This window comes from Lycorma delicatula, chromosome 12 (genome assembly GCF_047948215.1).
Source record: "Lycorma delicatula isolate Av1 chromosome 12, ASM4794821v1, whole genome shotgun sequence".
Classification (NCBI taxonomy): domain Eukaryota; kingdom Metazoa; phylum Arthropoda; class Insecta; order Hemiptera; family Fulgoridae; genus Lycorma; species Lycorma delicatula.
The window spans coordinates 60,615,212-60,737,253 of NC_134466.1; the positions used below are offsets into that span (position 1 = coordinate 60,615,212).

Sequence of the window (122,042 nt, forward strand, 5' to 3'; positions counted from 1 at the left end):
AAGAATATAAAAATATTAAATGGAGACACCCCCCACACATGTTACTAAAGGTTTTCCTTTCGCACTCGAATAAAACATAAAAAATTTTTAAACTAAATTAAGTTTTTTGAAAAGCTTTAAATTTAAAAAAAAACTTTACTACAACTAAATCTTTGCACCAATTTCAAAAAATCCTCACAAATTAGATAACTTACCCGGAAAAGGGAGTAAAATTCTGGCTACAGAGAGTTTTACTCTCAAAAGACTTACTATTTAGGAGAAAATTACGCAGAAAATTTAAGTAAGTTTCTTTCCCAGTTATCAGTGAAAGTAATTCACATTATGTATTAAAAGCAAAAAGTTAATATAGAAAAACAAATAAATACATTTAAAAAAATCTCTTTAGCGAAATAATCAGGTGAGAGTTTAATTTTGATTTGATTTTGTACGACTTTATTTACAGACACAGGAATTGCTTCCCAAACCATTTCAATTTCATTGTGTAGTTCCACTAGTGACTGGCTTTTTACTGTACACTACATTCTTGACTGTCCCCCACAAGTAATATACTTGGGGGGTTACGGGATTACCAGACCCGAAGATGAGCTACTGCGATTAGGTAAGGCACAGATGTGACATCGAATGAAAACACCGGAAGCTCTCTGTTGTACTTGGTGTACAGGGATACAATCAAGTGAGGACACCGGAGAATTTCAAGTTTGACTGCGTGTTAAAAAGGTAAGATTCCAACATTGTGACGAATTGTAAATAAACCTGAAATCAATAATTAAATAATTGTGGAGTCCCAAAAGTCTTGCAGGTATCATTTCTTCCCCTCAAAAACAAAAACTTCTGTATTATAAATAAAACAGTTTTTAACAAATGATATTGATATCAAAAAAAGTAAGACATTACATTTCTATTATCAAAATCTGTTATTTCTTTAGAATTTTGTTTAAAAAAATACATTTTAAATATATGTAATAGACAATAGATATACAATAATAGATAATAAACAATGTTGAAGCATTCTATGCAAAAAATAGAAAAATTTGTTACAACTCTCTTACCAGCCTGACTTAATTTATTAAACAACGAATAATTGTATTATTTCTGTAAGTGTGATAGGTATTATTCTCTGTTTAATAAATGAAATTAGTTATGGTGAAATTATATGAAGTTATGGTGGCATGGAATGTTGATAACCACTTTTATTAATAAGCTAATAAGTACATTCTTGCTTAAGCAGTAATGTTCATAACTATAGCGATTAATGTTTTCGACCAACGACTAATGTATAATTCTGTCTAAAATCAGTTTAATAATGTTGTTGTAAATAATATAATAATAATGTTAAATAGTTGACAACTACTAATTTTCAAAAATTGGTCGACTAATACATATTTGCATGTTGTTAAATTAATCGATTAATTTTAATAATCGAATGGTATGACAAATTTTAGTCGAACTATTCCCATGGTTGTACGTTAGCGTGTAAGATTATGTTTAAAGTTTTTACAGAGTGAAAAAAGTGTATATTATATACGTCTCGTAAGTATATTTATATAAATAAATATCAAAAATATATAATAAAAATAATAACGTATTAAATAATAATAGAAACCTAAAATTAAATATATAGTAATAGGACTAATATTAGTATTGTTTATCCCGCGATTGTTTGATATAATAGTTAGCTCCAAGCTTTTCACTTCATCAGTTGTTACATTTCAGTAATTTATCATTAACTACACTATTTAACTATTATTTAATATTAGTATATTTATTATTATTATTTAAACCACGTGGTTTCATTAACCACGTTATTTTAAGTTCCAGTATTATAATAAAATATTATTATCATATATTTTTTTTGCAGAGTATGGATGCACAAACTTGTAAATCATTTTTGGAAGAAGATCCATTTTCCTTGCCTGTTAAAAAAGAAAACGTGCATGAAACAGAGCAGACAGAATATTTGTTTGTACCTCCTGCCAAGACAGATGATGAAGAAACAATATTTAAACAAGTAAGCCATTTTCTATTTTATGTTGATGTAAATTATAAATATAAGACCTAGTTATTGTAAGAATTCTCAATTTTTTATTCATCAGGATATATTTATTTACTGTTTATGGCCCTCATATGGTTTAGCATTCATGTCTGATATGAGATATTTTGATTTATAATATAAAAAAAAGTTATTAACAAAGTGTAGGGAGATAAATAGCTATGATAAACAGATTGTTCTTAACATTTTAAGGTAGATAAACATTTTGACGACAGTACATAACAAAGAAAGTACAGTGAGCCTCATGTTGTAAACAAAGCTGCATAAACATTATTCTTTCTAGACCCAGATTCAATGTAGTTTACAAAAACTTTACATAACTATCCTTGGTTTGGTGAAACATGTTCAGTTATAAGAAGGTTTATTATACTTTTTGATAATCTTCAGTCTAGGTCACTGCATAATTATTTTCAATCAAGACTGATTGTTTATATATGTTTCCAGCAGTGACATTATTTTATACAAAACCATTTAGATTGCGTTTAGGTGCAAACATTTTTCTATTGGTTGAAAGCTAAATGCCAATACCTAAAATATACGTGTGTTCCAGTGTTATCAAGTCTGATTATATATTGAAAGATGCCAGTTGCAAACTTCGAGGGCAGTTCAGGAAGTAGCTTACATTATTTAATAAAAAAAAAATAGTTATCTATTTTGAAAGGGACAATCTTAAAATTTTTCTATATAGTCACCATTTAAATTGCACTTATCATAACGATGCACGAGTTTTACAAATCCTTCTCTGTAGAAATCTGCCCCCTTAGATTTTTGGCACCTATCTTGCCCAAAACTTGTGATAAGCAAGCTTCCCCAATACAATTGCTTGCAGTAGATTTTTGTGAAATTTGGGGGAAATGAAGCGAGAGTTCCGTAATCAAAATGCGCCGATTTTCACAAATTTTATCGTTGATTATCATTGTCCGTTCATCAGTCACAAGACTCGGCCAACCACTGAGATCGGCCTTCTTGATAAATATTGGTGGGGTGATTTTTAAACTGAATGCACCACTGCCTCATTCCACCATCACTCATTATTCCATCTCTGTACCCCTCATAAAGTTGCCGATGAATTTTAACTGGTTTGAGGTTTTTTGCCAGTAAAAACCTAATCACTGAACACACTTCACAACTTGTGGGATTTTCTGCTGTAGCGCACTTTTCAATAATTCACAACAAATACTGTAGGAAAGTCATAGTCCATAAGGCTATGACAACTTGGTGTATACTAAGTGTAGAAAGGTTTTGACACCAATGGGAGCTCTATCCCCATAATCTCCATGCTAGACGCAAACGTAAGTTACTTTTTGGACTGCCCTCATTGTTACCTCCAAGCTCTTGACTTCGTCAGATGTTACATTTCAGTCATATTTCGTTAACCGCACTTATTTTAAGTTCCACTATTATAATAAAATATTATTACCTTATATTTTTTTGCAGATTATGGATGCACAAACTGGTAATTCAATTTTGGAAGAAGTTCCATTTTCCTTGCCTATTAAAATAGAAAACACGCATGAAACAGAGCAAAAAAAATATTTGTTTGTAACTCTTTCCAAGACAAGTGATGATGGACAGACAGTATTTAAACAAGTAAGCTATTTTGTCTTTTATGTTGGTTTAAGTTATAAATATAAGATCTAGTTATTATATGAATTCTCAACTTTTTATTCATAAGGATTCATTTATTTACTGTTTACGGCACCCATATCGTTCAGTAATTGTGTCAGACACAAGATATTTTGATCCAACATTGTTTACGAAAAGAGTACAAAACTATCCTTGCTTTTGTGGAGCATGTTCAGTTACTAAATGGTTTATTATAGTTTTTGATAATCCTCATTCTAGGTCTCTGTATTTTTCTTTTCAAACAACGTTGATATGTTTTCAGCAGTGGCATTGTCTTATACAAAACCATTTAGATTGTGCTTAGGTGGAAACATTTTTTTGTAGATCGATTTATAAATGCCAATGCCTATAATATCTTTGTATTCCATTGCTATCAAGTCTGATCATATACTGAATGATGCCACTTGCAAACCACGAGGGCAGTTCGGGAAGTAGCTTATGTTCTTTAATAAAATACCAACCAAATGAAAAAAAAGAAATATTATCTTTTTGAAAGAGATAATCTAACTATTTTTCTACGTAGTCGCCATTTAAATTGAGGCTTTTATTATAACAATGCATGAGCTTTCCAAATCCTTCTCAGTAGAAATCTGCTGCCTTAGATTTTTGGCACTTATCTTGCCCAAAAGTTATGATAAGCAAGCTTTCCAGATACAATTAATTGCAGTAGACTTTTGTGAAAATTGAGGTAAATAAAGGGACAGTTCTGTAATCGTAATGCAGTGATTTTCACAAATTTTATCAGTGATTACCTTTGTCAGTTCATCAGTCACAAGGCTCGGCTGACCACTGAGGTCCTTATCATGAATATTGGTGCGATCATTTTTTAATGCACCACTGCCTCACTCCATCATCCCTCATTATTCCATTTCTGTACATCTCACAAAGTCGATGAATTTTAATTAGTTTCAGGTTTTTTGCTAGTTAAAACCTAATTACTTAATGCACCTCACAACTTGCAGGATTTTCTACTGAAGCACTTATTTCAATAATACACAACGAACAAAGTAAGAAAAATCATAGTCCACAAGGTTACAACACCTTGATGCGTACTAAGTGTAGAAATGTTTTGACGCCAAGAAGATGGCTCTATCCCTAACATCTCCTTGATAGGCTCAAATGTAAGTTACTTTCTGGATCACCATTGTAATAATGAATGGAGGCCCTTTTAAACTTATGAGGCTTTTTCCCTTCCTTTACTTTGGAAATAGTACGGACTTTTTTCCCCTTGAATAATTGTATAGAAGTTAATAGGTTGAGAGTTAAGTTAAGAGTAGCAGATAATTCAGACTGTGATGTATGATTATGAACACCCCTGTAGCACAGTAGGAATACTTATATACTTTCCTTTCACGTGCTGTCATCTTTTGACACCCTCAGTAACCAATATATGAAATCTATAATATCTATTATAATCTTAGATGGTGTTTGTTAGTGATTAAGATTATTTTTTACAGTTTCTACAGAGTGAGATAAGTGTGCATTATTGCCATGTTTTAAGTATATTAATATATTTAAAAATAATAATATAGTAATTTCTAAAATATCCCATTTAATCATTAATCATATTTGAGGAGCTAGGAGCTAAGTAAACCTTATGTATTTTTTTATAAAATAATGGAATCTCATCTGCTACATAGTCAGACTCACCCTGTTAGCAAACAGGAAATTGGTCATGAACAACAGACAGATATTCAGAATGATTCTGAAAGCGAAATACGGGGGATATTCAATAAGTAAAGAGATAAATTGATGTAGAAGTGGAACAGTTTGTAGGAGGAGTTTTGTATTTTCATTACTTTAGGTTGGCATCACTGGGATGATCTGAGAACAGGTGATGGATAAAAATCGTTTTGTTTATAACCTCAAAGTTGCATTTAACAATGGTGTGCCCACTTAAAGTTTCCACATTAGTTAAAGAATGTTCAGTGATCTGTTTTTTGCTTTCAGAAGGTGTAAGTTTTTTCTTGAATAATTTTACAGTATGGTGAAAGTTGTATGAACCGCGGATACTTTTGTAAGTGGGTAGAACAGTTAAAAAATGGTCGAACCTCAATGACTGAAGAGCAATGTCCTGGCCGGCCAGTTGAATTGTCAATTCCTTCACTTGAAACCTGCATTGATGACATTTTTCGTGAAGACTGGCATATTACAGTCGAACAAATAGAAAAAAAGTTACAGTAAGTGTTGGCACAGTTCATAATGTTTTCAGTAACAAGCTCATTTACAGCAAAACAAGTGCAAGGTGGATCCTGAAGAAGTTAACGCAACAAGGAAACAAGACTCAAAGTGTGTGCTGATTTGAAGAAATGTTATGAAAGGGAAGGTGATTTTTTTCTTAACAAGATTTTAACGTGTAATGAAACTTGAGTTCACAATTTTGTACCAGAGTCTAAAAAACAAAGCATGGAATGGAAGTATATCAGCTCACTTGTCCGAAAGAAATTCAAAATGCAAGCATCAGTGGGAAAAGTCATATTGACCGTCTTTTGGCATGCGCAAGCCGTCTTATGTGATTATTTGCAAAATAAGCGTACAATAAACAGTACAATACTCAGACACGCTGATGAAAAATGTAAAGCCAACAATGAGAGAAAACATCGCGGATCTCAAAGAAAAGGCGGATATTGGTACACGACAATGCTCGACGTCACACCGCATAGCTGACCCAAGAAACCATTGGAAAGATGGGTCGGGAAATACTACCACATCCTTCCTATAGTCCTGACTTGACTTGGATTTTCATTTGTTTGTTACTCTCAAGGAGGAAAAACATTCACTATCAATGATGAGGAAACATCAAAGTCTATATACCCAGTGAATATGTTTCGTTTGCCAAAAATTGTATCTTTTTAGGTAATAAAAAACAATGACCTCTACTGGTATTGCCCAATCATGTGTATTTTTTGAGATTTAGAAACTCATTGATCATTTTGCCTCTGGTTTTCATGTGGTGTTTGTTACAAACATAGACTATTTTTATAGTAACTCATTTTCATACATAACTGACACAGGCTGCTGCTTTGGAACACACTTTGATCCATAACATGTCTTAAATTATCTTTGACATTATAGGAGGGCTGTCCAGAAAGTAACTTACGTTTTGAAATAAAAAACCAACTAAGTAAAAAAAAAATTATTATATACATTTTAAAGGAACAATCTTCAATCTTAAATTGTTTTTCTACATAGTAGCCATTTAAATTGAGGCACTTAATTAAAGTGCATCTAAATTGCACAAGCAATTCCTTAAGCACAAGCTTTTCAATTCCTTTCTGTAGAAATCTACAGCCTTAGATTTCAACCACTGGTTTACACTTGCATTAAGTTTTGCATCATTTTCAAAGCGCTTTGTTGCATTGCGAGCCAGGTCTTCATTGCTGGATAGATGTGGTAATCGCCCAGTGCCAGATCCAGACTGTACTGTGGGTGATCAAACACCACCCCTCGAAAACCATCCAAGAGGTATCTGGCACTTAGTCGTGTGTGGATGTGCGTTGTGAAACAACAACACTATGAGCTCAGTCTTCCTGATGCTTGTTTTGCATCGCTCTCCATAGATTTATCAATGTTTCACAATATCTTTCTGAGTTAATTGTGTTGCCATTTTCAAGGAAATCAACGGAAGCACTCCCTCAGCGGCCCAAAACATAGTTGCCATAATCTTTATAGCTGACAATGGTTGAAAATATTTTACTGGTTTTCTGGGAGAACCAGTGTGACTCCATTCTATGGGCTGTCTTTTTGTTTCACAGTTGACATGCTTTACCCATGTCTCATTTTCTGTTACGACACGATCAAGCAGTGGATTACCATCCTCGTTGTAGGCTTCGAGGTAATTCAGCGATGCAGCAAGAAGCTAATTTGTTTGGTCTTTCAAGATTTTTGGCACCCATCTTGCACATAACTTGTGGTAGCCAAACTTCCCTGTTACAATTTCTTGCAGTAAACTTCGTGAAATTTGGGGGAAATGAGCAATAGTTTCGTAATCATAAAATAGTGATTTGCATGAGTTTTATAGTTGATTTTAATTGTTATTTTATCAGCCAAAAGGCTAGGCCGACCACTGCGGTTCTTATCATGAACATTGGTGTGACGATTTTTAAACTGAATGCACCACTGCCTCACTCCACTGTTATTCATTATTCCATCTCCATACACCTTACAAAGTTGCTGATGAATTTCAATTGCTTTGAGATTTTTTGCCAGTAAAATCCTGATAACTGAGCGCACCTCACACTCGCAGTATTTTCTATTGAAAAGTACATTTTAATAATTTACAATAAAAAAAGTAGAAAAATCACAGTTCACATGCTATGACATCTTGATGCGTTCTTGATGAGTATAAAAATGTTTTGACGCCAGGATGGTACCTCTATCCCCATCAATCTCCATGCTAGGGACAAATGTAAGTTACTTTTTGAACTGCTCTTATAGTTAGCTCCATGCTCTTGACTTTATCAGATGTTACATTTCAGTAATATTTAATTAACCACACTTATTTTAAGTCCCACTATTATAAAACAATATTTTTTGCAGGATATTGATGGACAGACTGGTAATTCATTTTTGGAAGAAGATCCATTATCCTTGCTCGTTAAAAAAGAAAACATGCATGAAACCGAGCAAAAAGTCAATTTGTTTGTACCTCTTGCAAAGATAGATGATGAGCAGACAATATTTAAACATGTAAGCTATTTTCTATTTTCTTTTGGTTTATGTTATAATTATAAGATCTAGTTATTGTAAGAATTCTCAATTTTTCTATTCATCATGATACTTTTATGTAGTGTTTATGGCCCACATATCATGTAGCATTCTTGTCTGACATGAGATATTTTATTTATAATATAAACAATATATTATATGGAGTATAGGGAGGTAAATAGCTATGATGAACAGATTGCCCCTAACACTTTATGGTAGGTAAACATTTTTTACAACAGTACATAACGCAAATATAGATGTTTTTGGGCTCTTGGATTGTGTATAGCATCGCAATAAATGAATGAATGCAGGCCATGTTTAAGTTATGAGGCTTTTTCATTGCTTTCAGGCTGAGAACTACCGACTTTTTCCCCTTGAATAATAGTTTTAATAGGTTGATAGATACAAAAACATAAAAGAAGAGTAGAAGGAAATTCTTAAGTTCTGATAGACCGGATAATGAATACAATTCAGTGGTATTCATTTTTTAATTGATGTCCACAATGTTGAACTATTTTTTACATGCCATAAAGGATGTGTTATATCTTTTTTCTCTATAATTTATTTGAAGTTTTAAGTTAATTTTTTTTTCTACAGTCATTTGACTTGTTTTTTGCAGCTCTCCAATATTCCCTATGGAGTACCAGTCGTTTCATTTTGTTATAACCCCTACAACGCACTTCCCCAACAACTTGGTTTTGATATTCCAACTGTTGCTTCCTGCACAATTTTTCCCATGTACCTGCCCCTCCAATATCAAAGCTACTATTCCAGGATGCTGTAATATGTGGTCTGTAAGTCTGTCACTATCCAACCATTTGATTTTTATCATGCTATAGCACCACATTTCAAAAGCTTCTCATCTTTTCTCCTCAAGTACTTTGATTGTCCAAGTTTCACTTGCATATAAAGTTATGCTCCATGCATATACTTTCAAAAATGATTTCCTAATGTTTAAATTAATTTTTGATGTAAGCAAATTATATTTTTGACTGAAAGCTCGTTTGGCTTGTGCTATTTGTCAGTTATCACTGCTGCTTCATCCATCTTTTAGTAATTCTACTTCCCAAATAACAGAAGTCTTTTACCTCCATAATCTTTTCATATTTTTATACTCAGTGGTCCATTTACATTATTTCGACTATATTCCATTACTTTTCTTTTGTTCTTGCTTATTTACATGCAGTAGTTCTTCCGAAGGACTTCATTTATGCCATTCATTGCCTGTAATAAATCACTTTTACTCTCTGCTAGAATTACTATATCATCAGCAGATAGTAGCATCTTTATCTTTACACCTTGTACTGTTACTCCGGATCTAAATTGTTCTTTAACATCATTAACTGCTAGTTCTATGTAAAGACTAAAAAGTAACGGGGATATGGAACATCCTTGTCGGACTCCCTTTTTTATTACGGTTTTTTTCTTATGTTCTTCAATTATTACTGTTGCTGTTTGGTTCCTATAAATGTTAGCAATTAATCTTGTATCTCTGTATTTGAACCCTAATTTATTTAAATGCTGAACATTTTATTCCAGTGTACGTTATCGAATGTCTTTTCCAGGTATATAAATTCCAAGTATGTTGGTTTGTTTTTCTTTAATCTTCCTTCTACTATTAATCTGAGCTCTAAAATTGTTTCCCTTGTCCCTATACTATACCTGAAACCAAATTGATCCTTTCCTAATACTTCTATTCTTCTCTCAATTCTTCTAGTTAAGATTTTTGATACATGAGTAGTTAAGCTAATTGCTCTGTATAATTCACATTTATCTGCTCCTGCTTTCTTAGGTATCCTGACTATAACACTCTTTTTGAAGTCTGACGGAACTTCCCGTTTTTCGTAAATATTACACACCAGCTTGTATAATCTATCCATTTCTTCCTCACCTGCACGCGCAGTAATTCTGCAGTTATTCAGTCTATTCCAGGAGCCTTTCTGTCATTCAGATCTTTTAATGCGCTCTTAAATTCAGATTGTTTATCCCCTTTCATCCTCTTCGACTTTCTCTTCTTCCTCTAAAACACCATTTTCGATTTCATCTCTTCTGTATAATTCTTCAATATATTCCACTCGCCTATCGGCTTTTCCTTTCATACTATAAATCCGTGTACCATTTTTGTTTGACATATTATTAGATTTTAATTTATGTACCCCAAAATTTCTTGTTCATTACGAAAACCATTCCTGCCTGCACATTATTTGAAGCTCAGTTGATTATTGTAAAATCTCTAACCAAAAGTCGTTTTCTTGTTCCCTAGAATAACTATTGCTGGAATTACTATATCAGAAAATCGTAGCATCATTATCTTTTCACCTTGCACTGTTACTCCAGATCTAAATTGTTCTTTAACATCATTAACTGCTGGTTCTATTCAAAAATTAAAAGGTAACAGGGATAGGGAACATTTTTGTCCGACTTGTTTTTACTACTGCTTCTTTCTTATGCTCTTCGACTAATAATATTGCAGTTTGGTTTTCCTGTATAATTGTTATCAAATAATTTTCTATCTCTAAACTTGAATCCTAAATGTTTTAAAATGCTGATCATTTTATTTCAGTCTAAGTTATCAAATGTATTTTCTAAATCTACAAATGCCGTGTACATTGGTTTGTTTTTCTTTAATCTTTTTTCTATTATTAATCTGAGTGCTAAAATTGCTTCTCTCCCTTGTCCCTATAGTTTTCCTGAAATTTTCTGAAAACCTCCTGAGACGTCTTGGTCTTCTCGTAACACATTCTTCCACTCTCCTCTCACTTCTATATAGAATTCTATTTATGATTTTTGATGTGTGAGTAGTTAAGCTAATTGGTCTGTGTTCTTCACATTTATGTGCTCGTGCTTTCTTTGGTGTCATGACAATAACACTCTTTTTGAAATCTGACGGAACTTCCTCTTTTTCTTAAGTATCACACACGTTTTTATGATCTATCTATTGCTTCCTCACCAGCACTACGCAGTAATTCTGCAGGTATTCCGGCTATCCCAGGAGCCTTTCTGCGATTCATATCTTTTAATGCTCTCTTAAATTCAGATCTCCCCGTTCATCCTCTTTGACTTCCTCTTCTTCCTTGTTATCACCATTTTCTAATTCATTTCCTCTGTATAACTCTTCAATATATTTATTCCACCCACCTATTGACTTTTCCTTTCACATTATAAATCAGTGTATCATCTTTGTTTAACAAATTATTAGATTTTAATTTATGTACCACAAAATTTTCCTTAACTTTTCTGTATGCTCATCTATTTTACCACAATTATCATTTCTCTTTCCACTTCTGAACATTTTTCTTTAATCCAGTCTTCTTTCGTTAGTTTGCACTTCCTGGTAATAGTATTCTTTGCTTAACAATGATATAATCTATCTGATAGCTTGCAGTATCTGATCAGTCGTGGAAACAGCCTGGTGGCTTTTTCTAAGAGTATATTCTTCTATTATAATTATTAAACTGGGTGTTGGCAATTACTAAATTTTTCTTCACGGAAAACTCAATAACTCAGTCCCTTTCATTCATTTTGCCCAGCCCATATCCACCCACAATAGTAGGTCAATCAAATTAAATTTTAGTGCCAAAATTAACTTCCATTAGGTAAGACATGTGAAAAATAGGAAAACCTGTAGAAATGAATGAACTACTTTTCCAACCTCTTGTTCTTCAAAATCATTTTCAAAATAGCATTCAAAGTTGGAGAAAAACAATTTTTTTGTTTTAAAAAAAAACTAGACGTTTTGCAAAAAAGAGTTTTCAGTTCACAGACTAGCTGAGGACATCAAGCCAAAGTCTATCGTCCCCACATTAAATTCGGCACATCAACGTGCCGAATTTAATCAATATTGTACAGTGTTCAACATGATTTTGCTTACAGTGAAGAAAATGATCGCTGTGGAATAATTTTTATATTAAAGTAGAAGTATTTGAGTACAACGTGTGTATGTTTATCTGTACGTACTACTGACTAAACCAACACTATTGGCTGCCCACAACCTTCTGGTACCACTAACAAAGGATTTCATCAGGAGGGGGGATCACCCTCACACTCGGTCATATGCTACATCACACTGTGCCAACAGTCACCAACTTCACACACACTGCACAGCACAACCATGCACACACTAACACATAGCTTACAAACACATACCATTAATTTACCAAAGCCTTCATCAGACCCAGAGGTGGAGTCCCCCTCCAACCTCATCACACCCAGGTGAACCCTACAAGCTCAGGAAGCTCCCTAGGCACTCAGCTGGGGGCCTGTCTGTCCCCGTGCCTTCCATCACCTCACTCTGCGTGTCTCATCCTAGCTATTCAAGTCCTTCATCACTGCTCTAGAGAAATTAGTAATTGCCACGACCTCTGTTTTCTCCGAAGACATCCGCAGTTCAACCCTGCTCATCCAGTCTTTAATGATACCATATACGATGCTAACTTTTCCAGTCGCCTCTCTCTTCATAGCCGCATCAACACAATCACAATCACCACAATCACGAGGTCGTCAGCTAACCCCATAAGGGTGACCTGGCAGCATTGGGAGGTGGAATACCTTATCATATGCAATATTCCATAGGGTCGGCCAAGTACCGAGCCCTGAAGGACCCGCCCCTTTTTAGAGCATCCTCTATTAGTTTCCCCTCCACCTCGTTGATCAGTCTGCAACCAGACAAATAAGACTGCATCGGCCAATCAGATAATCCAGTACTGAGTTCTACCAAGGCACAGAGAATAGCAGCGTGTGTAATGCTATTAAAAGCATTCTGCACATCGACAGTTACTAGAACACACATACATCCTTCTTGCGGCCTGTTCCCCACGCTCTCGAATAATGCTGTCCGCCATCTGGCTAACAGCAGAGACAGCATCAAGGGGTTGACCTACCCCAGCGGAAGACAAATTGGCTTGCACAGAGGCCGTCCACAGCCCCAGCCAGTCTTCTCACCAGCATTCGCTCGAAAAATTTAGCCAGTGCATCGATCATAGCCAGAGGCCTATATGATGAAGTGTTTCCTTGTAATACGCATTATACACTTCTCTTAGGGACTCCAGGCGCCCAAGCCTTCTCTTGTCCCAATGGCACTTCTTCCGTCCACCAATACACAGCTTGCGGGGGAGTGTCCCATTACAGCCGTTAGTGAGGTACTCAACAAGACAGGCCATCTTCTCTTCGGCTTTCAAGAGTCAAACTTCTCCCCGAAGATCGATCACCCCAGCAAATGCCTCTGCATCCTTATTTCTGGTACTCCAGCTCTTTGTCGCAGATCATCGTACTCATCACATATCAATCTCCGCAATCACCGTAATAACAGCCCATTGATCACTAGCTGTGAATCCTTCCCATACCTTTGACTTCGGAACCATGCTAGCTAGATCAGGTGTAGCAAATGTGAGGTCGACCACAGATCCTGACTCTCCCCTCCTGAGGCTGTATGTGCCCTCGCAGTTATTAGACAAACTAACTCAAGCGCCGCCACCGCATCGTTCAGGGTGGTGCCACGAGCGTTGGTTTTCGTTGAAACCCAGGAGGCCGACCAGTTGTTAAAATCTCCCGCCAGCAGTGCAGGACGACAACAAACCACATCTCAAAAAATTGAGAACACCAGAATCTCTCCAGAATGATGTTGGGCCCTCTCCTAGTTTTCTTTGTTGTCCTTCTTCTTTTTAGGGCATGCAGTGCTATCTGTTCTGTACCCCTCTCCACCACAGTTGAAACATCAAGCCACCCTGTCTGTGTCCTCACAGTTCCTCGCAAGGTGGCAAGTCTCCAGGCATCTATATCACCGTTGTGGGAGCTCGATGTATTTCCACTCTGTAAGAGACTCTCTCAGCCCAATATTGACTCGTCCCTGCAGAGCAACAGCTGCAACGATGGTCGCCGGATGCCGCCACGCTGGTCTCCCCGTTTCCCGGCCTGACTGCCTATCCATAGATAATCTGACAATACCTACCCAGTGACCGCAACCAGCGCCTTGAAATTCTCACCCTGTTGGATGCCTTTCTCCAAATCATGAATCCGGAGAACGGCCATCCTCGTTTTCTTAGTGATAGACCCAACCTTTAAGATTGAAATCAGATTTTGCCTTAGAGTGCCAGACTTCTCTCTCCACCTTAATTTTAATTTCCATTCTGTCGTCTGCCTTCCTTACAGAAGAAATCACAGAAGTCGGCGGCATCATAATGTCTTTCCTGACCTACTTAATCTGGTCTGCATAGGTAGCCGCAGACTTTACTTTGATCATTCTCCCCTTTTTTCCTCTACTGGTTCATCGCGCCTCCATGCAGAAGGAAGACTTCCAGTCAGAGCGATTATGTGACATCTGTAGCAAGTCGACCTACACTCACACCCTAAAATCTTGCACGCATATACGGCTGTATCCTGCAAGTTGATGTCTGCCTGGAGAGGCCCAAGGTCCACAGTTCTTCTTGATTCTGGCGAATACATGTACTAGGCCCTGCTCAAGGTCCCTTCCATCATCAGAATCAACACATGCAATATGAAACATGTTGGAGACCGATGTTTCATCTGTTTCTGTGTCTCCCAACACGTCTTACCTCCAACATAGCCAGCACTACATTTCCAGCCCTAATAGGAGACTTACTAAGGAGCCAGGCCACCTGCGGGTGCCTGGTGGCCAGGGAATCCATTACCTTACTTTCTGCCAGAGCATTTATGTCGATAACTGCAACCATATTTAGGGCCCTGTGTCTCCGATCCAGAGCTCCTACCTGTGTGTTCCTGAAGGCCTTCTTAGGCCGTCCTTAATAAACTCAGTAACCTAGGGTGCAGGCACCGTGTTGTCCAGTGCATTCAGAATCGGACACCGAGTAACAACAAGCCTTTGAGTGGCCGCATCTGATGTGATTCTCTTTGTAGTGTCAACAGAGATATCATTTGCCGTTTTTCTAAGATCTGACAACATTTAGACAAGTAAGATATTTTCATTTACTATATAATGGCGTAAATAATATGTGGCAATTCTTGTTTAACATTAGATACTTTGATTAAAAAGAATGATGAAAACAGTATGTGGAGGAATGTAGCTGACATGATACTAGTTATAAGTCACTTTTGAAAACTCATGGCTTTTGAAATAGAATAAACATTCTGTGCCAGGTTTTATAAAAGGTTTCTCGTTTCTTTCTTCGTAGTCCCAAAATATAGTGTTGTTCATCACACAACAAACCTACTGAAATGCAGCTGATAGATTCTTACAAGTGAATTTATAATCTATTCACAGAATCCAGCTATGTGATGAAAATTGTTGTCCTTCCAAAAAACTACTTCGATGTATCTCTTATGGTGCTGTATATGTGTCACAGCAATAACAAATTGTTTACCTCCCAACAGACAGTGTGTTGCATTATTGCTGTTGAAACATCCATGAAACACAGAAATAAATAAATGTAAGATATATTACACTTCTTTATGCCAATCCTATTGGTCTTTGATAAGAGCCATGAGGCTACTTTTCCAGGATCTATACTTCATGTGTAGTTTGTAGTGTGAAATTTATGAGATTTCTGAGGGTTCCTAAGAATTTTTGATCTGGTTTTATGCCATTTCTCTAAGGTTTTCATTACTGATTGATTAGAATCTTTTTTTCATGTACATTGAATTATAACCGGTAATTATAATAAAATGACTATTCAGTATCGTAATATAAGAATTGCATAATATAAATCTGAAAATTATTGGATTGTATTGAAATGTCGCTACTTTTAAGGAAAACAAAATTTGACTTTTTGAAGCTGTAGAACGCATCAGCTTTCACAAAATATGGGAAACTTCTTAGAGTTTCCTTTCACAGAAATTTTAATTCATATTTAAATGGCTGTTTTAATTAAATTTGTGCTTAAATTGTTGGCAGTCCATAAATATTTTTTAGAAACTGTTGAAACCATTCCCAGTATTGAATTCACTTTCCACAGTCTCTGGACAATAACTTTTGAATCGCTTTATATGGGATGAAACGGAGCTTCTTATAAATTGCCTTGTTGAAGTTGTTTTTTGTGTTGAGCTAACCTTTGCACAGGTCTGTTGAAACTACTTCATATAGTTGATATGTTTTAGTTTTTTCTTCAAATACTGATGGTCTATCACTTCACTCATATATCTTTATTGATCCAATCTTCCAAAAGTCTTCAATTAGTGTTCTTACACTATATCGATTAGGAACCGGTGTACCTGGAAGACTAATAAAATACTATTCTTTTACTGTCTGATACTCTCCATGCTTATGAGGATGGATTAAATGAGAAATTTTCACTGTTCTGTGTGCACATGGAAAGACAGCCTCAGTCATTCAAAGACAATGAATAAACAGTGACAACAAAGAATCACTTCTTCTTATGTTAAGACACATCTTGTCTCAACATTGTGATTGGCTCATGGAAGCTAACTGCACGCAATACAGGATTACCAACCTTTGTGAAAGCATTACTCATAGTGCATAGAATAAAATTCTTCAGCCTATCATCATGTATATATAGGTGCGCAGTTACTTTTTGAATGCACTGGTTTATAAACATCCTGTTAGAGCTCATGCTTAGAATGATACATTTTCAGGTTAGATGGTAGCAATGAATTTACACTGACAAAATGTGATATTGCTAGATATTTTGTCTACAAAGATGCTAATCATATCACCAAAATAGCTGTGAAAGAAATGTCTGTGACTTTGTGTGAGCTATAGACTAAGAAAAATTCTTCATCCTTTAAAAATTTACTATAAAACTTAATCATCAATTCAGTGATTGGTTTGCCCTATTAACCAATTTTAGGGAACTTAGCAGTGAAATTTATAGAATTTATTTATGCTTTCATTACTACAAATTTGGTCAATATTGACTGATGAAGAAAAATAAGTAACTTCATAATCAAGTAATTTTCTCTAAATCATTTCTTGTAAAATTTCCATATCAGGTAATAAATACATGCCAAGTTGCTGCTGTTGTACTATTTTATCACGTTGTTTGGCCAAAACTGTGCATGAATTTTTTTGCCAAACCCTGACACAATGAACTGCAGCGTTGATGGAAACACAAATCCACAGATGAATCGAAATGATGTTCAGTAGGTAACACCAAATGTTTATTGTTAATGCTGCATGTTAATTAATTTTTTTATGTTTGAAACGATCTAAATCTTATTACTCATAGTAGGGTTCTCTTGAAATCAGAAAAACAGTTAAAAAGTTTTTAAATAAGACATCTAAAAGTAAAGTTTTTTATTTTTACCAAACGCTCAGCAATTATCATAAGTATACTTTTCTATTCTGTCACGAAATTAAGTTTAAACCTGGAACCAAAATTTATCAAATAAGAAATAATTTATAAATTATGCCTCAGCAAGTTATAAATTGCATTACATACTTCTGGTATGAATTTGAATATATGTGATTTAGAAACAAAACATTTCTCAAGAAACATGTAGCTCACTCCTGTTGATAAATACTAAACAATTATTTTAAGTTTCATTGCAGCTGACATTGCTTTTCTTATGGCACCCATTTTTTGTGTATCAGAATTGATTAAAAATTTATATATTTTTGATCTTCAGTATGTTATTCTTTCATTATTCACTTGGCCAAATTCTTAATTCTTTTTTTTTAAATTTTCTTTTTTTTATTTGTCATTATAAAATTGTCAGTTAAGAAATTTTTATTTTTGCTCCGTACAAACAAACATATTGTGCTTGGTTAAATATGAAGATGAGATATTTATTATTAAAGTATAAGTTGTCAATTGGTAGTTGGAATTGTTAAAATTAAGAAAAGTTTTCTGATTGATTTTTTAATTAAAAATTATTGTAATTTTTTTAGGATAATGAAAAAACTATTGGTGATATGGAGGAAAGAAATACTGAAAGTATTTTACTGACATCAAAATGTGTGGTTTGTAATAAAATAAAAAATAACTGTACATGTGATAATGTTGTTAGTAAAGAATATGATCATTTAAACAGTTTTGCTTTTAAAGAAAAATGCTTGCAAATTACTAATAAAACAGATGAAGAAATGAACATCATAACTTCTCATCATCCTATTCACAGATGTACTTTTTGTCAGGAGTCTTTCACTCGAAGAAGTACCTTAGAGTCACACTTATCTATTCATGTACTCAAAAAAAACTTAACACATAATTTTTGTAAAAAAACTTTTTACAAAAGCAGTAATTTAAAGACACATCTCTCTATTCATACTGGTGAGAAGAAATTCACTTGTCATTTTTGTAAAAAAACATTTACTCGCCTCAGTACTTTAAAAACACATCTCGCTATTCATACTGGTGAGAAGAAATTCACTTGTCATTTTTGTAAAAAAACATTTACTCGCCTCAGTACTTTAAAAACACATCTCGCTATTCATACTGGTGAGAAGAAATTTACTTGTAATTTTTGTAAAAAAACATTTAATCAAAGCGGTAATTTAAAAACACATCTCGCTATTCATACTGGTGAGAAGAAATTCACTTGTAATTTATGTAAAAAAACATTTAATCAAAGCAGTAGTTTAAAAACACATCTCTCTATTCATACTGGTGAGAAAAAATTCACTTGTAATTTTTGTAAAAAAACATTTAATCAAAGCGGTAATTTAAAAACACATCTCTCTATTCATACTGGTGAGAAAAAATACACTTGTAATTTTTGTAAAAAAACATTTAGTCGCCTCAGTACTTTAAAAACACATCTCGCTATTCATACTGGTGAGAAGAAATTTACTTGTAATTTTTGTAAAAAAACATTTACTCACTTCGGTACTTTAAAAACACATCTCGCTATTCATACTGGTGAGAAGAAATTCACTTGTGATTTTTGTAAGAAAACATTTAGTCTAAAATGTAATTTACAAACACATATCTCTATCCATACTGGTGAGAAGAAATTCACTTGTAATTTTTGTAAAAAAACATTTAATCAAAGCGGTAGTTTAAAAAGACATCTCGCTATTCATACTGGTGAGAAGAAATTTACTTGTGATTTTTGTAAGATAACATTTCGTCTAAAATGTAATTTACAAACACATCTCGCTATTCATACTGGTGAGAAGAAATTCACTTGTCATTTTTGTAAAAAAACATTTACTCGCCTCAGTACTTTAAAAACACATCTCGCTATTCATACTGGTGAGGAGAAATTCACTTGTCATTTTTGTAAAAAAACATTTACTCGCCTCAGTACTTTAAAAACACATCTCCCTATTCATACTGGTGAGAAGAAATTCACTTGTAATTTTTGTAAGAAAACATTTCGTCTAAAATGTAGTTTAAAAACACATCTCTCTATTCATACTGGTGAGAAGAACTTCACTTGTCATTTTTGTAAAAAAACATTTACTTGCCTCAGTACTTTAAAAACACATCTCGCTATTCATACTGGTGAGAAGAAATTCACTTGTAATTTTTGTAAAAAAACATTTAATCAACGCGGTAATTTAAAAACACATCTCTCTATTCATACTGGTGAGAAAAAATTCACTTGTAATTTTTGTAAAAAAACCTTTAATCTAAGCAGTAGGTTAAAAACACATCTCTGTATTCATACTGGTGAGAAGAAATACACTTGTAATTTTTGTAAAAAAACATTTAATCAAAGCGGTAGTTTAAAAAGACATCTCGCTATTCATACTGGTGAGAAAAATGTTGCATGTAATTTTTATCTAAAAAGTTTACATGCAAGTCAAATTAAGTTGACAGAGTGATATAAATTTTCTTTATTTGTAGTTTGTTGCTTTTTTTTTACATTATTGTATACACTATTCAAAACAAATTAATTTATAAACAAGATCATTCAGAATCATTTATCATTTATGTAATGTATGTACAATTCATTAATAAAGTTTTGTAGTAGCTTATATTTTACATGATTAATATTTCCTTTATATCAGGTTGTCTAAAAAGTATTGAGCCTTTGGAGGCCAAAATTGAGAATACATGTATTGCTATTGAAAAATAACATTTTGAGACAACGTGCACAATTTTTTTCGATTAGGTTCTGCCATTTTTCCATCAACACCATATACCCTGAGCTATAAACGTCTGTGGTTTCTGTTCATAAAACACACGGTTTTCACAGGCCTTCTTTAAAACTAATTTAACACCGTTCAGGGAGTTGTTGCATGGATTCAAACAATGATATGCTGATTGTGCTAGGTCTAGGCTATATAATGAATGCATCAAACCTCTCAGTCAAGTTATCTCAGTTGCTGACTGGTCGTTAAAGATGTATGCAGTCTGGCAGTATGCATTTTGGCAGTCTGGCGCGGTGTATGGCATCCTTTCTGTTGACCAATTTAGGTTGTTTCTTTTGAATTGCTCGCACCTAGCTTTGCATGATTGCACCAAACGTGCTAATTGTCGACAGTACATGCCTGAATCTATCATAGTTTGTCAGATCATGTGCCACCCAAACGTCTAGCTTGTTTTGTAGCTAGCTTTCTCCGATGGTTTAACAATGTTTGGTGATGGGTATTAGGTCACTAGCAATGTCATGTAGGTTTGCATGCTTAGACTTAGCCAAAATATCATTCACTTTCTCTGTTTTGGTCATCCACTGCTAGCAGCATCTTGGACATCAGAATTCCCAAAACAAAAACGACTGAACAATCTTTTGGCTGTTGCACAGCCAGTTCAAAAACAAAGATTATTCAGTTGTTGCTAATATTCCAAGTATTCAGTATGTTGATAACACAGATAATTATATTAATATATTTATTAATTGTAGAAAAAATGTATCGATTAAACATTATCCTCTACCATTATTGCAAAATTATGAATATAAAAACATATTTATTTATATATACAATACAAACAATTTATTTATTCGGTGTACTAATATTGGGTTACTGTTTTCATAACTCCTGTATTTATGTTATAATTAGATTAATCTAATGTCTAGTCTGATGTTAAGTTACTTACAACCGCGATAAATTATGTTGATAATTTATTTAATACACTGCCTCCCGTCAAAAATCGGGAGGAGTATTATATAATGGTATATTTTTTCAACAATGTAAATGAAATTACCGCCAATATATTACAAGTAATAACACGATTAGAAATTACAAATAAGTTATATACAATGTATAATATAAGTGTGAAATACAAATATTTAAATAAAATTTTGAGTGTTCATACAATATTTATGAGTATGTTGACATACATATAAAAATATAAATAAAATGAAATTACAATTACTTCGGAAACATTTAAATCGACCACTTGAGATTGTTAACATGCTTAAATTATGCAGATCTCAGACCTCTGTCCATGATGACGAATCATAATCGGATGGTTTGAAAGAATTTGTTTGCGGTAGTGGTAGTCATCATTAAAAGCAACGTAGTTCTGTTTGTTTGAATGTTTTGATTGTGGCCTTACATCTTGATTAGGATTATGTTTATTATTACTATCGCTATTATTATCGTTTGAATTTACTATTTTGATAATCAGGATTCTGTTGTCCTTGTAAATAAGGTAACGCGTTTAAATTTATATTAATGTTAAGATTAGTTTTTGGTACAAGCATTATCTTCGATGAGAATTGACGGTTTTCGGTGGCATCCATAGGTCCTTTGTAATAGCAAATGGTTCTTTTTTGTTTAGAGGTTATAAAAGAGTCTTCCCTTTTCAGATACCGTTTACGAATATGTTCCGATTTAGAAATATTCTCTTGACCCCTGTCAAGAGATTGGACGTCTTTGTCCAATCCAACGTCACAGAACAGTGTTCTCAAAGTAGGCGCACACATCTGAATGAAAGCGTGTAGGGCACAGTCTTATTGAATTATAGATGAATCGTCATTTAACAAAGCCCTAAAGGATTGTAAAATTTAATTTGTCCGGAATCTCCAATTAAGCCTGACCAGTAACTGTACCTTGAAAGAAACGGTCCGCTCAGTCCTCTTAATGATAGTCGACATCAGACATTGAGTCCTGAAGATTCAAGTCAAGTAGACGGTTCAGTTCCGTATTTCCACATCCATTGTCATCATACGTCGTACGTTACAGATATTTTCATATGTCCAATATCAGTTAACAATCTTATTTTCTTGTCTCGAATGACAGTCGTGTTTTCACCATCGCTAAACTTTCTCAACTGATTACATCTCATCGCATTGATTAACTATTCGTGACCCAGATATTGGTTTTTGTAAAAAGAAAACAAAAAATGAAATCCATCACCTGAAAAATAAATTGTATAGCCTTTTCCAAAATGATTGGCAAGAGTGGGGATTCATATGAAAAAATAAGAAAACGGAGACAAAGTGAGACAAGTACGAACACTGACTGTTAGAATTGTATCAATCTTTTTTATGTCGACGGGAAAAATACAAGCCACTGCAACAAATTTTTGAACATTTATTGGAAGACAGTCTTTGATAATTTTTGGAAACTCTAATGGGTATAAAACGAAGTTTCAATATTGCCATCTGCAACCCTTACTAACTCAAAAAAGAAAATCCAAAAAATATCCTTCAAGACGTTACAAAACATTTACATACTAATTAATATATTCTGTTTGATTTGGTGAACGAGATTATCAGGCCGGGAGCCACGCTATCACGGTTAGGTAATGGACGGATGTTATACCGAATGAAAACACCAAAAGACTCAAACAGTCAGAATGTAAAATTTGTAAATCCTTTACAGTGTAGTTGGTGTACAGAGATACCATTAAGTGTGGACACCAGAGGACTTCAAGTTTGACGGTGAATTTAGTAGGCAAGAACCCAATAATTTTACCAAGAATCTTGAAAAAAAATCAATTTTCGGTCTGTAAACTGTCTGCACGTTCACTATGTAAACTTAAGTGTTTATTTCATCCATAGTTGATTAATTCATTCATCTCGCCCTCAGCGTTAGGGAATTGTTCCTTTTCTTTTGTTTCATGTCAATTACAGTTGCCCGACTGAAGAGGCCTGTACTTTCCCTTGTGCTGCCTTTTCAGGGATCACAAATGTTTCTAAGGTTACAGTCTGTAATTATTTACAACTGGAAATACGAAAGGCAGACTAAAGAAGAACGAAGAATTAACTACATCCCATGAAGTCGAATCAGGTCCAGCCGTGACCGGGACTCGACCGATGCAAGTAGAAGAAAATGGCGAGAGTAAAGAACAGCCTAAGGATGTTAGTTAATTCACAACCAATCGACATTCCTCTGCCATAGAATTTCGGCTTACTGTTAGGATGCGCGACGCCCTCTGAAGAAGGGAGTACAATGAATGCTTCAATGACTAGCAACCCATTTTCATTTATATCTCGCTAAAAACGGTTCCTTTGCTTGAAATACTTTGGATTGACTTGGTGATTTACTGTACAGCCTTACAAAATTATCTATTTGATGTAATAATATCAACATTCTAATACAAATACTGAACAATTGTAAAATTTTTCAGGCGGTAGAGACTACATAATTTATTTCATTTCGAAACGGATAACATTTTTTTCTAATGAAAATCTAATCGTGATGTGTTCTACATTTACTGTGAAACCAACATAGAAATTGTTTTACTGGGTAATAATTAAATTAAAAATGTTATACATGTTAATAGATGAAGGCGCCAGAGTGATACGTGTGATAGTAATTGGTAATTAATTTAACCAGCTTATTCATTCTACAATTTTCAATTTATTCAATATTTATTTATTATTCTAAATTCAAGTTCCTGTCATTCTGGATAATTAGAGAAGTGACTTAAAGAAATGTTAATCAATGCTAAAGTAAAGTTTCAACAATCCAGAATAATTTTAAAAACCCACCGGGTTGGTCTAATGGTGAACACGTCTTTCCAAATCAGCTGATTTGGAAGTCGAGAGTTCCAGCGTTCAAGTCCTAGTAAAGCCAGTTATTTTTACACGGATATGAATACTAGCTCGTGGATACATGTGTTCTTTGGTGGTTGGGTTTCAATTAACCACACATCTCAGGAATGGTCGAACTGAGAAAGTACAACACTACACTTCATTTACACTCATACATATCGTCCTCATTTCATCCTCTGAAGAATTATCTAAACGGTATCTTACCAGAGGCTAAACAGGAAAAAGAAAGAATAATTTTAAAATTCAATTAGTTGAGTGTTAGTTTAAAATCAGAGTAAATATAAAGAAGAGTTTTCATTATTACATTTATTATATCGTTAAAAAATAAAAATTAAATATTCTGCAGGGTTTTTATTAGACTGGTATCAGAAAGGTCTTTATTATTATTTTTTTTTTAAGATGAAGAAATAAGGTGCAAAAGTTATTCAATTCTAGGACGAAGTTATTCCTGAAAATTTAGTTTGTTAAATAGACAATACATGTAATACCTAATTGAAGCTGATGGTCTGTTCGATTAAAATATTAAATTAACTGAAGTATTAACCTCTAGACGTGAATAGTCCTCGTAATAGATTCATATCTGTGAACTTGATTACTACAGTATCGAAAAATTATCAGTTATGAAAGCGCTATTTAAATAGAATATAAAAATATAGGGATTGCTACGGTACAAAATGCATAATTTTTCTACCCTGTAGTAGAAAGATAGTTGAAATAATGCTTGCTTTGTCGGACAGGTATGAATGTTTTAAAAATAATCTGAATGATTTTCGTTTAATTAATCCGTTTTTTTCAGTCAGAATGATTGAAATCAAGTTTTGTAATAAACTATGTAAAGTGATGAATTACACAAAACAGTTAATTTTCTAGCTGCCAATAAATAAGTTGGCAGTACTGTCTGTTTATCTCGACTCAATCACTCCAACGATAATTTTTAATTTTACTTAGTTGATAATTTTTTATCTTGAATTCAGTAAAATGTTAATAAAAAAATTATGTTTAATTTCAAATATTTCTCGAAAAATGTGAATACACACTGAACAAATGACAGTCATACACAACTGAACTGATACATCACGATCAAAATTCAAAAATAAAGTTTCAGTTAATAAAACTTAGCTTTATTTATTTATTTTACTGAGTTTTTTTAATTATTTCATTTCAAGTACATTATTAATTTTTAAATAAGATAATATTATTAATAATAATGTGAATTTTTTCACCATTCCAAAACAACAGATGTCCAAAATGCTGTGGCAAGGTTCTCAGGCAACATTCCAGAAATGTTAACCAGCAGTGGGAAAACCGTGGAGTAATTGTGTGTAGGCAAAAGGGAACTGCAAGTACTTACAAGGAAATTACACTACAGCCGATTAAAGCCAAAATAAAAAAAAACCTCTGAAATCTAAAGGAAAGACTTAATAACGGGAAAAATATCCAAGTTTCCATTGTATTATAAACAAAAATGTACTCGTATAGTCTTAAAGCCTATATGGCAATTTAAACAAAAATTACAAAAAAAAGAAAACAGAACAAACAAAGCTGATCCCTTTATATTCAAACATATCTGTAAAGAAATGGACCAATCTATTCCAAAAAAACCTAATGTTACATTTGTTCTCACACATAGCAGACTCTGCGAGAGGCCACCGTGTTCGAGCACTATAGTATAGCATTTCAGAGATATCTGCCTACAGGATCCTATCCCCACAAGGTGTAAGGCCTCACGATGTCCTTGATGAACCACTGTGATTGACAAGATGAGAAATCGGATAATCCCAAACTATGCCCAGGGCCTCCCATCGACTGTTCTGCCCCTTTTTGGCGGTAGGCCCGAGCATGACACCGGAATAGTCAGAATGTGAGATTCTTACATACGTTCTGTTTGATTTGGTGAACGAGATTATCAGGCCGGGAGCCACGCTATCGCGGTTAGGTAATGGACGGATGTGATACCGAATGAAAACACCGAAAAGACTCCACACTCAGAATGTAAAATTTGTAAATCCTTTATATTGTAGATGGTGTACAGAGATACCATTAAGTGAGGACACTAGAGGACTTTAAGTTTGACGGTGAATTTAGTAGGTAAGATCCCAATACTTTACCAAGAATCTTGAAAAAAAATCAATTTTCGGTCTGTAAGCTGTCTGCATTCCCTGCGTAAACGTAAGTGTTTATTTCATCCATAGTTGATTAATTCATTCATCTCGCCCTCAGCGTTAGGGAATTGTTCCTTTTCTTTTGTTTCATGTCAATTACAGTTGCCCGACTGAAGAGGCCTGTACTTTCCCTTGTGCTGCCTTTTCGGGGATCGCAGATGTTTCTAAGGTTATGGTCTGTAATTATTTACAACTGGAAATACGAAAGGCAGACTAAAGAAGAACGAAGAATTAACTACATCCCATGAAATCGAATTAAGCCATGAAATCGAATTAAGGGACCGGGATCCTGCAGGATCCCGGTCCCGGAGTGTGAATGAAGTGTAGTGTTGTACATTCTCAGTTCGACCTTTCCTGAGATGTGTGGTTAATTGAAACTTAACCACCAAAGAACACCGGTATCCACGATCTAGTATTCAAATCCGTGTAAAAATAACTGGCTTTACTAGGACTTGAATGCTAGAACTCTCGACTTCCAAATCAGCTGATTTGGGAAGACGCATTCACCACTAGACCAACCCGGTGGTCCCATGTGAATATCTAAAGTGCCAAAGGTGTACGGTACGGTGGGTCAACAAATACGCCACTGCCACTGTTATTGTAGGTGCGATGTGCCTAACTGCACCTTCCTTCGATTAATTGCGTTAAAATAAATGACATATTTTATAAAAAGTGCAATAATTTTTAAGTTTATTATTTTAATTTATTCATACATTTGAAAATATTCAAACAGTTTTATTTTACATCTCGTTTGAGTTTAAAAAATACTTTCAATATCGGCTTGGAAACAAGTATGGATATTGTTTAGCCTGTAGATACAACTGTCGCGGAACAGAAATTAACTAAAATTTTTATGAAACTCGGTGCAGCAGTACTGTAGTTAAAAAGAATATAAAAATATTAAATGGAGACCCCTCCCACCATCACATGTTACTAAAGGTTTTCCTGTCGCACTCGAATAAAACAAAAAATTTTAAAACTAAATTAAGTTTTTTGAAAAGCTTTAAATTTAAAAAAACTTTACTACAACTAAATCTTTGCACCAATTTCAAAAACTCCTCACAAATTAGATAACTTACTCGGAAAAGGGAGTAAAATTCTGGCTACAGAGAGTTTTACTCTCAAAAGACTTACTGTTTAGGAGAAAATTAAGCAGAAAATTCAAGTAAGTTTCTTTGCCAGTTATCAGTGAAAGTAATTCACATTATGTATTAAGAGCAAAAAGTTAAGATAGAAAAACAAATAAATACATTTAAAAAAATCTCTTTAGCAAAATAATCAGGTGAGAGTTTAATTCTGATTTGATTTTGTAAGACTTTATTTACAGACACAGGAATTGATTCCCAAGCCATTTTAATTTCATTGTGTAGTTCCACTAGGTACTGGCTTTTTACTGTACACTACATTCTTGACTGTCCCCCACAAGTAATATTCTTGGGGGGTTACGAGATTACCAAACCCGGAGATGAGCTACTGCGATTAGGTAACAGGCAGATTAGGCACAGATGTGACACCGGAAGCTCTGACAGTCAGAACATAAGATTTTTAAATCCTATATGTTGTACTTTGTGTACAGGAATACAATCAAGTGAGGACACCTGAGAATTTCAAGTTTGACTGCGTGTTAAAAAGGTAAGATTCCAACATTGTGACGAATCGTAAATAAACCTGAAATCAATAATTAAATAATTTTGGAGTCCCAAAAGTCTTGCAGGTATCATTTCTTCCCCTCAAAAACAAAAATTTCGGTAATATAAATAAAACAGTTTTTAACAAATGATATTGATATCAAAAGAAGTAAGACATTACATTTCTATTATCAAAATCTGTTATTTATTTAGAATTTTGTTTAAAAAATACATTTTAAATATATGTAATAGACAATAGATATACAATAATAGATAATAAACTATGTTTAAGCATTCTATGCAAAAAATAGAAAAATTTGTTACAACTCTCTTACCAGCCTGACTTAATTTATTAAACAACGAATAATTGTATTGTTTCTGTAAGTGTGGTAGGTATTATTCTCTGTTTAATAAATGAAATTAGTTATGTTGAAATTATGGTGGCATGGAATGTTGAAAGCCACTTTTATTAATAAGCTACTAAGTACATTCTTGCTTAAGCAGTAATGTTCATAACTATAGCGATTAATGTTTTCGACCAACGACTAATCTATAATTCTATGTAAAAGCAGTTTAATAGATTGAATTTTTTATATTGTTGTAAATAATATTATAAGAATGTTAAGTAGTTGACAACTACCAATTTTCAAAAATTGGTCGACTAATACACATTTGAATGTTGTTAAAATAATCGATTAATTTTAATAATCGACTAGCACGTACGACTAATTTTAGTTGAGCTATTCCCTTGGTTGTATGTCAGCGTGTAAGATTGTGTTTAAAGTTTTTACAGAGTGAAAAAATTGTATATTATTTACGTCCCGTAAGTATATTTATATAAATAAAATTCAAAAAATATATAATAAAAATAATAACGTGGTAATAATAATAGAAACCTAAAATTAAATGTATAGTAATAGGACTAATATTAGTATTGCTTATCCCGCGATTGTTTGCTAGCGGTTAAGATTATGCCTACAGGTTTACCAGAGTGAAAGAAATATTTATTATTTACGTGTTGTAAGCATATTAATGTACCAAATAATAATAATATAGTAATTTCTATAGTAAATCATTTGTATACGTAACCGACTCAGGTTGGTGCTTTGGAACACTGATCAATAAATTGTCATAAATTATCTTTGATATAATAGTTAGCTCCAAGCTTTTCACTTCATCAGATGTTACATTTCAGTAATTTATCATTAACTACACTATTTAACTATTATTTAATATTAGTATTTTTATTATTATTATTTAAACCACGTGGTTTCATTAACCACGTTATTTTAGGTTCCAGTATTATAATAAAATATTATTATCATATATTTTTTTGCAGAGTATGGATGCACAAACTTGTAATTCATTTTTGGAAGAAGATCCATTATCCTTGCCTGTTAAAAAAGAAAACGTGCATGAAACAGAGCAGACAGAATATTTGTTTGTACCTCCTGCCAAGACAGATGATGAAGAAACAATATTTAAACAAGTAAGCTATTTTCTATTTTATGTTGATGTAAATTATAAATATAAGATTATTATTATTATTATTGTAAGAATTCTCAATTTTTTATTCATCATAATATATTTATTTACTGTTTATGGCCCTTATATGGTTTAGCATTCATGTCTGATATTAGATATTTTGGTTTATAATATAAAAAAAAGTTATTAACGAAGTGTAGGGAGATAAATAGCTATGATAAACAGATTGTTCTTAACATTTTAACGTAGATAAACATTTTGATGACAGTACATAACAAAGAAAGTACAGTGAGCCTCATGTTGTAAACAAAGCTGCCTAAACATTATTCTTTCTAGACCCAGATTCAACGTTGTTTACAAAAACTGTACAAAACTATCCTTGGTTTGATGAAACATGTTCAGTTACAAGAAGGTTTATTATACTTTTTGATAATCTTCATTGTAGGTCACTGCATAATTATTTTCAAACAAGACTGATTGTTTATATATGTTTCCAGCAGTGACATTATTTTATACAAAACCATTTAGATTGCGTTTAGGTGCAAACATTTTTCTATTGGTTGATAGCTAAATGCCAATAACTACAATATAGGTGTGTTCCAGTACTATCAAGTCTGATTATATACTGAATGATGCCAGTTGCAAACTTCGAGGGCAGTTCAGGAAGTAGCTTACTTTATTCAATAAAAAAAAAATAGTTATCTATTTGAAAGGGACAATCTTAAAATTTTTCTATATAGTCACTATTTAAATTGCACTTATCATAACGATGCACGAGTTTTACAAATCCTTCTGTGTAGAAATCTGCCCCCTTAGATTTTTGGCACCTATCTTGCCCAAAACTTGTGATAAGCAAGCTTCCCCAATACAATTGCTTGCAGTAGATTTTTGTGAAATTTGGGGAAATTGATGCGAGAGTTCCGTAATCAAAATGCGGCGATTTTCACGAATTTTATTGTTGATAATCATTGTCCGTTCATCAGTCACAAGACTCGGCCAACCACTGAGATCGGCCTTCTTGATAAATATTGGTGAGGCGATTTTTAAACTGAATGCACCACTGCCTCATTCCACCATCACTCATTATTCCATCTGTGAACATCTCATAAAGTTGCCGATGAATTTTAACTGGTTTGAGGTTTATTGCCAGTAAAAACCTAATCACTGAACACACTTCACAACTTGTGGGATTTTTTGCTGAAGTGCACTTTTCAATAATTCACAACAAATACAGTAGGAAAGTCATAGTCCACAAGGCTATGACAACTTGGTGCATACTAAGTGTAGAAAGGTTTTGACACCAATGGGAGCTCTATCCCCATAATCTCCATGCTAGACGCAAACGTAAGTTACTTTTTGGACCGCCCTCATTGTTACCTCCAAGCTCTTGACTTTGTCAGATGTTATATTTCAGTAATATTTCATTAACAGCACTTATTTTAAGTTCCACTATCATAATAAAATATTATTACCGTATATTTTTTTGCAGAGTATGGATGCACAAACTGGTAATTCAGTTTTGGAAGAAGTTCCATTTTCCTTGCCTATTAAAATAGAAAACACGCATGAAACAGAGCAAAAAGAATATTTGTTTGTAACTCTTTCCAAGACAAGTGATGATGGACAGACAGTATTTAAACAAGTAAGCTATTTTGTCTTTTATGTTGGTTTAAGTTATAAATATAAGACCTAGTTATTGTATGAATTCTCAACTTCTTATTCATCAGGATACATTTATTTACTGTTTATGGCACCCATATCGTTAAGTAATTATGTCAGACACAAGATATTTCGATTTATAGTATAAAAAACAGTTATTAATGGAGTATAGGGAGAGAAATAGTTATGATGAACAGATTGCCCCTAACACTTTATGGTAGATAAACATTTTGATAACAGTATGTAACAAAGAAAATACAGTTTGCTGATGCTTTATGGTATAAACAAAGCTGCCTAAATGTTATTTATTCTATACCCAGATCCAACATTGTTTATGAAAACAGTACAAAACTATCCTTGCTTTTGTGGAGCATGTACAGTTACTATATGGTTTGTTATAGTTTTTGATAATCCTCATTGTAGTTCTCTGCATTTTTGTTTTCAAACAGCATTGATGTGTTTCTTTATGTTTCCAGCAGTGACATTGTCTTATACAAAACCATTTAGATTGTGCTTAGGTGGAAACATTTTTTTTGTTGATCGATTCATAAATGCCAATGCCTACAATATAGTGTTCCAGTGTTATCAAGTCTGATCATATACTGAATGATGCGAGTTGCAAACTACGAGGGCAGTTCAGGAAGTAGCTTATGTTCTTTAATAAAAAACCAACCAAATAAAATAAAAGAAATGTTATTATCTATTTCAAAGGGATAATATTATATTTTTTTCTATGTATTCGCCATTTAAATTGAGGCACTTATCATAACGATGCACAAGTTTTACAAATCCTTCTCTGTAGAAATCTGCCCCCTTAGATTTTTGGCACCTATCTAGCCCAAAACTTGTGATAAGCAAGCTTCCCCAATACAATTGCTTGCAGTAGATTTTTGTGAAATTTGGGGAAAATGAAGGGAGAGTTCCGTAATCAAAATGCGGCGATTTTCACAAATTTTATCGTTGATTATCATTGTCCGTTCATCAGTCACAAGACTCGGCCAACCACTGAGATCGGCCTTCTTGATAAATATTGGTGCGGCGATTTTTAAACTGAATGCACCACTGCCTCATTCCACCATCACTCATTATTCCATCTCTGTACACCTCATAAAGTTGCCGATGAATTTTAACTGGTTTGAGGTTTTTTGCCAGTAAATACCTAATCACTGAACACACTTCAGAACTTGTGGGAGTTTCTGCTGTAGTGCACTTTTCAATAATTCACAACAAATACTGTAGGAAAGTCATAGTCCACAAGGCTATGACAACTTGGTGCATACTAAGTGTAGAAAGGTTTTGACACCAATGGGAGCTCTATCCCCATAATCTCCATGCTAGACGCAAACGTAAGTTACTTTTTGGACCGCCCTCATTGTTACCTCCAAGCTCTTGACTTTGTCAGATGTTACATTTCAGTAATATTTCATTAACCGCACTTATTTTAAGTTCCACTATTATAATAAAATATTATTACCGTATATTTTCTTGCAGAGTATGGATGCACAACCTGGTAATTCAGTTTTGGAAGAAGTTCCATTTTCCTTGCCTATTAAAATAGAAAACACGCATGAAACAGAGCAAAAAAAATATTTGTTTGTAACTCTTTCCAAGACAAGCGATGATGGACAGACAGTATTTAAACAAGTAAGCTATTTTGTCTTTTATGTTGGTTTAAGTTATAAATGTAAGACCTAGTTATTATATGAATTTACAACTTTTTATTCATCAGGATTCATTTATTTACTGTTTACGGCACCCATATCGTTTAGTAATTGTGTCAGACACAAGATATTTTGATTTATAGTATAAAAGACAGTTAGTAATGGAGTATAGGGAGAGAAATAGTTATGATAAACAGATTGCCCCTAACACTATATAGTAGATAAACATTTTGATAACAGTATTTAACAATGGAAATACAATGTGCTGATGCCTCATGGTATAAACAAAGCTCCCTAAATGTTATTTATTCTATACCCAGATCCAACATTGTTTACGAAAAGAGTACAAAACTATCTTTGGTTTTGTATAGCACATTCAGTTACTAAATGGTTTATTATAGTTTTTGATAATCCTCATTCTAGGTCTCTGTATTTTTCTTTTCAAACAACGTTGATATGTTTTCAGCAGTGGCATTGTCTTATACAAAACCATTTTGATTGTGCTTAGGTGGAAACAATTTTTTGTAGATCGATTTATAAATGCCAATGCCTATAATATCTTTGTATTCCATTGCTATCAAGTCTGATCATATACTGAATGATGCCACTTGCAAACCACGAGGGCAGTTCAGGAAGTAGCTTATGTTCTTTAATAAAATACCAACCAAATGAAAAAAAAAGAAATGTTATCTATTTGAAAGGAACAATCTAACTATTTTTCTACGTAGTCGCCATTTAAATTGAGGCTTTTATTATAACAACGCATGAGCTTTCCAAATCCTTCTCAGTAGAAATCTGCTGCCTTAGATTTTTGGCACTTATCTTGCCCAAAAGTTATGATAAGCAAGCTTTCCTGATACAATTAATTGCAGTAGACTTTTATGAAAATTGAGGTAAATAAAGGCACAGTTTTGTAATAGTAATGCAGCGATTTTCACAAATTTTATTGGGGATTATCTTTGTCAGTTCATCAGTCACAAGGCTCGGCCGACCACTGAGGTCCTATCATGAATATTGGTGCGACCATTTTTTAATGCACCACTGTCTCACTCCATCATCCCTCATTATTCCATTTCTGTACATCTCACAAAGGCGATGAATTTTAATTATTTGAGGTTTTTTGCTAGTTAAAACCTAATTACTTAATGCACCTCACAACTTGCAGGATTTTCTACTGAAGCGCTTATTTCAATAATACACAACGAACAAAGTAAGAAAAATCATAGTCCACAAGGTTACAACACCTTGATGCGTACTAAGTGTAGAAATGTTTTGACGCCAAGAAGATGGCTCTATCCCTAACATCTCCTTGATAGGCTCAAATGTAAGTTACTTTCTGGATCACCATTGTAATAATGAATGGTGGAGGCCCTTTTAAACTTATGAGGCTTTTTCCCTTCCTTTACTTTGGAAATAGTACGGACTTTTTCCCCTTGAATAATTGTATAGAAGTTAATAGGTTGAGAGTTAAGTTAAGAATAGCAGATAATTCAGACTGTGATGTATGATTATGAACACCCCTGTAGCACAGTAGGAATACATATATACATTCCTTTCACGTGCTGTCATCTTTTGACACCCTTAGTAACCAATATATGAAATCTATTCTGTTAGATGGTGTTTGTTAGTGATTAAGATTATGTTTACAGTTTCTACAGAGTGAGATAAGTGTGCATTATTTCCATGTTTTAAGTATATTAATATATTTAAAAATAATAATATGGTAATTTCTAAAATATCCCATTTAATCATTAATCATATTTGAGGAGCTAGGAGCTAAGTAAACCTTATGTGTTTTTTTATGAAATAATGGAATCTTATCTGCTACATAGTCAGACTCGCCCTGTTAGCAAACAGGAAATTGGTCATGAACAACAGACAGATATTCAGCATGATTCTGAAAGCGAAATACGGGGGATATTCAATAAGTAAAGAGATAAATTGATGTAGAAGTGGAACAGTTTGTAGGAGGAGTTTTGTATTTTCATGACTTAAGGTTGGCATCACTGGGATGATCTGAGAACAGGTGATGGATAAAAATCATTTTGTTTATAACCTGAAAGTTGCATTTAACAATGGTGTGCTCACTTAAAGTTTCCACATTAGTTAAAGAATGTTCAGTGATCTGTTTTATGCATTCAGAAGGTGTAAGTTTTTTCTTGAATAATTTTACAGTATGGTGAAAGTTGTATGAACCGCGGATACTTTTGTAAGTGGGTAGAACAGTTAAAAACTGGTCGAACCTCAATGACTGAAGAGCAATGTCCTGGCCGGCCAGTTGAAATGTCAATTCCTTCACTTGAAACCTGCATTGATGACATTTTTCGTGAAGACTGGCATATTACAGTCGAACAAATAGAAAAAAAGTTACAGTAAGTGTTGGCACAGTTCATAATGTTTTCAGTAACAAGCTCATGTACAGCAAAACAAGTGCAAGGTGGGTCCTGAAGAAGTTAACGCAACAAGGAAACAAGACTCAAAGTGTGTGCTGATTTGAAAAAAACGTTATGAAAGGGAAGGTGATCCTTTTCTAAACAAGATTTTAACGTGTAATGAAACTTGGGTTCACAATTTTGTACCAGAGTCTAAAAAAACAAAGCATGGAATGGAAGCATATCAGCTCACTTGTCCGAAAGAAATTCAAAATGCAAGCATCAGTGGGAAAAGTCATATTGACCGTCTTTTGGGATGCGCAAACCGTCTTATGTGATTATTTGCAAAATAAGCGTATCTTTTTAGGTAATAAAAAACAATGACCTCTACTGGTATTGCCCAATCATGTGTATTTTTTGAAATTTAGAAACTCATTGATCATTTTGCCTCTGGTTTTCATGTGGTGTTTGTTACAAACATAGACTATTTTTATAGTAACTCATTTCCATACATAACTGACACAGGCTGCTGCTTTGGAACACACTTTGATCCATAACATGACTTAAATTATCTTTGACATTATAGGAGGGCTGTCCAGAAAGTAACTTACGTTTTGAAATAAAAAACCAACCAAGTAAAAAAAAAAATTTATTATATACATTTTAAAGGAACAATCTTCAATCTTAAACTGTTTTTCTACATAGTAGCCATTTAAATTGAGGCACTTAATTAAAGTGCATCTCAATTGCACAAGCAATTCCTTTGCATCTTTTTCAAAGCGCTTTGTTGCATTGCGAGCCAGGTCTTCATCGCTGGATAGATGTGGTAATCGCCCAGTGCCAGATCCAGACTGTACTGTGGGTGATCAAACACCACCCCTCGAAAACCATCCAAGAGGTATCTGGTACAATTAGTCGTGTGTGGATGTGCGTTGTGAATAAACATCACTATGAGCTCAGTTTTCCTGATGCTTGTTTTGCATCGCTCTCCATAGATTTATCAATGTCTCACAATATCTTTCTGAGTTAATTGTGTTGCCATTTTCAAGGAAATCAACGGAAGCACTCCCTCAGCGGCCCAAAACATAGTTGCCATAATCTTTATGGCTGTCAATGGTTGAAAACATTTTACTGGTTTTCTGGGAGAACCAGTGTGACCCCATTCTATGGGCTGTCTTTTTGTTTCACAGTTGACATGCTTTACCCATGTCTCATTTTCTGTTACGACACGATGAAGCAGTGGATTACCATCCTCGCTGTAGGCTTCAAGGTAATTCAGCGATGCAGCAAGAAGCTAATTTGTTTGGTCTTTCAAGATTTTTGGCACCCATCTTGCACGTAACTTGTGGTAGCCAAGCTTCCCTGTTACAACTTCTTGCAGTAAACTTCGTGAAATTTGGGGGAAATGAGCAATAGTTTCGTAATCATAAAATAGTGATTTTCATGAGTTTTATAGTTGATTTTAATTGTTATTTTATCAGCCAAAAGGCTAGGCCGACCACTGCGGTTCTTATCATGAACATTGGTGTGAGCATTTTTAAACTGAATGTACCACTGCCTCACTCCACTGTTACTCATTATTCCATCTCCATACACCTTACAAAGTTGCTGATGAATTTCAATTGCTTTGAGGTTTTTTGCAGTAAAATCCTGATAACTGAACGCACCTCACACTCGCAGTATTTTCTATTGAAAAGTACATTTTAATAATTTACAATAAAAAAAGTAGAAAAATCACAGTTCACATGCTACGACATCTTGATGCGTTCTTGATGAGTATAAAAATGTTTTGACGAAAGGATGGTAGCTCTGCCCTTATAGTTAGCTCCATGCTCTTGACTTTATCAGATGTTACATTTCAGTAATATTTAATTAACCACACTTATTTTAAGTCCCACTATTATAAAACAATATTATTATTACTTTATATTTTTTGCAGAATATTGATGGACAGACTGGTAATTCATTTTTGGAAGAAGATCCATTATCCTTGCTCGTTAAAAAAGAAAACATGCATGAAACAGAGCAAAAAGACTATTTGTTTGTACCTCTTGCAAAGACAGATGATGAGCCGACAATATTTAAACATGTAAGCTATTTTCTATTTTCTCTTGGTTTATGTTATAATTATAAGATCTAGTTGTTGTAAGAATTCTCAATTTTTCTATTCATCAGGATACTTTTATGTAGTGTTTATGGCCCACATATCATGTAGCATTCTTGTCTGACATGAGATATTTTATTTATAACATAAACAATATATTATATGGAGTATTGGGAGGTAAATAGCTATGATGAACAGATTGCCCCTAACACTTTATGGTAGGTAAACATTTTTTACAACAGTACATAACAAAAAAAATACAGTGAGAGATGCCTCATGGTATAAACAAAGCTGCCTAAACAATATTCATTTTATACCCAGATTCAAAATTGTTTAAATTGTACAAAGATAGTAAAACAGCAAATATAGATGTTTTTGGGCTCTTGGATTGTGTATAGCATCGCAATAAATGAATGAATGCAGGCCATGTTAAAGTTATGAGGCTTTTTCATTGCTTTCAGGCTGAGAACTACAGACTTTTTCCCCTTGAATAATAGTTTTAATAGGTTGATAGATACAAAAACATAAAAGAAGTGTAGAAGAAAATAGACCGGATTCAGATAGACCGGTGTTATTACAATTCAGTGTTATTCATTTTTTAATTGATGTCCACAATGTTGAACTATTTTTTGCATGCCATAAAGGATGTGTTATATCTTTTTTCTTAAGGATAAGGAACATCCTTGTCGGACTCCCTTTTTTATTACGGTTTTTTTCTTATGTTCTTCAATTATTACTGTTGCTGTTTGGTTCCTATAAATGTTAGCAATTAAACTTGTATCTCTGTATTTGAACCCTAATTTATTTAAATGCTGAACATTTTATTCCAGTGTACGTTATCGAATGTCTTTTCCAGGTATATAAATTCCAAGTATGTTGGTTTGTTTTTCTTTAATCTTCCTTCTACTATTAATCTGAGCTCTAAAATTGTTTCCCTTGTCCCTATACTTTACCTGAAACCAAATTGATCCTTTCCTAATACTTCTATTCTTCTTTCAATTCTTCTATACAGAATTCTAGTTAAGATTTTTGATACATGAGTAGTTAAGCTAATTGCTCTGTATAATTCACATTTATCTGCTCCTGCTTTCTTAGGTATCCTGACTATAACACTCTTTTTGAAGTCTGACGGAACTTCCCGTTTTTTGTAAATATTACACACCTGCTTGTATAATTATCCATTTCTTCCTCACCTGCACGCGCAGTAATTCTGCAGTTATTCAGTCTATTCCAGGAGCCTTTCTGTCATTCAGATCTTTTAATGCGCTCTTAAATTCAGATCTCAGTATTGTTTATCCCCTTTCATCCTCTTCGACTTTCTCTTCTTCCTCTAAAACACCATTTTCGATTTCATCTCTTCTGTATAATTCTTCAATATATTCCACTCACCTATCGACTTTTCCTTTCATACTGTAAATCGGTGTACCATTTTTGTTTAACATATTATTAGATTTTAATTTATGTACCCCAAAATTTCTTGTTCATTACGAAAACCGTTCCTGCCTGCACATTATTTGAAGCTCAGTTGATGATTGTAAAATCTCTAACCAAAAGTCGTTTTCTTGTTCCCTAGAATAACTATAGCTGGAATTACTATATCAGAAAATCGTAGCATCATTATCTTTTCACCTTGCACTGTTACTCTAGATCTAAATTGTTCTTTAACATCATTAACTGCTGGTTCTATTCAAAAATTATAAGGTAACAGGGATAGGGAACATCCTTGTCTGACTTGTGTTTACTACTCCTTCTTTCTTATGCTCTTCGATTAATAATATTGCAGTTTGGTTTTCCTGTATAAATGTTATCAAATAATTTTCTATCTCTAAACTTGAATCCTAAATGTTTTAAAATGCTGTTCATTATATTTCAGACTAAGTTATCAAATGTATTTTCTAAATCTACAAATGCCGAGTACATTGGTTTGTTTTTCTTTAATCTTTTTTCTATTATTAATCTGAGTGCTAAAATTGCTTCTCTCCCTTGTCCCTATAGTTTTCCTGAAATTTTCTGAAAACCTCCTGAGACGTCTTGGTCTTCTCGTAACACATTCTTCCACTCTCCTCTCACTTCTATATAGAATTCTATTTATGATTTTTGATGTGTGAGTAGTTAAGCTAATTGGTCTGTGTTCTTCACATTTATGTGCTCGTGCTTTCTTTGGTGTCATGACAATAACACTCTTTTTGAAATCTGACGGAACTTCCTCTTTTTCATAAATATCACACACGTTTTTATGATCTATCTATTTGCTTCCTCACCTGCACTGCGCAGTAATTCTGCAGGTATTCCGGCTATCCCAGGAGCCTTTCTGCGATTCATATCTTTTAATGCTCTCTTAAATTCAGATCTCCCCGTTCATCCTCTTTGACTTCCTCTTCTTCCTTGTTATCACCATTTTCTAATTCATTTCCTCTATATAACTCTTCAATATATTTATTCCACCCACCTATTGACTTTTCCTTTCATCTTTGTTTAACAAACTATTAGATTTTAATTTATGTACCACAAAATTTTCCTTAACTTTTCTGTATGCTCATCTATTTTACCACAATTATCAGTTCTCTTTCTACTTCTGAATATTTTTCTTTAATCCAGTCTTCTTTCGTTAGTTTGCACTTCCTGTTAATAGTATTCTTTGCTTAACAATGATATAATCTATCTGATAGCTTGCAGTATCTGATCACTCGTGGAAACAGCCTGGAGGCTTTTTCTAATAGTATATTCTTCTATTATAATTATTAAACTGGGTGTTGGCAATTACTAAATTTTTCTTCACGCAAAACTCAATAACTCAGTCCCTTTCATTCATTTTGCCCAGCCCATATCCACCCACAATATTAGGTCAATCAAATTAAATTTTAAGGGCCAAAATTAACTTCCATTAGGTAAGACATGTGAAAAATAGGAAAACCTGTAGAAATGAATGAACTACTTTTCCAACCTCTTGTTCTTCAAAATCATTTTCAAAATAGCATTCAAAGTTGGAGAAAAACAATTTTTTCTGTTTTAAAGAAAAACTAGACGTTTTGCAAAAAAGAGTTTTCAGTTCACAGACTAGCTGAGAACACCAAGCCAAAGTCTATCGTCCCCACATTAAATTCGGTACATTGATGTGCCGAATTTAATGAATATTGTACAGTGTTCAACATGATTTTGCTTACAGTGAAGAAAATGATCGTTGTGGAATAATTTTTATATTAAAGTACAAGTATTGGAGTACAACGTGTGTATGTTTATCTGCACGTACTACTGACTAAACCAACACTCCTGGGTGCCCACAGGTGGACCCAGAGGTGGAGTCCCCCCCCAACCTCATCGCACCCAGGAGAACCCTACAAGCTCAGGAAGCTCCCTAGGCACTCAGCTGGGGGCCTGTCTGTCCCCGTGCCTTCCATCACCTCACTCTGTGTGTTTCATCCTAGCTATTCAAGTCCTTCAACACTGCTCTAGGGAAATTAGTAATTGTGTTCTAAACTTCCTTAGCATGTGTTCCAAAATGTACCGGGCAAAATCTATCCAGACGCCCAACGCCGGGCTAGATTCAACTCGCTGTCCTTCCAGTGTAAGGATCAACCTCTTGGCCACAGTTATAGCCGCGACCTCTGTTTTCTCTGAAGACATCCGCAGTTCAACCCCGCTCATCCAGTCTTTAATGATACCATATACGATGGTAACTTTTCCAGTCGCCTCTCTCTTCATAGCCGCATCAACCACAATCACGAGGTCGTCAGCTAACCCCATCAGGGTGACCTGGCAGCATTGGGAAGTGGAATACCTTATCATATGCAATATTCCATAGGGTCGGTCCATGTACCGAGCCCTGAGGGACCCGCCCCTTTTTAGAGCATCCTCTATTAGTTTCCCCTCCACCTCGTAGATCAGTCTGCAACCAGACAAATAAGACTGCATCGGCCAATAAGATAATTCGGTACTGAGTTCTACCAAGGCACAGAGAATAGCAGCGTGTGTAATGCTATTAAAAGCATTCTGCACATCGACAGTTACTAGAACACACACACACATCCTTCTTGCGGCCTGTTCCCCACGCTCTCGAATAATGCTGTTCGCCATCTGGCTAACAGCAGAGACAGCATCAAGGGATTGACCTACCCCAGCGGAACACAAACTGGCTTGCAGAGAGGCCGTCCTCAGCCCCGGCCAGTCTTCGCACCAGCATTCGCTCGAAAAATTTAGTCAGTGCATCGATCATAGCCAGAGGCCTATATGATGAAGTGTTTCCTTGTAATACGCATTATACACTTCTCTTAGGGAGTCCAGGCGCCCAAGCATCGCCCTTCTCTTGTCCCAATGGCACTTCTTCCGTCCACCATTACACAGCTTGCGGGGAGTGTCCCATTACAGGCGTTAGTGAGGGACTCAACAAGACAAGCCATCTTCTCCTCGGCTTTCGGGAGTCAAACAACTCCCCGAAGATCGATCACCCCAGCAAATGCCTCTGCATCCTTATTTCTGGTACAACAGCTCATTGTCAAAGATCATCGTCCTCATCACATATCAATCTCCGCAATCACCGTAATAACAGCCCATTGATCACTAGCCGTGAATCCTTCCCATACCTTCCACTTCGGAACCCTGCTAGCTAGATCAGGTGTAGCAAATGTGAGGTCGACCACAGATCCTGACTCTCCTCTCCTGAGGCTGTATGTGCCCTCGCAGTTATTAGACAAACTAACTCAAGCGCCGCCACCGCATCGTTCAGGGTGGTGAAACGGGCGTTGGTTTTCGTTGAAACCCAGGAGGCCGACCAGTCGTTAAAATCTCCCGCCAGCAGTGCAGGACGACAATAAATCACATCTCAAAAAATCGAGAACACCAGTATCTCTCCAGAATGATGTTGGGCCCTCTCCTAGTTTTCTTTGTTGTCCTTCTTCTTTTTAGGGCATGCAGTGCTATCTGTCCTGTACCCCTCTCCACCACAGTTGAAACATCAAGCCACCCTGTCTGTGTCCTCACAGTTCCTCGCAAGGTGGCAAGTCTCCAGGCATCTATATCACCGTTGTGGGAGCTCGATGTATTTCCACTCTGTAAGAGACTCTCTCAGCCCAATATTGACTCGTCCCTGCAGAGCAACAGCTGCAATGATGGTCGCCGGATGCCGCCACGCTGGTCTCCCCGTTTCCCGGCCTGACTGCCTATCCATAGATAATCTGACAATACCTACCCAGTGACCGCAACCAGCGCCTTGAAATTCTCACCCTGTTGGATGCCTTTCTCCAAATCATGAATCCGGAGAACGGCCATCCTCGTTTTCTTAGTGATAGACCCAACCTTTAAGATTGAAATCAGATTTTGCCTTAGAGTGCCAGACTTCTCTCTCCACCTTAACTTTAATTTCCATTCTGTCGTCTGCCTTCCTTACAGAAGGAATCACAGAAGTCGGCGGCATCATAATGTCTTTCCTGACCTACTTAATCTGGTCTGCATAGGTAGCCGCAGACTTTACTTTGATCATTCTCCCCTTTTTTCCTCTACTGGTTCATCGCGCCTCCATGCAGAAGGAAGACTTCCAGTCAGAGCGATTATGTGACATCTGTAGCAAGTCGACCTACACTCACACCCTAAAATCTTGCACGCATATACGGCTGTATCCTGCAAGTTGATGTCTGCCTGGAGAGGCCCAAGGTCCACAGTTCTTCTTGATTCTGGCGAATACATGTACTAGGCCCTGCTCAAGATCCCTTCCATCATCAGAATCAACACATGCAATATGAAACATGTTGGAGACCGATGTTTCATCTGTTTCTGTGTCTCCCAACACGTCTTACCTCCAACATAGCCAGCACTAGATTTCCAGCCCTAATGGGAGACTTACACCAGGCCACCTGCGGGTGCCTGGTGGCCAGGGAATCCATTACCTTACTTTCTGCCAGAGCATTTATGTCGATAACTGCAACCATATTTAGGGCCCTGTGTCTCCGATCCAGAGCTCCTACCTGTGTGTTCCTGAAGGCCTTCTTAGGCCGTCCTTAATAAACTCAGTAACCTAGGGTGCAGGCACCGTGTTGTCCAGTGCATTCAGAATCGGACACCGAGTAACAACAAGCCTTTGAGTGGCCGCATCTGATGTGATTCTCTTTGTAGTGTCAACAGAGATATCATTTGCCGTTTTTCTAAGATCTGACAACATTTAGACAAGTAAGATATTTTCATTTACTATATAATGGCGTAAATAATATGTGGCAATTCTTGTTTAACATTAGATACTTTGATTAAAAAGAATGATGAAAACAGTATGTGGAGGAATGTAGCTGACATGATACTAGTTATAAGTCACTTTTGAAAACTCATGGCTTTTGAAATAGAATAAACATTCTGTGCCAGGTTTTATAAAAGGTTTCTCGTTTCTTTCTTCGTAGTCCCAAAATATAGTGTTGTTCATCACACAACAAACCTACTGAAATGCAGCTGATAGATTCTTACAAGTGAATTTATAATCTATTCACAGAATCCAGCTATGTGATGAAAATTGTTGTCCTTACAAAAAACTACTTCGATGTATCTCTTATGGTGCTGTATATGTGTCACAGCCATAACAAATTGTTTACCTCCCAACAGACAGTGTGTTGCATTATTGCTGTTGAAACATCCATGAAACACAGAAATAAATAAATGTAAGATATATTACACTTCTTTATGCCAATCCTATTGGTCTTTGATAAGAGCCATGAGGCTACTTTTCCAGGATCTATACTTCATGTGTAGTTTGTAGTGTGAAATTTATGAGATTTCTGAGGGTTCCTAAGAATTTTTGATCTGGTTTTATGCCATTTCTCTAAGGTTTTCATTACTGATTGATTAGAATCTTTTTTTCATGTACATTGAATTATAACCGGTAATTATAATAAAATGACTATTCAGTATCGTAATATAAGAATTGCATAATATAAATCTGAAAATTATTGGATTGTATTGAAATGTCGCTACTTTTAAGGAAAACAAAATTTGACTTTTTGAAGCTGTAGAACGCATCAGCTTTCACAAAATATGGGAAACTTCTTAGAGTTTCCTTTCACAGAAATTTTAATTCATATTTAAATGGCTGTTTCAATTAAATTTGTGCTTAAATTGTTGGCAGTCCATAAATATTTTTTAGAAACTGTTGAAACCATTCCCAGTATTGAATTCACTTTCCACAGTCTCTGGACAATAACTTTTGAATCGCTTTATATGGGATGAAACTGAGCTTCTTATAAATTGCCTTGTTGAAGTTGTTTTTTGTGTTGAGCTAGCCTTTGCACAGGTCTGTTGAAACTACTTCATATAGTTGATATGTTTTAGTTTTTTCTTCAAATACTGATGGTCTATCACTTCACTCATATATCTTTATTGATCCAATCTTCCAAAAGTCTTCAATTAGTGTTCTTACACTATATCGATTAGGAACCGGTGTACCTGGAAGTCTAATAAAATACTATTCTTTCACTGTCTGATACTCTCCATGCTTATGAGGATGGATTAAATGAGAAATTTTCACTGTTCTGTGTGCACATGGAAAGACAGCCTCAGTCATTCAAAGACAATGAACAAACAGTGACAACAAAGAATCACTTCTTCTTATGTTAAGACACATCTTGTCTCGACATTGTGATTGGCTCATGGAAGCTAACTGCACGCAATACAGGATTACCAACCTGTGTGAAAGCATTACTCATAGTGCATATAATAAAATTCTTCAGCTTATAATCATGTTTATATAGGTGCGCAGTTACTTTTTGAATGCACTGGTTTATAAACATCCTGTTAGAGCTCATGCTTAGAATGATACATTTTCAGGTTAGATGGTACAATGAATTTACACTGACAAAATGTGATATTGCTAGATATTTTGTCTACAAAGATGCTAATCATATCACCAAAATAGCTGTGAAAGAAATGTCTGTGACTTTGTGTGAGCTATAGACTAAGAAAAATTCTTCATCCTTTAAAAATTTACTATAAAACTTAATCATCAATTCAGTGATTGGTTTGCCCTATTAACCAATTTTAGGGAACTTAGCAGTGAAATTTATAGAATTTATTTATGCTTTCATTACTACAAATTTGGTCGATATTGACTGATGAAGAAAAATAAGTAACTTCATAATCAAGTAATTTTCTCCAAATCATTTCTTATAAAATTTCCATATCAGGTGTTAAATACATGCCAAGTTGCTGCTGTTGTACTATTTTATCACGTTGTTTGGCCAAAACGGTGCAGGAATTTTTTTGCCAAATCCTGACACAATGAACTGCAGCGCTGATGGAAACACAAATCCACAGATGAATCGAAATGATGTTCAGTAGGTAACACCAAATTGTTATTGTTAATGTTGCATGTTAATTAATTTTTTTATGTTTGAAACGATCTAAATCTTATTACTCATAGTAGTGTTCTCTTGAAATCAGAAAAACAGTTAAAACGTTTTTAAATAAGACATCTAAAAGTAAAGTTTTTTATTTTTACCAAACGCTCAGCAATATCATAAGTATACTTTTCTATTCTGTCACGAAATTAAGTTAAAACCTGGAACAAAAATTTGTCAAAAAATAAATAATTTATAAATTATGCCTCAGCAAGTTATAAATTGCATTACATACTTCTGGTATGAATTTGAATATATGTGATTTAGAAACAAAACATTTCTCAAGAAACATGTAGCTCACTCGTGTTGATAAATACTAAACAATTATTTTAAGTTTCATTGCAGCTGACATTGCTTTTCTTATGGCACCCATTTTTTGTGTATCAGAATTGATTAAAAATTTATATATTTTTGATCTTCAGTATATTATTCTTTCATTATTAACTTGGCTAAATTCTTAATTCTTTTTTTTTATAATTTTCTTTTTTTTATTTGTCATTATAAAATTGTCTGTTGTCAGACTAGTTTTAGTTCTATACTATGTAGCACACAGTTTACGGATTATGTTACATTTTGTTAATTATTTTTTAACTGCATTTACTAAAGAAATTTTTATTTTTGCTCCGTACAAACAAACATATTGTGCTTGGTTAAATATGAAGATGAGATATTTATTATTAGAGTATAAGTTGTCAATTTGTAGTTGGAATTGTTAAAATTAACAAAGTTTTGTGATTGATTTTTTAATTAAAAATTATTGTAATTTTTTTAGGATAATGAAAAAACTATTGGTGATGTGGAGGAAAGAAGTACTGAAAGTATTTTACTGACATCAAAATGTGTGGTTTGCAATAAAATAAAAAATAACTGTACATGTGATAATGTTGTTAGTAAAGAATATGATCATTTAAACAGTTTTGCTTTTAAAGAAAAATGCTTGCAAATTACTAATAAAACAGATGAAGAAATGAACATCATAACTTCTCATCATCCTATTCACAGATGTACGTTTTGTCAGGAGTCTTTCACTCGAAGAAGTACCTTAGAGTCACACTTATCTATTCATGTTGTCAAAAAAAACTTAAAACGTAATTTTTGTAAAAAAACTTTTTACAAAAGCAGTAATTTAAAGACACATCTCTCTATTCATACTGGTGAGAAAAAATACACTTGTAATTTTTGTAAAAAAACATTTAATCGAAGCGGTAGTTTAAAAAGACATCTCGCTATTCATACTGGTGAGAAGAAATTTACTTGTGATTTTTGTAAAAAAACATTTACTCACTTCTGTACTTTAAAAACACATCTCGCTATTCATACTGGTGAGAAGAAATTCACTTGTGATTTTTGTAAGAAAACATTTCGTCTAAAATGTAATTTAAAAACACATATCTCTATCCATACTGGTGAGAAGAAATTCACTTGTAATTTTTGTAAAAAAACATTTAATCGAAGCGGTAGTTTAAAAAGACATCTCGCTATTCATACTGGTGAGAAGAAATTTACTTGTGATTTTTGTAAGAAAACATTTAGTCTAAAATGTAATTTACAAACACATATCTCTATCCATACTGGTGAGAAGAAATTCACTTGTAATTTTTGTAAAAAAACATTTAATCAAAGCGGTAGTTTAAAAAGACATCTCGCTATTCATACTGGTGAGAAGAAATTTACTTGTGATTTTTGTAAGATAACATTTCGTCTAAAATGTAATTTACAAACACATCTCGCTATTCATACTGGTGCGAAGAAATTCACTTGTCATTTTTGTAAAAAAACATTTACTCGCCTCAGTACTTTAAAAACACATCTCGCTATTCATACTGGTGAGGAGAAATTCACTTGTCATTTGTGTAAAAAAACATTTACTCGCCTCAGTACTTTAAAAACACATCTCCCTATTCATACCGGTGAGAAGAAATTCACTTGTAATTTTTGTAAAAAAACATTTAATCAAAGCAGTAATTTAAAAACACATCTCACTATTCATACTGGTGAGAAAAAATTCACTTGTAATTTTTGTAAAAAAACATTTAATCACAGCAGTAGTTTAAAAAGACATCTTACTATTCATACTGGTGAGAAAAAATTCACTTGTAATTTTTGTAAGAAAACATTTCGTCTAAAATGTAGTTTAAAAACACATCTCTCTATTCATACTGGTGAGAAGAACTTCACTTGTAATTTTTGTTTAAAAACATTTCGTCTAAAATGTAGTTTAAAAACACATCTCTCTATTCATACTGGTGAGAAAAAATACACTTGTAATTTTTGTAAAAAAACATTTACTCGCTTCAGTACTTTAAAAACACATCTCGCTATTCATACTGGTGAGAAAAAATTCACTTGTAATTTTTGTAAAAAAACATTTAATCACAGCAGTAGTTTAAAAAGACATCTTACTATTCATACTGGTGAGAAAAAATTCACTTGTAATTTTTGTAAGAAAACATTTCGTCTAAAATGTAGTTTAAAAACACATCTCGCTATTCATACTGGTGAGAAAAATGTTGCATGTAATTTTTATCTAAAACGTTTACACGCAAGTCAAATTAAGTTGACAGAGTGATATAAATTTTCTTTATTTGTAGTTTGTTGCTTTTTTTTTTACATTATTGTATATACTATTCAAAACAAATTAATTTATAAACAAGATCATTCAGAATCATTTATCATTTATGTAATGTATGTACAATTCATTAATAAAGTTTTGTAGTAGCTTATATTTTACATGATTAATATTTCCTTTATATCAGGTTGTCTAAAAAGTATTGAGCCTTTGGAGAGGTCAAAATTGAGAATACATGTATTGCTATTGAATAATAACATTTTGAGACCACGTGCACAATTTGTTTCGATTACGTTCTGCCATTTTTCCATCAACACCATATACCCTGAGCTATAAACGTCTGTGGTTTCTGTTCATAAAACACACGGTTTTCACAGGCCTTCTTTAAAACTAATTTAACACCGTTCAGGGAGTTGTTGCATAGATTGAAACAATGATATGCTGATTGTGCTAGGTCTAGGCTATATAATGAATGCATCAAACCTCTCAGTCAAGTTATCTCAGTTGCTGACTGGTCGTTAAAGATGTATGCAGTCTGGCAGTATGCATTTTGGCAGTCTGGCGTGGTGTATGGCATCCTTTCTGTTGACGAATTTAGGTTGTTTCTTTTGAATTGCTCGCACCTAGCTTTGCATGATTGCACCAAACGTGCTAATTGTCGACAGTACATGCCTGAATCTATCATAGTTTGTCAGATCATGTGCCACCCAAACGTCTAGCTTGTTTTGTAGCTAGCTTTCTCCGATGGTTTAACAATGTTTGGTGATGGGTATTAGGTCACTAGCAATGTCATTTAGGTTTGCATGCTTAGACTTAGCCAAAATATCATTCACTTTCTCTGTTTTGGTCATCCACTGCTAGCAGCATCTTGGACATCAGAATTCCCAAAACAAAAACGACTGAACAATCTTTTGGCTGTTGCACAGCCAGTTCAAAAACAAAGATTATTCAGTTGTTGCTAATATTCCAAGTATTCAGTATGTTGATAACACAGATAATTATATTAATATATTTATTAATTGTAGAAAAAATGTATCGATTAAACATTATCCTCTACCATTATTGCAAAATTATGAATATAAAAACATATTTATTTATATATACAATATAAACAATTTATTTATTCGGTGTACTAATATTGGGTTACTGTTTTCATAACTCCTGTATTTTTGTTATAATTAGATTAATCTAATGTCTAGAATGATGTAAAGTTACTTACAACCGCGATAAATTATGTTGATAATTTATTTACTTAAAGTTGTTTTTTATTTTATTATGTTGATAATTTATTACATTATTTTTTTTAAAAAATTCAGATATAATTTTAAATAAAGAAAAAAATTTTAAAAGATTATATAACAAGTTATCATCAGATAATACACTGCCTCCCGTCAAAAATCGGGAGGCGTATTATATAATGGTATATTTTTTGAACAATGTAAAAGAAATTACCGCCAATATATTACAAGTAATAACACGATTAGAAATTACAAATAAGTTATATACAATGTATAATATAAGTGTGAAATACAAATATGTAAATTAAATTATGAGTGTTCATAGAATATTTATGAGTATGTTGACATACATATAAAAGTATAAATAAAATGAAATTACAATTACTTCGGAAACATTTAAATCGACCACTTGAGATTGTTAACATGCTTAAATTATGCAGATCTCAGACCTTTGTCCATGATGACGAATCATAATCGGATGGTTTGAAAGAATTTGTTTGCGGTAGTGGTAGTCATCATTTAAAGCAATGTAGTTCTGTTCTTTGTTTGAATGTTTTGATTGTGGCCTTACATCTTGATTAGGATTATGTTTATTATTACTATCGCTATTATTATCGTTTGAATTTTTATTATTTTGATAATCAGGATTCTGTTGTCCTTGTAAATAAGGTAACGCGTTTAAATATATATTAATGTTAAGATTAGTTTTTGGTACAAGCATTATCTTCGATGAGAATTGACGGTTTTCGGTGGCATCCATAGGTCCTTTGTAAAAGCAAATGGTTCTTTTTTGTTTAGAGGTTATAAAAGAGTCTTCCCTTTTCAGATACCGTTTACGAATATGTTCCGATTTAGAAATATTCTCTTGACAGGGCCTCTTTGTCCAATCCAACGTCACAGAACAGTGTTCTCAAAGTAGGCGCACACATCTGAATGAAAGCGTGTAGGGCACCGTCTTATTGAATTATAGATGAATCGTCATTTAACAAAGCCCTAAAGGATTGTAAAATTTAATTTGTCCGGAATCTCCAATTAAGCCTGACCAGTAACTGTACCTTGAAAGAAACGGTCCGCTCAGTCCTCTTAATGATAGTCGACATCAGACATTGAGTCCTGAAGATTCAAGTCAAGTAGACGGTTCAGTCCCGTATTTCCACATCCATTGTCATCATACGTCGTACGTTACAGATATTTTCATATGTCCAATATCAGTTAACAATGTTTTTTTCTTGTCTCGAATGACAGTCGTGTTTGCACCATCGCTAAACTTTCTCAACTGATTACATTTCATCGCATTTATTAACTATTGGTGACCCAGATATTGGTTTTTTAAAAAGAAAACAAAAAATGAAATCCATCACCTGAAAAATAAATTGTACAGCCTTTTCCAAAATGATTGGCAAGAGTGGGGATTCATATGAAAAAATAAAAAACCGGAGACAAAGTGAGACAAGTACGAACACTGACTGTTAGAATAGAAAAATTGCTCCACTGTATCAATCTTTTTTATGTAGACGGGAAAAATACAAGCCACTGCAACAAATTTTTGAACATTTATCGGAAGACAGTCTTTGATAATTTTTGGAAACTCTAATGGGTATAAAACGAAGTTTCAATATTGCCATCTGCAACCCTTAACTAACTCAAAAAAGAAAATGCAAAAAATATCCTTCAAGACGTTACAAAACATTTACATACTAACTTAACCGTGAAAGAAAACATAATCAAGTTAAGAAGTGTTAGTGAACACTTTCAGTGTGAAGTGAAGGACACAAAACTTGAAAGCAAAGTAGTAATGTAGCAGAAATTCTCATGTTGAAAAGACTCCATGTCAAGGAGGACACAGAATTTAAGAATAAGTAATTATGACATTATAAGCAAAAAAAAAAGAAACCTCTCGAATCTAAAGGAATGCCTTCAAAATACCCAAGTTTCCAGTATACTATAAACAAATATGTACTCGTATAGTCTTAAAGCCTATATGGCAATTTAAAAAAAAATTACAAAAAAAAAGCATACGAACATTAGTAACAAACAAAGCTGATCTCTTTATATTCAAAAATATCTGTGAAGTAATGCACCATTCTATTCCAAAAAAATCCGAATGTTACATTTGTTCTCACACATAGCAGACTCTGCTACAGGCCACCGTATCCGAGCACTGGCATTTCAGAGATATCTGCCTACAGGATCCTACCCCCACAAGGTGAGGTAAGGCCTCACGATATCCTTGATGAACCACTGTGATTGACAAGATGAGAAATCGGATAATCCCAAACTATGCCCAGGGCCTCCCATCAGCTGTTCTGCCCCTTTTTGGCGGTAGACCCGAGCATGACACCGGAATAGTCAGAAGGTGAGATTCTTAATATGTTCTGTTTGATTTGGTGAACGAGATTATCAGGCCGGGAGCCACGCTATCGCGGTTAGGCAATGGACGGATATGATACCGAATGAAAACACCAAAAGACTCAAACAGTCAGAATGTAAAATTTGTAAATCCTTTACAGTTTAGATGGTGTACAGAGATACCATTAAGTGTGGACACCAGAGGACTTCAAGTTTGACGGTGAATTTAGTAGGTAAGAACCCAATACTTTACCAAGAATCTTGAAAAAAAATCAATTTTCGGTCTGTAAGCTGTCTGCATTCCCTGCGTAAACGTAAGTGTTTATTTCATCCATAGTTGATTAAGTCATTCATCTTGCCCTCAGCGTTAGGGAATTGTTCCTTTTCTTTTGTTTCATGTCAATTACAGTTTCCCGACTGAAGAGGCCTGTACTTTCCCTTGTGCTGCATTTTCAGGGATCACAGATGTTTCTAAGGTTACGGTCTGTAATTATTTACAACTGGAAATACGAAAGGCAGACTAAAGAGGTACGAAGGATTAACTACATCCCATGAAATCGAATCAGGCCCAGCCGTGACCGGGACTCGACCGATGCAAGTCGAAGAAAATGGCGAGAGTAAAGAACAGCCTAAGGATGTTAGTTAATTTACAACCAATCGACTTTCCTCTGCCATAGAATTTCGGCTTACTGTTAGGATTCGCTACTCCCTCTGAAGAAGGGAGTACAATGAATGCTTCAATGACTAGCAATCCATTTTCATTTATATCTCGTTAAAAACGGTTCCTTTGCTTGAAATACTTTGGAATGACTTGGTGATTTACTGTACGGCCTTACAAAATTATCTATTTGATGTAATAATATCAACATTCTAATACAAATACTGAACAACTGTAAAATTTTTCAGGAGGTAGAGACTACATAATTTATTTCATTTCGAAACGGATAACATTTTTTTCTAATGAAAATCTAATCGTGATCTGTTCTACATTTACTATGAAACCAACATAGAAATTGTTTTACCGAGTAATAATAATTTAATTAAAAATGTTATACATGTTAATAGATGAAGGCGCCAGAGTGATACGTGTGATAGTAATTGGTAATTAATTTAACCAGCTTATTCATTCAACAATTTTCAATTTATTCAATATTTATTTATTATTCTAAATTCAAGTTCCTGTCATTCTAGATAATTAGAGAAGTGACTTAGAGAAATGTTAATCAATGCTAAAGTAAAGTTTCAACAATCCAGAATAATTTTAAAAACCCACCGGGTTGGTCTAATGGTGAACACGTCTTTCCAAATCAGCTGATTTGGAAGTCGAGAGTTCCAGCGTTCAAGTCCTAGTAAAGCCAGTTATTTTTACACAGATTTGAATACTAGCTCGTGGATACAGGTGTTCTTTGGTGGTTCGGTTTCAATTAACCACACATCTCAGGAATGGTCGAACTGAGAAAGTACAACAGTACACTTCATTTACACTCATACATATCGTCCTCATTCATCCTCTGAAAAATTATCTAAACGGTAGTTGCCGGAGGCTAAACAGGAAAAAGAAAGAATAATTTTAAAATTCAATTAGTTGAGTGTTAGTTTAAAATCAGAGTAAATATAAAGAAGAGTCTTCATTATTACATTTATTATATCGTTAAAAAATAAAAATTAAATATTCTGCAGGGTTTTTATTAGACTTATCAGAAAGGTCTTTATTATTATTTTTTTTTTTTAAGATGAAGAAATAAGGTTCAAAAGTTATTCAATTGTAGGGCGAAGTTATTCCTGAAAATTTAGTTTGTTAAATAGACAATACATGTAATACCTAATTGAAGCTGATGGTCTGTTCGATTAAGATATTAAATTAACTGAAGTATTAACCTCTAGACGTGAATAGTCCTCGTAATGAGGACTATTCATAGCGTTTCCCGCTATGAATTAGTTATACATTTTTTATTGTTATTAGTTTTAAGTTTTTTAGTGATATCTTATCTGTGCTATTAGTTGTAAGATTTAGCTTTGAATTTTTAACATACGTTTAGTTATGTTTGTTAAATTTTTAGTCTTCCCGTTATCCGGGTTAAGGCCCCTTTACACCCTTCTTGGACTTTATTAAATATTTTTATTTTTAGTTTTACGCTTATATTTTTAATTTTATTTTTACAGCTGTGAAGTGTGACATTATACGTCATATGTTGGGCATTAACGGCTTATATTAAAATTAGATCATTTATATGTGCAGTGCTATTAATAAATGATATTAGTGATATGACAGAAGAGGGTTGGTCTAAAATTACAACTTCAGCAATAGTCTTGTGCTACTTTTTACAATTAAGACTCTTAAAAAACTGCTATGCCAAAAATAATTCCGGTTGTTACAATTAAAAGTACGAGGTAAATATACATTTTTTATGGTAAACATAATTTACCTTACTGCTAAACATGGCGAAGTAAAAACGTAGGCCATGTTTATGAGAAAAGTAGAGATGGATTTTTGTTGTGAAATGCAAGATTTAAAAAAAATTTTTTTTTTTTGTTTGTCTTCAGTCATTTGACTGGTTTGATGCAGCTCTCCAAGATTCCCTATCTAGTGCTAGTCGTTTTTTTTTTTAATTTTCTGATGACCCCTTCCTTAGTAGTCCCCACCCGGAGATCCGAACGGGGGCTAGTTTACCTCCGGAATATTTTACCAAGGAAGGCGCCTCCATCATTGCTATATGAAAATGCAGAGCCACATTTTCTTGGAAAAAAAGCAGCTGTAGTTTTCCATTGCTTTCAGCTGCGCAGTACTCGGAGGACTGAGTGATGTTGATATGGCCGTTTAAGTCATTGTGACTCACGTCCCTAACAACTACTGAAAGAGCTGCTGCCCTCTTTCAGGAATCATTCCTTAGTCTGTCTCTCAACAGATACCTCTCCGATATGGTTGCACCTTCGGTCCAGCTACTCTGTATCCCTGAGCATTCAAGCCCCCTCACCAACGGCAAGGTCTCATGATTCATAGAGGAGGCTTTAAAAATATCATTTTTATTTTTAAATGCAAATAACCATATAGCGACCGGGATGCTTGTTTAATTTAGTAATAGGCTGACGCCCATTAAAAATTACTGAAGAACGATAATAAATTTTACGCAATGAAAAAAATCCAAGCCTGACTGGGATTCAAAACCAGAACCTTCCAAATGAATTTCAGACGCTCCGCCACTGTTATAACAACAGTACTAATTATAATTTCAGTTCCGGTAATTCAATAAAGTTGGAAGCATAAACTATCCTTAATAACACATTACAAATTAATCGCGTTAAAATAAATTACATATTTTAAAAATTGTTCCAATAATTTTTAAGTTTAGTATTTTAATTTATTCATATAATATACATTTGAAAATATTCAAGCAGTTTTATTTTACGTCTCGTTTGAGTTTCAAAATTATCTTCAATATCTGCTGGAAAAAAAGGATGGATATTGTTTAGCACGTAGATACAATTTTTGCAGAAGAGAAATTAACTAAAATCGTTATGAAAATCGGTGCAGCAGTTCTGTAGTTACAGAGAATATAAAAATATTAAATGGAGACACCCCCCACACATGTTACTAAAATTTTTCCTGTCGCACTCGAATAAAATATAAAAATTTTTTTTAGTAAATAAATTTTTTTGAAAAGCTTTAAATTTAAAAAAAAACTTTACTACAACTAAATCTTGGCACCAATTTCAAAAAATCCCAACAGAATTAGATAACTTACCCGGAAAAGCCAGTAAAACACAGGTGCAGAGAGTTTTACTCTCAAAGGACTTAGTATTTTGGAGAAAAATAGAAAAATTTGTTCCAAAACTCTTACCGGCCTGATTTACTTTATTAAACAACGAATAATTATATTATTTCTGTAAGTGTGATAAGTATTATTCGTTGTTTAATAAACGAAATTAGGCTGGGAAGAGTTTTGTAACAAATTTTAATTTGTTACAAAACTTATTATACGGAATGCTTAAACATTGTTTATTATCCAATATTGTATGTTATTCGTGTATTTTTTTTAAACAAAATCTAAATTAATTACAGATTTTGATAATAGAAATGTAGTGACTTACCTTTTTTGATATAAGTTTCATTTTGTTTAAAACAATTTTATTTATATTACGGAAATCTTTGTTTTCTGAGGGGTAGAAGTGATATCTGCAGGACTCTCACCGTACGGTTTACAATTTCATTGTAATTTTTTTGGATAAAATAATTAAGACATTGCCTGCTGCACGCAACTCGTTGGTTCTTTACATGACTGTTCAGTACATCCCTTGAGGATCCACGGTGGTTGTTTTTATATAATAGTGTCTGTACGTAATATGTCTCTTTACATAACAGTATAGTATATGCATACTTACAATACTTATTTTATGAATAACCAATCATATGACCTCAGAAATAGTAGTAGATGAGCTTTCCAAAACGAGAGAATTGGTCAGCGACATGCTGACTAAATCTTTAGTAAATTCATCAAAGTTCTTCCTGAAATCTTGTTCTAAATATTATGTCTTCAAAAAACGTTTGAAATTGTGGCTTGGAAATAGAGAATTTTATTCTCAACTCGTACTGTAAACAAAAATATTTGCGAAGTTAATCGATTACTTCCTACCATTTATTTTCTCTTTCTTTTGCTTGGTTTCTTATATTGTCTTAAACGTATTTACTTAGGTGATTTGTAGTGTTAAATTGCTTTATTAATTGAATATATTATATGCTTTATACGTAATATACTTTATAACACACGTTCTTTATACATCATATTACTTATACATTTTTTTTTTACTTAATACATTATATACTTTGTACATTATATAATTTTTATACGTGATCATGATTATTCATTCCTTAGTTATAAAATGATAGCTGCTATTTGATTCATGTTTTAATAATATATTTGTCTTATCGTTTAGATAAATTCACTTTGACTATTTCTAAAATTTTTAATTAAAAAATCTAATTGTATACAGGAAATAGTCCACACACAACTTTTCACTCAGGTCGGCATTGCAGCTTTTCATATTCTTGTTTACACTTTATTATTAGTATTTCAGGTTAATTAATTAAATTGTACCAATAATTTGTTTTTGTTTATGTTAACTTAATCTATAAATAGAAATTTTTAAAAAATTGTAATTAAAATACATATATATATATATTTATATAACTGAGAAGTTATGTAGAAGTACACAAACATTAAAATCATTCCGCACAAACGTACCGCAGAATTTAAGTACCATACAGGTATATAACTCTCCTGTGAAATTATGTGTAATGATATCGTACATCCCGAGCAAGAGAGTCACAAGTCAAAAACTACTAATTTTACAGGACGTAAAAATAAGATTTTGTGTAACTACTAAATCGAAAATTAGGTATTTATTTTTGGGCAAAAAGTTTATTTGCTGTGTTTGTGTATTTTCTAATCTATGTAACGAGTTAAAGAAATCGCATATAAACGATCTAAATTTAAATAAAAGAGAAGTTAAATCAACCCCTTTCTGACTTATTACACTCTTCTACGAAATTTACTGCAGGTCATTTGTGTTGTGTTTTTTGTTTTAGTCAGCGTACTGTATTAGAGTTTATTAATCGACAAAATAGATATTTAAATTTTAAATCTTTTAATTAAGTTATAAAAATACAAAAGTAAAAAATCTAAGTTTCTTCTGTTACAATTAATTTTAATATAAATAAAATTTACACCTCTTACAATACTAGTAGGAGTGTATGCACAAATCAATTTTCTAAATTATTGTAACCATTAAACTATACTCGGTCTTTAACATTTGTTACAATTACTAAATTGTTGTGAATTTAATATTATTTTTACTATTTCTAAAATTCTATTCATTACAAAATAAGCAAAACTTTATAATAAAAAATGTAAAATAAGCCAAAAAAATGTATAATAAACTTTTAAGAATACTATTATAATCTGTAATATAGCCATATAAAGTACGGTACGCAAAACTACGAGTATATTATAAAAAATGTAAAATAAGCAAAAAACATATACAGTAGGCTGCCTCTTGCTGCTTGGACACCTCGTGACCGGTCACTTGTCCGAATTAAAAAAATCCGAACCAGCCGAAGTCGTGGAACAAAAGCCCGATTATGTGGATAAATGGAAGGCTGTTTTTATAAATGGGCAATAAGCAACATTATAAGACATTTTCGCTGTACAAAAGGAAAACTAGACTAGGACTATATTTAGTACTTTCCGAAACCCTGGTGTTTTTGTTGTCATTTGCCAGATAGAATGTAGCTTTCTCTTTTTTGGCTCGTACAGCGCTTGAGAAACAGGTTGTGATTTGCCTGCTTGTCTCTCGTTACCAATCATTACGGGGACGGCTTATGTCAACGAGTGCATGACGCATACACAGCTGGCCATCCGAAGTCCGAACGAGAGGGCGCCTACTATAATAAATTTTTAAAAATACTACTATAAAATCCACTATAATAATGTTGAATGTAGCCATTTTGTAATAAATATTTTAAATCGTTAACTTTATTATCATCGAGAGGTAATTTCGTTTTGTAACCGCTTTTTAGATTTGGTAATATAATCACATTATTTTCACATTTTCGTGATGTGGTTTTCCTCAAAATAATTGACTTAAACTCATCATTTGAAAACGAACATTTGTAATAAACTTTTTACACTCGTATTTCATTTATTGATACTTTTTCATCGTTACTGTTGTTAAAACTAATTCCAAAATCCTTGTAGCACAACTAAGTCACATCATAAGGTAATCCCTTTTTCTTCGCCGTTCGAATTAACGTAATAAATTGGTCAGGCACGTAAGTAGGACTCTTCGATGCTCGAGACTCATAATCGCATTAAATGATTTGAATCCGTGTGAAGCACTTCATCATCAATCTCCAAGGTAGAAAGTAATGAAGTGTTTCTCTTTAGGCACCTGTAAGTTTCTTGCTTACCCCCTGAAAACAGCTGTGTTTCGAAAAATGTCCTTAAACATTCCAGTATTTAAATATTTAATTTTTATGAGGAAAATAGGGAGTTCGGGGATAAGATGAACTAAAATTATTTAACATTACATTCCTAAATTAATAAATAAATCTTTTATTCTGACAGTTCCATAATACAACAGGTTTCATGTGTTACTCCATAAATACAAAAGGAACCGAATGAGCATCTGTCTGGGTCGCTCAATGAAAAATGTGATAAAATCATGATCAGAACCGCATCATAAAATGCAAATTAATTTCAAAATAAAAATGTATGTACTTACAGTCAACATTAATTTTGTTAAATATAAACTAATGAAATAATGTTAAATTAAATAGGTGGGATACTAATTATATAAAATAATAATAAAATTACAATTAAAATTATTTGAACACATATATATGCACACGTTGTACCGAGATGAGAAAATTTACGGTCTTTTTAAAAATGTTTAATTAACCGTGCTTAGAAATTAATCGAAAGAGTAATATTGTTCCTGTAAAAGAAAATCTTTTAATTGTTTTAAATAAATCGGTGGTAAGATGTTTTAAATGGTTAGGTCATTTTTTTTTACACATTGCAATAGAAGGATAACAAAGCATTTTATCGTAATCTTATATGTAGTCCTGAGTTATATGAAAACATGTTTGTTGCCCGGTTTAACAGAGGTGGCTGAATAAAAGACTTATTAATGTATATGTAAACACATGAATAAACAAGTTAACACTTTTAGTATACTGTTGGGTATCCGCGCCTCGATCAGAATACTGAGATATTGACAATTGAAAATGTTTATATAATTACAATTTACTGGTTTAAAAACATAAGTAAAACAAGACAAATCAGTAATAATAATAGTAGTAGTAATAAGTGACAGAAATAAACAACACACAATAATAAAAATAAATATCAATAATAAACAAATTATAATCGTAGTAATCACAACAGTAATAACAATAATAAGCAGTGATTACATACAAAACGGAATTTAAAGTAATAGTCAGGATTTATTTATTACTTCTGATGTCACCTTTATTGCGTGGAACCCAGATAATAACTCCTCTATTGTAGCACTCTCTCGCAGAACTCGCATCCCGCAGACAGACATTATAACCTCTTCAACTGATCTTCCCCAAAGTATTTATAATCCTCTCCTCTTTACCTGCCGGATCGGACCCACCTAGATGCGTGAGAATAATCGCCCGAGTCTTTTCGTTCCCACGCATTCCTAACCTGGGTCCGGTAACAATTCACACGGAACATCCGTTTAGGTGTATCGATGGGCAGTATTACAAAAGACGATTGTTAAACGGACTGTTGTTACCTTTAGTAAAAGGGTTTCTTTTACCTCCTTTTAGGATTCCTCCCATTATTATATTTTCTACTACTTTCTTCTTAATTGGAAGTAATCCGTTGTTCATTTCCGTTATACCGGTCTTGTTACAATACTAAATATTAGTCTACAATATTCACATTCATTGGCACCAAACAATGCACTGAGAGCCCTTTCTTATATCTTGAAAATGTCTGAAGCAAGCCGCAATGTATTTTGAAAAATATATTTTCGGATATTGTAATTTATGATAATCAATTTAAGAAGAGTAACTTTATTAATCTGCTTAATTTCAGGTGTAAGAGAGGCTAACTGTATGACACTGTTAGTTTTTTAACTATCGGCTTTGAAAATTAGCAGCTATTTCAGAAAAATCATTAAAACTAAGTAACGTATGCTTGTAAAAATGTATATAACAATCAGGAAAAATCATTATTACATTGCAGTAAGTGGACAAATGTAAATAAATATCCTAATATTGAGATATAGACAGCAGTTTGTAAAAGTTGTAATGTGTTTGTATTGCGTGACTCATTACATTTCTATCCTTTATATAAAGTTTCGTAAGAATGCTTTTATTTTAAATTAAGTTTTACTTATTAAGATTATAAATATTTTTTTCCTATAAAGAAAACGCATTTTAATTATTTTGCTCAATTGTAGTTGCTCATCATTCAGATAGAACGTACATCTGTTGTGGTACATATACCTTTGTACCTACTATAATTTAATCTTGTCACATATGGATTTTTAATTGCGGAGAGCATTGGACCAATACAAATCAATTATTTTAAACGAATGTTATTTCTCTAAATCGAGCTGTATATTGTAGAATCACTCAGAATATATTAACCTGTTCAGCGGTAAGGTAAATCAATTAAAGATCCTTTAGACAGCTAATAACTATTATCTATTTCACATTTTAATCCGCAATAGATTAATAATTTAATGAGTAATATTTCTGAAGGAGAAATCTATTAAAATTACTTGAAAATATTAAAAATGATGAGGACAAATTTACGACAGCTTTATCATATTTAAATAGTTTGAAAATAAGCAATATTTATTTATAGTTTGCAGAAAAGTGATGAATAAATAAATGAGGGTTGGAGATTGAGATTTAGAACAGGTGGTTTAAATAGTTTTCTCATTTATGTAATTGATTTTGAGCTGAATGTTAAGTCCCGATAAAATATGACATCATCATTTCTATAAAGCGATGGATTTCATGTTTTAAATCTACTTAAAATATTGTTAAGTAAATAATAGAATTAAATAAAACTTAATTGTGCGTGTATCTTTAAAAAATAAATAAAATGAACTATCTGTGACTGAATACTTACTCTACAAATCCGTATTTGTTTTCAATTGATATACACCTGTGATAGAAAATGAATATTTAATTAATTAATACTAATCAACAGTAATCTAACAAAAAGTGATCTTAAATATTTTTTTTTTTTGTCTTCAGTCATTTGACTGATTTGATGCAGCTCTCCAAGATTTCCTATCTAGTGCTAGTCGTTTCATTTCAGTATACCCCCTACATCCTACATCCCCAACAATTTGTTTTACATATTCCAAACGTGGCCTGCCTACACAATTTTTTCCTTCTACCTGTCCTTCCAATATTAAAGCGACTATTCCAGGATGCCTTAGTATGTGGCCTATAAGTCTGTCTCTTCTTTTAACTATATTTTTCCAAATGCTTCTTTCTTCATCTATTTGCCGCAATACCTCTTCATTTGTCACTTTATCCACCCATCTGATTTTTATAGGGACCGGAAACCGGTCCCCGCCGTTAAGCAAACGCAGTTCCCATAGACATGCCGTCGCCACAGACTAACACCCCCTAGCTTGACCCTTCTACTAGGGCTTCTCCCAACGGGGTCCCCACGGTATCGACAGAGACCATAGACATCCCTCTTCTAGTATGCCCATGATCCCCTCCCCCATAGGGCTACCCCTCACATCCTATCCTATAATGGGCGACATGTCCTCATTACCCCTCGCGACCCATCTTGTTACCTCGAATGCCCCTAGTGCTTCATCGAGTAGCGCCGACCCACCTTCCTCTTACATGTCAGGTGGACCTTCACCCTCTCCACAAGAGGGCTGCCTCCCTGGCCCTAGACATCGCCACACTTCGTCCCCATGCCGTCCCCACTGCTTTTTTAAAAATTTTTAATTGTTTTTTTTATTTAAGATTTTATATTTTTATTAGATTTGTCTCTTCTTCCCTTGTTTTTGCGCAGTGGACCCGGGTTTCTTCCCTCCTGGGTGCGACTTGTAACTCCCCATTACAAGTCAATGTCGATTGGGTGGAAGCAACTCGCTTATATCTACCTTAATTCTAATCACACTAATTAGTGCAGCTCGCAGGCCGCCTAACTTAACCTACACACTAATTTAATCTAATCTATGCTTGTTCATTGGTCAGGATGGTCTCCTGACCAGCACAAGTCCTTTCCTTAAAACCTATTAGAGCTTGCAGGCTCATTACCTAATTATAATGTCTAACCATGCCTGTTTAGTGTGGATGATACGGTCTTCTATCCTTCACACCCAGCACACGTTCATCATAGCACTCTTACAACTAAGCCACAGCACCCAGGCTGCCTATAATTATCTGCTTACCTATTGAGTGGTAGTGAAAGGCATCTTTTCACTACCACTCAGCATAAGTCCTCCACTCCAAACCTAATAATGACACACAGGTCATTAAGGAAGTGCTTACCAATTGAGAACTGCTGAGGATACCCCACAATTCCCAGCACAAATCCTTCCTACCCACTCAAAGCACTCCATTTAACTTTCACACCCGGAATATCCATCGGGATGAACAGGTACCCCCTTCTGCTCAGCCCAGCGTACATCCATTAGTGCCTATATCTATCCCTATGACTAAATGAAGTACGCAGGCTTCCTAATTCTATACTTAAGATATTCGTGGGGAGACCCAGGTACCCGTCCCTATGCCTCCCAGCGCATGTCCTTTGTCCTAATACTAGACTTTAATCTAATATTTCTTTTGCCTACCCTATCTAAGGGTCATGCTCTAAAGCGACCCTGTGCAAACATGCTTAGCCTAACAATTAACTAATTTGGGAAACTGGGCTGCCTGCCCATCAGGCCATGCAGGTCCAGCCCCACAGCCAGACTAGCACGACGCTCAGCAAAGAGTCTACTTCGCTAAAACTTTATGTTTCAAACCGGCAGTCACCCATACTCATCATCCGCAAAGGTGGACACAGAAAAAATAAAACAAAACAGAAGTAAAACAAAACAAGCTTAATCTAAATATAAAACTTCCGCACCTCATATCTAAGGTGCCTAAAGACCCTGGTTAAGTAGGCGAAGCATGTTCACCCATATTAATCTACTCACATATCATGTCGTTACACAATGAGACCCCGGCTTCCACCCTTGCACCCTTCATTTTCTTCCGGAAACCACAATTGGAAATACCATTGGGCCCCAGGACCGTCCTACCCAGATTCCTACCCGATGGCACCCCTCAAGCAACACAAAGACATATATTAAAATGATTCTTAAACCTAGCATACTTCCAGCCTGAGCCTGGCGTCACGCAGATGTCCCTCACCTTCCTTTGTTCACAGGATTGTGCATACCAGCTTCTCCACCTGGCTCTACTGCCTCTTTCCCGCCAGCATGTATGGTACCGTGTTGTCAGGGGTGAGCCATGTCAGGCCCTCAAAACCTTTTGAGGTATGCCTCAAAATCACTGTGCCCAGACAAGAACTGTGTCAGGTAGGGTATTACCTCACACAAATGAAGTAAGAAATAAAGTAACTTGATAGTTTTTTTGGTTGTTAAGTTTTACTGACAAAGAGATTTGAAAAAAAAATTTGTTTGGTGGTGCCTTTTTGGCGTATTATATATAATATATATTATGAAGTGCAATATTATAATATTTTTTAAAGTAACTGACTTTTAAACCAGTTTTAAAAATAACTTTTAGATAAACTACTGCATTTGTCATACTAATAAATAATATAAAAATAAATTTACAGTAGTTATTCTGTTTAATGCCTAAAATAATATTCTTACAAAAAAAAATCAAAAAGGAGAATATTTAAAAACATATTTATTAACTAATTTAAAAGATTTCATGAAAAAAATTGTGGGGATTACAAAATCAGTGTTCTGGCACTTCATTTTTTAGCATTATTTTGGTGGAGGAGATTGTCGTGTAATGTAAAATCTTAAACTTTTGAAATAGCAAATCATTTCTTAATTTGTAGAGAATTAATATATACCAGTGAAGCTGTTAAATATGTGCCATGCTCTGTTAAAACAAGATTGAACTTGCAAGAAAAAAGATTGATAATATTGAAATAACCCAAGAAAACCGTATTCATAATAAAGTAGAAATAACAATCATATATGACTTCTAAAAAGAAAATGATGAAAAATATCTGATGAAAGTTAAGGGGCTCTTGGCTTAAGTAAAATGAAGTATTTACCTTCATTAAGCATATACTAATGAGAAAAAAAGAAAGGCTAAGTAGTAAAAATATTTACTATTAACTTGAATACAAACCAATAAAACAGTAAAAACATTACTGAATATAATTTGTGAATGTTTTAAAATTATACCTTTAATTTTTTATATTTTTTCATTTATTTTGTATAAAACAGTATTGATGAAAAAAGAAACAATTTTTTTAGTGTTTAGTTTAAAATTTTAACTTTCCATATTTGTATAATGCTACCTCATTTTAAAAATGTGTACCAAAAAATTCAAGTCTGAAGTCAGACAAATGGAAAATTCTTATTTATTTTTAACCATAAAAATTAGAATTATTTTTAAATACTTGCTTGTAGTAAATCCAACGTAAAGAATCTTATCGGGCAATTCAATTATTTGGTGTATTACATTTAATAAGACCTTAAAAAAAGAACTGTAATAAAAAAGAATTCTCAATTTGAGCACTGTTTTTTCTTTGGTTTTTTGTTCAAAAATAATAATTCACATAAATATAATCCAATCTTACTTTTCTATTTTGTAAAAGTTTTTTTGATGGCTTTGTAAATTAACAGTAAGATCTTTTACTGAAAAAAGTTTTTTGATTTGAAGATTGTATTTTGTGTACTGTATTATTTTAGTGAGTGAGGGAGTGATGAATTCACATATTTTTGTTCAAAAAAATTTGTGGCAACTTCATATTTTAATCTTCAAATCAGTCCTGGTCTATGTATAATTTGGCATCTATTTTATAAACCAGCTTTTAATTGGCAAATGAAGTTTAATTTCATTTCAACCGATCCAGATTAACCACATAAATTTATATTCTGAACAACAAACCAAACTTTTCCTTTTTTTATGGTTGAAAACATTCAACAATATCCAACGGGATAAACTAGATTGAAATCATAGAAATCTAAAAAAGACTTGTACCTAAATCCGAAAGTGGCTAAAATATAGGAGATCGAAATGATTTGTTTGACTTAGAAAGAGAAGTAAGGAAAGAAAGCTGCTGCTTCTCGCTGATTTTGTTGAGGATTTGATAAAGAGAATAGAAATCACTCTGGGAGGAAAGATACTAAACTTTATAAGATGACTTTTTTATAGAAATGGGACCACATGTTATTAAAAATTTAAATTGGTATGGAATTGAAATAAATGTTTGGAAAAACTAAAGTAATGACGACAGGAAAGAATTAATTAGTTAATGAATGTCTGCACAAAAGAAGCAAGAATTGAACTAGTAAAACTTCAGTCTCCTAGGTATGACTAACAGAAGATTGGAAAGTGAAAACAAAATAATGGCAATTGAATGATTTAACAGAAAGAAATTGTTATTTATAAGACGCAGTTAAAGAAGCATCTTGTAAATTGTTAATTGGAATATACTTCTATATGGGTGTGAAACATCCACATATTAAGAAAGGCATGGGCACAGAAGCTACCGAATAAGATTAAATGAACTAAGTTATAGAGTGATAGGAGGTAATGTGAATAAGACATTGAATGCAAATTAGGTTTACAAGTTGACATAAATTGTATTTATTTGCTATATGGTCTTTGCAGTTAGTGGTTACTATTTTTTCATTATTGGATACACTATTCAAAACTAAATTAGCCCATTAATGCCTGGGATTGCTTTAGGACTCATAAATTGTTTGATCTTTATAGCCAGCAAAGGATGTCTTCAGCAGTAGTTCTGAAACATAAACCACAATTATCCGTTACAGCACAGTGTATGATATATCATACATAAATTAAAAAAAAATAGAAAAGAAACAAAAACTGATAATGATAAGCGTATTGTTATGTTAATATATTTAAACATATATTTTTAGCAAAATAATCATGTAAGTCTCTTAGTTGAATACATATAAAAAATAAAAATTTTAGTTATTTAGACATACTTCCTTTCCATGGTAACTTCTCAAGATACACAAGTACATAGAACAACAACAAAGCTGTGAAGAAACTAAAAAAAGGTCTACCAACACAATAACCAATATTATCGTGAACCAAAAAGCAAATTGCAAAAAATATAAAACGTAAAAAATTTTATTTAGCTGAAATTTATTCCTTGTTTGCATTGCGCATGATATGTCATATAATAGGCATTAACGGGTTAGATTAAAATTGGATCATTTATAGATTTATATGTACAGTGCTATTAATAAATGATAATGATGACAGAACAGGGTTGTTCAAAAACTACAATTTCAGCAATAGCCTTGTGCTACTTTTAACAATTAAAACTCTTAAAAAAAGATTATGTCAAAAAAATTACTTGTTACAATTAAAAGTATGAGGTAAATATACATTTTTTATGGTAAACATAATTTACCTTACTGCTAAACATAGTGAAGGAAAAATGTAGGCCATGTTTATTAGAAAAGTAGAGATAGATGTTTGTTGTGAAATGCAAGATTTAAAAAAATACCATTTGTATTTTTAATTACAACCTTATATTCAAAAGAAATGCTTTTTTCACTAAGAATACATCATTTAAAACTGTTATTCACAATAGGAGACAAATATTCCAATAAGACATTGAGTGTGGCAAGACAGCCATACTCAATTGCTGTTGCAGTGGAGTATTACAGGAAAGCATGGAACAAAGCTGGACATGATCTGTCTCTACTATATACAAATAGCTATTTGTCTAGTAAAAGAAGGAAGCTGGAGAATGGAGCAATATACTATTGTTAAATAACAATAAACACTAATGAAGATAAATTGTTAAAAATTTGTATACACATTTTTCTTATGATGCAAGTGTGGACTAAGAAAGGAATTTTGAAATTCAGATTTTAGAGTTAAACTGGAGCAACAGTAATATATATATATATATATTTTTTAATTCTTACTAATAGGTAACACCTTAATTTTTGGTATGTAAAAATCTTCATGTGAATATCTAAAGTGACAAATGTGTAGAGTATGGTGGGTCAAAAAATACGCCACTACAATTTCAAAAAATCCTCACAAATTAGATAACTTACCCGGAAAAGGGAGTAAAATTCTGGCTACAGAGAGTTTTACTCTCAAAAGACTTACTATTTAGGAGAAAATTACGCAGAAAATTTAAGTAAGTTTCTTTCCCAGTTATCAGTGAAAGTAATTCACATTATGTATTAAAAGCAAAAAGTTAATATAGAAAAACAAATAAATACATTTAAAAAAATCTCTTTAGCGAAATAATCAGGTGAGAGTTTAATTTTGATTTGATTTTGTACGACTTTATTTACAGACACAGGAATTGCTTCCCAAACCATTTCAATTTCATTGTGTAGTTCCACTAGTGACTGGCTTTTTACTGTACACTACATTCTTGACTGTCCCCCACAAGTAATATACTTGGGGGGTTACGGGATTACCAGACCCGAAGATGAGCTACTGCGATTAGGTAAGGCACAGATGTGACATCGAATGAAAACACCGGAAGCTCTCTGTTGTACTTGGTGTACAGGGATACAATCAAGTGAGGACACCGGAGAATTTCGGAAGCTCACCGGAAGCTCTGACAGTCAGAACTTAAGATTTTTAAATCCTATATGTTGTACTTGGTGTACAGGGATACAGATTCCAACATTGTGACGAATTGTAAATAAACCTGAAATCAATAATTAAATAATTGTGGAGTCCCAAAAGTCTTGCAGGTATCATTTCTTCCCCTCAAAAACAAAAATTTCTGTATTATAAATAAAACAGTTTTTAACAAATGATATTGATATCAAAAAGAGTAAGACATTACATTTCTATTATCAAAATCATTTATTTATTTAGAATTTTGTTTAAAAAAATACATTTTAAATATATGTAATAGACAATAGATATACAATAATAGATAATAAACAATGTTGAAGCATTCTATGTAAAAAATAGAAAAATTTGTTACAACTCTCTTACCAGCCTGACTTAATTTAAACAACGAATAATTGTATTATTTCTGTAAGTGTGATAGGTATTATTCTCTGTTTAATAAATGAAATTAGTTATGGTGAAATTATATGAAGTTATGGTGGCATGGAATGTTGAAAACCACTTTTATTAATAATCTAATAAGTACATTCTTGCTTAAGCAGTAATGTTCATAACTATAGCGATTAATGTTTTCGACCAACGACTAATCTATAATTCTATATAAAAGCAGTTTAATAGATTGAATTTTTTATATTGTTGTAAATAATATTATAAGAATGTTAATTAGTTGACTACTAATTTTCAAAAATTGGTTGACTAATACACATTTGAATGTTGTTAAAATAATCGATTAAGTTTAATAATCGATTAGCACGTACGACTAATTTTAGTCGAACTAATCCCATGGTTGTATGTTAGCGTGTGAGATTATGTTTATAGTTTTTACAGAGTGAAAAAATTGTATATTATTTACGTCTCGTAAGTATATTTATATAAATAAAATTCAAAAATATATAATAAAAATAATAACGTATTAAATAATAATAGAAACCTAAAATTAAATATATAGTAATAGGACTAATATTAGTATTGTTTATCCCGCGATTGTTTGCTAGCGGTTAAGATTATGCCTACAGATTTACCAGAGTGAAAGAAGTATTTATTATTTACGTGTTGTAAGCATATTAATGTACCAAAAAATAATAATATAGTAATTTCTATAGTAAATCATTTCTATTAGCTCCAAGCTTTCCACTTCATCAGATGTTACATTTCAGTAATTTATCATTAACTACACTAACTATTATTCAATATTAGTATAATATTATTATTATTATTATTGAAACCACGTGGTTTCAGTAACCACGTTATTTTAAGTTCCAGTATTATAATAAAATATTATTATCATATATTTTTTTTGCAGAGTATGGATGCACAAACTTGTAATTCATTTTTGGAAGAAGATCCATTTTCCTTGCCTGTTAAAAAAGAAAACGTGCATGAAACAGAGCAGACAGAATATTTGTTTGTACCTCCTGCCAAGACAGATGATGAAGAAACAATATTTAAACAAGTAAGCCATTTTCTATTTTATGTTGATGTAAATTATAAATATAAGACCTAGTTATTGTAAGAATTCTCAATTTTTTATTCATCAGGATATATTTATTTACTGTTTATGGCCCTCATATGGTTTAGCATTCATGTCTGATATGAGATATTTTGATTTATAATATAAAAAAAAGTTATTAACGAAGTGTAGGGAGATAAATAGCTATGATAAACAAATTGTTCTGAACATTTTAAGGTAGATAAACATTTTGACGACAGTACATAACAAAGAAAGTACAGTGAGCCTCATGTTGTAAACAAAGCTGCATAAACATTATTCTTTCTAGACCCAGATTCAACGTAGTTTACAAAAACTTTACATAACTATCCTTGGTTTGGTGAAACATGTTCAGTTATAAGAAGGTTTATTATACTTTTTGATAATCTTCATTCTAGGTCACTGCATAATTATTTTCAATCAAGACTGATTGTTTATATATGTTTCAAGCAGTGACATTATTTTATACAAAACCATTTAGATTGCGCTTAGGTGCAAACATTTTTCTATTGGTTGATAGCTAAATGCCAATACCTAATATATACGTGTGTTCCAGTGTTATCAAGTCTGATTATATACTGAAAGATGCCAGTTGCAAACTTCGAGGGCAGTTCAGGAAGTAGCTTACATTATTTAATAAAAAAAAAATAGTTATCTATTTTGAAAGGGACAATCTTAAAATTTTTCTATATAGTCACCATTTAAATTGCACTTATCATAACGATGCACGAGTTTTACAAATCCTTCTCTGTAGAAATCTGCCCCCTTAGATTTTTGGCACCTATCTTGCCCAAAACTTGTGATAAGCAAGCTTCCCCAATACAATTGCTTGCAGTAGATTTTTGTGAAATTTGGGTAAATGAAGCGAGAGTTCCGTAATCAAAATGCGGCGATTTTCACAAATTTTATCGTTGATTATCATTGTCCGTTCATCAGTCACAAGACTCGGCCAACCACTGAGATTGGCCTTCTTGATAAATATTGGTGCGGTGATTTTTAAACTGAATGCACCACTGCCTCATTCCACCATCACTCATTATTCCATCTCTGTACACCTCATAAAGTTGCCGATAAATTTTAACTGATTTGAGGTTTTTTGCCAGTAAAAACCTAATCACTGAACACACTTCACAACTTGTGGGATTTTCTGCTGTAGCGCACTTTTCAATAATTCACAACAAATACAGTAGGAAAGTCAAAGTCTACAAGGCTATGACAACTTGGTGCATACTCTAGAAAGGTTTTGACACCAATGGGAGCTCTATCCCTATCATCTCCATGCTAGACGCAAACGTAAGTTACTTTTTGGACTGCCCTCATTGTTACCTCCAAGCTCTTGACTTCGTCAGATGTTACATTTCTGTAATATTTCATTAACCGCACTTATTTTAAGTTCCACTATTATAATAAAATATTATTATCTTATATTTTTTTGCAGATTATGGATGCACAAACTTATAATTCAATTTTGGAAGAAGTTCCATTTTCCTTGCCTATTAAAATAGAAAACACGCATGAAACAGAGAAAAAAAAATATTTGTTTGTAACTCTTTCCAAGACAAGTGATGATGGACAGACAGTATTTAAACAAGTAAGCTATTTTGTCTTTTATGTTGGTTTAAGTTATAAATATAAGATCTAGTTATGATATGAATTCTCAACTTTTTATTCATAAGGATTCATTTATTTACTGTTTACGGCACCCATATCGTTCAGTAATTGTGTCAGACACAAGATATTTTGATCCAACATTGTTTACAAAAAGAGTACAAAACTATCTTTGGTTTTGTGGAGCACGTTCAGTTACTAAATGGTTTATTGTAGTTTTTGATAATCCTCATTCTAGGTCTCTGTATTTTTCTTTTCAAACAACGTTGATATGTTTTCAGCAGTGGCATTGTCTTATACAAAACCATTTAGATTGTGCTTAGGTGGAAACATTTTTTTGTAGATCGATTTATAAATGCCAATGCCTATAATATCTTTGTATTCCATTGCTATCATATACTGATCATATACTGAATGATGCCACTTGCAAACCACGAGGGCAGTTCAGGAAGTAGCTTATGTTCTTTAATAAAATACCAACCAAATGAAAAAAAAGAAATGTTATCTTTTTGAAAGGGACAATCTAACTATTTTTCTACGTAGTCGCCATTTAAATTGAGGCTTTTATTATAACAACGCATGAGCTTTCCAAATCCTTCTCAGTCGAAATCTGCTGCCTTAGATTTTTGGGACTTATCTTGTCCAAAAGTTATGATAAGCAAGCTTTCCTGATACAATTAATTGCAGTAGACTTTTGTGAAAATTGAGATAAATAAAGGGACAGTTCTGTAATCGTAATGCAGCGATTTTCACAAATTTTATCGGTGATTACCTTTGTCAGTTCCTGCATTATGACATTTTTCGTGAAGACTGGCATATTACAGTCGAACAAATAGAAAAAAAGTTACAGTAAGTGTTGGAACAGTTCATAATGTTTTCAGTAACAAGCTCATGTACAGCAAAACAAGTGCAAGGTGGTTCCTGAAGAAGTTAACGCAACAAGGAAACAAGACTCAAAGTGTGTGCTGATTTGAAAAAACGTTATGAAAGGGAAGGTGATCCTTTTCTAAACAAGATTTTAACGTGTAATGAAACTGGGGTTCACAATTTTGTACCAGAGTCTAAAAAACAAAGCATGGAATGGAAGCATATCAGCTCACTTGTCCAAAAGAAATTCAAAATGCAAGCATCAGTGGGAAAAGTCATATTGACCGTCTTTTGGGATGCGCAAACCGTCTTATGTGATTATTTGCAAAATAAGCGTACAATACTCAGACACGCTGATGAAAAATGTAAAGCCAATAATGAGAGAAAACATCGCGGATCTCAAAGAAAAGGCGGATATTGGTACACGACAATGCTCGACGTCACACCGCATAGCTGACCCAAGAAACCATTGGAAAGATGGGTCGGGAAATACTACCACATCCTTCCTATAGTCCTGACTTGACTTGGATTTTCATTTGTTTGTTACTCTCAAGGAGGAAAAACATTCACTATCAATGATGAGGAAACATCAAAGTCTATATACCCAGTGAATATGTTTCTTTTGCCAAAAATTGTATCTTTTTAGGTAATAAAAAACAATGACCTCTACTGGTATTGCCCAATCATGTGTATTTTTTGAGATTTAGAAACTCATTGATCATTTTGCCTCTGGTTTTCATGTGGTGTTTGTTACAAATATAGACTATTATTATAGTAACTCATTTCCATACATAACTGACACAGGCTGCTGCTTTGGAACACATTTTGATCCATAACATGTCTTAAATTATCTTTGACATTATAGGAGGGCTGTCCAGAAAGTAACATACGTTTTGAAATAAAAAACCAACCAAGTAAAAAAAAAATTGTATTATACACATTTTAAAGGAACAATCTTCAATCTTAAACTGTTTTTCTACATAGTAGCCATTTAAATTGAGGCACTTAATTAAAGTGCATCTAAATTGCACAAGCAATTCCTTAAGCACAAGCTTTTCAATTCCTTTCTGTAGAAATCTACAGCCTTAGATTTCAACCACTGGTTTACACTTGCATTAAGTTTTGCATCTTTTTCAAAGCGCTTTGTTGCATTGTGAACCAGGTCTTCATCGCTGGATAGATGTGGTAATCGCCCAGTGCCAGATCCAGACTGTACTGTGGGTGATCAAACACCACCCCTCGAAAACCATCCAAGAGGTATCTGGTACAATTAGTCGTGTGTGGATGTGCGTTGTGAAAAAACAACACTATGAGCTCAGTTTTCCTGCTGCTTGTTTTGCATCGCTCTCCGTAGATTTATCAATGTCTCACAATATCTTTGAGTTAATTGTGTTGCCATTTTCAAGGAAATCAACGGAAGCACTCCCTCAGCGGCCCAAAACATAGTTGCCATAATCTTTATGGCTGACAATGGTTGAAAACATTTTACTGGTTTTCTGGGAGAACCAGTGTGACCCCATTCTATGGGCTGTCTTTTTGTTTCACAGTTGACATGCTTTACCCATGTCTCATTTTCTGTTACAACACGATCAAGCAGTGGATTACCATCCTCGTTGTAGGTTTCGAGGTAATTCAGCGATGCAGCAAGAAGCTATTTTTATGGTCTTTCAATATTTTTGGCACCCATCTTGCACATAACTTGTGGTAGCCAAGCTTCCCTGTTACAATTTCTTGCAGTAAATTTCGTGAAATTTGGGGGAAATGAGCAATAGTTTCGTAATCATAAAATAGTGATTTTCATGAGTTTTATAGTTGATTTTAATTGTTATTTTATCAGCCAAAAGGCTAGGCCGACCACTGCGGTTCTTATCATGAACATTGGTGTGACGATTTTTAAACTGAATGCACCACTGCCTCACTCCACTGTTATTCATTATTCCATCTCCATACACCTTACAAAGTTGATGAAAATTCCAATTGCTTTGAGGTTTTTTGCCAGTAAAATCCTGATAACTGAACGCACCTCACACTCGCAGTATTTTCTATTGAAAAGTACATTTTAATAATTTACAATAAAAAAAGTAGAAAAATCACAGTTCACATGCTACGACATCTTGATGCGTTCTTGATGAGTATAAAAATGTTTTGACGCCAGGATGGTAGCTCTATCCCCATCAATCTCCATGCTAGGGACAAATGTAAGTTACTTTTTGAACTGCTCTTATAGTTAGCTCCATGCTCTTGACTTTATCAGATGTTACATTTCAGTAATATTTAATTAACCACACTTATTTTAAGTCCCACTATTATAAAACAATATTATTATTACTTTATATTTTTTGCAGAATATTGATGGACAGACTGGTAATTCATTTTTGGAAGAAGATCCATTATCCTTGCTCGTCAAAAAAGAAAACATGCATGAAACAGAGCAAAAAGACAATTTGTTTGTACCTCTTGCAAAGACAGATGATGAGCAGACAATATTTAATCATGTAAGCTATTTTCTATTTTCTCTTGGTTTATGTTATAATTATAAGATCTAGTTATTGTAAGAATTCTCAATTTTTCTATTCATCAGAATACTTTTATGTTTTTTATGAGGTAAAGAAGATTTTTGAGGAGGACATCGCAAGAGGTCTGAGTAAAAAAGATAAGGTAGAAAATGTAGAAGAAGAGTGGGAGAATGTTAAAAAGGAAATTCTTAAATCAGCAGAAGCAAACTTAGGCGGAATAAAGAGAACCGGTAGATAACCTTGGGTTTCAGACGATATATTGCAGCTGATGGATGAACGTAGAAAATATAAGAATGCTAGTGATGAAGAAAGTAAAAGGAACTATCGGAAATTAAGAAATGCTATAAACAGGAAGTGCAAACTGGTGAAAGAAGAGTGGATTAAAGAAAAGTGTTCAGAAGTGGAAAGAGAAATGAACATTGGTAAAATAGACGGAGCATACAGGAAAGTTAAGGAAAATTTTGGGGTACATAAATTAAAATCTAATAATGTGTTAAACAAAGATGGTACACCAATATATAATACGAAAGGTAAAGTCGATAGATGGGTGGAATATATTGAAGAGTTATACGGAGGAAATGAATTAGAAAATGGTGTTATAGAGGAAGAAGAGGAAGTTGAGGAGGATGAAATGGGAGAAACAATACTGAGATCTGAATTTAAGAGAGCATTAAAAGACTTAAATGGCAGAAAGGCTCCTGGAATAGACGGAATACCTGTAGAATTACTGCGCAGTGCAGGTGAGGAAGCGATTGATAGATTATACAAACTGGTGTGTAATATTTATGAAAATAGGGAATTTCCATCAGACTTCAAAAAAAGTGTTATAGTTATGATACCAAAGAAAGCAGGGGCAGATAAATGTGAAGAATACAGAACAATTAGTTTAACTAGTCATGCATCAAAAATCTTAACTAGAATTTTATACAGAAGAATTGAGAGGAGAGTGGAAGAAGTATGTCCCTATACTTTTCCTAACAGGAAAAGTATAGGGACAAGGGAAGCAATTTTAGGCCTCAGATTAATAGTAGAAGGAAGATTAAAGAAAAAAAACCAACATACTTGGCGTTTATAGACCTAGAAAAGGCTTTCGATAACGTAGACTGGAATAAAATGTTCAGCATTTTAAAAAAATTAGGGTTCAAATACAGAGATAGAAGAACAATTGCTAACATGTACAGGAACCAAACAGCAACAATAACAATTGAAGAACATAAGAAAGAAGCCCTAATAAGAAAGGGAGTCCGACAAGGATGTTCCCTATCTCCGTTACTTTTTAATCTTTACATGGAACTAGCAGTTAATGATGTTAAAGAACAATTTAGATTCGGAGTAACAGTACAAGGTGAAAAGATAAAGATGCTACGATTTGCTGATGATATAGTAATTCTAGCCGAGAGTAAAAAGGATTTAGAAGAAACAATGAACGGCATAGATGAAGTCCTACGCAAGAACTATCGCATGAAAATAAACAAGAACAAAACAAAAGTAATGAAATGTAGTAGAAATAACAAAGATGGACCGCTGAATGAGAAAATAGGAGGAGAAAAGATTACGGAGGTAGAAGAATTTTGTTATTTGGGAAGTAAAATTACTAAAGATGGACGAAGCAGGAGCGATATAAAATGCCGAATACCACAAGCTAAACGAGCCTTCAGTAAGAAATATAATTTGTTTACATCAAAAATTAATTTAAATGTCAGGAAAAGATTTTTGAAAGTGTATGTTTGGAGTGTCGCTTTATATGGAAGTGAAACTTGGACAATCGGAGTATCTGAGAAGAAAAGATTAGAAGCTTTTGAAATGTGGTGCTATAGGAGAATGTTAAAAATCAGATGGGTAGATAAAGTGACAAATGAAGAGGTATTGCGGCAAATAGATGAAGAAAGAAGCATTTGGAAAAATATAGTTAAAAGAAGAGACAGACTTATAGGCCACATACTAAGGCATCCTGGAATAGTCGCTTTAATATTGGAAGGACAGGTAGAAGGGAAAAATTGTGTAGGCAGGCCACGTTTGGAGTATGTAAAACAAATTGTTGGGGATGTAGGATGTAGAGGGTATACTGAAATGAAACGACTAGCACTAGATAGGGAATCTTGGAGAGCTGCATCAAACCAGTCAAATGACTGAAGACAAAAAAAAAAAAAAACTTTTATGTAGTGTTTATGGCCCACATATCATGTAGCATTCTTGTCTGACTTGAGATATTTTATTTATAATATAAACAATATATTATACGGAGTATAGGGAGGTAAATAGCTATGATGAACAGATTGCCCCTAACACTTTATGGTAGGTAAACATTTTTTACAACAGTACATAACGTAAATATAGATGTTTTTGGGCTCTTGGATTGTGTATAGCATCGCAATAAATGAATGAATGCAGGCCATGTTAAAGTTATGAGGCTTTTTCATTGCTTTCAGGCTGAGAACTACAGACTTTTTCCCCTTGAATAATAGTTTTAATAGGTTGATAGATACAAAAACATAAAAGAAGAGTAGAAGGAAATTCTTAAGTTCAGATAGACCGGATAATGAATACAATTCAGTGTTATTCATTTTTTAATTGATGTCCACAATGTTGAACTATTTTTTACATGCCATAAAGGATGTGTTATATCTTTTTTCTCTATAATTTATTTGAAGTTTCAAGTTAATTTTTTTTTCTACAGTCATTTGACTTGTTTGTTGCAGCTCTCCAATATTCCCTATGTAGTACCAGTCGTTTCATTTTGTTATACCCCCTACATCGCACTTCCCTAACAACTTGGTTTTGATATTCCAACTGTTGCTTCCTGCACAATTTTTCCCATGTACCTGCCCCTCCAATATCAAAGCTACTATTCCAGGATGCTGTAATATGTGGTCTGTAAGTCTGTCACTATCCAACCATTTGATTTTTATCATGCTATAGCACCACATTTCAAAAGCTTCTCATCTTTTCTCCTCAAGTACTTTGATTGTCCAAGTTTCACTTGCATATAAAATTATGCTCCAAGCATATACTTTCAAAAATGATTTCCTGACGTTTAAATTAATTTTTGATGTAAGCAAATTATATTTTTGACTGAAAGCTCGTTTGGCTTGTGCTATTTGTCAGTTATCACTGCTGCTTCATCCATCTTTTAGTAATTCTACTTCCCAAATAACAGAAGTCTTTTACCTCCATAATCTTTTAATATTTTTATACTCAGTGGTCCATTTACATTATTTCGACTATATTCCATTACTTTTGTTTTGTTCTTGCTTATTTACATGCACTAGTTCTTCCGAAGGACTTCATTTATGCCATTCATTGCCTGTAATAAATCACTTTTACTCTCTGCTAGAATTACTATATCATCAGCAGATCGTAGCATCTTTATCTTTACACTTTGTACTGTTACTCCGGATCTAAATTGTTCTTGACCATCATTAACTGCTAGTTCTATGTAAAGACTAAAAAGTAACGGGGATAAGGAACATCCTTGTCGGACTCCCTTTTTTATTACGGTTTTTTTCTTATGTTCTTCAATTATTACTGTTGCTGTTTGGTTCCTATAAATGTTAGCAATTAATCTTGTATCTCTGTATTTGAACCCTAATTTATTTAAATGCTGAACATTTTATTCCAGTGTACGTTATTGAATGTCTTTTCCAGGTATATAAATTCCAAGTATGTTGGTTTGTTTTTCTTTAATCATCCTTCTACTATTAATCGGAGCTCTAAAATTGTTTCCCTTGTCCCTATACTTTTCCTGAAATCAAATTGGTGTCCTAACAGTTCTTCCTCTCTCCTCTCAATTCTTCTGTACAGAATTCTAGTTAAGATTTTTGATGCATGAGTAGTTAAGCTAATTGCTCTGTATAATTTACATTTATCTGCTCCTGCTTTCTTAGGTATCCTGACTATAACACTCTTTTTGAAGTCTGATGGAACTTCCCTTTTTTCGTAAATATTACACACCAGCTTGTATAATTATCCATTTCTTCCTCACCTGCACACGCAGTAATTCTGCAGTTATTCAGTCTATTCCAGGAGCCTTTCTGTCATTCAGATCTTTTAATGCGCTCTTAAATTCAGATTGTTTATCCTCTTTCATCCTCTTCGACTTTCTCTTTCCTCTAAAACACCATTTTCGATTTCATCTCTTCTGTATAACTCTTCAATATATTCCACTCGCCTATCGACTTTTCCTTTCATGCTATAAATCGGTGTACCATTTTTGTTTAACATATTATTAGATTTTAATTTATGTACCCCAAAATTTCTTGTTCATTACGAAAACCATTCCTGCCTGCACATTATTTGAAGCTCAGTTGATTATTGTAAAATCTCTAACCAAAAGTTGTTTTCTTGTTCCCTAGAATAACTATAGCTGGAATTACTATATCAGAAAATCGTAGCATCATTATCTTTTCACCTTGCACTGTTACTCCAGATCTAAATTGTTCTTTAACATCATTAACTGCTGGTTCTATTCAAAAATTAAAAGATAACAGGGATAGAGAACATCCTTGTCCGACTTGTTTTTACTACTACCACCGACAATATTAGGTCAATCAAATTAAATTTTAAGTGCCAAAATTAACTTCCATTAGGTAAGACATGTGAAAAATAGGAAAACCTGTAGAAATGAATGAACTACTTTTCCAACCTCTTGTTGTTCAAAATCATTTTCAAAATAGCATTCAAAGTTGGAGAAAAACAATTTTTTTTGTTTTAAAGAAAAACGAGACGTTTTGAAAAAAAGAGTTTTCAGTTCACAGACTAGCTGAGGACATCAAGCCAAAGTCTATCGTCCCCACATTAAATTCGGCACATCAACGTGCCGAATTTAATCAATATTGTACAGTGTTCAACATGATTTTGCTTACAGTGAAGAAAATGATCGCTGTGGAATAATTTTTATATTAAAGTACAAGTATTTGAGTACAACGTGTGCATGTTTATCTGTACGTACTACTGACTAAACCAACACTCCTGGCTGCCCACAACCTTCTGATACCACTAACAAAGGATTTCATCAGGAAGGGGGATCAATCTCACACTTGGTCATATGCTACATCACACTGTGCCAACAGTCACCAACTTCATAACACTGCACAGCACAACCATGCACACACTAACACATAGCTTACAAACACATACCATTAATTTACCAAAGCCTTCATCAGACCCAGAGGTGGAGTCCCCCTCCAACCTCATCACACCCAGGTGAACCCTACAAGCTCAGGAAGCTCCCTAGGCACTCAGCTGGGGGCCTGTCTGTCCCCGTGCCTTCCATCACCTCACTCTGCGTGTCTCATCCTAGCTATTCAAGTCCTTCAACACTGCTCTAGAGAAATTAGTAATTGTGTTTTAAACTTCCTTAGCATGTGTTCTAAAATGTACCTGCGCAAAATATATCCAGACGCTCAACGCCGGGCTAGATTCAACTCGCTGTTCTTCCAGTGTAAGGATCAACCTCTTGGCCACAGTTATAGCCACGACCTCTGTTTTCTCCGAAGACATCCGCAATTCAACCCTGCTCATCCAGTCTTTAATGATACCATATACGATGCTAACTTTTCCAGTCGCCTCTCTCTTCATAGCCGCATCAACCACAATCACGAGGTCGTCAGCTAACCCCACAAGGGTGACCTGGCAGCATTGGGAGGTGGAATACCTTATCATATGCAATATTCCATAGGGTCGGTCCAAGTACCGAGCCCTGAGGGACCCGCCCCTTTTTAGAGCATCCTCTATTAGTTTCCCCTCCACCTCGTAGATCAGTCTGCAACCAGACAAATAAGACTGCATCGGCCAATCAGATAATCCGGTACTGAGTTCTACCACGGCGCAGAGAATAGCAGCGTGTGTAATGCTATTAAAAGCATTCTGCACATCGACAGTTACTAGAACACACACACACACATCCTTCTTGCGGCCTGTTCCGCACGCTCTCGAATAATGCTGTCCGCCATCTGGCTAACAGCAGAGACAGCATCAAGGGGTTGACCTACCCCAGCGGAACACAAACTGGCTTGCACAGAGGCCGTCCACAGCCCCGGCCAGTCTTCGCACCAGCATTCGCTCGAAAAATTTAGTCAGTGCATCGACCATAGCCAGAGGCCTATATGATGAAGTGTTTCCTTGTAATACGCATTATACACTTCTCTTAGGGACTCCAGGCGCCCAAGCCTTCTCTTGTCCCAATGGCACTTTTTCCGTCCACCAATACACAGCTTGCGGGGGAGTGTCCCATTACAGGCGTTAGTGAGGGACTCAACAAGACAGGCCATCTTCTCCTCAGCTTTCAGGAGTCAAACAACTCCCCGAAGATCGATCACCCCAGCAAATGCCTCTGCATCCTTATTTCTGGTACTCCAGCTCCTTGTCGCAGATCATCGTACTCGTCTCATATCAATCTCCGCAATCACCGTAATAACAGCCCATTGATCACTAGCCGTGAATCCTTCCCGTACCTTCCACTTCGGAACCCTGCTAGCTAGATCAGGTGTAGCAAATGTGAGGTCTACCACAGATCCTTACTCTCCTCTCCTGAGGCGGTATGTGCTCTCGCAGTTATTAGACAAACTAACTCAAGCGCCGCCACCGCATCGTTCAGGGTGGTGCCACGGGTGTTGGTTTTCGTTGAAACCCAGGAGGCCGACCAGTCGTTAAAATCTCCTGCCAGCAGTGCAGGACGACAACAAACCACATCTCAAAAAATCGAGAACACCAGTATCTCTCCAGAATGATGTTGGGCCCTCTCCTAGTTTTCTTTGTTGTCCTTCTTCTTTTTAGGGCATGCAGTGCTATCTGTCCTGTACCCCTCTCCACCACAGTTGAAGCATCAAGCCACCCTGTCTGTGTCCTCACAGTTCCTCGCAAGGTGGCAAGTCTCCAGGCATCTATATCACCGTTGTGGAAGCTCGATGTATTTCCACTCTGTAAGAGACTCTCTCAGCCCAATATTGACTCGTCCCTGCAGAGCAACAGCTGCAACGATGGTCGCCGGATGCCGCCACGCCGGTCTCCGAATTACCCAGCCTGACTGCCTATCCATAGATAATCTGACATTACCTACCCAGTGACCGCAACCAGCGTCTTGAAATTCTCACCATGTTGGATGCCTTTCTCCAAACCACGAATCCGGAGAACGGCCATCCTCGTTTTCTTAGTGATAGACCCAACCTTTAAGATTGAAATCAGATTTTGCCTTAGAGTGCCAGACTTCTCTCTCCACCTTAACTTTAATTTCCATTCTGTCGTCTGCCTTCCTTACAGAAGGAATCACAGCAGTCGGCGGCATCATAATGTCTTTCCTGACCTACTTAATCCGGTCTGCATAGGTAGCCGCAGTCTTTACTTTGATCATTCTCCCCTTTTTTCCTCTACTGGTTCATCACGCCTCCATGCAGAAGGGAGACTTCCAGTCAGAGTGATTATGTGACATCTGTAGCCAGTCGACCTACACTCACACCCTAAAATCTTGCACGCATATACGGCAGTATCCTGCAAGTTGATGTCTGCCTGTAGAGGCCCAAGGTCCACAGTTCTTCTTGATTCTGGCGAATACATGTACCAGGCCCAACTCAAGGTCACTTCCATCATCAGAATCAACACATGCAGTATGAAAGATGTTGGAGACCGATGTTTCATCTGTTTCTGTGTCTCCCAACACGTCTTACCTCCAACATAGCCAGCACTGCATTTCCAGCCCTAATGGGAGACTTACTAAGGAGCCAGGCCACCTGCGGGTGCCTGGTGGCCAGGGAATCCATTACCTTACTTTCTGCCAGAGCATTTATGTCGATAACTGCAACCATATTTAGGGCCCTGTGTCTCCGATCCAGAGTTCCTACCTGTGTGTTCCTGAAGGCCTTCTTAGGCCGTCCTTAATAAACTCAGTAACCTAGGGTGCAGGCACCGTGTTGTCCAGTGCATTCAGAATCGGACACCGAGTAACAACAAGCCTTTGAGTGGCCGCATCCGATGTGATTCTCTTTGTAGTGTCAACAGAGATATCATTTGCCGTTTTTCTAAGATCTGACAACATTTAGACAAGTAAGATATTTTCATTTACTATATAATGGCGTAAATAATATGTGGCAATTCTTGTTTAACATTAGATACTTTGATTAAAAAGAATGATGAAAACAGTATGTGGAGGATTGTAGCTGTCATGATACTAGTTATAAGTCACTTTTGAAAACTCATGGCTTTTGAAAAAGAATAAACATTCCGTGCCAGGTTTTATAAAAGGTTTCTTGTTTCTTTCTTCGTAGTACCAAAATATAATGTTGTTCATCACACATAAACCTACTGAAATGCAGCTGATAGATTCTTGCAAGTGAATTTATAATCTATTCACAGAATCCAGCTATGTGATGAAAATTGTTGTCCTTACAAAAAAACTACTTCGATGTATCTCTTATGGTGCTGTATATGTGTCACAGCCATAACAAATTGTTTACCTCCCAACAGACAGTGTGTTGCATTATTGCTGTTGAAACATCCGTGAAACACAGAAATAAATAAATGTAAGAAATATTATACTTCTTTATGCCAATCCTATTGGTCTTTGATAAGAGCCATGAGGCTACTTTTCCAGGATCTATACTTCATGTGTAGTTTGTAGTGTGAAATTTATGAGATTTCTGAGGGTTCCTAAGAATTTTTGATCTGGTTTTATGCCATTTCTCTAAGGTTTTCATTACTGATTGATTAGAATCTTTTTTTCATGTACATTGAATTATAACCGGTAATTATAATAAAATGACTATTCAGTATCGCAATATAAGAATTGCATAATATAAATCTGAAAATTATTGGATTGTATTGAAATGTCGCTACTTTTAAGGAAAAGAAAATTTGACTTTTTGAAGCTGTAGAACGCATCAGCTTTCACAAAATAAGGGAAACTTCTTAGAGTTTCCTTTCACAGAAATTTTAATTCATATTTAAATGGCAGTTTCAATTAAATTTGTGCTTTAATTGTTGGCAGTCCATAAATATTCTATAGAAACTGTTGAAACCATTCCCAGTATTGAATTCACTTTCCACAGTCTCTGGACAATAACTTTTGAATCGCTTTATATGGGATGAAACGGAGCTTCTTATAAATTGCCTTGTTGAAGTTGTTTTTTGTGTTGAGCTAACCTTTGCACAGGTCTGTTGAAACTACTTCATATAGTTGATATGTTTTAGTTTTTTCTTCAAATACTAATGGTCTATCACTTCACTCATATATCTTTATTGATCCAATCTTCCAAAAGTCTTCAATTAGTGTTCTTACACTATATCGATTAGGAACCGGTGTACCTGGAAGACTAATAAAATACTATTCTTTTACTGTCTGATACTCTCCATGCTTATGAGGATGGATTAAATGAGAAATTTTCACTGTTCTGTGTGCACATGGAAAGACAGCCTCAGTCATTCAAAGACAATGAACAAACAGTGACAACAAAGAATCACATCTTCTTATGTTAAGACACATCTTGTCTCAACATTGTGATTGGCTCATGGAAGCTAACTGCACGCAATACAGGATTACCAACCTTTGTGAAAGCATTACTCATAGTGCATAGAATAAAATTCTTCAGCCTATAATCATGTTTATATAGGTGCGCAGTTACTTTTTGAATGCACTGGTTTATAAACATCCTGTTAGAGCTCATGCTTAGAATGATACATTTTCAGGTTAGATGGTAGCAATGAATTTACACTGACAAAATGTGATATTGCTAGATATTTTGTCTACAAAGATGGTAATCATATCACCAAAATAGCTGTGAAAGAAATGTCTGTGACTTTGTGTGAGCTATAGACTAAGAAAAATTCTTCATCCTTTAAAAATTTACTATAAAACTTAATCATCAATTCAGTGATTGGTTTGCCCTATTAACCAATTTTAGGGAACTTAGCAGTGAAATTTATAGAATTTATTTATGCTTTCATTACTACAAATTTGGTCGATATTGACTGATGAAGAAAAATAAGTAACTTCATAATCAAGTAATTTTCTCCAAATCATTTCTTATAAAATTTCCATATCAGGTGTTAAATACATGCCAAGTTGCTGCTGTTGTACTATTTTATCACGTTGTTTGGCCAAAACTGTGCAGGAATTTTTTTGCCAAACCCTGACACAATGAACTGCAGCGTTGATGGCAACACAAATCCACAGATGAATCGAAATGATGTTCAGTAGGTCACACCAAATGTTTATTGTTAATGCTGCATGTTAAATAATTTTTTTATGTTTGAAACGATCTAAATCTTATTACTCATAGTAGTGTTCTCTTGAAATCAGAAAAACAGTTAAAAAGTTTTTAAATAAGACATCTAAAAGTAAAGTTTTTTATTTTTACCAAACGCTCAGCAATATCATAAGTATACTTTTCTATTCTGTCACGAAATTAAGTTAAAACCTGGAACAAAAATTTGTCAAAAAAGAAATAATTTATAAATTATGCCTCAGCAAGTTATAAATTGCATTACATACTTCTGGTATGAATTTGAATATATGTGATTTAGAAACAAAACATTTCTCAAGAAACATGTAGCTCACTCGTGTTGATAAATACTAAACAATTATTTTAAGTTTCATTGCAGCTGACATTGCTTTTCTTATGGCACCCATTTTTTGTGTATCGGAATTGATTAAAAATTTATATATTTTTGATCTTCAGTATATTATTCTTTCATTATTAACTTGGCTAAATTCTTAATTCTTTTTTTTTTATAATTTTCTTTTTTTTATATGTCATTATAAAATTGTCTGTTGTCAGACTAGTTTTAGTTCTATACTATGTAGTACACAGTTTACGGATTATGTTACATTTTGTTAATTATTTTTTAACTGCATTTACTAAACAAGTTTTTATTTTTGCTCCGTACAAACAAACATATTGTGCTTGGTTAAATATGAAGATGAGATATTTATTATTAGAGTATAAGTTGTCAATTTGTAGTTGGAATTGTTAAAATTAACAAAGTTTTGTGATTGATTTTTTTAGGATAATGAAAAAACTATTGGTGATGTGGAGGAAAGAAATACTGAAAGTATTTTACTGACATCAAAATGTGTGGTTTGCAATAAAATAAAAAATAACTGTACATGTGATAATGTTGTTGGTAAAGAATATGATCATTTAAACAGTTTTGCTTTTAAAGAAAAATGCTTGCAAATTACTAATAAAACAGATGAAGAAATGAACATCATAACTTCTCATCATCCTATTCACAGATGTACGTTTTGTCAGGAGTCTTTCACTCGAAGAAGTACCTTAGAGTCACACTATTCTATTCATGTTGTCAAAAAAAACTTAACACGTAATTTTTGTAAAAAAACTTTTTACAAAAGCAGTAATTTAAAGACACATCTCTCTATTCATACTGGTGAGAAAAAAGTCACTTGTAATTTTTGTAAAAAAACATTTACTCGCCTCAGTACTTTAAAAACACATCTCGCTATTCATACTGGTGAGAAGAAATTCACTTGTAATTTTTGTAAAACAAGATTTAATCAAAGCAGTAATTTAAAAAAACATCTCGCTATTCATACTGGTGAGAAGAAATTCACTTGTAATTTTTGTAAAAAAACATTTAATCAAAGCAGTAATTTAAAAAGACATCTCGCTATTCATACTGGTGAGAAGAAATTCACTTGTAATTTTTGTAAAAAAACATTTAATCAAAGCGGTAGTTTAAAAAGACATCTCGCTATTCATACTGGTGAGAAAAATGTTGCATGTAATTTTTATCTAAAAAGTTTACATGCAAGTCAAATTAAGTTGACAGAGTGATATAAATTTTCTTTATTTGTAGTTTGTTGCTTTTTTTTTACATTATTGTATACACTATTTAAAACAAATTAGTTTATAAACAAGATCATTCAGAATCATTTATCATTTATGTAATGTATGTACAATTCATTAATAAAGTTTTGTAGTAGCTTATATTTTACATGATTAATATTTCCTTTATATCAGGTTGTCTAAAAAGTATTGAGCCTTTGGAGGCCAAAATTGAGAATACATGTATTGCTATTGAAAAATAACATTTTGAGACCACGTGCACAATTTTTTTCGATTACGTTTTGCCATTTTTCCATCAACACCATATACCCTGAGCTATAAACGTCTGTGGTTTCTGTTCATAAAACACACGGTTTTCACAGGCCTTCTTTAAAACTAATTTAACACCGTTCAGGGAGTTGTTGCATAGATTGAAACAATGATATGCTGATTGTGCTAGGTCTAGGCTATATAATGAATGCATCAAACCTCTCAGTCAAGTTATCTCAGTTGCTGACTGGTCGTTAAAGATGTATGCAGTCTGGCAGTATGCATTTTGGCAGTCTGGCGTGGTGTATGGCATCCTTTCTGTTGACCAATTTAGGGTGTTTCTTTTGAATTGCTCGCACCTAGCTTTGCATGATTGCACCAAACGTGCTAATTGTCGACAGTACATGCCTGAATCTATCATAGTTTGTCAGATCATGTGCCACCCAAACGTCTAGCTTGTTTTGTAGCTAGCTTTCTCCGATGGTTTAACAATGTTTGGTGATGGGTATTAGGTCACTAGCAATGTCATGTAGGTTTGCATGCTTAGACTTAGCCAAAATATCATTCACTTTCTCTGTTTTGGTCATCCACTGCTAGCAGCATCTTGGACATCAGAATTCCCAAAACAAAAACGACTGAACAATCTTTTGGCTGTTGCACAGCCAGTTCAAAAACAAAGATTATTCAGTTGTTGCTAATATTCCAAGTATTCAGTATGTTGATAACACAGATAGTTATATTAATATATTTATTAATTGTAGAAAAAATTATTGATTAAACATTATCCTTTACCATTATTGCAAAATTATGAATATAAAAACATATTTATTTATATATACAATACAAACAATTTATTTATTCGGTGTACTAATATTGGGTTACTGTTTTCATAACTCCTGTATTTTTGTTATAATTAGATTAATCTAATGTCTAGAATGATGTTAAGTTATTTACAACCGCGATAAATATGTTGATAATTTATTTATTTAAAGTTGTTTTTTATTTTATTATGTTGATAATTTATTATATTATTTTTTAAAAAAAATTCAGATATAATTTTAAATAAAGAAAAAAATTTTAAAAGATTATATAACAAGTTGTCATCGGATAATACACTGCCTCCCGTCAAAAATCATATGATAATTTATTTACTTTAAAATGAAATATTACAATTATAATGTTATAATTGCAAATGCATGTATTATATAATGGTATATTTTTCAACAATGTAAATGAAATTACCGCCAATATATTACAAGTAATAACACGATTAGAAATTACAAATAAGTTATATACAATGTATAATATAAGTGTGAAATACAAATATGTAAATTAAATTATGAGTGTTCATACAATATTTATGAGTATGTTGACATACATATAAAAATATAAATAAAATGAAATTACTATTAATTCGGAAATATTATTTAAATCGACCACTTGAGATTGTTAACATGCTTAAATTATGCAGATCTTAGACCTCTGACCATGATCGGATGGTTTGAAAGAATTTGTTTGCGGTAGTGGTAGTCATCATTAAAAGCAATGTAGTTCTGTTCTTTGTTTGAATGTTTTGATTGTGGCCTTACATCTTGATTAGGATTATGTTTATTATTACTATTGCTATTATTATCGTTTGAATTTTTATTATTTTGATAATCAGGATTCTGTTGTCCTTGTAAATAAGGTAACGCGTTTAAATTTATATTAATGTTAAGATTAGTTTTTGGTACAAGCATTATCTTCGATGAGAATTGACGGTTTTCGGTGGCATCCATAAGTCCTTTGTAAAAGCAAATGGTTCTTTTTTGTTAGAGGTTATAAAAGAGTCTTCCCTTTTCAGATACCGTTTACGAATATGTTCCGATTTAGAAATATTCTCTTGACAGGGTCTCTTTGTCCAATCCAACATCACAGAACAGTGTTCTCAAAGTAGGCGCACACATCTGAATGAAAGCGTGTAGGGCACAGTCTTATTGAATTATAGATGAATCGTCATTTAACAAAGCCCTAAAGGATTGTAAAATTTATTTGTCCGGAATCTCCAATTAAGCCTGACCAGTAACTGTACCTTGAAAGAAACGGTCCGCTCAGTCCTCTTAATGATAGTCGACATCAGACATTGAGTCCTGAAGATTCAAGTCAAGTAGACGGTTCAGTTCCGTATTTCCATATCCATTGTCATCATACGTCGTACGTTACAGATATTTTCATATGTCCAATATCAGTTAACAATGTTTTTTTTCTTGTCTCGAATGACAGTCGTGTTTGCACCATCGCTAAACTTTCTCAACTGATTACATCTCATCGCATTGATTAACTATTGGTGACCCAGATATTGGTTTTTGTAAAAAGAAAACAAAAAATGAAATCCATCACCTGAAAAATAAATTGTACAGCCTTTTCCAAAATGATTGGCAAGAGTGGGGATTCATATGAAAAAATAAGAAAACGGAGACAAAGTGAGACAAGTACGAACACTGACTGTTAGAATTGTATCAATCTTTTTTATGTCGACGGGAAAAATACAAGCCACTGCAACAAATTTTTGAACATTTATTGGAAGACAGTCTTTGATAATTTTTGGAAACTCTAATGGGTATACAACGAAGTTTCAATATTGCCATCTGCAACCCTTACTAACTCAAAAAAGAAAATCCAAAAAATATCCTTCAAGACGTTACAAAACATTTACATACTAATTAATATATTCTGTTTGATTTGGTGAACGAGATTATCAGGCCGGGAGCCACGCTATCACGGTTAGGCAATGGACGGATGTGATACCGAATGAAAACACCAAAAGACTCAAACAGTCAGAATGTAAAATTTGTAAATCCTTTACAGTGTAGATGGTGTACAGAGATACCATTAAGTGTGGACACCAGAGGACTTCAAGTTTGACGGTGAATTTAGTAGGCAAGAACCCAATAATTTTACCAAGAATCTTGAAAAAAAATCAATTTTCGGTCTGTAAACTGTCTGCACGTTCACTATGTAAACTTAAGTGTTTATTTCATCCATAGTTGATTAATTCATTCATCTCGCCCTCAGCGTTAGGGAATTGTTCCTTTTCTTTTGTTTCATGTCAATTACAGTTGCCCGACTGAAGAGGCCTGTACTTTCCCTTGTGCTGCCTTTTCAGGGATCACAAATGTTTCTAAGGTTACAGTCTGTAATTATTTACGAAAGGCAGACTAAAGAAGAACGAAGAATTAACTACATCCCATGAAGTCGAATCAGGTCCAGCCGTGACCGGGACTCGACCGATGCAAGTCGAAGAAAATGGCGAGAGTAAAGAACAGCCTAAGGATGTTAGTTAATTCACAACCAATCGACATTCCTCTGCCATAGAATTTTGGCTTACTGTTAGGATGCGCGACTCCCTCTGAAGAATGGAGTACAATGAATGCTTCAATGACTAGCAACCCATTTTCATTTATATCTCGCTAAAAACGGTTCCTTTGCTTGAAATACTTTGGAATGACTTGTTGATTTACTGTACGGCCTTACAAAATTATCTATTTCATGTAATAATATCAACATTCTAATACAAATACTGAACTGTAAAATCTTTCAGGAGGTAGAGACTACATAATTTATTTCATTTTAAAACGGATAACATTTTTTTCTAATGAAAATCTAATCGTGATCTGTTCTACATTTACTATGAAACCAACATAGAAATTGTTTTACCGAGTAATAATTTAATTAAAAATGTTATACATGTTAATAGATGAAGGTGCCAGAGTGATACGTGTGATAGTAATTGGTAATTAATTTAACCAGCTTATTCATTCAACAATTTTCAATTTATTCAATATTTATTTATTATTCTAAATTCAAGTTCCTGTCATTCTAGATAATTAGAGAAGTGACTTAAAGAAATGTTAATCAATGCTAAAAAAAGTTTCAACAATCCAGAATAATTTAAAAAACCCACGGGTTGGTCTAATGGTGAACACGTCTTCCCAAATCAGGTGATTTGGAAGTCGAGAGTTCCAGCGTTCAAGTCCTAGTAAAGCCAGTTATTTTTACACGGATTTGAATACTAGCTCGTGGATACAGGTGTTCTTTGGTGGTTGGGTTTCAATTAACCACACATCTCAGGAATGGTCGAACTGAGAAAGTACAACAGTACACTTCATTTACACTCATACATATCGTCCTCATTCATCCTCTGAAAAATTATCTAAACGGTAGTTACCGGAGGCTAAACAGGAAAAAAAAGAATAATTTTAAAATTCAATTTGTTGAGTGTTAGTTTAAAATCAGAGTAAATAAAAGAAGAGTCTTCATTATTACATTTATTATATCGTTAAAAAATAAAAATTAATTATTCTGCAGGGTTTTTATTAGACTGGTATCAGAAAGGTCTTTATTATTATTATTTTTTTTTAAGATGAAGAAATAAGGTTCAAAAGTTATTCAATTGTAGGGCGAAGTTATTCCTGAAAATTTAGTTTGTTAAATAGACAATACATGTAATACCTAATTGAAGCTGATGGTCTGTTCGATTAAAATATTAAATTAACTGAAGTATTAACCTCTAGACGTGAATAGTGCTCGTAATAGATTCATATCTATGAACTTGATTAGTACAGTATCGAAAAATTATCAGTTATGAAAGCGCTATTTAAATAGAATATAAAAATATAGGGATTGCTACGGTACAAAATGCATAATTTTTCCACCCTGAAGTAGAAAGATAGTTGAAATAATGCTTGCTTTGTCGGACAGGTATGAATGTTTTAAAAATAATCTGAATGATTTTCGTTTAATTAATCCGTTATTTTAAGTCAGAATGTTTGAAGTCAAGTTTTGTAATAAACTATGTAAAGTGATGAATTGTACAAAACAGTTAATTTTCTAGCTGCCAATAAATAAGTTGGCAGTACTGTCTGTTTATCTCGACTCAATCACTCCAACGATAATTTTTAATTTTACTTAGTTGATAATTTTTTATCTTGAATTCAGTAAAATGTTAATAAAAAAATTATGTTTAATTTCAAATATTTCTCGAAAAATGTGAATACACACTGAACAAATGACAGTCATACACAACTGAACTGATACATCACGATCAAAATTCAAAAATAAAGTTTCAGTTAATAAAACTTAGCTTTATTTATTTATCTTACTGAGTTTTTTTAATTATTTCATTTCAAGTACATTATTAATTTTTAAATAAGATAATATTATTAATAATAATGTGAATTTTTTCACCATTCCAAAACAACAGATGTCCAAAATGCTGTGGCAAGGTTCTCAGGCAACATTCCAGAAATGTTAACCAGCAGTGGGAAAACCGTGGAGTAATTGTGTGTAGGCAAAAGGGAACTGCAAGTACTTACAAGGAAATTACACTACAGCCGATTAAAGCCAAAATAAAAAAAAACCTCTGAAATCTAAAGGAAAGACTTAATAACGGGAAAAATATCCAAGTTTCCATTGTATTATAAACAAAAATGTACTCGTATAGTCTTAAAGCCTATATGGCAATTTAAACAAAAATTACAAAAAAAAGAAAACATAACAAACAAAGCTGATCTCTTTATATTCAAACATATCTGTAAAGAAATGGACCAATCTATTCCAAAAAAACCTAATGTTACATTTGTTCTCACACATAGCAGACTCTGCGAGAGGCCACCGTGTTCGAGCACTATAGTATAGCATTTCAGAGATATCTGCCTACAGGATCCTATCCCCACAAGGTGTAAGGCCTCACGATGTCCTTGATGAACCACTGTGATTGACAAGATGAGAAATCGGATAATCCCAAACTATGCCCAGGGCCTCCCATCGGCTGTTCTGCCCCTTTTTGGCGGTAGGCCCGAGCATGACACCGGAATAGTCAGAAGGTGAGATTCTTACATACGTTCTGTTTGATTTGGTGAACGAGATTATCAGGCCGGGAGCCACGCTATCGCGGTTAGGTAATGGACGGATGTGATACCGAATGAAAACACCGAAAAGACTCCACAGTCAGAATGTAAAATTTGTAAATCCTTTATATTGTAGATGGTGTACAGAGATACCATTAAGTGAGGACACTAGAGGACTTTAAGTTTGACGGTGAATTTAGTAGGTAAGATCCCAATACTTTACCAAGAATCTTGAAAAAAAATCAATTTTCGGTCTGTAAGCTGTCTGCATTCCCTGAGTAAACGTAAGTGTTTGTTTCATCCATAGTTGATTAATTCATTCATCTCGCCCTCAGCGTTAGGGAATTGTTCCTTTTCTTTTGTTTCATGTCAATTACAGTTGCCCGACTGAAGAGGCCTGTACTTTCCCTTGTGCTGCCTTTTCGGGGATCGCAGATGTTTCTAAGGTTATGGTCTGTAATTATTTACAACTGGAAATACGAAAGGCAGACTAAAGAAGAACGAAGAATTAACTACATCCCATGAAATCGAATTAAGCCATGAAATCGAATTAAGGGACCGGGATCCTGCAGGATCCCGGTCCCGGAGTGTGAATGAAGTGTAGTGTTGTACATTCTCAGTTCGACATTTCCTGAGATGTGTGGTTAATTGAAACTCAACCACCAAAGAACACCGGTATCCACGATCTAGTATTCAAATCCGTGTAAAAATAACTGGCTTTACTAGGACTTGAATGCTGGAACTCTCGACTTCCAAATCAGCTGATTTGGGAAGACGCATTCACCACTAGACCAACCCGGTGGTCCCATGTGAATATCTAAAGTGCCAAAGGTGTACGGTACGGTGGGTCAACAAATACGCCACTGCCACTGTTATTGTAGGTGCGATGTGCCTAACTGCACCTTCCTTCGATTAATTGCGTTAAAATAAATGACATATTTTATAAAAAGTGCAATAATTTTTAAGTTTATTATTTTAATTTATTCATACATTTGAAAATATTCAAACAGTTTTATTTTACATCTCGTTTGAGTTTAAAAAATACTTTCAATATCGGCTTGGAAACAAGTATGGATATTGTTTAGCCTGTAGATACAACTGTCGCGGAACAGAAATTAACTAAAATTTTTATGAAACTCGGTGCAGCAGTACTGTAGTTAAAAAGAATATAAAAATATTAAATGGAGACCCCTCCCACCATCACATGTTACTAAAGGTTTTCCTGTCGCACTCGAATAAAACAAAAAATTTTAAAACTAAATTAAGTTTTTTGAAAAGCTTTAAATTTAAAAAAACTTTACTACAACTAAATCTTTGCACCAATTTCAAAAACTCCTCACAAATTAGATAACTTACTCGGAAAAGGGAGTAAAATTCTGGCTACAGAGAGTTTTACTCTCAAAAGACTTACTGTTTAGGAGAAAATTAAGCAGAAAATTCAAGTAAGTTTCTTTGCCAGTTATCAGTGAAAGTAATTCACATTATGTATTAAGAGCAAAAAGTTAAGATAGAAAAACAAATAAATACATTTAAAAAAATCTCTTTAGCAAAATAATCAGGTGAGAGTTTAATTCTGATTTGATTTTGTAAAACTTTATTTACAGACACAGGAATTGATTCCCAAGCCATTTTAATTTCATTGTGTAGTTCCACTAGGTACTGGCTTTTTACTGTAAACTACATTCTTGACTGTCCCCCCACAAGTAATATTCTTGGGGGGTTACGAGATTACCAAACCCGGAGATGAGCTACTGCGATTAGGTAACAGGCAGATGTGACACCGGAAGCTCTGACAGTCAGAACATAAGATTTTTAAATCCTATATGTTGTACTTTGTGTACAGGAATACAATCAAGTGAGGACACCTGAGAATTTCAAGTTTGACTGCGTGTTAAAAAGGTAAGATTCCAACATTGTGACGAATCGTAAATAAACCTGAAATCAATAATTAAATAATTTTGGAGTCCCAAAAGTCTTGCAGGTATCATTTCTTCCCCTCAAAAACAAAAATTTCGGTAATATAAATAAAACAGTTTTTAACAAATGATATTGATATCAAAAGAAGTAAGACATTACATTTCTATTATCAAAATCTGTTATTTATTTAGAATTTTGTTTAAAAAATACATTTTAAATATATGTAATAGACAATAGATATACAATAATAGATAATAAACAATGTTTAAGCATTCTATGCAAAAAATAGAAAAATTTGTTACAACTCTCTTACCAGCCTGACTTAATTTATTAAACAACGAATAATTGTATTGTGTTTCTGTAAGTGTGGTAGGTATTATTCTCTGTTTAATAAATGAAATTAGTTATGTTGAAATTATGGTGGCATGGAATGTTGAAAGCCACTTTTATTAATAAGCTACTAAGTACATTCTTGCTTAAGCAGTAATGTTCATAACTATAGCGATTAATGTTTTCGACCAACGACTAATCTATAATTCTATGTAAAAGCAGTTTAATAGATTGAATTTTTTATATTGTTGTAAATAATATTATAAGAATGTTAAGTAGTTGACAACTACCAATTTTCAAAAATTGGTTGACTAATACACATTTGAATGTTGTTAAAATAATCGATTAATTTTAATAATCGACTAGCACGTACGACTAATTTTAGTCGAGCTATTCCCTTGGTTGTATGTCAGCGTGTAAGATTGTGTTTAAAGTTTTTACAGAGTGAAAAAATTGTATATTATTTACGTCCCGTAAGTATATTTATATAAATAAAATTCAAAAAATATATAATAAAAATAATAACGTGGTAATAATAATAGAAACCTAAAATTAAATGTATAGTAATAGGACTAATATTAGTATTGCTTATCCCGCGATTGTTTGCTAGCGGTTAAGATTATGCCTACAGGTTTACCAGAGTGAAAGAAGTATTTATTATTTACGTGTTGTAAGCATATTAATGTACCAAATAATAATAATATAGTAATTTCTATAGTAAATCATTTCTATACGTAACCGACTCAGGTTGGTGCTTTGGAACACTGATCAATAAATTGTCATAAATTATCTTTGATATAATAGTTAGCTCCAAGCTTTTCACTTCATCAGATGTTACATTTCAGTAATTTATCATTAACTACACTATTTAACTATTATTTAATATTAGTATTTTTATTATTATTATTTAAACCACGTGGTTTCATTAACCACGTTATTTTAGGTTCCAGTATTATAATAAAATATTATTATCATATACTTTTTTGCAGAGTATGGATGCACAAACTTGTAATTCATTTTTGGAAGAAGATCCATTATCCTTGCCTGTTAAAAAAGAAAACGTGCATGAAACAGAGCAGACAGAATATTTGTTTGTACCTCCTGCCAAGACAGATGATGAAGAAACAATATTTAAACAAGTAAGCTATTTTCTATTTTATGTTGATGTAAATTATAAATATAAGATTATTATTATTATTATTGTAAGAATTCTCAATTTTTTATTCATCATAATATATTTATTTACTGTTTATGGCCCTTATATGGTTTAGCATTCATGTCTGATATGAGATATTTTGGTTTATAATATAAAAAAAAGTTATTAACGAAGTGTAGGGAGATAAATAGCTATGATAAACAGATTGTTCTTAACATTTTAACGTAGATAAACATTTTGATGACAGTACATAACAAAGAAAGTACAGTGAGCCTCATGTTGTAAACAAAGCTGCCTAAACATTATTCTTTCTAGACCCAGATTCAACGTTGTTTACAAAAACTGTACAAAACTATCCTTGGTTTGATGAAACATGTTCAGTTAAAAGAAGGTTTATTATACTTTTTGATAATCTTCATTGTAGGTCACTGCATAATTATTTTCAAACAAGACTGATTGTTTATATATGTTTCCAGCAGTGACATTATTTTATACAAAACCATTTAGATTGCGTTTAGGTGCAAACATTTTTCTATTGGTTGATAGCTAAATGCCAATAACTACAATATAGGTGTGTTCCAGTACTATCAAGTCTGATTATATACTGAATGATGCCAGTTGCAAACTTCGAGGGCAGTTCAGGAAGTAGCTTACTTTATTTAATAAAAAAAAAATAGTTATCTATTTGAAAGGGACAATCTTAAAATTTTTCTATATAGTCACTATTTAAATTGCACTTATCATAACGATGCACGAGTTTTACAAATCCTTCTGTGTAGAAATCTGCCCCCTTAGATTTTTGGCACCTATCTTGCCCAAAACTTGTGATAAGCAAGCTTCCCCAATACAATTGCTTGCAGTAGATTTTTGTGAAATTTGGGGAAATTGATGCGAGAGTTCCGTAATCAAAATGCGGCGATTTTCACGAATTTTATCGTTGATAATCATTGTCCGTTCATCAGTCACAAGACTCGGCCAACCTCTGAGATCGGCCTTCTTGATAAATATTGGTGAGGCGATTTTTAAACTGAATGCACCACTGCCTCATTCCACCATCACTCATTATTCCATCTGTGAACATCTCATAAAGTTGCCGATGAATTTTAACTGGTTTGAGGTTTATTGCCAGTAAAAACCTAATCACTGAACACACTTCACAACTTGTGGGATTTTTTGCTGAAGTGCACTTTTCAATAATTCACAACAAATACAGTAGGAAAGTCATAGTCCACAAGGCTATGACAACTTGGTGCATACTAAGTGTAGAAAGGTTTTGACACCAATGGGAGCTCTATCCCCATAATCTCCATGCTAGACGCAAACGTAAGTTACTTTTTGGACCGCCCTCATTGTTACCTCCAAGCTCTTGACTTTGTCAGATGTTATATTTCAGTAATATTTCATTAACAGCACTTATTTTAAGTTCCACTATCATAATAAAATATTATTACCGTATATTTTTTTGCAGAGTATGGATGCACAAACTGGTAATTCAGTTTTGGAAGAAGTTCCATTTTCCTTGCCTATTAAAATAGAAAACACGCATGAAACAGAGCAAAAAGAATATTTGTTTGTAACTCTTTCCAAGACAAGTGATGATGGACAGACAGTATTTAAACAAGTAAGCTATTTTGTCTTTTATGTTGGTTTAAGTTATAAATATAAGACCTAGTTATTGTATGAATTCTCAACTTCTTATTCATCAGGATACATTTATTTACTGTTTATGGCACCCATATCGTTAAGTAATTATGTCAGACACAAGATATTTCGATTTATAGTATAAAAAACAGTTATTAATGGAGTATAGGGAGAGAAATAGTTATGATGAACAGATTGCCCCTAACACTTTATGGTAGATAAACATTTTGATAACAGTATGTAACAAAGAAAATACAGTTTGCTGATGCTTTATGGTATAAACAAAGCTGCCTAAATGTTATTTATTCTATACCCAGATCCAACATTGTTTATGAAAACAGTACAAAACTATCCTTGCTTTTGTGGAGCATGTTCAGTTACTATATGGTTTATTATAGTTTTTGATAATCCTCATTGTAGGTCTCTGCATTTTTGTTTTCAAACAGCATTGATGTGTTTCTTTATGTTTCCAGCAGTGACATTGTCTTATACAAAACCATTTAGATTGTGCTTAGGTGGAAACATTTTTTTTGTTGATAGATTCATAAATGCCAATGCCTACAATATAGTGTTCCAGTGTTATCAAGTCTGATCATATACTGAATGATGCGAGTTGCAAACTACGAGGGCAGTTCAGGAAGTAGCTTATGTTCTTTAATAAAAAACCAACCAAATAAAATAAAAGAAATGTTATTATCTATTTCAAAGGGATAATATTATATTTTTTTCTATGTATTCGCCATTTAAATTGAGGCACTTATCATAACGATGCACAAGTTTTACAAATCCTTCTCTGTAGAAATCTGCCCCCTTAGATTTTTGGCACCTATCTAGCCCAAAACTTGTGATAAGCAAGCTTCCCCAATACAATTGCTTGCAGTAGATTTTTGTGAAATTTGGGGAAAATGAAGGGAGAGTTCCGTAATCAAAATGCGGCGATTTTCACAAATTTTATCGTTGATTATCATTGTCCGTTCATCAGTCACAAGACTCGGCCAACCACTGAGATCGGCCTTCTTGATAAATATTGGTGCGGCGATTATTAAACTGAATGCACCACTGCCTCATTCCACCATCACTCATTATTCCATCTCTGTACACCTCATAAAGTTGCCCATGAATTTTAACTGGTTTGAGGTTTTTTGCCAGTAAATACCTAATCACTGAACACACTTCACAACTTGTGGGAGTTTCTGCTGTAGTGCACTTTTCAATAATTCACAACAAATACTGTAGGAAAGTCATAGTCCACAAGGCTATGACAACTTGGTGCATACTAAGTGTAGAAAGGTTTTGACACCAATGGGAGCTCTATCCCCATAATCTCCATGCTAGACGCAAACGTAAGTTACTTTTTGGACCGCCCTCATTGTTACCTCCAAGCTCTTGACTTTGTCAGATGTTACATTTCAGTAATATTTCATTAACCGCACTTATTTTAAGTTCCACTATTATAATAAAATATTATTACCGTATATTTTCTTGCAGAGTATGGATGCACAACCTGGTAATTCAGTTTTGGAAGAAGTTCCATTTTCCTTGCCTATTAAAATAGAAAACACGCATGAAACAGAGCAAAAAAAATATTTGTTTGTAACTCTTTCCAAGACAAGTGATGATGGACAGACAGTATTTAAACAAGTAAGCTATTTTGTCTTTTATGTTGGTTTAAGTTATAAATGTAAGACCTAGTTATTATATGAATTTACAACTTTTTATTCATCAGGATTCATTTATTTACTGTTTACGGCACCCATATCGTTTAGTAATTGTGTCAGACACAAGATATTTTGATTTATAGTATAAAAGACAGTTAGTAATGGAGTATAGGGAGAGAAATAGTTATGATGAACAGCTTGCCCCTAACACTATATAGTAGATAAACATTTTGATAACAGTATTTAACAATGGAAATACAATGTGCTGATGCCTCATGGTATAAACAAAGCTCCCTAAATGTTATTTATTCTATACCCAGATCCAACATTGTTTACGAAAAGAGTACAAAACTATCTTTGGTTTTGTATAGCACATTCAGTTACTAAATGGTTGATTATAGTTTTTGATAATCCTCATTCTAGGTCTCTGTATTTTTCTTTTCAAACAACGTTGATATGTTTTCAGCAGTGGCATTGTCTTATACAAAACCATTTTGATTGTGCTTAGGTGGAAACAATTTTTTGTAGATCGATTTATAAATGCCAATGCCTATAATATCTTTGTATTCCATTGCTATCAAGTCTGATCATATACTGAATGATGCCACTTGCAAACCACGAGGGCAGTTCAGGAAGTAGCTTATGTTCTTTAATAAAATACCAACCAAATGAAAAAAAAAGAAATGTTATCTATTTGAAAGGAACAATCTAACTATTTTTCTACGTAGTCGCCATTTAAATTGAGGCTTTTATTATAACAACGCATGAGCTTTCCAAATCCTTCTCAGTAGAAATCTGCTGCCTTAGAATTTTGGCACTTATCTTGCCCAAAAGTTATGATAAGCAAGCTTTCCTGATACAATTAATTGCAGTAGACTTTTATGAAAATTGAGGTAAATAAAGGCACAGTTTTGTAATAGTAATGCAGCGATTTTCACAAATTTTATTGGGGATTACCTTTGTCAGTTCATCAGTCACAAGGCTCGGCCGACCACTGAGGTCCTATCATGAATATTGGTGCGACCATTTTTTAATGCACCACTGTCTCACTCCATCATCCCTCATTATTCCATTTCTGTACATCTCACAAAGGCGATGAATTTTAATTATTTGAGGTTTTTTGCTAGTTAAAACCTAATTACTTAATGCACCTCACAACTTGCAGGATTTTCTACTGAAGCGCTTATTTCAATAATACACAACGAACAAAGTAAGAAAAATCATAGTCCACAAGGTTACAACACCTTGATGCGTACTAAGTGTAGAAATGTTTTGACGCCAAGAAGATAGCTCTATCCCTAACATCTCCTTGATAGGCTCAAATGTAAGTTACTTTCTGGATCACCATTGTAATAATGAATGGTGGAGGCCCTTTTAAACTTATGAGGCTTTTTCCCTTCCTTTACTTTGGAAATAGTACGGACTTTTTCCCCTTGAATAATTGTATAGAAGTTAATAGGTTGAGAGTTAAGTTAAGAATAGCAGATAATTCAGACTGTGATGTATGATTATGAACACCCCTGTAGCACAGTAGGAATACATATATACATTCCTTTCACGTGCTGTCATCTTTTGACACCCTTAGTAACCAATATATGAAATCTATTCTGTTAGATGGTGTTTGTTAGTGATTAAGATTATGTTTACAGTTTCTACAGAGTGAGATAAGTGTGCATTATTTCCATGTTTTAAGTATATTAATATATTTAAAAATAATAATATGGTAATTTCTAAAATATCCCATTTAATCATTAATCATATTTGAGGAGCTAGGAGCTAAGTAAACCTTATGTATTTTTTTATGAAATAATGGAATCTTATCTGCTACATAGTCAGACTCGCCCTGTTAGCAAACAGGAAATTGGTCATGAACAACAGACAGATATTCAGCATGATTCTGAAAGCGAAATACGGGGGATATTCAAGAAGTAAAGAGATAAATTGATGTAGAAGTGGAACAGTTTGTAGGAGGAGTTTTGTATTTTCATGACTTAAGGTTGGCATCACTGGGATGATCTGAGAACAGGTGATGGATAAAAATCATTTTGTTTATAACCTGAAAGTTGCATTTAACAATGGTGTGCTCACTTAAAGTTTCCACATTAGTTAAAGAATGTTCAGTGATCTGTTTTATGCATTCAGAAGGTGTAAGTTTTTTCTTGAATAATTTTACAGTATGGTGAAAGTTGTATGAACCGCGGATACTTTTGTAAGTGGGTAGAACAGTTAAAAACTGGTCGAACCTCAATGACTGAAGAGCAATGTCCTGGCCGGCCAGTTGAATTGTCAATTCCTTCACTTGAAACCTGCATTGATGACATTTTTCGTGAAGACTGGCATATTACAGTCGAACAAATAGAAAAAAAGTTACAGTAAGTGTTGGCACAGTTCATAATGTTTTCAGTAACAAGCTCATGTACAGCAAAACAAGTGCAAGGTGGGTCCTGAAGAAGTTAACGCAACAAGGAAACAAGACTCAAAGTGTGTGCTGATTTGAAAAAAACGTTATGAAAGGGAAGGTGATCCTTTTCTAAACAAGATTTTAACGTGTAATGAAACTTGGGTTCACAATTTTGTACCAGAGTCTAAAAAAACAAAGCATGGAATGGAAGCATATCAGCTCACTTGTCCGAAAGAAATTCAAAATGCAAGCATCAGTGGGAAAAGTCATATTGACCGTCTTTTGGGATGCGCAAACCGTCTTATGTGATTATTTGCAAAATAAGCGTATCTTTTTAGGTAATAAAAAACAATGACCTCTACTGGTATTGCCCAATCATGTGTATTTTTTGAAATTTAGAAACTCATTGATCATTTTGCCTCTGGTTTTCATGTGGTGTTTGTTACAAACATAGACTATTTTTATAGTAACTCATTTCCATACATAACTGACACAGGCTGCTGCTTTGGAACACACTTTGATCCATAACATGACTTAAATTATCTTTGACATTATAGGAGGGCTGTCCAGAAAGTAACTTACGTTTTGAAATAAAAAACCAACCAAGTAAAAAAAAAAATTTATTATATACATTTTAAAGGAACAATCTTCAATCTTAAACTGTTTTTCTACATAGTAGCCATTTAAATTGAGGCACTTAATTAAAGTGCATCTCAATTGCACAAGCAATTCCTTTGCATCTTTTTCAAAGCGCTTTGTTGCATTGCGAGCCAGGTCTTCATCGCTGGATAGATGTGGTAATCGCCCAGTGCCAGATCCAGACTGTACTGTGGGTGATCAAACACCACCCCTCGAAAACCATCCAAGAGGTATCTGGTACAATTAGTCGTGTGTGGATGTGCGTTGTGAATAAACATCACTATGAGCTCAGTTTTCCTGATGCTTGTTTTGCATCGCTCTCCATAGATTTATCAATGTCTCACAATATCTTTCTGAGTTAATTGTGTTGCCATTTTCAAGGAAATCAACGGAAGCACTCCCTCAGCGGCCCAAAACATAGTTGCCATAATCTTTATGGCTGTCAATGGTTGAAAACATTTTACTGGTTTTCTGGGAGAACCAGTGTGACCCCATTCTATGGGCTGTCTTTTTGTTTCACAGTTGACATGCTTTACCCATGTCTCATTTTCTGTTACGACACGATGAAGCAGTGGATTACCATCCTCGCTGTAGGCTTCGAGGTAATTCAGCGATGCAGCAAGAAGCTAATTTGTTTGGTCTTTCAAGATTTTTGGCACCCATCTTGCACGTAACTTGTGGTAGCCAAGCTTCCCTGTTACAACTTCTTGCAGTAAACTTCGTGAAATTTGGGGGAAATGAGCAATAGTTTCGTAATCATAAAATAGTGATTTTCATGAGTTTTATAGTTGATTTTAATTGTTATTTTATCAGCCAAAAGGCTAGGCCGACCACTGCGGTTCTTATCATGAACATTGGTGTGAGCATTTTTAAACTGAATGTACCACTGCCTCACTCCACTGTTACTCATTATTCCATCTCCATACACCTTACAAAGTTGCTGATGAATTTCAATTGCTTTGAGGTTTTTTGCCAGTAAAATCCTGATAACTGAACGCACCTCACACTCGCAGTATTTTCTATTGAAAAGTACATTTTAATAATTTACAATAAAAAAAGTAGAAAAATCACAGTTCACATGCTACGACATCTTGATGCGTTCTTGATGAGTATAAAAATGTTTTGACGAAAGGATGGTAGCTCTGCCCTTATAGTTAGCTCCATGCTCTTGACTTTATCAGATGTTACATTTCAGTAATATTTAATTAACCACACTTATTTTAAGTCCCACTATTATAAAACAATATTATTATTACTTTATATTTTTTGCAGAATATTGATGGACAGACTGGTAATTCATTTTTGGAAGAAGATCCATTATCCTTGCTCGTTAAAAAAGAAAACATGCATGAAACAGAGCAAAAAGACTATTTGTTTGTACCTCTTGCAAAGACAGATGATGAGCCGACAATATTTAAACATGTAAGCTATTTTCTATTTTCTCTTGGTTTATGTTATAATTATAAGATCTAGTTGTTGTAAGAATTCTCAATTTTTCTATTCATCAGGATACTTTTATGTAGTGTTTATGGCCCACATATCATGTAGCATTCTTGTCTGACATGAGATATTTTATTTATAACATAAACAATATATTATATGGAGTATTGGGAGGTAAATAGCTATGATGAACAGATTGCCCCTAACACTTTATGGTAGGTAAACATTTTTTACAACAGTACATAACAAAAAAAATACAGTGAGAGATGCCTCATGGTATAAACAAAGCTGCCTAAACAATATTCATTTTATACCCAGATTCAAAATTGTTTAAATTGTACAAAGATAGTAAAACAGCAAATATAGATGTTTTTGGGCTCTTGGATTGTGTATAGCATCGCAATAAATGAATGAATGCAGGCCATGTTAAAGTTATGAGGCTTTTTCATTGCTTTCAGGCTGAGAACTACAGACTTTTTCCCCTTGAATAATAGTTTTAATAGGTTGATAGATACAAAAACATAAAAGAAGTGTAGAAGAAAATAGACCGGATTCAGATAGACCGGTGTTATTACAATTCAGTGTTATTCATTTTTTAATTGATGTCCACAATGTTGAACTATTTTTTGCATGCCATAAAGGATGTGTTATATCTTTTTTCTTAAGGATAAGGAACATCCTTGTCGGACTCCCTTTTTTATTACGGTTTTTTTCTTATGTTCTTCAATTATTACTGTTGCTGTTTGGTTCCTATAAATGTTAGCAATTAAACTTGTATCTCTGTATTTGAACCCTAATTTATTTAAATGCTGAACATTTTATTCCAGTGTACGTTATCGAATGTCTTTTCCAGGTATATAAATTCCAAGTATGTTGGTTTGTTTTTCTTTAATCTTCCTTCTACTATTAATCTGAGCTCTAAAATTGTTTCCCTTGTCCCTATACTTTACCTGAAACCAAATTGATCCTTTCCTAATACTTCTATTCTTCTTTCAATTCTTCTATACAGAATTCTAGTTAAGATTTTTGATACATGAGTAGTTAAGCTAATTGCTCTGTATAATTCACATTTATCTGCTCCTGCTTTCTTAGGTATCCTGACTATAACACTCTTTTTGAAGTCTGACGGAACTTCCCGTTTTTTGTAAATATTACACACCAGCTTGTATAATTATCCATTTCTTCCTCACCTGCATGCGCAGTAATTCTGCAGTTATTCAGTCTATTCCAGGAGCCTTTCTGTCATTCAGATCTTTTAATGCGCTCTTAAATTCAGATTGTTTATCCCCTTTCATCCTCTTCGACTTTCTCTTCTTCCTCTAAAACACCATTTTCGATTTCATCTCTTCTGTATAATTCTTCAATATATTCCACTCACCTATCGACTTTTCCTTTCATACTGTAAATCGGTGTACCATTTTTGTTTAACATATTATTAGATTTTAATTTATGTACCCCAAAATTTCTTGTTCATTACGAAAACCGTTCCTGCCTGCACATTATTTGAAGCTCAGTTGATGATTGTAAAATCTCTAACCAAAAGTCGTTTTCTTGTTCCCTAGAATAACTATAGCTGGAATTACTATATCAGAAAATCGTAGCATCATTATCTTTTCACCTTGCACTGTTACTCTAGATCTAAATTGTTCTTTAACATCATTAACTGCTGGTTCTATTCAAAAATTATAAGGTAACAGGGATAGGGAACATCCTTGTCTGACTTGTGTTTACTACTCCTTCTTTCTTATGCTCTTCGATTAATAATATTGCAGTTTGGTTTTCCTGTATAAATGTTATCAAATAATTTTCTATCTCTAAACTTGAATCCTAAATGTTTTAAAATGCTGTTCATTTTATTTCAGACTAAGTTATCAAATGTATTTTCTAAATCTACAAATGCAGAGTACATTGGTTTGTTTTTCTTTAATCTTTTTTCTATTATTAATCTGAGTGCTAAAATTGCTTCTCTCCCTTGTCCCTATAGTTTTCCTGAAATTTTCTGAAAACCTCCTGAGACGTCTTGGTCTTCTCGTAACACATTCTTCCACTCTCCTCTCACTTCTATATAGAATTCTATTTATGATTTTTGATGTGTGAGTAGTTAAGCTAATTGGTCTGTATTCTTCACATTTATGTGCTTGTGGTTTCTTTGGTGTCATGACAATAACACTCTTTTTGAAATCTGACGGAACTTCCTCTTTTTCATAAATATCACACACGTTTTTATGATCTATCTATTTGCTTCCTCACCTGCACTGCGCAGTAATTCTGCAGGTATTCCGGCTATCCCAGGAGCCTTTCTGCGATTCATATCTTTTAATGCTCTCTTAAATTCAGATCACCCCGTTCATCCTCTTTGACTTCCTCTTCTTCCTTGTTATCACCATTTTCTAATTCATTTCCTCTATATAACTCTTCAATATATTTATTCCACCCACCTATTGACTTTTCCTTTCATCTTTGTTTAACAAACTATTAGATTTTAATTTATGTACCACAAAATTTTCCTTAACTTTTCTGTATGCTCATCTATTTTACCACAATTATCAGTTCTCTTTCTACTTCTGAACATTTTTCTTTAATCCAGTCTTCTTTAGTTAGTTTGCACTTCCTGTTAATAGTATTCTTTGCTTAACAATGATATAATCTATCTGATAGCTTGCAGTATCTGATCACTCGTGGAAACAGCCTGGAGGCTTTTTCTAATAGTATATTCTTCTATTATAATTATTAAACTGGGTGTTGGCAATTACTAAATTTTTCTTCACGCAAAACTCAATAACTCAGTCCCTTTCATTCATTTTGCCCAGCCCATATCCACCCACAATATTAGGTCAATCAAATTAAATTTTAAGGGCCAAAATTAACTTCCATTAGGTAAGACATGTGAAAAATAGGAAAACCTGTAGAAATGAATGAACTACTTTTCCAACCTCTTGTTCTTCAAAATCATTTTCAAAATAGCATTCAAAGTTGGAGAAAAACAATTTTTTCTGTTTTAAAGAAAAACTAGACGTTTTGCAAAAAAGAGTTTTCAGTTCACAGACTAGCTGAGAACACCAAGCCAAAGTCTATCGTCCCCACATTAAATTCGGTACATTGATGTGCCGAATTTAATGAATATTGTACAGTGTTCAACATGATTTTGCTTACAGTGAAGAAAATGATCGTTGTGGAATAATTTTTATATTAAAGTACAAGTATTGGAGTACAACGTGTGTATGTTTATCTGCACGTACTACTGACTAAACCAACACTCCTGGGTGCCCACAGGTGGACCCAGAGGTGGAGTCCCCCCCCAACCTCATCGCACCCAGGAGAACCCTACAAGCTCAGGAAGCTCCCTAGGCACTCAGCTGGGGGCCTGTCTGTCCCCGTGCCTTCCATCACCTCACTCTGTGTGTTTCATCCTAGCTATTCAAGTCCTTCAACACTGCTCTAGGGAAATTAGTAATTGTGTTCTAAACTTCCTTAGCATGTGTTCCAAAATGTACCGGGCAAAATCTATCCAGACGCCCAACGCCGGGCTAGATTCAAGTCGCTGTCCTTCCAGTGTAAGGATCAACCTCTTGGCCACAGTTATAGCCACGACCTCTGTTTTCTCCGAAGACATCCGCAGTTCAACCCCGCTCATCCAGTCTTTAATGATACCATATACGATGGTAACTTTTCCAGTCGCCTCTCTCTTCATAGCCGCATCAACCACAATCACGAGGTCGTCAGCTAACCCCATCAGGGTGACCTGGCAGCATTGGGAAGTGGAATACCTTATCATATGCAATATTCCATAGGGTCGGTCCATGTACCGAGCCCTGAGGGACCCGCCCCTTTTTAGAGCATCCTCTATTAGTTTCCCCTCCACCTCGTAGATCAGTCTGCAACCAGACAAATAAGACTGCATCGGCCAATAAGATAATTCGGTACTGAGTTCTACCAAGGCACAGAGAATAGCAGCGTGTGTAATGCTATTAAAAGCATTCTGCACATCGACAGTTACTAGAACACACACACACATCCTTCTTGCGGCCTGTTCCCCACGCTCTCGAATAATGCTGTTCGCCATCTGGCTAACAGCAGAGACAGCATCAAGGGATTGACCTACCCCAGCGGAACACAAACTGGCTTGCAGAGAGGCCGTCCTCAGCCCCGGCCAGTCTTCGCACCAGCATTCGCTCGAAAAATTTAGCCAGTGCATCGATCATAGCCAGAGGCCTATATGATGAAGTGTTTCCTTGTAATACGCATTATACACTTCTCTTAGGGAGTCCAGGCGCCCAAGCATCGCCCTTCTCTTGTCCCAATGGCACTTCTTCCGTCCACCATTACACAGCTTGCGGGGAGTGTCCCATTACAGGCGTTAGTGAGGGACTCAACAAGACAAGCCATCTTCTCCTCGGCTTTCGGGAGTCAAACAACTCCCCGAAGATCGATCACCCCAGCAAATGCCTCTGCATCCTTATTTCTGGTACAACAGCTCATTGTCAAAGATCATCGTCCTCATCACATATCAATCTCTGCAATCACCGTAATAACAGCCCATTGATCACTAGCCGTGAATCCTTCCCATACCTTCCACTTCGGAACCCTGCTAGCTAGATCAGGTGTAGCAAATGTGAGGTCGACCACAGATCCTGACTCTCCTCTCCTGAGGCTGTATGTGCCCTCGCAGTTATTAGACAAACTAACTCAAGCGCTGCCACCGCATCGTTCAGGGTGGTGAAACGGGCGTTGGTTTTCGTTGAAACCCAGGAGGCCGACCAGTCGTTAAAATCTCCCGCCAGCAGTGCAGGACGACAACAAATCACATCTCAAAAAATCGAGAACACCAGTATCTCTCCAGAATGATGTTGGGCCCTCTCCTAGTTTTCTTTGTTGTCCTTCTTCTTTTTAGGGCATGCAGTGCTATCTGTCCTGTACCCCTCTCCACCACAGTTGAAACATCAAGCCACCCTGTCTGTGTCCTCACAGTTCCTCGCAAGGTGGCAAGTCTCCAGGCATCTATATCACCGTTGTGGGAGCTCGATGTATTTCCACTCTGTAAGAGACTCTCTCAGCCCAATATTGACTCGTCCCTGCAGAGCAACAGCTGCAATGATGGTCGCCGGATGCCGCCACGCTGGTCTCCCCGTTTCCCGGCCTGACTGCCTATCCATAGATAATCTGACAATACCTACCCAGTGACCGCAACCAGCGCCTTGAAATTCTCACCCTGTTGGATGCCTTTCTCCAAATCATGAATCCGGAGAACGGCCATCCTCGTTTTCTTAGTGATAGACCCAACCTTTAAGATTGAAATCAGATTTTGCCTTAGAGTGCCAGACTTCTCTCTCCACCTTAACTTTAATTTCCATTCTGTCGTCTGCCTTCCTTACAGAAGGAATCACAGAAGTCGGCGGCATCATAATGTCTTTCCTGACCTACTTAATCCGGTCTGCATAGGTAGCCGCAGACTTTACTTTGATCATTCTCCCCTTTTTTCCTCTACTGGTTCATCGCGCCTCCATGCAGAAGGAAGACTTCCAGTCAGAGCGATTATGTGACATCTGTAGCAAGTCGACCTACACTCACACCCTAAAATCTTGCACGCATATACGGCTGTATCCTGCAAGTTGATGTCTGCCTGGAGAGGCCCAAGGTCCACAGTTCTTCTTGATTCTGGCAAATACATGTACTAGGCCCTGCTCAAGATCCCTTCCATCATCAGAATCAACACATGCAATATGAAACATGTTGGCGACCGATGTTTCATCTGTTTCTGTGTCTCCCAACACGTCTTACCTCCAACATAGCCAGCACTACATTTCCAGCCCTAATGGGAGACTTACTAAGGAGCCAGGCCACCTGCGGGTGCCTGGTGGCCAGGGAATCCATTACCTTACTTTCTGCCAGAGCATTTATGTCTATAACTGCAACCATATTTAGGGCCCTGTGTCTCCGATCCAGAGCTCCTACCTGTGTGTTCCTGAAGGCCTTATTAGGCCGTCCTTAATAAACTCAGTAACCTAGGGTGCAGGCACCGTGTTGTCCAGTGCATTCAGAATCGGACACCGAGTAACAACAAGCCTTTGAGTGGCCGCATCCGATGTGATTCTCTTTGTAGTGTCAACAGAGATATCATTTGCCGTTTTTCTAAGATCTGACAACATTTAGACAAGTAAGATATTTTCATTTACTATATAATGGCGTAAATAATATGTGGCAATTCTTGTTTAACATTAGATACTTTGATTAAAAAGAATGATGAAAACAGTATGTGGAGGAATGTAGCTGACATGATACTAGTTATAAGTCACTTTTGAAAACTCATGGCTTTTGAAATAGAATAAACATTCTGTGCCAGGTTTTATAAAAGGTTTCTCGTTTCTTTCTTCGTAGTCCCAAAATATAGTGTTGTTCATCACACAACAAACCTACTGAAATGCAGCTGATAGATTCTTACAAGTGAATTTATAATCTATTCACAGAATCCAGCTATGTGATGAAAATTGTTGTCCTTACAAAAAACTACTTCGATGTATCTCTTATGGTGCTGTATATGTGTCACAGCCATAACAAATTGTTTACCTCCCAACAGACAGTGTGTTGCATTATTGCTGTTGAAACATCCATGAAACACAGAAATAAATAAATGTAAGATATATTACACTTCTTTATGCCAATCCTATTGGTCTTTGATAAGAGCCATGAGGCTACTTTTCCAGGATCTATACTTCATGTGTAGTTTGTAGTGTGAAATTTATGAGATTTCTGAGGGTTCCTAAGAATTTTTGATCTGGTTTTATGCCATTTCTCTAAGGTTTTCATTACTGATTGATTAGAATCTTTTTTTCATGTACATTGAATTATAACCGGTAATTATAATAAAATGACTATTCAGTATCGTAATATAAGAATTGCATAATATAAATCTGAAAATTATTGGATTGTATTGAAATGTTGCTACTTTTAAGGAAAACAAAATTTGACTTTTTGAAGCTGTAGAACGCATCAGCTTTCACAAAATATGGGAAACTTCTTAGAGTTTCCTTTCACAGAAATTTTAATTCATATTTAAATGGCTGTTTCAATTAAATTTGTGCTTAAATTGTTGGCAGTCCATAAATATTTTTTTGAAACTGTTGAAACCATTCCCAGTATTGAATTCACTTTCCACAGTCTCTGGACTTAACTGGACAAATAACTTTTGAATCGCTTTATATGGGATGAAACTGAGCTTCTTATAAATTGCCTTGTTGAAGTTGTTTTTTGTGTTGAGCTAGCCTTTGCACAGGTCTGTTGAAACTACTTCATATAGTTGATATGTTTTAGTTTTTTCTTCAAATACTGATGGTCTATCACTTCACTCATATATCTTTATTGATCCAATCTTCCAAAAGTCTTCAATTAGTGTTCTTACACTATATCGATTAGGAACCGGTGTACCTGGAAGTCTAATAAAATACTATTCTTTCACTGTCTGATACTCTCCATGCTTATGAGGATGGATTAAATGAGAAATTTTCACTGTTCTGTGTGCACATGGAAAGACAGCCTCAGTCATTCAAAGACAATGAACAAACAGTGACAACAAAGAATCACTTCTTCTTATGTTAAGACACATCTTGTCTCGACATTGTGATTGGCTCATGGAAGCTAACTGCACGCAATACAGGATTACCAACCTGTGTGAAAGCATTACTCATAGTGCATATAATAAAATTCTTCAGCTTATAATCATGTTTATATAGGTGCGCAGTTACTTTTTGAATGCACTGGTTTATAAACATCCTGTTAGAGCTCATGCTTAGAATGATACATTTTCAGGTTAGATGGTACAATGAATTTACACTGACAAAATGTGATATTGCTAGATATTTTGTCTACAAAGATGCTAATCATATCACCAAAATAGCTGTGAAAGAAATGTCTGTGACTTTGTGTGAGCTATAGACTAAGAAAAATTCTTCATCCTTTAAAAATTTACTATAAAACTTAATCATCAATTCAGTGATTGGTTTGCCCTATTAACCAATTTTAGGGAACTTAGCAGTGAAATTTATAGAATTTATTTATGCTTTCATTACTACAAATTTGGTCGATATTGACTGATGAAGAAAAATAAGTAACTTCATAATCAAGTAATTTTCTCCAAATCATTTCTTATAAAATTTCCATATCAGGTGTTAAATACATGCCAAGTTGCTGCTGTTGTACTATTTTATCACGTTGTTTGGCCAAAACGGTGCAGGAATTTTTTTGCCAAACCCTGACACAATGAACTGCAGCGCTGATGGAAACACAAATCCACAGATGAATCGAAATGATGTTCAGTAGGTAACACCAAATGTTTATTGTTAATGTTGCATGTTAATTAATTTTTTTATGTTTGAAACGATCTAAATCTTATTACTCATAGTAGTGTTCTCTTGAAATCAGAAAAACAGTTAAAAAGTTTTTAAATAAGACATCTAAAAGTAAAGTTTTTTATTTTTACCAAACGCTCAGCAATATCATAAGTATACTTTTCTATTCTGTCACGAAATTAAGTTAAAACCTGGAACAAAAATTTGTCAAAAAATAAATAATTTATAAATTATGCCTCAGCAAGTTATAAATTGCATTACATACTTCTGGTATGAATTTGAATATATGTGATTTAGAAACAAAACATTTCTCAAGAAACATGTAGCTCACTCGTGTTGATAAATACTAAACAATTATTTTAAGTTTCATTGCAGCTGACATTGCTTTTCTTATGGCACCCATTTTTTGTGTATCAGAATTGATTAAAAATTTATATATTTTTGATCTTCAGTATATTATTCTTTCATTATTAACTTGGCTAAATTCTTAATTCTTTTTTTTTATAATTTTCTTTTTTTTATTTGTCATTATAAAATTGTCTGTTGTCAGACTAGTTTTAGTTCTATACTATGTAGCACACAGTTTACGGATTATGTTACATTTTGTTAATTATTTTTTAACTGCATTTACTAAAGAAATTTTTATTTTTGCTCCGTACAAACAAACATATTGTGCTTGGTTAAATATGAAGATGAGATATTTATTATTAGAGTATAAGTTGTCAATTTGTAGTTGGAATTGTTAAAATTAACAAAGTTTTGTGATTGATTTTTTAATTAAAAATTATTGTAATTTTTTTAGGATAATGAAAAAACTATTGGTGATGTGGAGGAAAGAAGTACTGAAAGTATTTTACTGACATCAAAATGTGTGGTTTGCAATAAAATAAAAAATAACTGTACATGTGATAATGTTGTTAGTAAAGAATATGATCATTTAAACAGTTTTGCTTTTAAAGAAAAATGCTTGCAAATTACTAATAAAACAGATGAAGAAATGAACATCATAACTTCTCATCATCCTATTCACAGATGTACGTTTTGTCAGGAGTCTTTCACTCGAAGAAGTACCTTAGAGTCACACTTATCTATTCATGTTGTCAAAAAAAACTTAACACGTAATTTTTGTAAAAAAACTTTTTACAAAAGCAGTAATTTAAAGACACATCTCTCTATTCATACTGGTGAGAAAAAATTCACTTGTAATTTTTGTAAAAAAACATTTCGTCTAAAATGTAATTTAAAAACACATATCTCTATCCATACTGGTGAGAAAAAATTCACTTGTAATTTTTGTAAAAAAACATTTAATCAAAGCGGTAATTTAAAAACACATCTCTCTATTCATACTGGTGAGAAAAAATACACTTGTAATTTTTGTAAAAAAACATTTAATCGAAGCGGTAGTTTAAAAAGACATCTCGCTATTCATACTGGTGAGAAGAAATTTACTTGTGATTTTTGTAAAAAAACATTTACTCACTTCGGTACTTTAAAAACACATCTCGCTATTCATACTGGTGAGAAGAAATTCGCTTGTGATTTTTGTAAGAAAACATTTCGTCTAAAATTTAATTTACAAACACATATCTCTATCCATACTGGTGAGAAGAAGTTCACTTGTAATTTTTGTAAAAAAACATTTAATCGAAGCGGTAGTTTAAAAAGACATCTCGCTATTCATACTGGTGAGAAGAAATTTACTTGTGATTTTTGTAAGAAAACATTTAGTCTAAAATGTAATTTACAAACACATATCTCTATCCATACTGGTGAGAAGAAATTCACTTGTAATTTTTGTAAAAAAACATTTAATCAAAGCGGTAGTTTAAAAAGACATCTCGCTATTCATACTGGTGAGAAGAAATTCACTTGTAATTTTTGTAAAAAAACATTTAATCAAAGCAGTACTTTAAAAACACATCTCTCTATTCATACTGGTGAGAAAAAATTCACTTGTAATTTTTGTAAAAAAACCTTTATTCTAAGCAGTAGGTTAAAAACACATCTCTGTATTCATACTGGTGAGAAAAAATTCACTTGTAATGTTTGTAAAAAAACATTTAATCAACGCAGTAATTTAAAAACACATCTCGCTATTCATACTGGTGAGAAAAATGTTGCATGTAATTTTTATCTAAAAAGTTTACACGCAAGTCAAATTAAGTTGACAGAGTGATATAAATTTTCTTTATTTGTAGTTTGTTGCTTTTTTTTTACATTATTGTATACACTATTCAAAACAAATTAATTTATAAACAAGATCATTCAGAATCATTTATCATTTATGTAATGTATGTACAATTCATTAATAAAGTTTTGTAGTAGCTTATATTTTACATGATTAATATTTCCTTTATATCTGGTTGTCTAAAAAGTATTGAGCCTTTGGAGGCCGAAATTGAGAATACATGTATTGCTATTGAAAAATAACATTTTGAGACCACGTGCACAATTTGTTTCGATTACGTTCTGCCATTTTTCCATCAACACCATATACCCTGAGCTATAAACGTCTGTGGTTTCTGTTCATAAAACACACGGTTTTCACAGGCCTTCTTTAAAACTAATTTAACACCGTTCAGGGAGTTGTTGCATAGATTGAAACAATGATATGCTGATTGTGCTAGGTCTAGGCTATATAATGAATGCATCAAACCTCTCAGTCAAGTTATCTCAGTTGCTGTACTGGTCGTTAAAGATGTATGCAGTCTGGCAGTATGCATTTTGGCAGTCTGGCGTGGTGTATGGCATCCTTTCTGTTGACCAATTTAGGTTGTTTCTTTTGAATTGCTCGCACCTAGCTTTGCATGATTGCACCAAACGTGCTAATTGTCGACAGTACATGCCTGAATCTATCATAGTTTGTCAGATCATGTGCCACCCAAACGTCTAGCTTGTTTTGTAGCTAGCTTTCTCCGATGGTTTAACAATGTTTGGTGATGGGTATTAGGTCACTAGCAATGTCATTTAGGTTTGCATGCTTAGACTTAGCCAAAATATCATTCACTTTCTCTGTTTTGGTCATCCACTGCTAGCAGCATCTTGGACATCAGAATTCCCAAAACAAAAACGACTGAACAATCTTTTGGCTGTTGCACAGCCAGTTCAAAAACAAAGATTATTCAGTTGTTGCTAATATTCCAAGTATTCAGTATGTTGATAACACAGATAATTATATTAATATATTTATTAATTGTAGAAAAAATGTATCGATTAAACATTATCCTCTACCATTATTGCAAAATTATGAATATAAAAACATATTTATTTATATATACAATATAAACAATTTATTTATTCGGTGTACTAATATTGGGTTACTGTTTTCATAACTCCTGTATTTTTGTTATAATTAGATTAATCTAATGTCTAGAATGATGTAAAGTTACTTACAACCGCGATAAATTATGTTGATAATTTATTTAATTAAAGTTGTTTTTTTTTTTATTATGTTGATAATTTATTACATTATTTTTTTTAAAAAATTCAGATATAATTTTAAATAAAGAAAAAAATTTTAAAAGATTATATAACAAGTTATCATCAGATAATACACTGCCTCCCGTCAAAAATCGGGAGGCGTATTATATAATGGTATATTTTTTGAACAATGTAAAAGAAATTACCGCCAATATATTACAAGTAATAACACGATTAGAAATTACAAATAAGTTATATACAATGTATAATATAAGTGTGAAATACAAATATGTAAATTAAATTATGAGTGTTCATAGAATATTTATGAGTATGTTGACATACATATAAAAGTATAAATAAAATGAAATTACAATTACTTCGGAAACATTTAAATCGACCACTTGAGATTGTTAACATGCTTAAATTATGCAGATCTCAGACCTCTGTCCATGATGACGAATCATAATCGGATGGTTTGAAAGAATTTGTTTGCGGTAGTGGAAGTGCATCATTAAAAGCAATGTAGTTCTGTTCTTTGTTTGAGTGTTTTGATTGTGGCCTTACATCTTGATTAGGATTATGTTTATTATTACTATCGCTATTATTATCGTTTGAATTTTTATTATTTTGATAATCAGGATTCTGTTGTCCTTGTAAATAAGGTAACGCGTTTAAATATATATTAATGTTAAGATTAGTTTTTGGTACAAGCATTATCTTCGATGAGAATTGACGGTTTTCGGTGGCATCCATAAGTCCTTTGTAAAAGCAAATGGTTCTTTTTTGTTTAGAGGTTATAAAAGAGTCTTCCCTTTTCAGATACCGTTTACGAATATGTTCCGATTTAGAAATATTCTCTTGACAGGGCCTCTTTGTCCAATCCAACGTCACAGAACAGTGTTCTCAAAGTAGGCGCACACATCTGAATGAAAGCGTGTAGGGCACAGTCTTATTGAATTATAGATGAATCGTCATTTAACAAAGCCCTAAAGGATTGTAAAATTTAATTTGTCCGGAATCTCCAATTAAGCCTGACCAGTAACTGTACCTTGAAAGAAACGGTCCGCTCAGTCCTCTTAATGATAGTCGACATCAGACATTGAGTCCTGAAGATTCAAGTCAAGTAGACGGTTCAGTCCCGTATTTCCATATCCATTGTCATCATACGTCGTACGTTACAGATATTTTCATATGTCCAATATCAGTTAACAATGTTTTTTTCTTGTCTCGAATGACAGTCGTGTTTGCACCATCACTAAACTTTCTCAACTGATTACATTTCATCGCATTTATTAACTATTGGTGACCCAGATATTGGTTTTTTAAAAAGAAAACAAAAAATGAAATCCATCACCTGAAAAATAAATTGTACAGCCTTTTCCAAAATGATTGGCAAGAGTGGGGATTCATATGAAAAAATAAAAAACCGGAGACAAAGTGAGACAAGTACGAACACTGACTGTTAGAATAGAAAAATTGCTCCACTGTATCAATCTTTTTTATGTCGACGGGAAAAATACAAGCCACTGCAACAAATTTTTGAACATTTATCGGAAGACAGTCTTTGATAATTTTTGGAAACTCTAATGGGTATAAAATGAAGTTTCAATATTGCCATCTGCAACCCTTAACTAACTCAAAAAAGAAAATGCAAAAAATATCCTTCAAGACGTTACAAAACATTTACATACTAACTTAACCGTGAAAGAAAACATAATCAAGTTAAGAAGTGTTAGTGAACACTTTCAGTGTGAAGTGAAGGACACAAAACTTGAAAGCAAAGTAGTAATGTAGCAGAAATTCTCATGTTGAAAAGACTCCATGTCAAGGAGGACACAGAATTTAAGAATAAGTAATTATGACATTATAAGCAAAAAAAAAAGAAACCTCTCGAATCTAAAGGAATGCCTTCAAAATACCCAAGTTTCCAGTATACTATAAACAAATATGTACTCGTATAGTCTTAAAGCCTATATGGCAATTTAAAAAAAAATTACAAAAAAAAAGCATACGAACATTAGTAACAAACAAAGATGATCTCTTTATATTCAAAAATATCTGTGAAGTAATGCACCATTCTATTCCAAAAAAATCCGAATGTTACATTTGTTCTCACACATAGCAGACTCTGCTACAGGCCACCGTATCCGAGCACTGGCATTTCAGAGATATCTGCCTACAGGATCCTACCCCCACAAGGTGAGGTAAGGCCTCACGATATCCTTGATGAACCACTGTGATTGACAAGATGAGAAATCGGATAATCTCAAACTATGCCCAGGGCCTCCCATCGGCTGTTCTGCCCCTTTTTGGCGGTAGACCCGAGCATGACACCGGAATAGTCAGAAGGTGAGATTCTTAGATACGTTCTGTTTGATTTGGTGAACGAGATTATCAGGCCGGGAGCCACGCTATCGCGGTTAGGTAATGGACGGATGTTCTACCGAATGAAAACACCGAAAAGACTCAAACAGTCAGAATGTAAAATTTGTAAATCCTTTACATTGTAGATGGTGTACAGAGATACCATTAAGTGCGGACACCAGAGGACTTCAAGTTTGACGGTGAATTTAGTAGGTAAGAACCCAATACTTTACCAAGAATCTTGAAAAAAAATCAATTTTCGGTCTGTAAGCTGTCTGCATTCCCTGCGTAAACGTAAGTGTTTATTTCATCCATAGTTGATTAATTCATTCATCTTGCCCTTAGCGTTAGGGAATTGTTCCTTTTCTTTTGTTTCATGTCAATTACAGTTGCCCGACTGAAGAGGCCTGTACTTTCCCTTGTGCTGCATTTTCAGGGATCACAGATGTTTCTAAGGTTACGGTCTGTAATTATTTACAACTGGAAATACGAAAGGCAGACTAAAGAGGTACGAAGAATTAACTACATCCCATGAAATCGAATCAGGCCCAGCCGTGACCGGGACTCGACCGATGCAAGTCGAAGAAAATGGCGAGAGTAAAGAACAGCCTAAGGATGTTAGTTAATTTACAACCAATCGACTTTCCTCTGCCATAGAATTTCGGCTTACTGTTAGGATTCGCTACTCCCTCTGAAGAAGGGAGTACAATGAATGCTTCAATGACTAGCAATTTTCATTTTCATTTATATCTCGTTAAAAACGGTTCCTTTGCTTGAAATACTTTGGAATGACTTGGTGATTTACTGTACGGCCTTACAAAATTATCTATTTGATGTAATAATATCAACATTCTAATACAAATACTGAACAACTGTAAAATTTTTCAGGAGGTAGAGACTACATAATTTATTTCATTTCGAAACGGATAACATTTTTTTCTAATGAAAATCTAATCGTGATCTGTTCTACATTTACTATGAAACCAACATAGAAATTGTTTTACCGAGTAATAATTTAATTAAAAATGTTATACATGTTAATACATGAAGGCGCCAGAGTGATACGTGTGATAGTAATTGGTAAATAATTTAACCAGCTTATTCATTCAGCAATTTTCAATTTATTCAATATTTATTTATTATTCTAAATTCAAGTTCCTGTCATTCTAGATAATTAGAGAAGTGACTTAGAGAAATGTTAATCAATGCTAAAGTAAAGTTTCAACAATCCAGAATAATTTTAAAAACCCACCGGGTTGATCTAATGGTGAACACGTCTTCCCAAATCAGCTGATTTGGAAGTCGAGAGTTCCAGCGTTCAAGTCCTAGTAAAGCCAGTTATTTTTACACAGATTTGAATACTAGCTCGTGGATACAGGTGTTCTTTGGTGGTTCGGTTTCAATTAACCACACATCTCAGGAATGGTCGAACTGAGAAAGTACAACAGTACACTTCATTTACACTCATACATATCGTCCTCATTCATCCTCTGAAAAATTATCTAAACGGTAGTTGCCGGAGGCTAAACAGGAAAAAGAAAGAATAATTTTAAAATTCAATTAGTTGAGTGTTAGTTTAAAATCAGAGTAAATATAAAGAAGAGTCTTCATTATTACATTTATTATATCGTTAAAAAATAAAAATTAAATATTCTGCAGGGTTTTTATTAGACTGGTATCAGAAAGGTCTTTATTATAATTATTATTTTTTTTTAAGATGAAGAAATAAGGTTCAAAAGTTATTCAATTGTAGGGCGAAGTTATTCCTGAAAATTTAGTTTGTTAAATAGACAATACATGTAATACCTAATTGAAGCTGATGGTCTGTTCGATTAAAATATTAAATTAACTGAAGTATTAACCTCTAGACGTGAATAGTCCTCGTAATGAGGACTATTCATAGCGTTTCCCGCTATGAATTAGTTATACATTTTTTATTGTTATTAGTTTTAAGTTTTTTAGTGATATCTTATCTGTGCTATTAGTTGTAAGATTTAGCTTTTAATTTTTAACATACGTTTAGTTATGTTTGTTAAATTTTTAGTCTTCCCGTTATCCGGGTTAAGGCCCCTTTACACCCTTCTTGGACTTTAATAAATATTTTTAGTTTTACGCTTATATTTTTAATTTTATTTTTACAGCTGTGAAGTGTGACATTATACATCATATGTTGGGCATTAACGGCTTATATTAAAATTAGATCATTTATATGTGCAGTGCTATTAATAAATGATATTAGTGATATGACAGAAGAGGGTTGGTCTAAAATTACAACTTCAGCAATAGTCTTGTGCTACTTTTTACAATTAAGACTCTTAAAAAAATGCTATGCCAAAAATAATTCCGGTTGTTACAATTAAAAGTACGAGGTAAATATACATTTTTTATGGTAAACATAATTTACCTTACTGCTAAACATGGCGAAGTAAAAACGTAGGCCATGTTTATGAGAAAAGTAGAGATGAATTTTTGTTGTGAAATGCAAGATTTAAAAAAAATTTTTTTTTTTTGTTTGTCTTCAGTCATTTGACTGGTTTGATGCAGCTCTCCAAGATTCCCTATCTAGTGCTAGTCGTTTTTTTTTTTTAATTTTCTGATGACCCCTTCCTTAGTAGTCCCCACCCGGAGATCCGAACGGGGGACTAGTTTACCTCCGGAATATTTTACCAAGGAAGGCGCCTCCATCATTGCTATATGAAAATGCAGAGCCATATTTTCTTGGAAAAAAAGCAGCTGTAGTTTTCCATTGCTTTCAGCTGCGCAGTACTCGGAGGACTGAGTGATGTTGATATGGCCGTTTAAGTCATTGTGACTCACGTCCCTAACAACTACTGAAAGAGCTGCTGCCCTCTTTCAGGAATCATTCCTTAGTCTGTCTCTCAACAGATACCTCTCCGATATGGTTGCACCTTCGGTCCAGCTACTCTGTATCCCTGAGCATTCAAGCCCCCTCACCAACGGCAAGGTCTCATGATTCATAGAGGAGGCTTTAAAAATATCATTTTTATTTTTAAATGCAAATAACCATATAGCGACCGGGATGCTTGTTTAATTTAGTAATAGGCTGACGCCCATTAAAAATTACTGAAGAACGATAATAAATTTTACGCAATGAAAAAAATCCAAGCCTGACTGGGATTCAAAACCAGAACCTTCCAAATGAATTTCAGACGCTCTGCCACTGTTATAACAACAGTACTAGTTATAATTTCAGTTCCGGTAATTCAATAAAGTTGGAAGCATAAACTATACTTAATAACACATTACAAATTAATCGCGTTAAAATAAATTACATATTTTAAAAATTGTTCCAATAATTTTTAAGTTTAGTATTTTAATTTATTCATATAATATACATTTGAAAATATTCAAGCAGTTTTATTTTACGTCTCGTTTGAGTTCCAAAAATATCTTCAATATCGGCTGGAAAAAAGTATGGATATTGTTTAGACGTAGATACAATTTTCGCAGAAGAGAAATTAACTAAAATCGTTATGAAAATCGGTGCAGCAGTTCTGTAGTTACAGAGAATATAAAAATATTAAATGGAGACACCCCCCACACATGTTACTAAAATTTTTCCTGTCGCACTCGAATAAAATATAAAAATTTTTTTTAGTAAATAAATTTTTTTGAAAAGCTTTAAATTTAAAAAAAAAACTTTACTACAACTAAATCTTGGCACCAATTTCAAAAAATCCCAACAGAATTAGATAACTTACCCGGAAAAGCCAGTAAAACACAGGTGCAGAGAGTTTTACTCTCAAAGGACTTAGTATTTTGGAGAAAAATAGAAAAATTTGTTCCAAAACTCTTACCAGCCTGATTTACTTTATTAAACAACGAATAATTATATTATTTCTGTAAGTGTGATAAGTATTATTCGTTGTTTAATAAACGAAATTAGGCTGGGAAGAGTTTTGTAACAAATTTTAATTTGTTACAAAACTTATTATACGGAATGCTTAAACATTGTTTATTATCCAATATTGTATGTTATTCGTGTATTTTTTTTTAAACAAAATCTAAATTAATTACAGATTTTGATAATAGAAATGTAGTGACTTACCTTTTTTGATATTAGTTTCATTTTGTTTAAAACAATTTTATTTATATTACGGAAATCTTTGTTTTCTGAGGGGTAGAAGTGATATCTGCAGG

At 33.8% G+C, this 122,042-nt stretch overlaps 4 protein-coding genes across 4 annotated transcripts; all 4 read left to right on the forward strand.

Moving 5' to 3' along the window:
* The first annotated feature begins 1,471 nt into the window (after positions 1 to 1,471).
* On the forward strand, positions 1,472 to 20,227 carry LOC142332770 (uncharacterized). Its single transcript, XM_075379386.1, has 6 exons — positions 1,472 to 1,530; positions 1,859 to 2,008; positions 3,488 to 3,640; positions 8,216 to 8,365; positions 18,204 to 18,585; positions 18,718 to 20,227. The coding sequence occupies exons 2-6, from the start codon at positions 1,862 to 1,864 to the stop codon at positions 20,082 to 20,084; spliced, it is 2,199 nt and encodes a 732-aa protein (XP_075235501.1). The 5' UTR covers positions 1,472 to 1,530; positions 1,859 to 1,861; the 3' UTR covers positions 20,085 to 20,227.
* An 8,513-nt stretch (positions 20,228 to 28,740) lies between these two features.
* Positions 28,741 to 35,179, forward strand: LOC142332771 (uncharacterized). The gene is made up of 4 exons (XM_075379387.1): positions 28,741 to 28,821; positions 29,338 to 29,487; positions 30,973 to 31,125; positions 34,979 to 35,179. Exons 2-4 carry the CDS (start codon positions 29,341 to 29,343, stop codon positions 35,177 to 35,179), a joined length of 501 nt encoding a protein of 166 aa, XP_075235502.1. The 5' UTR covers positions 28,741 to 28,821; positions 29,338 to 29,340.
* Positions 35,180 to 36,381: 1,202 nt separating this feature from the next.
* Positions 36,382 to 86,537, forward strand: LOC142332772 (uncharacterized). The gene is made up of 6 exons (XM_075379388.1): positions 36,382 to 36,555; positions 37,115 to 37,264; positions 46,418 to 48,210; positions 57,386 to 57,395; positions 74,468 to 74,617; positions 85,633 to 86,537. The coding sequence occupies exons 1-6, from the start codon at positions 36,382 to 36,384 to the stop codon at positions 86,419 to 86,421; spliced, it is 3,066 nt and encodes a 1,021-aa protein (XP_075235503.1). The 3' UTR covers positions 86,422 to 86,537.
* An 8,695-nt stretch (positions 86,538 to 95,232) lies between these two features.
* LOC142333023 (uncharacterized) lies at positions 95,233 to 114,358 on the forward strand. Its single transcript, XM_075379798.1, has 4 exons — positions 95,233 to 95,290; positions 99,103 to 99,255; positions 103,585 to 103,734; positions 112,897 to 114,358. The coding sequence occupies exons 2-4, from the start codon at positions 99,106 to 99,108 to the stop codon at positions 114,271 to 114,273; spliced, it is 1,677 nt and encodes a 558-aa protein (XP_075235913.1). The 5' UTR covers positions 95,233 to 95,290; positions 99,103 to 99,105; the 3' UTR covers positions 114,274 to 114,358.
* Positions 114,359 to 122,042: the final 7,684 nt, after the last annotated feature.

Bases quoted from the DNA above. Each gene is read 5' to 3' on its own strand.
- LOC142332770 (XM_075379386.1), top strand. From the start codon at position 1,862: ATGGATGCACAAACTTGTAAATCATTTTTGGAAGAAGATCCATTTTCC. The intron at 3,641-8,215 runs GTAAGCTATTTT...TATTTTTTGCAG, and splicing joins GACAGACAGTATTTAAACAA to GATATTGATGGACAGACTGG. The intron at 18,586-18,717 runs GTGAGAAGAAAT...CATTTACTCGCC, and splicing joins ACATCTCTCTATTCATACTG to TCAGTACTTTAAAAACACAT.
- LOC142332771 (XM_075379387.1), top strand. From the start codon at position 29,341: ATGGATGCACAAACTTGTAATTCATTTTTGGAAGAAGATCCATTATCC. The intron at 29,488-30,972 runs GTAAGCTATTTT...ATTTTTTTGCAG, and splicing joins AAGAAACAATATTTAAACAA to AGTATGGATGCACAAACTGG. The intron at 31,126-34,978 runs GTAAGCTATTTT...ATAATTTTACAG, and splicing joins GACAGACAGTATTTAAACAA to TATGGTGAAAGTTGTATGAA.
- LOC142332772 (XM_075379388.1), top strand. From the start codon at position 36,382: ATGTCTCATTTTCTGTTACGACACGATGAAGCAGTGGATTACCATCCT. The intron at 36,556-37,114 runs GTAAACTTCGTG...TATTTTTTGCAG, and splicing joins CCCTGTTACAACTTCTTGCA to AATATTGATGGACAGACTGG. The intron at 74,618-85,632 runs GTAAGCTATTTT...TGATTTTTTTAG, and splicing joins AGCAGACAATATTTAATCAT to GATAATGAAAAAACTATTGG.
- LOC142333023 (XM_075379798.1), top strand. From the start codon at position 99,106: ATGGATGCACAACCTGGTAATTCAGTTTTGGAAGAAGTTCCATTTTCC. The intron at 99,256-103,584 runs GTAAGCTATTTT...TATTTTTTGCAG, and splicing joins GACAGACAGTATTTAAACAA to AATATTGATGGACAGACTGG. The intron at 103,735-112,896 runs GTAAGCTATTTT...TAATTTTTTTAG, and splicing joins AGCCGACAATATTTAAACAT to GATAATGAAAAAACTATTGG.